Source organism: Haemaphysalis longicornis, unplaced genomic scaffold (assembly GCF_048455015.1).
Source record: "Haemaphysalis longicornis isolate Haplotype H1 unplaced genomic scaffold, Haemaphysalis longicornis Haplotype H1 scaffold_5, whole genome shotgun sequence".
NCBI lineage: Eukaryota > Metazoa > Arthropoda > Arachnida > Ixodida > Ixodidae > Haemaphysalis > Haemaphysalis longicornis.
Window position 1 is genome coordinate 90,740,856 of NW_027526385.1, and position 144,179 is coordinate 90,885,034.

Consider the following 144,179-nt stretch of genomic DNA (forward strand, 5'->3'; position numbering starts at 1 on the left):
TAATCCCTAGGGGCATCCTGCCACAATCATCATCAGAGGCGGTGCGGACGGGGCGAGACCAACGTACACGTCCTCCTCTTCACAGCTTTGTCTTCTTCTTCTTCTTCAGCGGTTCCCCTACGGGAAGATGACGACGGTGGTTGAACGCGAAGCTATCTCGTGATGGATTCTTTGAATCTTTGGTTGGCAAATCCCTAGGCGCTTCCTGCCACAATCATCATCAGAGGCGCTGGGGACGGGGGACGGACGCGGAACATCCCCCCGAGCAAGAGATGCTTCGCATCTAAAAGAAAACTACTGTGATGAGCCCCGTGCGCCTACCTCTACAGCACCTGTCAAATAATTGTGATCGTACGGCGCTGCCCCAACAGATGGCGCGCAAGCAGAAAAATCTACAATGCAAATGAAACACGCCACAACATTATCCCCAAGATTACATTCTGGCGCCACCCACAATAATGGCATATTCGTTCAGCAATTGAACACTACTGCTTCTGTATTTGCTACCATATTGGGAGCTTAAATGTCGTTAACATTCTGTTTAAAATCTGTATATTATTTTTAAATATCTAATGTTGGTCAGCTGAATTTCGGGGTTACGGCCGGAGATAGCCGCGTACTTACCTTTCTCTTCTAAAATGCCTCACTCTTTTAGAAATATAAACTGATGAGCGATGCTTTTCTGTGTGACCAGTACCATTTATTGGCAATGGAACACTCCCTCTCAGTTTCCGAGACAGAAACCTAATCATCGTAGCCGCGAGACAATGCCAATGGCAAAGCCGGTCATGCCAATCCTGAACTAGACACTTCCAACTATTCCTTCAGAATCGCTCTGCCCCTTCCAGAATGACGGCGGCAGATTTCCCTCTAGGTAAGGTGGATAAACACTATTGTACGTTTCCGGTCAGTCGGCACAGCAAGGCCGTGACAAGTTAGTGAAATAACCAACAGTCGATGAGAGTTTTATAAATTTAAGTAGGGCTGAGATATTGCGAAAATCTATCTTAACCCGAAAGTGTTTTATTCCGGGGTTTTGTTCTCGGGTAAAGTCACTCAAACATTTGAGTGACGTCATATCTGTCACGGAAGTGACGCTAGTAAAACGAAGCAAGCGGCCTGTAAACGGACGCCCCTGCCATAGGGTCTTCTGTCGGCGAAGCAAACTTTTTTTCGGATTTTATATTTTAACACGAAAGTGTATTATGCCAGGATACACCAATATTTTACTGACGTCATATCCGTCACGAAAATGACGCCAATACACCTTTGCCGAAGCGACCCGCCAACAGGACGTTGCTCGCCAAACACACCTGCAAGACTGCCGCCGACCCGCGAATCATGCTCATCTGCACATTGCTATGACAGAGGAATCTACCACAATTTTTTCTTTAAAGCTGCCCGAACATTCCTACACCCGTATTTCAAAAAAAAAACATATGAAGGGAAACGACATCGCACACAGTCGACATGTTTTTATACATGTCTTGAGGGTCGGTGCGACTAATCTGGAGCAGCGGAAAACCGCCTCTTATTGCCTTGCATTTTCCCTTTAGTCTTAATTTTACCTCGCCAATGTTTCTTCGAGGGTGGTAATTTCATATTTAGGTGCCCCGGTGATTTTTTTAACCTTTTATTGTAATTGTAAGCGTAAGCTTACACGGAAAGATTTCGGAAGTCATGAGAGAGGCAGTTTCACTACTTCCATGCTCTCAAAGTAGCAGCTGTCGGTGAAGGGTGTTTTAATACGGCCCCTGACGCTCGGTATGCGTGGCACATTTGCATCCTGGTTGCATTTCCTGGGGATGATAAAGCCACACCAAATAAAACACAAAAAAACACAGTTTGCTCCACCATATGCCAGCCTTGTACGGGGCACATGCTTTTGCTGTTCCCTCACGCTCATCCGGAGGTATTGCAGAATGGCTCGGAGTCGGCCTCAGAAATGGTTCAATGAGCACAACTCCAAAAGCGTCCCATAGCTTTAGGTTATGTTTTGTGTTACAACTTATAAGTGTGTTTAGCCACACGTGAGGCGCTCATCAAGTCTTTGGTCTTCGTTCGTATACTTTGAATCAGTTGTGCAAACGAACACTTCGTCACATACAAGGCATGGATTTCACTTCGCAGGTGAGTAGTATTTGTGGCCCAATTCAATGCGACCCGATATTATTTCTTCTGGATGCAATGTTTCACCCATAGCAGGGGCATGAACATGTGGCCAAGTAATTTGTCGTTCTTGTAAGAGTTGCGCCAAGGTGTTTCACGTATTCATGGCTAGCAAACGCTGGAACGGTACATTGGCCGTGTACGTTTTTTTCAATCACGCCGTATTCTAAAACACACATGCTTGTTTTAATGGCAATGCCATTCCGGAGACAATATATTTCTCGCGACGGTGCGCGATGCTCCACTAACAAAAGTGGTGATTTCTTTGTAGAAACACGGCATTTTTGTCGCATACAATACACAACGTGGACGTTGAAGTCTTAGGTGCAATCGATCGAACTCCAGAGTGTCTTCTGTCTCCTGCTGCAGTATCATACGGTACAGCGTAGTAAAGCATTCTTTGACATACGAGTATGCAGCCGCCCAGAAAAAAGTAAAACCAGAAATGAGCAGCTGTTCATGAAGATATTTTTGGAATCGTTCTACACCATTCGCTATCTGTAAAACATGTAATATCGTAGTCAACTACTCTGATTTTTTGCATACAGTGTAACATACATTGCTACATCAGTTAGGCAGTTAGCAATTAGGTCTTGCGCACACTCCCTTTGCCAGACGAGATCCGTGTTTTAGAGACAGCGAATCCTGCAGATAGATTTGCAAACCATCTCTTCACGAACGGGTGGTCGTTTTTGGTTTTACGCTTTGTGGCCGGCTGCATTACTTGCATGTCAAAGCATGCTTAAGCTACGCTGTACCGTATGATGCTGCAGCAGGAGCCAGAAGGCACTCTTACGTTCGATGGATCGCACCTACGACTTCAACGTCCACATTTCGGTTAGTCTTTCTGCCTCGATCTTCAGGTAACCATGTACAGCTCTGGAGAACATTTCTAAAACGTTGAGCGTTCTTTCGCACAGAGTTCAGAAAACAGAGAAAGAATGAACGGGTGCAACTTCTTTGAGAAAAATATTCATAAACGTCAAGCTTACGAAAGAGGGTCAATTTCATCCGTCCAAAAGACCCCTCTGGAGTTATGCAGACCACCGTCGATTATATAGCGGTGTCGCCGCTGTAGTTTTAAGCTTTAAGCAATTACGACAGCTTCAAGATTGACGTTTAAGACACTTCTGGAATCAAACACTGAAACGTCGGTTTTCTCAGTGTTAACTTCGCGGTCAACTCCCTGACAACGAAGTTGAAAAGCGTGTCTATTTATATCTGTACTATTAGGTTCGTGATGCACAGGCCGATCTAGCTCCCCATGCTTAGCGTTGCTTCTTGATGTCACTTTTGTGACCAATTTAAGCTCGGGGGCTGTAGCATTGCCAAAATGGCGGACCGTACGCACAGTTGAGAATCGACGCAAAGCGTAGCTTTGAAACCATCTGTTCGCCTTTAATAGCAACCCCCGTGTTGTTCGCTAGCAGCTTCTATTAATAGTGCTCACGGCGCTCGTCGTCATTCATGGCCGCCACGTGTCGTTGCCTTGCCTCACAATAATCCAACATACACTCGCGGTCTGCACCGCGTTTCGCTGTGTAGACAAGCCGATCCCGTTCCGTGAGACCGTTCTGCCGGGCCTGCGTCCCCTCGACGCTGAGTGAACGCTTTCAATTGGGTTGGATTGGAAAAACGTTTATTGAGCCTGCAGAGAAATGTTTGGTGCGTGTTTGTGTGCTTTTGCTGCATACGTGGCTAGCATACTCTTGAGCCGCCAGAGCAGTACTCGCTCCTTTTTTGTTCAGTTCACCATGGTTCATCTACCCCCACTCCCCCACTGCTGAAGGATATTCCAGGTGTACGGCACGCTTTGTACGCCGACGATATCATGCTGTGGGCAACCAAGGGTTACCTTGGCAGCATTGAGGCCAGCCTGCAGCATGCAGCATCGGTCGTAGATGAGTACTCCCGCCGCTACCGCCTCGAATGCTCCCCTACAAAAAAGAAGTACGTGCGTGTTATCCCCAAACCAAAAGACACGACTCAAATACCACTTTATTTGCTCAGCAAGCCAATCCCGGAACGCGAAGAAATCCTCGTCTTGGGGCTCTTCATACACAACAGCAGGAAAGTTCATACAACCCTGCGCAAGTTACGAATGGTCGCGAATCAAGTGGGCCGCATCGTCCGTCGTGTCTCGAACAAGCGGGGGGTTCTGAGCAGCCGCGATGCTTTGCGCCTCGCCACGCTTTCCTGACCAGTCGGATCCTCTATTCGACACCCTACCTTCGTTTGCGCACATGTGATGTGCGCATGCTCGAAGGAATTCTCCGCAAAATATACAAGCGCGCCCGCGACCTCCCCATCTCGACGTCTAACCAGCGTCTTGCAGATGTGGGCATGACTAACACGTACGGGGATCTCAAAAAGGCCCATCTTTATAACCAGTACCTGCGGCTTACCACTTCGCACGCTGGAAGATGCCTCTTACAACACCTCCATATCTCTATACCTATCAGGCAGAAGAGCGGACCATGATCCCAGAGGACTGGCGTGGTGCGTTGGATATCCAGCCTCCATCGCCTGACGATCCAGATCCTAATCCGGGAACCTCATTTCGCGACATCACAGCGATGTACAAATCAAACAGGTTCCGTTTTCCGCCTCCGGGACCGGGCCTAAGGCTGACGAGCGCTGGCTCTTACGCCTATACACTAACACGGTATTGTGCCCGGCGATACTTAAAGGGGTACTGACACAAAATTTTGAAGGCGGAGTAACTTCGGAAATAGATTAGATTGGTGTGAACACACATACATCATCTGCACAATATCAGCGGTGAATACAGCCTATAACATAGCTAAAATCAAATTTAAAGTGTGCGAAACAAACCCGAGCAGCCAGCAGAGGACCTCGCGCAATCGACATCCCCTGGGTATTTTATAAATAAACAACATCCAAACACGTCACGAGTTTGTGCTCGCCGGCTCGCCGCTCCAATCGGAGGGCGGAGCTTCTGCTCCCGAGAACGAACGCTCCGATCGTTGGCGGCGGAGGCGCCGTGATTTTGTCGGCCCATCGGGCATCTGGCCACGACCGAAGCTCTACGGCGCTTTCAGGCACTCTCTTTTGTTACTTTTTGTTTACATTGGACGCAAAAACGCGCCGCAGACACGAAAATCCCACTGAGCGACCCGCACGGTCGCGGTACAGGCGGCGGCTACGGCGGCGAACTGCCGCAGGTCGGCGCAGGTAGCTCGAGTGATAGCTGGTTACCGCTCCACAAAATTGGACCCAAGTCCCAACCATCAAGCTTATATGAGAATAGAGTTAATGATGCGATGGCGGGTTGCACAAATTGTCATCTGCACCATGTATGAGAGGGGCAATCGAATATCCGTCGCAGTGCTTAGCCGTACACATCTGTAGGCGGACTTGTAGGCAAACCGGCCGGCTGCTTCCAGCGCGCGTCGTGCCACCCACTGCCCCGAGCGTCGCGCGGCGTTCTCTAACCACGGCAGGATTTGCACTCGCAGCGCCTGCGTCACGTCCATGATCGCTTTTTAATTAAGCAGCTCAAGAGATCAGTATGTGGGGGCATTCGCAGAAACTGCCGGCGACGCGGATTTGACAGTGATATGGCAGCTCTGCTCTGTGATATCCTTCCAACAGTCACGGGGTGAGCTTTGTTCTCACAAAATCCATCGTTCCGCGCCACCCGCTGAAACCGAAACTCCGACTGGCCGCATTGAAAATGCCTCTAATTAAGGAACCGTTGCACTCTGAAGCTAATGAGATTTCTACAGGTGATAAGTAGGTCAGTAGGTACTTATCGCAAAAAAAAACAAGATGAAAATTTTTGTGTCAGTGCCCCTTTAAGCATTTCAATCCGGCCTTCTCCGGGGAATGCCCACACTGTGATCATCCGTTTGCGGATACTTTCCACTGGGTGTGGGCTTGCCCACATAACCCGGCGGTCCCCCCAATCACGTCCCCTCCCCCCCCTACCCGTGAGAGCTGGGAGGCTGCCCTGCTCGGCTGCTCGACGTTGGAGGGCCAAAGAGCCCTTGTTGCCAGGGCGCGCGCCGCCGCGGAAGCCACAGGGGCCCCGGACTAGGGACTCCTCTTAGAGTTTGTACAGGGTCGGTAACCCAACGGGACGAAGCCCCCACTGCATTCATTGATTTATTGATTGCCAATGTATCCTCTTTGTAACGGGGTAATGGCACGTCATCTTACCGAAGAAACTAAGATATCTCTGTTTTATACTCGTCGTTTGCTTATACATCCACACTCCCAAATATTTATAATCCTTGACTCCGGGTAATTTGTCATGCTGGATTGACACTGCGTCAGCGCTAGCATCATTGAAAACAATTATTACCAATTTTTCAGTGATAAAATGTAACCCGAGAGCTGTGGCTTCTTGTCCACTAATATTTATTAGCCGTTGCATATCGCTCTCTTTATCAGCTAAAAGAACAATGCCGTCTGCGTATAACATTCCCCGAATACGCTGTTGTACCACTTCGCCTTGCCCTATAGGTATTAGGTGGAACGGTAATTGACTTTCTTACAGTTTCTTTTCTAACCGTGGCATCCAAAGCATCAACAGTATTGGGCTTTTCTGAAAAAGCACCCAGTTTCTGTCATCGATGGGTGTTGATGTGGTGTGCACACTTGTGCACTTCCCATGTCACGTGAACTATATTATCTTTATAGACTGCTGTAATGAACTCTATTAACTCGTCACCTAAGCCTTGGCGTTTCAGCACCCTCCCCAGCAGTTGTCTATGTTGCCATATGCTCCTTTAATGTCAAGGAACGTAATTCCCAATAGTCTGTTCGGAGCTTTTGCAATTTCAATGCACTGTGTTATCTCGAACAAATTATCATGCAAGCACCTGTACTGTCTAAATTTTTCTGCAGTTCCCCAAGGATTTCATTTTCTTCTACACATATTTGAATTTCTGATTTCAACGCCTTCAATACTAATATATACACCAGTGACGTCGCTGTTAGGGGTCTGTATGAATCTATGCTGGCCATGTTGCCTCTGCCTTTATATATTAAGCTCATACAACTTTCTAACCAATCCTCCGGTATTTCCATGGTTTGAAACGGACTATCTATTGCCCTCATTAATGATGCCTTATTTTTGTTGCCATCAGGTTTATCAGCTGCATTGCTATTCTGTCCCGGCCCACTGATGTGTCGGGGTAAGCCTATTGCTCTGATGTATTCCAACCAAGATTGCCCAAATTTAATTCCCTTCCTGCAGTCTTTTGTGGCGCTGGTATTATTGGTGTAGGCTTCACTTGGTCTATTTCCCTAAGCGTATCTCTAATAACTTGATGAATTTGCGCCAACGCCAGCTCTTCTTCTAAAGCTATCCTAATCATCAATCACACTTTTTGATGGCTATCGTTTTTTGGTATTAGTTATTTTACATCCCGAAGCTTCACCCGAAGCTTCAAATTTAAATTAGGGTGGAAAGATTCATCATTGCACCCCACGTGCGCTGTGCGTGAGACTACCAAGCACTTGTGTATCTGCCTGCGATTTGCCACTGCGTTAGGAACAGCGGCTAGCTGCCTGCCTAGTGTACGACGTGGAGCAAGGCTTCAGTTGTGTCCATTTCTTGGACCTTAGGCTAACAACAATGACTCTTCCTTAGAGAAAAATTTTGCTGCGTTTTTTGCGGGATGCTGGACTAGTGAAAATTTTGTCATTCTTAAAAAAAGAGTTCTCTCTCCCTCTCTCGTATTTTACATGGTTCCAAAACGTCTTGAGTGCGCTTTTGTCCTTATTCTGTGTTTGTGCCATCTCATCATCATTCTTATTATCTTCATCAGCTTGGCTACGCCCACCACAGGGAAAAGGCCTCTCACCTAAATCTCCAATTACCCCGATCCTGTGGTAACTATGACCAATTTATCCCCGCCAAATTATGGATCTCATCTGCCCACCTAACTTTCTGTCGCCTCCTGCCACGCTTGCCTTCCTAGGGATCCACTGTGCTACCCTTAATGACCGATGGTTATCTTGCCTTCGCTTTACATGTCCTGCTAAGTCCATTTCTTCTTAATTTCTACGAATTTCCACTAATAAGTCGTTAAAACACGTTTGTTCCCTGACCCACTCCGCCTTCTTCCTGTCCCTCAACGTTACACCGGTAATCTTCCAATCTGTTGCTCGCTGCGTCGCCCTAAATTTAATTTGAACCCTTTTAGTGAGCTTCCAAGTTTGTGTCCCGTAATTGAGTACCGGTAAGATGCAGCTGTTTTACGCTTTCCTCTTCAGGGACAACGACAGGCTGCTGACATTTATTATCTGAGAATGCCTGCAGAATGCACTCTACTCCATTCTAATCTTCCTCGTTATCTCTGTCTCATGGTTTGGATCTGGGGTCACCACTTACCCTAAGTAGATATAATCGCTTGCCACTTCTAAGGCTTCGCCACCTATCTCAAACTGCTCCGCTCTCCCGAGGCTGTTGAACATGACTAGAGTTTATGCACATTAATTTTCATGCCCACGATTCTAATCTGCTTGTATCTGCGGTAATCACGCTTTGCAATTCTTCCCCTGAGGAAGGTCAGGGAGCACCATCAGCAAATCTGAGGTTACTGATGTATTCTCTATTTACCCTTACGCCCACCTGTCCCCAATTCAATGTTCTGAATACCTCTTGTAAGCAAGCTGTGAATAACATTGGAGAGATTGTGTCTCCTTGTCTGACGCGCTTCCTTATTTGTACTTTACTGCTCCCCTTATGGACAACTATGGTAGCTGTGGACCCATTGAAGGTATACTCTAGTATTTTCACGTCATCCTCACCTACGCCCTGATTCCGCAATGGCTGTATGACTGCTGAGCTTTCTAACGAGTCTAATGCTTTCTCATATTCTATGAAGGCTATGTATTGGGGTTGCGTATACCCCGTGCATTTCTCTATTACCTGATTGATCAGGTGTATATGGTCTATTGTTAAATAACCTTTACAAAACCCTGCTTGTTCGTTAGGCTGACTGAAATCTAAGGCGGCAGAAATTCTTTTAGCTGTTACCTGGTAAGTGACAGTAAGCTGATCGGCCTGTAATTTTTCAAATCCTTCATGTCGCCTTTCGTATGAAAAATGTTCACCTTCTTCAAGATTCTGGTACACTCGCGGTCATTCGGCATTGCGTATGCAGCTTTGACTGTTTTTCTAGTTCAATTTGTCCGCAATCCTTCAAGGGGTCTGTGGTTATCTGATCCTCAACAGGTGCTTTGCCCCCTTGCGTTTCTTTTAAAGCCTCTTTACTTCTTCTGTGGTTACTGCTGGGATGTTTATTTCCGTTGAACTACTTCCTCGTTCGGTATTATCCCCGATGTCGCAACTACTGTAGAGATGTCTATAGAGCTCCTAGGCTACTACAACTATTCTATCCCTATTCGTCATTGCCTGGCTTGTCTTTAGGTGCGTACATCTGATCTTTCCCTATGCCTAGAACCCTCTTCACTGCTTTCAGGCTGCCTCCGTTCTGTAGAGCTTGCTCAATCCTCTTCATATTATACTTTCGTATGGCAGCTGCCTTACCATCATTGATGTACTTCAAAAGCTCCACTAGTTCTATTCTGTAAGCTGGAGTGGAGACTGTATTGCTTTGCAATTTCCTAATTAAATCTTTCGTCTCCTGGAAACGTTTGACATTATCCTGCCTAGCGACCTTATCTCAAACTTATATTGCACACTCCACGATACGACAATTCTGCCACCTATTAGTCGCTTTTTCGCATAATCTTCGCTTTCACCACTTTTTGCACTTCTAGTTTTTTCTCCTGGTAGCTGTCCCATTTTGCCTTCACTCCCTCCGGCTCCCTACCTTCATTTTGCCTTTTTATGTTCTCTCGATGGCGTTGGTGCTGGCACATAACCTCCTTTATTTCCTGATTCATCCAGCTTCTGTTCTTTCTCTTCTCTTTCCATCGGTTTGGCTTTCTTGGCTTCCTCCATCTTAGGCTTTGTGAACCTGATCATGTCGTCCTAATACCAATGTTTTTCTGGGTACCTATGGATGTCATCTTCCATCATATCAGCAATAATTTTTTTACTTTTCAGTGTTCAAATTAGTTCCTCCGGATGTACCGATTTCTAAATTTGTCCGGGTTGCACCTCCAAAGCGCGAGGTAAGCCGCTTATGGTCACTTCCTAATATGTCGGATCCATTTTCATCTATCCTCATTTCCCGCAACCTTTTGTATACTGTCTTGGAGACTACACTATAGTCTACGCTGGACTGTCTGTTACAGGTTTCCCACGTTATTTGTACGTCACACTTAGTTTTCGTGTTTACAATTGGTAACCGGTTTTCCGGATATAGATCTATCACTAAAGAACCATTCTGATCTGTGTGTCCATCCAAAAGTTCTATGTGGGCATTTCTATCTCCATTTAATATTATTTCACCTCAACCTTTGAACTCGTTTATATCTTTTCTCAGACAGTTTACCATTTCCTAATTTTTCTACCTAGCTCCGCTGCCGGTCCACAGATACACAACTCCTAACCATGTAAGAAAGGCGGTAGTCTTTCTTGGGCTTCTTAAACACAGAAATTTTGGACTGTCTGCATGACTGTCTGTCTGTGTGTGACTCGATTAGGCCATCCGGTAAAACTGAAATAGAAACTCGCAATAGTCTTATATACCCACATCAAAGGCAAACGTCTAACTCCAGTGTTCGTGTCTATACTTGTCATCATTGTTGAATAAGAGCAAGACGTTACGCAAATATAAGGCCGAAAAACAATACATGAGTGATATTTGCGTGGTCCTTTATTAAAAAATCACGGATGCGTGTTTTTTGCGATATCAAATGAAATCCGACATCAACTGCCGAAAACCGGCATTTAAAACCAAACGGTAGCAGCAACGAAAGGTTCCACTGGGTAGGTTTCACGTTTCGGTCGGAACGCTGGTGGATAGGGCAACGTGGTCTATAAACGTTGCTGTAGCGTGCCTCGATTCACGGGCGCTTCCGCCGTGAGGCAGCGCTGGCATCGCGGCACCCTACTTGGAGCAGTGGAACGCGGGAAATTTAAATTGACTTGAACAAACCTCTGGCGTGTTATCTCTGGAGGAACGAGAAGGGAGAGGAACAGCTTGACAGGTGAGCGGGAAACGAAGGGAGGCATTTACTTGCCAGGGGGCACCAGTGGACTATCGTCTTTCGTCGACATTTTCAACGAAAGGAGTAGATACGCTGGTATTTTTTCTACCCACTATCGTGCCTTTAACCCATTGATGCTCATTAGAGCTTTCATTCACTTTCTGCCAGTCGGTCCCTTGTTTAATAACATGCCAACGGCTCCCCCTATCTTCATACCAGCGGTCCGGTTGCATCCGTCCCAGAGATAATTGTCTATGACAGGTGGGGCTTGTAGGCCTCGGAGAAGTGTCTCGGCTGAGGTGGATACGTTTATTTCTTCCCGTTCAAGTAGGTTTTGAATTTCCACCCACCTATCAAGCTTTTTGCTGCCCTGCATATTTATGTAGCCAATAATATAGTTATTACATGTGTTCTTGCTTTCCGCTTTCCCCTTACGGGGCTTCTTTTTGATCGCTTACTTATTTCTTTGCTCTATTGTTTCCACTTGAACCTCCTTTGTCTACGTTCTCAGCTATGTCTAGAGGTTCTTCGGTTAGCTCTAGGCCTGGCTGCCTCCCAGTCTTCAGTGCGCATACGTTCCTCGCTTTCCATTTGTCGCCTAGTTTGCCTTCCTTAGCCTTACTGGGCCCCCTAAAAAAGCTACCGCCCTGCTACCTAACCGCCACCATACCTTGCTTCCTAGTTTGGGGCTGGAGTGAATTTAGTCCCTCTGAAAAGCTTGCCTGTGTCCAATGCTGCCCATTATCCTCTTTACGCACATCCCTTCAAGCCCAAGTTCCCTGCCGGATCTCTCGATCTCCCTGTTAGCAGGCAGTACGGCCCGTTCGGTGTGCACACCCAAAGCGGGACTACAGGGATGCGACGACGCGACCGGCACCTGGTGGTGTTGTTGGAAACCCCTCGTGTATGAGTTCGAGTACAGCAGCACCCCGAAAGTCGCAAGAAGAGCAAAGAAAGCTTCTATTTAAAAACGCTTCTGCTGAGAGTGTCGATTAAAGGGAGGTATACACACGCATACAAGTTTCTTAATGGCTAGTGCCGTTGAAACAATTTATGCGTGTCCGCACTGTTCACAGTGAAAAAAACCTTGGCTAATTTTACAGCAGATAAACACATCATGTATTGAAGCAAGATTCTTTAAAATAAAAATGCACCCGTAGTTCTCTTTTATGAACCAGATTTAACCCATCATATGTCAGATAAAAACTTTGCAAAGATGGTGCCCTCAAAATGATGCGACCTACAGCTGGAGTTGTTCATGAGAATCTTTACGATTACAATATTCTTACAGAGCAACATTTTACTAATACGCCTTGTATTTGTAGTTTTAAACCGAAAAAATATGCAGACTCAGACGTAAGCTATCTCGCACGACTATCTACTTACGGAAGTTCGCCTTCTAAGCTATCTCCCTCAACTATCAGCTAGATGCTGGTCAAATTCTCATCTATATCCCACGACTACCGACGTGATGCTATTCGCATGTTAAGGCATCTCCAACGACTATCGACGTGATGTTGCTCGCATAGTAAGCTATCTCTAATGGCAATCGACCTCAGGCTCTTCGAATTCTATGCTATCTCCCACGTTTATTGACGTGGTGCTATTCGCATTCTTCTGATTCAGCGACAGATTCCTGTTGGTGCCTGCAGCTCTGTTCGAGCACCTTCCACTTTCGTCTTTTTTCTGAAAATCCCGGTGTAAACGCAGCCCACATATAACCTATCCGCAGCTCCCACGGTTCCAAATGTGCACAAAACTATAGAGAAAAAAGCACCTTTGACGCGATCCACGAGGCCGCAACATCCACGGCTATATGAGAGAACACATTCCGGCAGTTTTTGTCACCAAGGACCAATAAAACCCGCCTTGTTGATTGTTATCAACACACACACACACACACAAACGCAACGCAACCAGTCCCGGTCTGCCCGCACGAGCCACGAAGATAGCGTCCAAATCAGTTCACCCACTTCAACATCTCTACTCACTGCTCCACAATGCAATTCTGCTGAGCCTCAATCCCGCCGCCTTCTGTTTTGTGCGGGTCCGCGTGTCTACATACTATTTCTGCTGGAAGGATGCATATTAGGGATCATGAAACTAAGCACGTGCATCTAATATGGTATACGCTCGGTTTATCAACAAGAAAAACAGTTTTTTAGAAGTTTAGCTAACCAAGGCAAAACCGAATGTTTTAGTTTTCTGAACCCAAGCGGGTTTCTTGTTCATAATGAAGCGGGCAAAAGGCCGTCTTCAATTTATAAGCACAAGATACGGCGCAATAACCTCTAGTACATTGCACGAAAGTTGCCATTAGTTCAGGTGGTAGTATGTGGTGTGGCTTGACTTATCAGTGACTTGAGCAAAAGTCAAACAGCCAAATGTCTTTCTATTGCTATGATAGCAGCGTCGTCCCACCTGATGCGCTTAATATGCTGGCAGGCGAGCTGTGCTAGCGCATTTGTTGTTCTATTTTCATTGGGTAAATAACATTGATGCACATTTCGTTCTTCGTGAAAATTTTTCCCTGAGTGACTTCACCTAAACGGGTAAACATAACAACCGCATCTCCTCAGGACCTCTTCTATTCGGTTGTCTTGTAGAAGGGTGGTACAATTGCACAAATTATGGAAGCTTTTCAACAGATGTCAAATATTACGAGAAAGCCAAGAAAGTGTGAACTCAGTAAAATCTGACTATAACCACATTTTATTTTACCCGCAGGACACTTCCCGACTCGAAAGCCAGGCTTCTTGTCTGCTCAAATGGACATTCATCGGAGCGTCACTACTGTCAGCAATCGAGCTCACTCAAACAGTTCAAAGGCAGACCTCTTCTCGAAGACGGATTGTTTGTGTCACCTTGTGCGACATCGTCTATATTGTAAGTAGCGCGCCGAAACAGTCCACGGCTTCTCAGTTCACGCTGAGGAAACTTGGGTAACCCAAATGCTGAAAAACACGCCCTCGTTCTCCTCGTGGGGCTGCAATGAAACTACGAATGCATACAGCAGGTGTTTGCTTGGGGCCAAACTTTCATAAAGTTACCTAGAAAACATACGAATGCTTGCAGGCTTGTCGTGTTTTCTCATGTGAATTTGAGTTAACATGTGCGCAGATGAACAATCTCAATGTGTGTTCGAAAAGTTTCGTTGTAGCTTTGTGCTTCAATATATTTTTGCTGTAACTAACAGAAAAAAATTCTGCGAAGGTCGCACTAACTGCTTTGAACTGAGAAAATTTTCCGTCTTTTCATTGAAGCCGCAAATATACCCAATAAGCTCAACAAAGGTGTAGGTGCATTTACAACACACCGCTTCCTTCATGAGAAAAGGTTGAAGATCTCTCTCTGCTCGGTAAACAATAGCTTCCATTACCTGGTTTCATTACGCTATATCGAAAACGGGGTCATGATGATCATAACGACGAGAACGATCAATCGTTAGCAGTGCTTCTTGTAACAATCTTTTGCTTCGGGCCAGTCATAAATATTCTGCGATATCAAAAATGATAAAATTATTGGACAAATAAATGGTGGATCGTTTTATTAAGTGAGCATCTCACCCCTCTCTCACGCCAACTTGACGTCGGCCTGATGAGCACGAGTTGCTCCTGTGTTACAATTTTGCAACATGTCGTTTCTCACGCGCCCCTCATCTACTGGGACAGCGGAGCTTCGAGTTTTCAGTATCTCTGTGGTCTTTTTTTGTTGGCTTTATCAGCTGCTGCCATTTCGTCCAGTCATTCAGAGTTAACCTTTTTCCGCATACTCGACCCTGCACTCGTTGCACACTCCTCTTTACAACACGCATGGCAGGTCACAAGACACATCGAAATGTCGTGTGGTGGGGCGTCTACCGTCGCGAGGGGCTAGCCGCTCTTCGACTTGATCCCTCCCTACTAACAAGTCGCAATCGGTGCGAACTATGTCACCGAATCCAATGCCGCCACTGGCTCCAAATGTTCATCCGCATATACCCAGAGACGTATACCGACGAATCTCCGAGATGTACGACCGACGAAGCCACACTAGCACGCGTTATTTGGGCTTGCCCGATGGCACCACTAACTTTCATCAAGAGTCATCAGACTGGGAGGCAGCTCTGCACAGCAGCGACACGGCTACCCAACTGTGGCTGGTCCGCCTGGCCTTCGATGTTTTGGCATCAGTGGCCTGCCACACCGAGTGCGCCGGGGGAGCGGGGAATGTGGGTCCGGGTGTTGGTGGCGTTTGGTCTCCCACACGCCGCTGAGATAAGGGATCTTGGCAACATAGGCACCGGCTGAGGCCCACCGCTGAATTTTTAACGCATTGGCTGCTGGACCTCGGAAACGGGCTGAACAGAATAAAAGTGTTTGTTTGCCTCTCTCTCCCTCTCTCAGAAGATGTCACCCCTCATGTGCTCTGTCGGCAACCTTTCCTTTTAGCTCTGTGCGGCAAGTCAAGGCCCAATTTTGTAATATTACCCCGTCTATTGCTCACCACATAAAAGCCGCAATTTCCCCTCCCCCATGTGCAAATGCAACCATTGTGTTTCAACCAATAAATGTTATATTGTACATGCCAGACACGAGGCAAGAGCCACGATCAAATTAATGTAAACTAAGCAAAGGACTACCAAAAGTTTGATTCCTCGAATATTGGGCAAGCTGTAGCGTTTAGCCGTGTCAATTGCTGTGATTTTATCCTCGAGCTTTGAACGAGATCTACGCTTGACTAAAAGCAATAACTTCTTCCCGCGTCAGTATATGCATGGGTACGCCACAGCATCAACATTGTAATAGCTATCATCATCGTGACCAACTCCAAACTCCGGGTCAAGTCATCCTCTCCTTAGTAACTCCTACAGCGGTATTGACCTCCTTAGGTGTGCTGCACAATTAGAAGACACATGGTGGGGAGGTAGTTGGCAATCGTGAAGAAAGATACGGCATTTCCCCTAATCTTTCAAGGGATCCTCTGGAGACATACGTACGGAGACATTCTAACCCACAACCGCCAAAGTGGAACATTCCCGGCTCCACTTCCAGAGTTACCTAGACGAGAAGCCACTAGCCTCCGAAGGCTACACAATAACTTCTGCCTTATCACTTCATGCCCTCTGCCCCACCCTACACGCGACCTCCTGTAGTTTCTGCCTCTTACCCGGAACCTTGTACCATCAAGTATGGGAGTGCGGAAAAACCCCAAGACTACCCCCAACCCTTCCCCCTATTACCAGCCGTAGGCGGCGTGCCTGAAAAGTCCTGACCCAGGGACTCAGCAAATACTGGTGTACATGACCTTGTCTGTCAGCCAACGACAGAATATCCCCGACTAGGGACACCCAACACCTGGCGAGTTCCCTCACAGCAGCACCATCGCTCGTCAAATCAAAATTTATTCCTCCTCCTTCTTCGTCTTTTCCCTAATGTACCATGATCCTTTTTCTCACGAGGGGCAGGTCACGGCGACGGTTTTACAATAGCGGGTGATCGTTCCTCGTAATCGCGAAGAGTTGTTGGGGTGAGAAGGATGGGAAGAGGAGAAAGAGGAGCCTGCGTGCGTGAGTGAGTGAGTGAGTGAGTGAGTGAGTGAGCGAGCGAGCGAGCAAGCGAGCAAGCGAGCGACGTCCTACCTATCTCACCTGTAATCTTTACCTATGTTCCTACCATTTCCGTCAAAACTTATCCCTCCATTTTCACCATTCTTTCCTATTTGGTCTGGCTCCGGCCTCGTGGCATTTTGAAGTACTGAATATCTCGTCCTACATGTCACCGTTTGTTTCTTTTAAGCGGCAGGCCTACCCACCCGTAATTCGATACATCATTTCAAGCTAAACTTATACCTCTCATCACTTGGATGAGCATGTTGAGTAGACCAATCATTAATAGCGATTATTTGCAAGATCAAAACATGACGTAGACCTCAAGCTCACACTTACCATTACTTGGATATGCATGTTGAGTAGATAAGTGACCAATTGGCTCCGTTATCGAGATCAGTGTGATAAAAATGAAAGCGTGTGTGTCTGGTATGGGTCTGGTATGGTATGTGAAAGTATGTGTTTCTAGCAAAGAAACAAGGCTAAAGAAAAATACATTTTGCCCGTACCTTTCACCTAAAGTCTGCGGCGCCTCTGTATTGTGGCTGAAAAGCTTCGCTGGTCATCCACCATCACAGAAAAAGTGGCTCATCAGTTCTTGTTTTTTTTTTCTCTCTCGTTGTTTCAGATTTGCAACCTGCTTACGGCGGCGACATATTTCGCCCCGAAAACAGCGACACTTACAGCAGGTGGCTTTTCGACCACAGATGTTGCCGCTGTAGTTGCAGTCGTGAGTATGCATGTGCCTGAGCCAGTTATGGCTTCGCGAAGCAGGAGTTGCTTTAGTGTTTACCCTGCCCGAAGTTTTAGTTGTTTTATGCACACGTGCGATGCGGCTTTGAATTTTACGGCGTATAAATGTGATGTGAGTGGGGATGCGCGGTTTTCATTCAGGCTAAGAACGAACAGGACGCGCCAGCCGCACGCTCCGGTTAGCAGAAAGCAAATGTAGGGCATGACAGTCTCTAACATCAACATTTTTTTTCTCGCGTGCCCATGTTCCATGGCTCACAAAAGGTACGGGGTTCTGAGATAGCTACAGCAGGCAATATCTGAATAACTTGCCGACCAAGCATACACCTATTATTCGTTTCAAAACGGACAGTACTTCACAGACAGTGATTTGGAGCCGGCCTTTCACCTTCTTAATCAGATAATTTTAAAATCCGCCGCGGTGGCTCAGTGGCTAAGGCATTGTGCAGCGGATCCCCAGGACGCAAGTTCCATTATAGCCGAGGTGGCTACTTTTTAGATGGAAGGGAAAAGCGAAAATGCCCGAGTGTCGACAATTTGGCGCACGTTGAAGATCTCCGCGTTGTCGAACCTAGTGACTCACATCCCACCCTTCTAAACTACAGCACGAAGCATAGTCCATGTGTAGCTTTGTCATTCGGCGCATTAAATCCTCGAACTTTGACATTCGCATGACTTTAGGTCTCTGATAAAGTCATTCAAGCGCTACTAAGGCCGCCTTGTCACCAAAATTGCAAAAATGGCTTTCAGAAAATACTACACGTACTAACCTTAATAACAGCAAAGAACAACGCGGTTTTGGGTAGCGCCGTAAATGGGTTTCGATAACAGACGCGTTTATTTTTAAGACCTGCATGGTATAATCAGAGCATAGGTTAACTCTGGGAATGTTCAAAATATTATTTAGCGCAAGACGGAAAACAGGGACAGAGCAGATGAAGGGCTGCGTCCTACTCTCAACTGAGTAAAGAGTAGAGCACAGTTTCGCCTCCCTCTGAATCTTTATTTTCAGTACTGTGCGTTTCAAGGTATTAAGCACGCCAAAGCAACAAGCCAAACATACTGTTTTGGTGCGAGAAAGTTTTACGAGTCTTAATTTCGGTTTTTGGAAGCAGTCCAGCTTTTCAGGGGTTCCTGAAAGCATTCTCTATGCCCCGTTAGAAGCGCTAGAACCAATGTATATAAACGAATCATGCACCACTCCCTCAAACGACGACAATGGTTGAACGCGAAGCTTGCTCGCTACGTAGTATTTGGTTTGCGTCTAAGTTTTCCCAACCGCTTCGACCCTGTCGAAATGGAACAATCGGATCGCTCCATGTCCAAATGGACCCTGAACGAGAGGGGCCCAGTTTCGATTCTGGCCACCGGGAGCGCTTTTACCCTTCATTTCGGCGTGTTTGCTTTGCAGAAGCTATGAGTGAGAACATTAAAGCTTCGCTTTGAAAGCGCTAATGCACAGCGTCATTTGGCCAGCAACCTGCAGTGTTTTTGCGCAGAGATCGAAGCAGATTCGCAGCCGACCTTTTCTCTTACGTGTTCTTTTTTACACTTAGAAATACCGCTAGCCCGGTCTATGTGGGTAGGAATAAAGCAGGATAAGACAATCCTAGTTCCATGCAGTAAAACATACGCCCATCGTTCCTCGTTCTTTCCAAGGAAAATATCAGCTAGGAACGCCCTTTTTTATGACGCAACCAATGCGGCATCCTTGGATTCTTTTTTTTTCCGGCGATTGGCTTTAATCTACAAACTTAAAGAGCTTTTTTGTCTGGTACCTGATAACTATCCTGCGTACTCGTCTTTTTGTTTGGTGCAGTCGAGTGCTTCCGAACGGTTCGCTAAGATAACTTCAATATATGTTGGTAGTTGCCCTTGCTCGCCTGTTTTTTTGTATTTTCCTTTTTTTTCATTCTGTTTGTATGTTTTAATTTGAGACCAGTGAGAGCAAGCAGTGCAATACCTGGTTTTACTGATTTTGTATTCTGTATTAGCTGAACCCATTGTTACACCTGTCATTTTGGGGGTGTTCTTTTTCTTTTGAAATACACAATCATCTTTTTGAGAACGTGTTGCTTCCACATTAATAAATTATGTAATACTTGGTTTTTGGCATCTTGAAATATCTGTATATGCGTCGTGTGTCTGGTATATCTCCTGTGTTTGCCGATTGCAATATCACTTGTACTGTGTTCCGTGCATTCCTGCCTTGGTGGTCAAACCTCCGCTGGCGGTTTCGAACAATTAAGAAAATAATGTAAAAAACTTGTTCAAACAACTGCGACTCCTGGCTGGTTATCATGCCCTGCAGAATTCCTTCCGGCACATGTAGCTTTGGGCAGATTTAAGCTAAATACGAGTGCGTAAACATATATCACTGCTTACGTGCAATAACAATGGTTTTTTGACACTAGATGAGAAGTACAGGTTAAAAAACACCGTACAAGGCAGTCGAGGTGCAAGGGCAGAAGAACAGAACAGGGTGAATTGAGACATTCAGCCTCGAGCTGCCGCTAGCAGCGCAATACACGACAAGAAGAGCAAGAACATGAGGGGTGATCTCTAGGTTAAAACCAGCGTCAAACAAAGGCGACATAAAGCAGGAACAAAATTGCATCCAAATCCAGGCTAGGTACTGACCGCGCTGAGGTCAAGGATGGTATCCACAATTTGGGCATTTCTGTGAGGCCCTGGGACATTAACGATTTCGCATTCTTTTCATTACAAAACTGTGCAGGTGCTCTTGAATATGTACGATATGACTAAAGCAAGGAGGTTATTTCTGAATCGAGATGTGTCGTTTTGTTATAAGCACAGCCACTTTCAGTATCACGACGTTTTACGAAGCGCGAAGTCTAAAAAAGCCGTCATACACTTCCTCCTATACTATAACATTTACTTAACAAATTTCTTGATTAATGCTAAGCTGCATCACTTATAATTTAACTAGAAAGCTACAAAAAAAAACGCTTCGATGTTCGAGTAGCCCAACACACGCGAGAAGGTCGGCGACAGCGCTTAATGTTGTTAGAGGAAAATTTGTTAAAGAAGAAAAGGTGTCGTCTGTCCCCTGAAGGCTATGCACACCACGGCGTATCGGGGTGATTATGATTATGGGTACATTGGGACGAGGTGGATTAGGACATGGCGGACAGTGGGGCCGATCCCCTCACTGGCTATGTCCTTCTACCAAGCATCGTCATCATCATCATCATTATCACTATCATCATCATCAATTTGGAACTTAGCTAGTGCCCGTCTGGGTGGGCCTGTGATGAAACCTAGGGACACGACTTTTAGTAAAGGTGTGGTTTTTTCGGAGCTCGGTGTTGTTCTTCGGAACCGCGGCTGGTACCAGAAATTGTACCATATTTCTGTAGGTTGAAAAACGTACCTCGGAAGGCCAGGTAGCGTTTTAAACACTGGCTCACATTGTTCCGAGGGTGTGTCCAGAATGCCGTCCGACGTTACTATAAGCACTGCACTAAAACAACGTCCACAGGCGTGTCAACGATAAAATGGTGCGTCTGTCACTAATTCGCCCTCTATTACCGTAGCGTAACGTAAACTATCCCAACTTAATATAACGAACAGAAAAAAACATCATTAAACACCAAAGCTACCCAAGCCATGAAAATTGTAATTAAATACAGTGTAGCCTGGTTATAACGAAGTAAGCGGGAATCTGAAATTTCTTCGCTATAACCGTTTTTTCGCTATATCTGGACTATTATAAGACCGCTATAATTGGGACGGGAAATCAAGATCACTTCGTTATAACCGCTATATCGCTGTAAGTGGGTTCGTTATAAATGGGCTACACTGTATATAGATCTAAAAAAATAACGGCTGCAAGAGTAGAAACCTAAACACCGCGCCTACTAACAGGGAGCGAAGACGGAAATACTACGCCACTATTGCAGGCCCTATAGCGCGTGTCAGCCCATTCGAATGTCGTCGGACGGAACTCAAGCCATGGCGGTAGCGGTGAGCTGCAGTGCCGTAACACGGCATTCTAAACATTGTGTTGTTCCAGACAGGCAGCGAGTAAGGGTTCCCACAATACTTGGTGGTGAATTATGCAAAAGGTTGCCGAAGATAAAGGACCTTTGCATCACAGTGATCACTCTGTTCGGGTGCTAGATGCTGCAAATGTCCGCTTTTATCAAATGTAAATTCAAGTTTCTGCTGTTTTACCAGGGCTGGATCACAGTAAGTGTGGTATGTCAGCGTTGGAGAGGGTTCTGCGTGTCAAATTTGCCCCTTTTGCTCCATGCTTGTTTCTTCGTTGCTACTCTCACCGATCTCCTGCTGTGGACGGAAGGACTAGCACCTCACCGGGTGAGAACATGTTTTCTTTGCATGTAACCCTGTAACCATGAGGGCTGCTGAGTTGCCTTTTATCACTGGTAGATTTTTAAAGCAAAGCTTTCTACATCTACCAGGCAACGGTTCTTTCGTGGCGTGCGGGACAAGAAACTCCGAACGCGCATGGGGAGGGGAAGGGCAGTGTTCACTCTCGGAGCACAGTGTAGATGGCGCGGTGATAGGCGCTATTTCCCAGCGCGCAGCTGCCTGCTCACACCGGCAAGCGCGTCGGAGGGAAGGCTTTGTCGTCTGCTTGTCGACGGCTTTGTTGTTTGTGCACGGCTTTGTCGTCCTCGCGTCCATTGCGCGCTTCTTCGCACGGCTTGACTAATTTGTTCGACAGCACCTCCTGGGTAACGCAGACCCGACAGAATTAATTGGTCGTACGGCAAACATACGTTAAGTACTGGTTAGCAGGGCGGAAAAACAAAATTTAGAGATCACATACAGGCATCTGGCTGCTGGAAAAACGCTACATTTTGCGCACTGCTTGAAACGACTTGGACTCCGTTTTTTAAATTGGTGATTACCAATTCGGTTGTGTTTTAACAAGTATAACAAAAGGCGACAGGAGCACCTGGTTCTGATCAATAGCGATTATAAAAGTTCCCCCAGCTTTCTCGCATGTCTCAAACTTACGAAACTAACTAGTTTAAATCGGTAGAAAAAGGAATGACTAAGTTCAGATGCCAAAACGTTTCGGTGTCTGCGCTTGTGTCGCGCGGTGGTGTTGCCCAAGCTAGCACATCAGGATAGGTAGATTCCGCTGTGTCACCCTAAGAAAGACGCTCCTCTCCGTTTTCTCTCAACTCCGACTCACGGCCGGGCTGCAGCGGCGGCATCGTCCGCCACTCTAGCTAGGCTGTGGCCGATGCTCCTGTGTTCGGGACGCCGCACCCGCGAATCCTAGGTAACGGCTGGCAGAATCCCTGGTTTCGCTCTTTGCAGAGCCGCGCGTGTGAATTCAAATGTCGTCACATGGGCAATTGTTGTTGTGGGTGTCGGTTACAGCTTTGCTTTCCAACCACCTTCACGGCCGGGATTATTGCCATTTATTTATTGATACTCCTCGATTTTTAACTTCGTCTCCCGTAATTTTTTTCAAGTCTTCATCATACTACTGCAGATTTGTCGCATTTATTCTTTATGGTTTTAACATTCGTGAGTATTCGGACAAAATTCACATAACGGCTCATCACGAAGGAAAAGAATAACTTGCTGTGTCCGCCCTGCGAAAGTGACTGAACAGCGAAGCTTTTTAGCCCGAGCCATTAGAGTGACACAGAATTTAAGTTAAAGTGACGAGTAATTTTTGTTTCCCTTGAGCGTTGACAGCGATTCCTCTAGAAACTTCACGTACACCAGGCGGCAAAATAAACCAGGGCACGCGAGATCGTCGCAAAATGCATCGCCGCGCATTTTGTCGGTGCACTTCTGGAGTCGAGACACCGATGTGCGCATGCGCGTCCATCCCCCGTATGCTGCCCGGTCTTTTCCTTCGCTTTAAGCGGCAAAGCAAGTTGCATTGAGTGCTTTGCGCTAGAGGTCACCTTTTATGCACAAGACATCTTCCTAGCAGGCGCTTCGGCAGCGGGCGGCGCCGGTGAAGCGTACTTTGCTCTATCTGCCTCGCTCTGACATAGGCCGCATTGCAACGAGACTTTGATATCTTAGTTTTAGGAGTGACATAGGCCGCGTTGCAACGAGACTTTGATATCTTAGTTTTAGGAGCGCATGTGCTCCCCCTACCATGCACACACAATGTGGGTCATTTTTAAAAGCATACAATTTTCGTGCGAATAACCAAATATCTGAAAAATATGCCTTTTCGTCGTTCACGGCATACATTCATAATCAATGGCAGTGGTTCTCAGCCATGACTGCCTTGGGGAACCCTTGTCGGCTTGCGAAAGTGATGATGAACCCCGCGATGGAGCATATGTGGATCGGTGTCATAATGTTAAACAATATGTACTTGCAGCTTACGTCGCTCAGACGGTTATTCAATGCACGCCTTTTATGCTTGACGTAATGACGATGCCTGTCATATGTTAAATAATTTGGTGTTGAATATAAAACTCTTCTAAACACCTATATGCTGCCTTTTCTCTGTCTGTTTTTCTTTCTTCTCATAGCTGGCGTGTTGTGCAAAAAGCAGCTGTTAAAATATGTGCTATGCGGTGAAATTAAACGTACAAGCATTGCAGCGAAGCCACCTTTTTGCTTGCAAGAAAGTGTCGGCAAAATCGAGAAAAGAATGGCAGGAGTAAAAGTTTTCAGGGAGGCTTCGCGGACCCCTCAAATGCTCCTGCGGACCCCCTGGGGTCGGCGGTCGCCAATTTGAGAACCAGTGATGTATGGCGTCCTAGTGAGTTTTGCCTTTTGAAGTACGCGTAGAGGAGAGATTCGACGCTTTCAATTTAAGATGTGTTTGAGTACAAGCAAATGCGATGGCCTACAAACAACCGAACTTTCATAATCTCGGTGTTCTGATGGCGATTTCTGGAGCATGACAAGTCTCCTATTTTTCTGCGTACATTTTTTTTGTTTCGTTCACTTATCAGAGATTGAACGGCTGGCCAGTGGAGTGAAATTCACTGAATTGCAAGCAGATCACCACTCAATTTATTTGTATTTCTTTTCAGCTGAATAATCATGGGCACCAAAATCAAGAGAAATTTGATGCGACTATGCGCTTAATGGCGGCATTTGCAGCATACGGAAGTTTTCTATTCGCCTGCTTTCGAAGTGGCCCAGTACTCGGCAAAGCCGCGTATCAGGTTAGAATGTTTTGTGTACAGTTAGTTTAAGTGACCGCCCTGGAAAAGCAGAGCCCTGCGAAGGTTATAAGAATCATCGTTACGATGAGTTCAGTCACCCTTGGTGGCAGCAGTTGGTGAAAACTTCGATAGGGGCTATTTTGAACGCAAGTGAGAGATAAGGACGGCCAAATGAAATGATGTGCATTGGTGCTCATTTTAAATAAAATGAAATATTTTAATCGTCCAGTATCGAAAAGACACTGAGGCGAACAGAGAAAAAAAGCCATTATTGATTGGCATGGACTGCGCCCCTGTTTCATGGCATGCCGCAAATATGTTGCGAGATGTATGAGCATGTGCAAAAAATATTCATTGTACAGCACACGAAGCTGTTTACAGTCTGCAAGTAGTAATCGAAGCACCACAAAACTGAAACTTGAAGTAAAAGAAGAATTAGCTCAGAAAACAGTGCAATTTAGGTAGGGCGAACACGATAATGCTATTAATCTAAGCGCGTGAAAAACGCAGGAAAGCACAACCCTAAAATTCATTCTCTCCAAAAAAAGGGGCAGTGATATACAGCTATATGAAAACATATCACAGCGTCTTTTCTGCAGTGCCATCGAGTTGGACTCGTCTCAGGTCGTTTCCCTGGGAGACGATATATAACACATTGACCACCTTATACCATCAAAGCCGTTGCTACTCTGCAAAGCTGTGGGCAACTCCTCCAAACCTTTCTCGAAAGGCCATTATGTTTTCCTGCCAGCGTACTTGAGCCCTATTTTTGCCGGCGTATGTCTTAAAAATCTACCTTGCCGTTCTTACACACCGAGAATTCCTTCTTTGTGAGTTACAGAAACTACATGCATGTCTGGAGACAGGTGCTTTTACATACTGGATAACTCCGGCTGTGGGAGATTCGGATTCAAGTCTAGTTGGTGTCGGCGGACATGCTTTGTAATGCGACAGCATTGTGCCTGGATTTGCCCCCAATCCTCTATTAATACTTTTTAATGCAATTCTTTTATTACTGCCGTTCATAGCTACAGTACTTTTAGTTTGTTCCTCGGCGGTTATAGACTCGAGGAAACAAAATCATATTTCCTCCCATGTTCCTAATTTGCCCTTTCCACGTGAAGCAATTGCTATGTGACACAGATAAACTCCTCATTTCAAACAGTTTTTCTTGTGTGTAGACAACGCATTTTTTTACGCTCCTCATCAACATTTCCTACTCCAACAATGCAACCCTATCACCACCCTTAGCAACGTAATCCTCATCATCCCCCTATGCACGTCCACTGCCGAATAAAGAATCCCTCGTAGACTTGAAAACGTTCCTCTCGTGCGTCACGATAATCAATTCTTTGTTTCACAATGTTGCCGTCTCATCCCTCCATGGAGATAAATGTTTGTCTGCCCCCGGTAACCGGTTGTCACCCTGACAATTCAGCGGTTGTTCTTCCAGTGCATGACACGCCAAAAACAGCTGTATAACATTAAGCTTTAAGATAGTCTGCAGAACTTATTTTCAACTTCTAAAAAAATCTGGAATGCTTTTAGAACGTAGCCAACAGACACATCCACTACTTAGAGTAGGGGGTCAAAAAATATCTCAGCCGAAAATAACCACTCTGTGCCCATCAGATAACTTGCAACTCTGCTCAAGAGATTTTTCTCTCTTTCCCTAGTCTCGGAGTTCTTTGAGCGCTTGAATTGCGTCATTAGGGCAATCTAGCGGGTATAGGCAGCTTCCTTCCTGTTGCAGCAATAACCACATTCAATAGCCACTTTAAAAAAGCCACAAAGAAAAGCAGACACGGAAGGCGGATAGTTTTTTTATCCCCTGCAGCGCCGCAGTGCCGCTCCGTGCTGTTGATAACTATAGCATTGACAACGCTTCCAGACTCGGAAGAAAGAGTGACAGCCCTTATAAGATGTGTTGCAGAGTCCCTCTAACCGGAGTATGTTCCCTAATTCAAGTCGCTGCTTTCCTACCTCTAAGCGTGACTCATATCGTCTTCCTTTCAACAACTCGTGGGCCTGACTTCCTGTTTTTATATGTAGTTTATTCTTGAATGAAACAATAAAATACAAAATATTTGATGTACCTCATTAAGACCCCAAATTTCTCTCCCATAAAACTCACCATCAACGCTGGTACTGATTGGTTGTGTACCGTTGTTTGGATCAGAGAGGTGTCCTGACCTTCATTTACGGTGCTTGCCAGATCCGCCACAGCTGATTCCACTTTGCGCTTGATTCCTTTCACGGAGCGCATGAGCACTGACTACTTGCCCGCAATAGCCCATCATCCACCTTTTCTACGTGTTCGAGTATGAACTCCTCTAGTATTCACTTCTTCAAGGCAGCCTTTCTGCATGACGCTCTAACATTACACATTGAACGTGTTTGTGCTTATCTTTGCCCATACAACTACTTTTTCTGTAGTACAGCTCCCGAAGCATTATTTGCCGGCTTTTTTTGGTTAACCAAAAAGATCGTTGTTATTCACAAATCTCAAGTGGCATACATATTTTCTCGAATCGTTCTCTTCTTTGAATGAAGTTTTATATACACTCCATAAACAAAAGACGTAGATAATTTCGCAGATATTGGATAGCCTTCACTAACGATCTACCGGATAGAAAACTTCTCACTCACCTCACAAGTATTTTCTGCCTGCACATTCCCAGTACGTGTTCTCAAGAGCCCTCTGCACGTCTTTTATTTCCTGGTCTCTCAATGTTTCTGTTGCTGATGCTGTGACAACTTTAACAAGTGGTTTTTAAAGAAATCTATAAGTAGGATGTGCTAGACTCATTATACGAATTTCTCAACTATCTGTTCTAATAGAAGAGATGCGTGTGATCCAGTTTGTGAGTTGCGTTTCCAAACCTCACCAAATTCTCTTGGTTATTCGAAACCTTCGGTGGCGGTTACGGGGCTTAACTCGTTCGTGACCACGCCATAGGCCATCGTTCACATGTGAACCTTGATTTTCAGCCCTCCCGCAAAAAGAAACAACGATGCTATTTGGACAACTGACGCCATCTGGCGTGTTCAATGGAAACATTTTTTTTTGGGGGGGGGGGGGGGAGGGGAGATTAGTTGCCGTTTGTTTACATTTCTCATGGGTAGATGGCGTCGCGAGTAGAATATTTTGCATTTTGTTGTTTCGTTGAAGAATAAATTACCAATAAAAACACTTTTCGCAAAACTGCTGTTATGTTAGAACGCTGGTTTGGGCTAGTTGGTGGTACATACTGAAATTCGAAACAGCGCAAAAAGACGGGACAAGCAAACGATCAGCGCCTTGTGTCGTCGTTTGCTTGTTCCGTCTTTTTGGGATGTTTCAAATTTCAGTATGCTGTTATGTGTTTCAAAGAGAAATCTATAAGCTACAATTTTATGCATAGCAATGCTAAATGTGTCCTGTAGCTCAAGCGAAAAAACGTTTCCTGGAAGCCCTGAAAATCGGCAAAATTTCCGTAGTGATGAAAGAGTTAAAAATAACTGGTTTGACAGGTTTTACACTACAGAGTGTAGGCTGGTCGGTCTGCCGTTCTTAAAAAACATTGACGTACCTCTTGTTGGGGATTTCAAATAGCTTGATATATTTTCAGGCTCGTGGCACAATATAACTGCAAAGTTTCTTCTAACAATATCTCCCCTATCCTTCATTAAATAGCCGGTTATTCCGTGCCTTGCAGTCCACGCACAAAAAAGTGAAGTTGGCCACTTGTCGTTAGCTGGGTGCAGGTCGCGCAAACCTTGATCGAATAAGGCTGTAACTGTTAGGAACGAGCCTATCAGATATTCAAACAGGAATAAATATTTCTGTCAAAGGTCGGGAATTTTGAATTTTCTTTTTGACGTGTGCTCTGCATTTTCCCTGCCTTTCGTGTAGGTAAATACAGCCGCAGACGAAGAATCGTTTAGCCCATTTGGCAGAATGGTGGGATTGTCTGCGATTAGGTAAGTACAACCCTACTAAACTTATAAGGATTTTTCTTGCTACAGGGATGCATTTACAGCGCATAAAACCTCAGGAAGGATACTAAATATCTCGAACGATTACCTTTCCGATCAGAGACGGCGATTTCTCCATCAGTTATCCAACCCTATGTTCACTGTGGCTAGTGACAATACGTATCTGTGATGATGATTAAGTTGTACCTATTAGAGAGTTGTACCCATTAGAGAGCTGTTGTCTATGCTGTTTTTTTCCAAGCCTGTATTTCCCCTGCTGATGTATTTTTTGTGTTAACGCCATTGAAAGCAGTTATGGCTTTTATATGACCTTATTGCCTCTTTCTGTTCTGCATAAGCTACAACTAGTGCTACGCCTGTCGTACACTTTTTTCCAGTGTGTACTTTGTTATTTACATGCCGAATCGTACTGTTACGAACTTGATCCTCACACATTACAGAATTCAGTAATATCTGTTTTTGTTTCTTTTTTATCGTTCTTTGAATATTCAGCATATGTGTGTTATATGTCTATGTTATCTCTTGTTCCTCTTCTGTGCTCGAAGTTTGCAAAATCCATTTCACTGTTTTGTACACTCCTGCCTTGGCGGCTAAAAGGCTGCTGGCAGTATTGACCAAATAAATAAATAAATAAATAAACTACACAACACACAGCCTATGCACCATACTAAATCATTATAAGCAATACGGCTCTAAAGACAAGTGCTTGCAACTCCTGGTCGCTTTTGTACAAGTCACGGCCGCAACGTCATCGTTTGTATTTACTGCTACTGCAGTTATAGTGATGCTTAGTGTCACAAAGTTCGAAAACAAGAATTTTTTCTGATCTTCGCATATTTTTGCTTTGTTTCATGGAGGCACATCGTAAACGTAGCGCGCCTATCAAAACTTGTTGAAGACGACATTCGCCCCACGATACGGCGGCTCAGGTGCCGGCTCATGATCAGCCGCCTGTACACGCCACTGAAGAAAAACTGGTAAGACATGCACGGTGCTTTTAATTTAGAGAAAAAGCCTTATCTCACTGTTTCAATCACATGAGTTGGGAGGAGGAGAGAGGAGGGCCTCCAAAAAATATTCTGCTCAAATTCAGAGAATTATCTACTAATGCAGCGCATTCTTACGCCGACTGTCGTGAGTGGGAGTTTTTCCTGCAAACTTTTTCTTTTTTTCTAAATCCTATTCAGCCTAGTATCTCCAATTGAAAGTTTCTCGAAATCTGCATTATTGAAATCTACAGTTGAAATCTACATCTCGAAATCTACAGTTGAGAAACTTTCTCGAAATCTACATTATTGTGGAAATGCCATGTGGTATACGTTTTGACATTTTCCGTAACTTCTTATATTTTTGTTATTTTTTTAGTTTTTCAAAACTTCGTTTGACTAATTATCTACGTTGTTCCAACGATTAAATTCAAAACTTTCGCAAAATCTTGATTTTGGTGAAAATACATGCTCATGGCTGTGGGGGTACTCGGCAAAGAATGCTAGCCTTTAAGATTTTCAAGTTGCGTGAGAGGGGGATTCTGAGCAGGGGGAAGCTGACCAGGAAAGAGAAACAGCAGCGTGGGAATAAGGTCGAAGGACGGCTCTCAGAAAAGGTGACGCAGCGCACGCGGGGTACTTGCGGTGGCTTGTGGGCGGAACGAGCTTCGGAGCGTGCTGTCCAGGGGGTTTGTCCAGGGGTCGCGAGCCAGGCCGAAAGCTTCAACACAAGGTTCATCGGCAGGTGGACGAAAGGTCTAGTCATGATTTCGCCTTCCCATCCTTATAAACTTCTAAGCGACCTAGAAAATGCTAGCAGCGGAGCTGTTTATGCGCTTGCAACGTCCGTTGATGTTGTCCGGCGCGCTAGAGGTGAGTACCCCGCTGAACCGAACGATGGCTCCCCCGCCTCAATGGCCGTCCAGTGCTCGATCTCGTCTCGTGCGGCGGCGCTCGCAGCGCAGGTCCACCCCCTATATATGAACCGATAAACTACCGGACCTCCGTGGGACAGCTTCGAGGACGTACAGCCACGATCAAAAGTATACAGACCACGGAAATGGCAATTTTAGGTTATCTCTCTTTCTATAGCAGCCCGACAAACTGCCGAGTGCATGCGAGATGTCGTGTAAGTATTGAAATAATGAAAACCACCGCACATAGCACTCCGGGCTAACGTGCGTCAGAGAATAGAATTGGTGCTTTTGTGGTCCGTAAACTTCTGCGCTCTGATGTACATACCAAATTACGTACATACGAGCAGAGTACGTATATACGTCGCAAATTTAGTGTCCTGGCCAAGAGATGCCCCAGAAAAATGGCCGCATTATGCCAAACAAAATGAGCGACTGATCAAAGAATAAAATACTGGGAAAGAATGCGCCAACAAGAAGTATATCACCAGCCTATCTACGCCCACTGCAGGGCAAAGGCATCTCCCATTATTCTCCAATTGCCTCGGTCCTGTGCCAACTGTGACCAATTTATCCCCGCAAACTTCTTTATCTCATCTGCCCATCTAGCTTTCTGCCGCCCCCTACAACGCTTGCCTTCTCTAGGGATCCACTCTGTTACCCTTAATGACCAGCGGTTATCTTGCCTTCGCATTACATGTCCTGCCCACGTCCATTTCTTCTTCTTAATTTCTACTAATATGTCTTTAACACCAGTTTGCTCCCTGACCCACTCCGCTCTCTTCCTGTCCCTTAATGTTACACCTATCATTTTCCGCTCCATTGCCCGCTGAGTTGTTCTCAATTTAAGTTGAACCCTCTTAGTGAGCCTCCAAGTTTCTGCCCCGTAGGTGAGTACCGGTAAGATGCAGCTGTCATACACTTTCTTCTTCAGCGACAATGGTAGGCTGCTATTCATTATCTGAGAATGTCTGCCATATGCACCCCACCCCATTCTGATCCTTCTAATTATCTCTGCCTCATGGTTTGGATCTGGGGTCACAACTTGGCCTAAGTAGATATATTCGCTTACCACTTCCACTGCCTCGCCACCTATGTCAAACCGCTGTGCTGTCCCGAGGTTATTGATCATTACTTTAGTTTTCTGCATATTAATTTTCAGTCCCACGGTTCTACTCTGTTCGCCCAGTGCGGAAAGCATGCTTTGCAATTCGTCCCCCGAGTTACTTAGCAAGGCAACGTCATCAGCAAATCTGAGGTTACTGAGGTATTCTCCATTAACCCTTACAAGAAGTATATATACCCTTCCAAAGTACTGAAACTGCCAGCGTGGCTGACGCATGTCCACATTATTTAACACAGAAGAAACCTCCTGAACGGGAGTACCACTGTTTCTCTAATGAGAAATACATGATTGATTTGATGTTGCAGTAGCAAATGGAAATGACAAGTTGATGACGGCGTGGAAGAGACGCGTGATGAGCGTAAACGCAAAAGAAACGATAAAGCTCGAGCTACTTTAAGGTACCAAAAACAGAAGACAAAAAAACTAAAGGCGTTCCTCTCAATTTGGAAGCTGTCGGAAGTGCAGAGCAGTAATTCACCATATTGGGCTGTACCACCGTTATCCGCTTACTGCTACCACCCCATGCAATTCAAATTTCCCACCTTCGCAGTGCTCGCGCACCCCCTGTCTGAAACTGCGCCAGCGAGAGTTCTGTTCTCTTTGAGCTTTTCTCCCGCACGTGCCGTCGTTGCACTGCCACATTTTGCGTTTACTATCGTAAAAACCAACCCAACGGGCGTCCTCAACTGAGGCACTGCCGGTTAATTACGTATATTTTTCCCTAAATGTCCCTATAGTTTTCTTTTCGCTAAACAACGGGAAGATGCGTGACAAGCGCCAGAGTTTTACGAGTTTCGAACGATTATGACTATATAAACCGCTTGGCTTTCGAAGCCCCTGGGGTACGCCGCAAACAACAGCGTTACTTGGATTAGATTTGATTGGATTGGTTACACTGGCCGAGGTTGGCGAGTGTCGCGTAGCTCCTGGAGATCCGTGCTCTGCTATCGCAAAGGTTGGATTGGATTGCATTGCATTGGATTGGATTGGATAGGTATTACATTGAATTGGATTTGGATTGTATGATGAGCAGCAGTAAGCATGATAATCAGCTAATCCTACACAATCAGGAAAGCTAAGAATACCCAGCTGAACCTTAGCTCACGCTACGTATATCCTGGCATAGCCGCTTGGCTTTCGAAGCCTCTCGGTTACGCCGCGGCGAAGGGACTGTGACAGGCTACAGCGTAACGCCGTGGCAATATGCTTGGTTCCAGCGAGCGAACTAGGACGACAAGGCGTTTGCCTTAATTGCTCTGCACTTAAAAAGGCACGCTGCCTCGACCTAGCACGAGCCGTTGGGGCACGAGAAATTCTGATGCTGCCAAATTAAATCAAATTTAAAATGCCTTATTTCAAAACGTATGGCTTATAGCTATGCGAAAAACAAAATGGCGAAGCTTGTACTAAGTCCCGCAAGGCTCGAATCTTGGTTGACCTGGAGGATTTCTTTCCATGAAGCACTGGACACACCATTACGCTTTGCGTTACGTTTGAAATTGCATTACGTCTTTCACGTGCATGAATGGCTGGCGAGCCCGGATCGTTTTGTCCGGAGGACATCACATTTCTCCTTAAGTGGAACGCGTCAGCACGTTCTAGAACCGGCGGTAACCCGCTTCGCGAACTGGGTGTCTGTAGCGCGAGCTGCCTTGAGCTGCTCCTTTGAGGCGCGGACGCACGTAGACCGTTTTTTCGTATTTCTTGCGAGCGCTACGCCCATGCCTGGACGGCGCCGGGCGCTGCTCGTGAGACGCGCGCTCAGGCGAGCGGTAAACGGCAGAAGTAACTATGCCCCGGGGTTTCTGGTAATGCCGCACGCATTACGGCCAGCAAATGTTTAGGGCACATATGGAGGAAGGAAAACGCGGAAAGGAAATGTATTGCTTATATTAAAACGAAACCTTCTGCAGTAGGGCACTCGCGTTCTTCCATAACCTAGATAATAAAAAGACTTAGGTGACCTGGTATCGTTTTTATAATCTATAACTACAAAAAGAAGTGCCCGACTGACTGACTGACTGATTGACTGACTGACTGACTGACTGACTGACTGAATGACGGACGGAATGACTGACTGACTCATCAACGCCCAGCCAAAACTGTTGGATCTAGAGACTTGAAATTTCGCGAGCTTATTTGCGTCATTGAGTAGGTGCTCACGAAGGCGGGTTTTTTTTTTTTGGAAATTGCACTCCTAACTGCGTAAAAGGGCAAAGTTGTGGTTTCGCGAATTCGTGATTTTCTTCGTCACCCCTTCACATATCGAAGCGCTTTTTGCTGATAAATGTAGCCCTTAAGAATACCTAAAAAGTAGTGTTTGGATTTCGCCCTAACCTACACTAGCGAGGTGATTATGCATTGCGGATATAAAATGGTGTTCCTAAAGATTCTCAAATAAATCTTTTACCAATTCAGTTATCCAACTGATTTTTGCTTGCATAGTTACTCATACAAATGCACAGAACCATTTTCAAGCATTTCGCCCTGCGACGCCGCTAAAAGGGCCTAATTGTTTTTTACAAATGACACTGCTGACGAGCCAAAAAGGCCTAACAGGTTTTGTACACGTCTAGCAAAACTGCTTTTTCCAACGGCTACATATTTCAAGGGCACATTCTGATTACGGTGTTTGAGGTCAGTATTTCTGAAAATATAAAAAATCCCACCAAGGGGAGAGTGAAAAGCAGTAAAATATTTTTTCTGGTATTAATTTTTTTTTACCGCCCGCCATTTGAGATATCGAACAGGTTTTTGTTCAGATAGGCAACTTACTCAGGTATCTAAACACTGCTCTACAACATTTTTCAATCACACTCTCCCAATAGAGGCAAGCAGGATTTTGGGAAAACATTGTGTTTTTACACATTCGTAAATAACCACAGAGCCAGTTGATATCTCCCGTTCGTTTTTTCTTGAAAATGCTGCCCATTTAATTGCCCCAAAACAATTTGTGGATTTTGTCCTAGCATGCCGATAAGAAGGCCAGCGAGATTTTTTATTCCGCATCCATGTGACGTAAAATTCAGTTGAGTTTTCCCGCGTTCGCCTAGCGGTCACCATCTGTCGACACCTTCGGCATCTACGCGTCACCCGTAAGAGCAGGTGTCATCTGTACCTATAAAAAGAGGTGCCCGACTGACTGACTGACTGACTGACTGACTGACTGACTGACTGACTCATCAACGTCCAGCCAAATCTGTTGGATCTAGAGACTTGAAATTTCGCGAGTTTATTTGCGCCATTAAGTAGGTGCTCACTAAGGCGGGTTTTTCGGAAATTGCACTCCTATTTGCGTAAAAGCGCGAAATTGTGGTTTCGCGAATTCCTAATTTTTTTGGTCACCCATTCACATATCGAAGCGCCTTTTGCTGATAAATGTAGTCCTTAAGAATATCTAAATATTCGCGAGAGTTGGAGTAAAACACGAGTGCCAATCGTTTAAGATTACCACGACGCGCCTGCAGTTGGAACCCATGTACCGACAGCAGGAAGGCGCTCCCTTTTGTGTACCACTTCCAAATGAAGTAGCCTGCTATGACGACTAACAAATAGACGAACTTGTGTTATACCCATTGCTGTCCTTAAAATAACGGCCCACCCGTTCACCGCCGGGTACTACCGCTAGTAATCATATATATCACTTTCTCTGGCGTGCAGTTCTTTCCCTCTGCTTTTTTTCCTGCAACTGCAATGAGCAACATCGTAAACAGAGTTACAGGGGACGCCTGCCTATGACAATGCATTCTTTTCAGGATTGGCTCAGGAGCTGGAACACGTGTTCTGTGTGCCTTCTTGCGCGTGTTGTGGTGCGAGGTCTTCTGGGTGCTACTGACGGGATTCGCTTACTTTACCACTCTACTACTCCGCGCGCCACTGCTCGAGTGAGTTTGTCACGAACGATTGTTTTCATGCATGCTAACACCAATCAACGCTATTTTAAAGCGAAGCTTTCAGCCTCTCACTGACGTCTGTAGTCCGGTAAAAGCTCCAATCAACGCTAATTTGAAGCGAAGCTTTCAGCCTTTCACTGACGTTATCTCTAGTCCAGCCAAAACTCGAACCAACGAATTTTAAAGCCAAACTTTCACTTTCTTAACTGATGTCGTCTGCAGTCCAGCCAAAACTCCAGTCAACTCTATTTAGAAGCGAGGCGTTTAGCCTCCCACTGACAATGTCTGCGGTCCAGCCAGAACACCAATCAGCACCATTTTAAAGCGGAGCTTTCAGCCTCTTACTGATGTCGCTTGTAGTCCAGCCAAAACTCCACTCAACACAACTGTAGAGTGAAACTTTTAGCCTATCACTGGCGTTATCTGTAGTCCAGCAAAAACTAAAACCAAAGCCACGTAGACAAACCTCCACCGAACGCCCTTATAAAGCAACGCTTTCAGCATCTCACTGATGACTTCCGTAGTCCAGCTAAAGGTCCAATCAACGCTATGTTCAGGCGAATCTTTCAGCCTGTCACTGACGTCGTCTGAAGTCCAGCCAAAACTCCAATCAACACCGACTTAAACCGAATCCGTTAGCATCTCTCTGACTTCGTGTGAAGTCTAGCGAATACTACAATAAATGTCAATTTCATGCGAAGCTTTTAGCCTCTCACTGATGTTGTCTGTAATCCAGCCAAAACTCCAATCAACGCCAGTTCAAAGCAAAGCTTTCATACCCTCAGGACGTCGTCTGTTGTCTAGTCAAAACTAATCAACGCCACTCAGACATAAGTACAGTCAATGCCATTTTAAGGTGAAGCTCTAAGCCTCTCACCGACGTCGTCTGTAGTCCAGCCAAAACTTCAATCAACACAATTTTAAATTGAAGCTCTTAGCCTCTCACTGACGTCGCTTGTAGTCCAGCAAACACCACAATCAATGCCACTTAGCTAAAACTCCAATAAATGCCATTTTAAAACCAAGCGTTTAGCCTCTTACTGATGCCTTCTGTAGTACAGCTTGAGCTGCAATCCGCTTGTTAAAGCAAAGCTTTCAGCCTCTCACTTACATCGACTTTATTTCCACCAAAACTCCAATCAGCATTTTTAAACGAAGTTTTTAGCCTCTCGCTGACGTCTTCTGTAGCCTAGCTCAAGCTCCCATTGCCTTGTTAAAGCCAAGCGTTCAGCCTTTGACTGACGTCGCCTTCAGTGCATCGAAAACTCCAATCAACCCCATTTTAAAGTGAATCTTTAAGTCTTTCATTCACGTCGTCTGTAGTCAAGCGAAAACTCCAAACAACACTATTTTTAACGACGTTTTCAGCCTCTCACTGACGTCATCTCTAGCCCAGCCGAAACTTCAATCAACGTGACTTCGGCAAAACTTCAGTAAACGCCATTTTAAAGCGAAGCTTTTAGCCTCTTGCTCACGTCTTCTGTAGTACAGCTAAAGCTCCAATCAATGCCAGTTTAAAGCGAAGCTTTTAGCCTCTTAATGACGTCTGCAGTACAGCCGGAACTTAAATCAATGACACTGTATTGCGAAGCTTTCAGCCTCTCACATACGTCGTTGTAGTCCAGCCAAACCTTCAATCAATTCCATTTTAAAGCGAAGCTTTCAGCCTCGCATTGACGTCCCCTGTTGTCCATACAAAACTCCAATATACGCCATTCGACGCCGAAGCATTTAGCCTCTCACTCACCCGGTGTATAGACCAGCCAAAACTCCAATCCACGCCATTTTGAAGCGAGGCTTGCAGGCTCTCACTGATGTCATGTGTAGTCAAGCCGAAACTCTAATTAAGGCACCTTTAAAGCGAAGCTTTTAGCCTCCTATTGATGTCGTTTGTAGCCTATTCAAAACTCCAATCAATTCCATTTTAAACCGAAGCTATTAGCCTCTCACTGATGTTGCCTGTATTCCAGCCAAACTCGAATCAACGCTTTTTTAAAGCGAAACTGCCAGCTTCTCACTTATGTCGTCCGTAGTCCAGATAAACTCCAATCAATGCTCTTTCAGCCTTTCACTGACTTTGTCTGCAGTTAAGCCAAAAGTCCAATCAACGCCATTTTAAAGCGAAGCTTGTAGTGTTTTGCTGATGTCGTTTGGGGTCAAGCCAAAATGCCGTGGTTGAAAGCGAACTTTCTTTGACAATGCTCATGATTGTGGGTGAAGAAAAATTAAAACGCTTCGCGTGGTCCCATTGGAACCTACATCCCTTCAGTATGAATGCGACGTCTATGTGGTTGCGTCATTCCAGCATCTTCCAAGGAGTTTCTATTTGGGGAAAGGTGCATGGAGGTGCAAAATTAGACATAGAATGCACTCCTTCGTTTAAAGACGACGATCGTTGACTGCTAAAGAAACTAAAGAAAGCCATGTAATTCTGTATCAGTAAATCACTCGTGGGCACAATCGCAGTGTAGTAAACAGCCTTTATAAGAAATACCGCATGCGTATGATAAAGAGGTTCAATGTAGGTCCACTGGTTTCTTGGTTATTTCATTTGGTGTTGGACTTGATTTTTGAAACGTTCACGTACCCCCTTCGTTGTTGTTTCGAGTGAGGGGTACTTGATTTTTTTACATTATTCGAGTATGAACTACAACGTTCCATAGTGTCCTTTTAAGACTGCTCCAAAAACCTTTAAAGAAAACTCAAACGCATCCGCCTGCCAAAATAGCAATGTTAAAGCTCTGTCCAAGCTGTCAAGGTGTCAAAGCTGTGAAGGCGAATTAGGTTGTTATTAGTTTCTTATGATTCGAAAACATTCACAAGCGAAGGACAAACTTAGAAAGCCCTTTACCTACGTGGCATTTTACTAAAGTTTTTATATAGCTTTACGACTCCTGAATTACTGCGATTTTTTTACCAGCACTTTTAACACAATTACATAGCCCTACTAGTAACAATTAATGGATCCTATTTTAATTAAAAGAACTTAGCTTTGATAACTCGCTCTGCCCAATACAGTCCCTGAAAGATGTTGGTATCGCAAAACCAGCACACAACTTCAAAGTTTCTGCCTATTCAACATTACAAGTTGCACCATTGCAGATGCTTCTTTTCTGTGCGCCAACCCTGTTGCTGTATTTGCCTAACCTCCTCTTCCTGTTATAATTCCGCTGAAGCCCTTTTACTCCACGCCACTTCTCCGCTCCTCCTTGCCACCGTTGACACTCTTACAATTTTATACTCCTAGTCATCACCATGCTTCTTTCACCAGTTACGAAATGAATTGATAACGGCGTTGGCGGTGTTATCAGGAGTTTCACTTATAACTCATTACGGACTGACGCGTCTCGTTCGCTCGGAGGAAGAACAGTGGGAATTAAAGGAGTGTCGGGGAATAAAGAAGCGCGAATGGGCGCGCAGACAAGGGGAAGTCGCTGCCGCATAGCGTGCCGTGGCAGCTGCCGCCCCTAATTCGAACCCACCGAGAAGCGGCGATGCCCTCCTGGGGGAAGCAACATGTCCACTTAAACGCCGATGTGAGCCAATTATTCTTCTTCACTTTGAAGGGCTTTCGGAGCGCCATTTGCACCACTGTCTTTCATGTTTCAGCACGGGCACATCACCGGTTGCGGGTGTATCCATGCATAGGGTGATGCAGTGGAGTGGAGGTAGGGTTAACGCACGCGCAGCTAATCTCCATCCCCTCACACCGATTGGAGTGACAGTTGGGCTGGTGTGAGATTTAAACATGTTCGTCTAACGGCCGCATGCGGCCTGTCTGCTGTCCTCCGTGGTCGAGCGGTTTAGGTTCGTGTGCTACACAGACAGCAAGGAAGGAAGGAAGTAGAAAGAAGAGAGGAAAGATAACTTGGCTAGTGCCTAGTTCAGTGTCCTGTACGCGGGAAGAGGGAAATGGGCAAAAGAGAGAAATCAGAGGAATGAGATAGGTTTGAGCAGACAGGTATGTCCAGCGCTGAAGCACGAAACGTTCAAGTTCAGTAACTGTCACTGGAATCTTTCAGACTATAGTCTTGTGTTCAAGTTCGTCGACCGCAGGAAGCATTCATGAGAAGCCTACGTCGCGGGATTGAAACGGACGGGATCCCCATGCTTCTCCGCTTGAAGAAAGCTCGAGTTCTTCCAAGTTGCTGAGCTAATCGGTGGAGAACAATGTCCAATGAGAATTTACAAGCAAACATGTTTTGTTTCGTCCCCTCCTTCGACCGTGTCTTGATTTCCTGGTAATCCTTCTACACAGAATGAAAGGCACTGAATTTTTTTGTGTGGTTGCTATACGCCTCGAGCGCGGCCTGTAGGGGCGCCACTGAAATCCACCTAGCGGCCCGTTTCGAAAGCAGGCGCGGGAATCGGCGTCCGGCTGCCAAGGGCCACCGCTGCTTTTGCGGCACGTCCACGACTGAGATTTACCGTGTGCGGGTGTTTGAAATCCGTGTTTATGTGAAGCAGTCACTCTGTTCGCAAATGAGGCGTGTTTACGAGAGTGTAAATGTTTCTGACGCGATCTTAGTGTGGTATATTCGGTGTGTATAAGCGCCAGGTATGTGTCACAGGCCAGCGGCGCGGAATCAGCGTGTGATGGAGCCGACTTTATAAAAAAAATTATATATTTATACCTGAATTTACTAGCAGTGTCTCCGTAACCACTGGTTCCTCAGATGTTCATGCTGCGGTTATACACAACGATTTAAATTGTTTTTGTGCGCTTACAGAATCAGCGGGGCACTCATAACTGACAGCACGCTAGTTACGTTTGCCAATATTATACCTCAGATATTGATCACCACCATTTACAAGCCAGTCTGTGTTTATTTCGGGAATATTCAACAAAAGTACAATAGACAATGCATATTTATACTCGGGGATCAGCACACGACAAAGTCGTCTTGTCGTGAGGTGAGCGCCCGCAAACATTCATCTTCTCCTCTGCGAGCAGCGCGGAGACGGGCTTAGAATATAATCCGCGTCCGCGACTAATGCTTCTTCGAAATATTGCCATATGGCACAGGGAGCCAGCAGAATAAAGCGTAAACTGAAATCAGAGGGGCTTATCACATACCACTCTCTTCCTACGACACCTTTCATCGCTTGTTGAACAGCCTACCCTTTATACTTCCAAAAATGCGGCCGCCGTATGATCAGCTGTTCGTTGAAGTAGAAAAACAAAAGGAAAGTGAACGCAAGATTTGTGTGTGTGTAATTACTAAAACGTTCATTGCTTTATTCCGCTCCGCATTTGTACACAGCGTCCCCCTCCCTGCCCCCCTACCGATGTCGCGCAAAATAGCAGTGCATTTCGCCTATAGTTGGTCTAGTGAACCCTACCTGGCTGAAGTTTCGACGAACGTCTTTAGCATGTCAGAAGCTGCACTGTTTTTTTTATTTCCGTTAGAGAATTATGTTTCTTAATTCCGCACTTGCACAGCATTTATTTTTCCGTGGTTTCATTAACTTGCCTTGGTGTGTGGGCACATATTTAACGACGCACAATTAGGCTTAGAATATGCTTAACATTTTCGCATCGTTTATATGCTTATAAAAGGCATAAGTTATAGTCCGGGATTGGGTAATCACATCCCCGAAACATATTTTTCTGCGACGTATATATTCGAAACGAAGCCGCATTCGTTGTCCACGCTGCAAAATAAAGCCAACCTCTCATTGTGCCAGTATCAGGTCTAAACGAGGCGAAAGTAGAATTCATTTGTGCCTGATGTTTTGGAGGTGACAGGGGTGATACGTTGCTACCGTCGCCGACGCCCGGAAGAGCGGCGACGAAGCACGCAGCACCGCGTCTCAGGGTACCTCTTGCAGGCGATCGCGTACTCTACGAAGACACAGCTGCTTTTTAGGTGACCTAAACGTACTCTTTGCCTATAGACGTCACCATAACAAGTTTTTTTCAGGGCGCTGAAAGGCGAAAAGAAGCGAAACAGAACCTAAACACCGCACGCGGCCCTATCAGCCACGCAGCGCAAATCCCGTCAACGCCGCGAAGGAGCGGCGGCAGGCGGCTCAGCGATCGCGAAGCTCGAGGCGTATATATGGGACCGCCAAATTGCACGTAATCTTGATCACAGTTAGGGTGAACACGGGTGCGCGTGTGATTCCGTGCGCGCGAGCCGCCCGTCGGCGTTCCGGGTAACTTAGCACGCGCATCACATAGCCTCGTTGCAAAGGAACTGAGCATGCGTGTGAAGTTACCCGGAACGCCGACAGGCGGCTCCCGCGCACGGAATGACACGCGCTCACGTGTTCACCCTAACTGTGATCAAGATAGTACTTGTCCCTGTGACTTCATGAAAGGAGTGCAGTAAAGTGGCTGATAAATCGCCATCGTTTCTCCTGCCCTTTTCTCTGTGTGTCGCGACTGGTGGAATTGTTCAAATTGGCGGGATTTTTACTCTGAGATTGCGGTGTCTTTCGAATGAACCAAACTTGTGTTCTGTCCTCACGTTGTATAAGGGATCACTTGTGCATTTTACAATTATTTAATGTACTTTCTGCGATGTGCAGCCATACATGGGGGGGTTTAATCTTTTCAAACTTAAATCGCACCTCCTCCACTACCGAGCCATGATTGAAAACAGCGGAAACCGAGAAGCAGCTACCGTGACGATGCTCTTCGTCGCGGCCTGCACGGCCGAAGTCTTTCTTTCGGGATTTGTGGATTACGTGGCACGTCGACTAAGTCTTCAACTCAAGTTTCTTACGCAAGCGGCGGTGTTTTCAAAGGCGAGTAACGCTAGTGACTCTTCATAAAGCACAACAGTTGGTTGAACTATTTAAGGGGATCATAATGGTTTGTCGAGGCGTAATAACTGGTTTGCTTAGGAGCGTTACCTATCTTCTACTGTTCGTCGGAAGGCAGAAACCCAGTTTATTTCTAGTCCGCCACCGAACGAAAAATAAACCCATCCCGTTGATGATAGGCGTGCAAACTATCCTAATGGCGCCACAGCAGACAACACCAGGGATTTTTAAGCTTGGTCTATGGCCGTGCCGAACATTAACAGAAAACTCAACTCAAGGAAAACTCAAGGAGTGGCCGGGGCGAATGGGGGAACAACAGGGACAGCTGCGTATGGGCGCACGGCGCAAGGCAGATGCTCTGGAGAGGATGCACGCCGTATGGGGAGTTGATGAGCTTGCTGATGATGTAAGCTCTGATGTGCAGGTGTTCTCCTGGGAGAGAGGAGATGTGTGTGCGTCTTAAGCGGGATTCACACGACGGAGAAACCCTCTCTTTTTGGCCCGCAGTACCCGCTCACGTGACCGGTTTTAGGTTCCGCCCCTCGGTGGGATAGCCCGCGGAGGCTCCACGAAAGAAAATGCCTCCGCATGTTTTCGCTCGACGGCGGAGGCCCTCGGCGGGGAATGGAACCTGTTCCTCGGCGCTGTCGTCTACTAGTCCATCCCCGTAGCTCCGCACGTGTGGATGCGCCGCCAGGCCGGATAATCCGGTCACGTGCTGTTGACGTTACATATCCGTCCGCCTCCGCGCGCCTGTTCCTCCGTCGTGTGAATCCCGCTTTAAGGGTATTCACACGACGGAGAAATCCGCCGTTTGGCTCCTAGGAGTGCGCGACACGTGACCCCTACGTCACGGTTTCTCTCCGGCGCACCGCTCCGATCGGAGGTCGGAGCTTCTGCTCGCGAGCTACAAACGATCCGATGCTTGGCGGCGGAGGCGGTGGGATTTCGTCTGTTCGACGGGCAGGGGGGGAAATCTTACTGCCGGCCTGCACGTGGCCCCCCCTGCCGACGGACTCGGCTGTGTCGGTCGGTTTCGGCTGTCCTGCTTTGGTCCGTCGCAATGGCAGGAGTCAGTGGTGTACCAGGCCCACTGTATTGGGTATTCAACGCCCATGGGAGCTTGAGCAACTCCCAGGCACTCTGAGGGCAAGCGCCTTCCTAGAACACCGATGCGTGATGCGGACGCAGGCCCGGACAGCTTGGGTGACTACCGAGGTTGGTGCTCGGAATGGTAATTCGATCAAAATTTGCGATCGCAAATTTCTGTGGATCAACTATGATTCTCTTTGACCGGGGGCGGTAACGCGCTCCTGTAATCCAGTGTGGTGGAGGCCGGGGGGTCAATGTTGCGAAGTGCAACTGCACCAAGCGGTACAGTTTGTGTTATCGTGGCCCACGGTTGCTGAAGCAATGTGAGCGCTACTATGAGGCCGGGGGAGTGGCGAGCCCCTGTAACCGCAACCAGGAAGGGGCCTATAAACAAGAACCGATCTGCTCGCCGAGGGAGGTGACGAGCCCTTGTAACCCAAGTCATGGGGGTACATGCGGTACAGTTCGTTTTATCGTGCCATGCTGAAGCATGGGTACACACAATGAGGCCGGGGGTGTAGCGAACCTCTGTAACCGGAGCATGGAAGGGGCCTTTAATGCGAACTGGTCTGCTGACCGAGGGAACTTGATGAGCCCTTGTAACCTTCAGTCTTGGGGGCGAGAGTGCAGAGCCACTGAACGTTCCTCAGAGGGTCCCTCGTATTTCGAAAGATGGTATTTGTGGAGCAACTGTGACTCTTTTGGCTAGGGGAAGTAGCGAGCCCCTGTAATCCAGTGTGCGAGGAGGCCAAAGGCTGGGGGTGGTAACGCGCCCCTGTAATCCAGCGTGAGAGGAAGCCAGCGGGTCAATGTTGCGACATAATCACTACGCTCAAGCGGTACAGTTCGCACGTAGTGTTGGCGTACCATTGCTGAAGCAATGGGTAGACCACTACCGAGCAGGGGGCGTGCACACTCCTGTAACCATAGCTTGGGGCTCGTTCAGTTGAACTTGCGAACTGGTCTGCCGGCCGGGGGTTGTGACAAACCCTTGTAACCTAATGTCATATAGGCCAGAGCGTGAAAGTACGGTAATTCCACGAGACCTCCTCGAGGAATCGGGGAGGCCGCACAATCCCTGCCCAGGGAGCGTGCAAAACGGCCGCCACTGCGGAGGTTCCTGGTCAACTGGAATAAGGTCCTACGCGGAGGTCGGGCGGTCGGGTGTCAACCCGGCACTTGGCAATGCGGTTGAAGCAGGAAGGCGTGTCGAGATCGATCAAATATGACTTTCTTTGGCCGGGGGAACTAACGCACCCCTGTAATCCAGCGTGAGAGAAGGCCGGCGAGTCAAGTTGCGAAGTAGCAAGTGCTGTCAGCGTACAGTCGTTTGTATTGGGAATACCGATTTTAATCGGGAAAACATTACGGGCCGGGGGACTGGCGACCCTTGTAACCGCAAGCTTTGGCGGGGCCAGCGACCTGATCGCAATAAGTCGGGGGGAGTGACATACCCCTGTAACCAAACGTCATGGGGGCTAGATGTTGTACAGTCCGTATGAGGCCGGGGGGGGGGGGGGGAGGGCGGGTCGCGCCCCCTGTAACCTTGATGCGAGGGGCCTATAGCCTGATCTTCTCTTGCTGCCGCGGGTCGTGCTACCACGAGCTACTTGGTGTTCCGCACGGGGAAAACGAGGAAAGGTGAGGTTAGTACACCGACCGGGGAAACTCTCCTGGCTTAGTAACGGCTAGTAGGCCCGGACCGATCTCCTCTGCCAGATGCAAGGCAATGCCCGGAGACTCTTGTTCCTATGAGCGACAGTGTAGGCAAAGAGGAGGACATAAGAATAGGCCCTTATATGCCGAAGGGACCTTGCGAACGGGCCGTTGAGGCACCGTGCGCATACAAACTTCCGGTGTCCGGAGACCGTGAAAAGCAGGTGTTGCAAGTACCCGTGTATAGTGGAAAGCTTCACTGGTGATTCGTGAATACCTGGTGCGGGACCGTCGATCGAGGACGTTAGTACGCATCGGCCGCTGAGCTGGGGGTCCGGGGGGGGGGGGGCCCGGACCCCCTGCGGCCCGGCCGTCGCCACCAAATAGGGTACTTCCGGTCTCCGACGGTTGGGGCCCAGTTGTCGGACCCTATGGGTGAGCGGTACCCGTGGCAGGGACCGCACATTTGGCAATTGGCACTGTCTGATGCCCTCGCTGAGCAATCAGTCTTGGAAGAGAGTCAGGGAAATGGATTGGAGACACTGTTCAAAAACAAGCGGGTCTTGATCCCTACAGCGCCGATCAGGTCCGTATTCAAGCTACATCGAATTTCATCGTCGTGAGCACACCCTCGGAAGCTCGCGCTCGACAATATGAAAAAATCACTTCTCTTGTGCTGAAAGGCCATCAATACGAAATCTCCACGCACGTGTCGGCCCCAGCAAACACTGTGACGGGAGTGATTTTTAACATTCCCGAGGATTACACACCAGAACAAATCCTCAACAGTGTTTGTCAATACAACCCTGGCCTCCGAATACTGGACGCCAAGCGGCTCAATTCCTCTAATATTGCACAAATCCTTTTTGATGGAACCAAAGTTCCCTATTGGATCCGATACCGGGCTGCAACTTACCGTTGTAAGCCTTTCCGCAGGAAATCTGAAGCATGTACGGCATGCTGGCAACCTGGACATCGCCGGGACGTTTGCCCCAACGCACAAGCACCTCCAAGATGCCCCACCTGCGGACTGGTGACTGCTCCCGAGGACCACCCGTGTGTACCAAAGTGCATTGTCTGTGGAGGTCCCCATCTTACCGGAACTGTGGAATGCCCTAAACGGTACCAACCACGCCGCCACCCGAAGTCATACGCGCAGGCGGCGACCCAGAACACGACACCGACAAAAGAAGACTTCCCTCCCTTGCCGGGCAACGAGCAGCAAGAGCCCTCAAACTCACCCCCCAACAAGAATATTCCTTCCAAGAGCATGCCACAACGCGGCAAGCCTAGAAAAGAAGACCCAGTCGGAAACCAGGTGAGCTGCCCAAGCGCGCCATCCAGTAGCTCGCCTCAATCCCCGAACCACCCTTCTTTGACATCTACCCCTCACCTTGATGTTTTTAAAGAACTACAAGCTATCCGTGCTGAAATCACTATGTTACGTCAGGAGAACGCGGCGTTGAAACGCGAAAATAATGCCTTAAGACAGCAGATGAACTCTCGACCTGTGGAACCTTCACAAAATAGCCCTGATACTGAAAATGATAACGGAACTCCCCTCGAACCACCGCCAAAACGAAAAGCAGTCTCGGCCGACGCCACTCCTACAACTATTTCCCCCATTTCGGAAGAACGACTTGCATCCATCGAAAATGCATGCAGAAATGCACTGGCTGAACAAAAAGAGGAATATTGCCGCGAACCATACATTGGGTTTGTTTATTTGTGTTTTGCTTTTACCGCCCGGCTGCGCCGGTCTTGTTATCTCTGCGCCAAGGGAAGCGCGTGTTCCATTCTTTCTTTCTGTGCCGCATGTGTTATCTGTCGTGATAGGGAGAGCATTCCGATCTAACGTGAACAGCCCAGAATAATCTTCTTGGATCTACTATGTTCTCGATGTGAATCGACGTTTCGAGAACCACGCGCGCCCAAAGATAAAAAGCCTGCAGTGCGGACGCCGGGGCATTCGATTCTGCGACGCTCGCTGACGCAAGTCACTTTGTTGACCGCTGCTTCGCCGCCTCTGTATTCTTTTGAGTTGTTAGGGGAGCACAAGTTCGCTCCAATAAACCTGTTTCTCCTGCAAGACAACTGCGTCGTCCTTGTCTTCGTGACATCTGGTGGAGGTGCGGGGTACGATCCCCGTACCTCTCGCCCCTCCACCAGATGTCACGAAGACAAGGACGACGCAGTTGTCTTGCAGGAGAAACAGGTTTATTGGAGCGAACTTGTGCTCCCCTAACAACTCAAAAGAATACAGAGGCGGCGAAGCAGCGGTCAACAAAGTGACTTGCGTCAGCGAGCGTCGCAGAATCGAATCACTCCATGACGCCGGAACCGAACCCCGAACGACGTGCTGCTGTAAGGATTGCCGATGAACATGTCACCCTGCCACCCCGCGCAAGCTTGATGGTCGCAGTCTACTGTGAAGATGCTGCTCCTGACGTCGACGCTATCGTAGACACCGATCAAAGGGTGCTTCTCAACCGTGGTGTGTCGGTCGCAAGAGGCATTGCGCGCTTCAAGGAACACCAATCCCACATTTTGGTTACGAATTTCACCGAGGAGTACCAGCATTTAAACAAGGGCGCGGCAATTGCATTCCTCGAAGAAGCGCAAGAAGCAAGTGACGTGATCGCGGTCGCCGACTTTGAACGCACACCCGTAGAAACCTTCAAGCTCCCGCAGCCTTTCGACGTGAATCCGGCGCTACCGCAAGAACAACGGAACAAGTTATTGGCTTTGCTGCGTCGCTATAGCGAATGTTTTTCGTCGAGCGCAAAACTACGTCAGACCCCTCTAGCGAAGCACCGAATAATAACCGAAGATGGAGCCCGACCCACCCGACAGTCACCGTACCGCGTCTCTTCACACGAGCGGGAAGCCATCCGGACTCAAGTCGACGACATGCTAAGCGACGACATTATACAGCCCTCGAAAAGCCCCTGGGCTGCGCCCGTCGTACTCGTAAAGAAAAAAGACGGCACATTAAGGTTTTGTGTTGACTACCGGCGACTGAACAAAATCACGAAAAAGGACGTGTACCCCCTCCCCCGAATCGACGACGCCCTCGACCACCTCTGCCACGCGAAGTACTTCTCATCGATGGACCTGAAGACCGGCTACTGGCAAATTGAAGTGGACGAGAGAGACCGAGAGAAGACTGCATTTATAACCCCAGACGGCCTATACGAGTTCAAGGTGATGCCGTTTGGGCTGTGCACAGCACCAGCGACGTTTCAAAGAGTCATGGACACTGTGCTAGCTGGCCTTAAGTGGCACACCTGCCTCGTATACCTCGACGACGTAGTGGTATTCGCCCGGACTTTCGACGAACACCTTGCAAGATTGGAGTCTGTACTCGAGGCCATTCGTACGTCGGGGTTGACGCTGAAGCCTGAAAAGTGCCGTTTCGCATACGAGGAACTCAAGTTCTTGGGCCACGTCGTCAACGCCGCGGGAGTCCTACCTGACTCGGCAAAAACTTCAGCTATCGCGAACTTCCCTAGGCCGAAAGACAAGAAGGGCGTGCGAAGATTTCTCGGGCTGTGCGCATACTACCGGCGCTTCGTCGCAAACTTCGCACGCATTGCAGAGCCACTCACGCGCTTGACGAAAGACAGCACCCCTTTCAGCTGGGAAAACGACCAAGAAAAAGCATTCTCCGAGCTGCAAAAACGCCTGCAAAGCCCGCCCTTGCTCGCTCATTTCGACGAAAATGCCGAAACGGAAATGCACACGGACGCCAGTGATATAGGCTTGGGTGCCGTCCTTGTCCAAAAGCAAAGCGGCTGCGAAAGGGTAATCGCCTATGCCAGCCGTGGTCTGTCGAAGGAAGAGAAAAACTATTCTGCCTCTGAGAAAGAGTGCCTGGCTATTATATGGGCGATTTCAAAATTTCGCCCATACGTGTATGGAAGGCCATTCAAGGTTATAACAGACCACCATGCGCTGTGTTGGCTCGCCAATTTGAAGGACCCCTCTGGCCGTCTTGGGCGCTGGAGCTTGCGCCTGCAGGAGTTCGACGTTACAGTCGTTTATAAATCCGGCAGGAAACACTCCGACGCCGACTGCCTGTCCCGCGCCCCCGTCGACCCACCACCAGAAGACTCTGATGAAGACAGCGCGTTCTTCGGGATCGTGACGGAGAGCGACCTAGCCGCCCAGCAGCGTGCCGACCCCGACTTACGCGTCATAATCAAGTACCTCGAAAGATGCAACGTTGCCGTTCCTAGGACCTTCAAACGCAGCTTACCAGCATTCAGCCTGAGAAACTCCGTCCTCGTGAAGAAGAATTTCAGCCCCGGAACAAGAGCGAATTACCTTCTCGTCATCCCCGCGGACCTTCGTGACGAAATTTTGGAAGCGTGCCACGACGACCCGTCTTCCGGACATCTCGGCACAGCCCGCACTATTGGAAAAATCAAGGCGAGGTACTACTGGCCCGGCCTTACCTCTGACGTCACCCACTACGTCCGGAGCTGCCGTGACTGCCAGCGACGAAAAACACCGCCGACAAGACCCACCGGACTTCTGCAACCGATCGCCGTCCCATCGAGACCATTTCAACAGATTGGAATGGACCTTTTAGGCCCGTTCCCTACGTCACGATCACAGAACAAGTGGATTGTCGTAGCGACAGACTACATGACGCGCTACGCAGAGACCGCCGCTCTTCCGAGGGGGACTGCACAAGAAGTGGCAAAGTTCTTTATAAGCCAAGTTGTGCTGCGACATGGAGCCCCGGAAGTCCTAATCACCGACCGCGGAACGGCATTTACTGCGGAGCTGATGCAAGGAGTATTACGCTACAGCAACACGGATCACCGAAGAACGACGGCGTACCACCCCCAAACGAACGGACTAACAGAACGTCTGAACAAGACAATCGCAGATATGCTGTCAATGTACGTTGACGTTGAACATAAGACTTGGGACGAAGTGCTCCCGTATGTCACGTTTGCGTACAACACGGCTATCCAGGAGACGACGCAGCTGACGCCGTTCGAGCTTGTCTACGGTAGAAGGCCAACTACGATGCTCGACGCCATGCTTCCGCACGTAGAAGACGACGACCTCAACGCCGACGTCCACGGATATCTTCAACGTGCGGAGGAGGCCCGCCAGCTCGCTCGAGTTCGTATAACGGACCAGCAGCTGGTGGATGCGGGCCGCTACAACCTCCGACGCCGAGACGCCGAGTACCAACCAGGGGATCGTGTGTGGGTTTGGACTCCCATCCGACGACGCGGACTCAGTGAGAAGCTCCTGCGACGCTATTTCGGACCCTACCAGATTCTACGACGTGTTGGCCAACTTACCTACGAAGTGATCCCTGATGGTGACTCCGGCACATCACGACGACGCAGGCGGCCTGAGGTCGTCCACGTGGTTCGCCTAAAACCTTTCTACGGACGATGATGAACTTTTATTTTCATTTTTTCGGACTGCCGCTTATGTTAGCATCGGGTCGATGCACTCTTAGAGGGGGGGTAATGCCGCGAACCATACATTGGGTTTGTTTATTTGTGTTTTGCTTTTACCGCCCGGCTGCGCCGGTCTTGTTATCTCTGCGCCAAGGGAAGCGCGTGTTCCATTCTTTCTTTCTGTGCCGCATGTGTTATCTGTCGTGATAGGGAGAGCATTCCGAACTAACGTGAACAGCCCAGAATAATCTTCTTGGATCTACTATGTTCTCGATGTGAATCGACGTTTCGAGAACCACGCGCGCCGAAAGATAAAAAGCCTGCAGTGCGGACGCCGGGGCATTCGATTCTGCGACGCTCGCTGACGCAAGTCACTTTGTTGACCGCTGCTTCGCCGCCTCTGTATTCTTTTGAGTTGTTAGGGGAGCACAAGTTCGCTCCAATAAACCTGTTTCTCCTGCAAGACAACTGCGTCGTCCTTGTCTTCGTGACAATATATTAATCTTCATCAAATCCTCTTAACTAACCAATCCACTATGCAAGCTAACATTGAAGCGCTACGTGCTGAAATGCATAACTTCATACAAGGACTGGTAGCCAGCAATACTGCCCCAATCCTTGCGCAAAATATTCCTATCCCACCTTTCAATCCCGCCAATGGACAAGCGTCATAAGCCAATTAAAGTCTGGCAGTGGAATTGCAGGGGCTTTATCCGAAAACGCCCCAACCTGGAGATGCTTCTTTCAATGGAATCAGAAACACCTTCAATTATAGCCTTACAGGAACCTGGCCTCAAGGTAAAACTCACAGGGTACCAAACATTTCAGTCTAGCAATAATCCGTATACAGCTACGCTAGTGCAACGAAACATCCCCGCGGAACGTCAGCAATTCGATAGCATCGACATACCTCATGATTTTGTCGTATTATATCCTCCAAAACGCGCTGCCTCCCGACTTTATATACTGAATGTGTATAGCAGCCCTCGAGAACACGCCCACAGCTTTACTCAACTATTCGCTCTTGCCTCACGAGCCGCGCAACAGCACCCAATAGTTGTGCTAGGTGATTTCAATGCCCCTCACACGGCGTGGGGCTACAGCCAATCCACACGAAAAGGCCGCCTCTTATGGGAATTGGTACAATCTCAACGGCTCACTGTTGAGTCAGATCCTTCAATCCCCACGCGGATAGGTAATAGTGCACAAAAGGACACTTCGCCAGACCTCTCTTTTACACGCCGGATAGATGTGGCAAAATGGAGCTGCACGACCCACACTTTGGGCAGCGACCACTTTATCATTCAACTTGACATTCAGTTTGCTTCCACGTTAACACCACGCCTTCGACAACAATATCTCACCGATTGGGACGCCTTCAGACGTGCTTGCGAGCAGAACTCTCCCCCCGAGGTCAATGCCGCTACACTTCAGGAGTGGGTTAACGAACTAATAGACACAAAACGGCAGTACGATCAGCTAATAGACCCAGATATTCCCGCTGAAACGGTGGACACTCGCCTACAGCACCTGTGGGACGCGTACAAAAGCTTACAGCGCAGATGGAGGCACCAGAAACATAATAGACGCCTTCGCCTTCAGCTAGCAAACGTTGGTAAAGCAATAGAGGCATACACAGCCGAGTTGACCCGCGCGCAATGGGGGCAGTTTTGTGACCAGATGAAAGGCAACCTTGGCATGCGCCGCACTTGGGCCATATTGCGCCATATGCTCGATCCCGGTCACTCCCGAACAGCCAACAACCATCGCCTCACAAAAATAATCCAGACATTCCCTGGAACTAACCAAGAACTTCTAGAACGCCTCCAAGCACTATACATAGCCCAGGGGAGCACGATATCGCTTCCGCCTTATCAAGGAACGGACAACGAGGAGCTCGATCAAGATATAACCGAAGCCGAGGTCAGAGCGGCACTTCTTACCATCCGGCCTGGGTCAGCACCAGGTCTGGATGGCGTAACAAACAAACTGCTCCGCAACCTTGATGACAACTCCATCACAGTATTGACCCAATACTATAATTACTACTGGACCAATGGAATCCTACCTCCTACGTGGAAACACGCCAAAATTTCCCTAATACCTAAGCCTGGAAAACCGCTCAGCCTTGAACACCTTCGTGCAATTTCTATTACGTCCTGTATGGGAAAAGTCATGGAGCACGTTGTCCACGCGAGTCTGGTAAAATATCTTGATCGAACCGGGGCATTTCCGCATACTATGATAGGATTCCGGCATGGGTTATCTACCCAAGACATACTTCTACAACTACAACACGAGGTCATCACACCTCCCTCCAAAGTGGACGCGGCAGCCATTCTTGCACTTGATCTCAAAAAAGCTTTCGACCGAGTATCCCATACGACCATACTCCAAAATTTAGAATCAATAGCTCCAGGCCAACGCACGTACAACTATGTAAAGAACTTCTTAACCGCCCGTACTGCAGTGCTACAAATTGGGGATATTGTAACCGACACCATACCCCTTCCTTCAATAGGCACTCCTCAAGGGGCTGTACTCTCCCCCCTGCTTTTTAACTTGGCCCTGCTCAATCTTCCTCAGCAGCTTGCTCGGATTCCTCATCTTCAGCATAGTATTTATGCTGATGACATAACCCTTTGGACGTCGGGAGGCAGCGACGCACAAATAGAAGATGTTCTTCAAACCGGGGCTGACATAGTAATTGCAGAAGCCACTAAGGCAGGCCTTGAATGCTCCCCTGAAAAGTCCGAACTTCTTGTACTTCCAGCGAAACGAACTTCTCCGTCAAACACCTCAATAAAAATCCATATGAGCCACACAAACGTACCGTCAGTACCGAGCATAAAAATCCTAGGGCTCACTATACAGAGTAACCGAGCCAACACTCGGGATATTGCACAACTAACTTCTCAGGTCAACCAAACGATAGGCCTCATACGCCGCATTACTGTCCGCAACAAGGGGCTAAAAGAGGCCGAGCGAATACAGCTAATTCAAGCTTTTGTAATTAGCCGCATTACTTACTCCTTGCCATATCTTAATCCCTCTCCATGTGAATTATCTAAAATCAATTGTCTGATTCGGAAAATTTATAAAACTGCTCTCCAGATACCTCAAAGTACTTCCACTGCCCGACTGGAACAGCTCGGCGTCTATAATACCGCGGAAGAGCTAATCGAAGCTCACCTGCTTAGCCAGTACTCTCGCCTGTCGGAAACACCTACCGGCCGACACATTATGAACAGGATAGGCATCAAAGCCCCAATAATAAGTGACGTGCGTGTCCCCATTCCCCAAGAAATTCATGGATTTCTACGTGTGCGCCCACTCCCGCGCAATATGCACCCAGTGCACAATCAGAAGCGGAGAGAACAGCGTGCATGGGCATTGGCTAAAAAGTACCCCATCAGGCCAAATACGGTATATGTAGACGCCGCTAGTTACAGACATCACGAAGCATATGCAGTGACGGCTATATATGACCCCATGGCACCCCCCCTCAATTCTCTCACCATACGTACGCGCCAAGCGTCATCGGCGGAAGAGGCGGCTATTGCGCTAGCTATATCACATCGGCCGACCCCGGCAATTATAATTTCTGATTCGAAAACGGCCATCAAAATTTTGCCAAGGGGAATATTTCTCCCCTGGCGCTCAAAATTCTCCTTCAAAATCCTCCAACCTCCCAGGTGGAGCTGATCTGGACTCCTGCCCACACAGGGCTGGGGGGCAATGAAGCGGTCCACACAGTAGCTCGAGAGCTTACCATCCGAGCAGGACCTACTCTTGTCCCCCTCCATGGAGCCCAGTCGGCTCGCGACAGCCTATTGAGCTTCCACGATGTCACTGCGCATTACCGCCTCACCCGCCGTCGATACCCGCCTGCTCACCCGGAACTGACTAACGCCGAGGAGCGACTCTGGCGCCTCATGCAAACTAACACTTTGTCATGTCGAGCCAGGCTGAATTTAATTTACCCTACTGTGTACCCCTCACCCAATTGCCCTGCATGTGGTGCACACGAGACCATCACACATCTTATGTGGAATTGCCCCAAAGACCCTTTTCCCTTAATACCCACTGGCGAGCACTGGGAGGAGGCGCTGGGCAGCTCAGACCTGCAGGTTCAGAAGAATCTAACGCAACGAGCGGCCGAGGTCACCGGCAAGATGCAGCTGTCGGTCACCACACCTCAGTAACCCAGAATGTACAAAATAAAGTTTTCTCTCTCTCTCTCCCACCCTTTTTCCCATAACCCATCCCAATGTCCAAGTTCCCGTTCCCAGCAACCCACCATATCCGGCTTTTTCCTAGGGGGGACAAGGGGGGTCCCCCCGGGCTCGTCCCCTTGGCGGTGGGTAGCAAGAAAGCTTTTCCCGTTAATTTCTCTCCACCTTCGGGTGGACAAAATTCTCTTTGCCGGTTGGCCTGTTTTTGTACTGTTGCAATTGGGTATAACCGGTTATACTACTGTGGAACCGGGGAGCTATTGAAAGCTCCATTTACACGATGGTAGACGGGCAGCTGCCCGCGACTCAAGTTCTAGAGTGGTTGCAGGTGCTCTATTTTTATTGCTTTTATTACATTGGACGCGAAAATGCGCCGCGCACACGACAGGCGCTCTGAGGGAGCCGCGTATACCACCAGCACGGTCGCTGGGCGAGCGGCGGCCGCGGCCGCGAAGTGGTGTAGGCCGGCGAAGTTAGCTCGAGCGATAGCTTGTTGTAGCTCCTCAAGGCGCAAACAAAGCTGCGCATACGAGAAAGAGGATAATGATGTGATATAAAGTTGCATTCAAAATCGTCATCGGCACCGCTTGCGAGAGCGGCAATCGCATATTCGCCGTAGTGTTAAGCTTAACATTTGTATGTGGGCCTATAGGCGGACCGGGCGGTTGCTCCCAGCGCGCGTATCCCCATCCACTGCCTCGCGCGTCGCGCGCCGTTCTCTATCAGCGGCAGCGCCTGCATCGCGTCCACGGCCAATTTTTGGGAGGCTGACAAAATCAGTACGTAGGGGCTTTAGCAGAAATTGCCGCCGTCGTGAAATCGGCGGTGCTCCGGCAGCTCTGCTTTAGAGATAGGCGACTGCAAACAGGGATGTCAGTCCGACAGTCGCATCCTCCGTGTGAGCGAAGGAGCTGGACGAGCGGAAGTCCGCCGGCGGTGACGTCACGACCTCCCTCGTATTTCTGTGCTGAAACGCTCCGTCGTGTGGATACCGCTTTAAATGTGCAAAAGAAGCGCCAACAGCTCTGCGTTTCACCAGTCTTCACGACGTTAAGTCTATAACCTTTAAAAGGACCGTGCAACACTTTTGGTAAACGCTTTCACTCTTTCCTTCACGTATGAGAACACTGCGAAAGCGAGAGTTATCGGCAGCATGGAGCGGCACTGCGTTATTTCCTCGTCACACCAGATACGCCTTCCGTTTTTGCTTGGTTTTTGTTGCTTTATATTTAAAGTTGCCATTAAAAAGCGTTCATTGCTGCAACTAAACGAAAACCGGCCACCAGCTGCTACATGGTCTAAGTGACGTAATTCGGGCCGTCGAAAAACTTCAAGACCGCGAAAGAGAGAAAAATCTTTTTAGTGAGTTTCCAAGTTTAGAGCCGTAATATTTTGGCTGGGGTACTTTGCGACCCCCTAAACTAAGTAATGGGTGTGTTGGATGACTATGTTCCACAAGCATTTAAGATTTTAAAAAATGTTGAAGAAAGTGTTGCAGGGTCCCTTTAAAAAGTAAGGTTCAACTTTATTGACTATTTTGCTGTGGTGATGTTTCTTTTGCGTTATCAACATTTTATGCGCAAACCCTGCAGTAACCACCCACCATTATCATCGCTTAGAGACTGTTGGCCGAAAAGGAATGTCTTGCTTGTTTTTGCGGAGAACCAACTCTGCTTGTCCCCTTGCGCGGTATTTGTAACTGCCTCACCCATACTCTTCTAGGTTACTTTGTTTAAGCAGCTCCACTACCTGTTTCTTTCCACACTTACTAAGCTGCCTAATATGCCCTAAACCACTTCGCAACACCATAGAGAGAGAGAGAGAGAGAGAGAGAGAGAGAGAGAGAGAGAGAGAGAGAGAGAGAGAGAGAGAGAGAGAGAGAGAGAGAGAGAGAGATGACTTTATTTGATGACCGAGATGGGTTCTGAAGGGTAGACAACTTGGAAGGTCTCCCTCCCTCATCCGCCTGTCAGTATTCCTTGGATCTTCGCGGCGGCTTCGGCCATCCGGACTGCTGTCAGTTGTGCCTCCGGTGTGGAGCTGAGCAGAACAGTCTCCCATTGTTCTGCAGTCTTAATTTTGTAGCTTCTAAGTGTATCTACATCGGATTTGCTATTATATAGCCATGCGTATTTTTTTGGAGCCTATGGCAGGTCCATATCATGTGGTGTAGGTCGGCTCTGCTGTTGCATAAAGTGCAGAGGTTTGAGTAAAGGTCTGGGTAGCAGCGGTTGAGGGAAACAGGGCTCGGAAAAGTGTTCGTTTGCAACCGTCGCCACGTGACTGCCTCTTTCCTGGAAAGAGTGTGGTGGGCCGGTGGATATTTGCATCTGGATAACCTGTAGTTATTTATTATATCCCTGTATGTGACTAGCCTGTCTTTGTGAGATCTAATAACATGTGCTTGTTCTTGGCTTTCCTGCGACGTCTTGTGTGGGGATGATAGTGGTTGTGGTGGCGTCGTAGGCAACACAGCTCGGTTGACCAGAGCTCGAGCGGTTGCGTGGGCCAGTTCATTCCCCTGTAGGCCGCAGTGGGCCGGAGTTCATATCAAAGAATTTTCCTTTGGTTAGGGGACTTCTCTCCCAACGAGGCTGCTGCAGGGGAGATCCTGGCTTCCGAGAAGTTAAGAATGGCGGACTTCGAGTCGCTTATGATTGTGGTTGCGCGGGTAGAATTTATAGCAATGCTATGGCCATTTCCTCTCTCTGAGTGGGATTTTTGGCCGGCGTGGAGACGCCGTCATTGCTGACGACTGCAATTGCAATGGCGTTGAGACAAGAGCCGCCGTTGTAGTAGTCGGCTGCGTCAACGTTGACAATCTCCCGTGGCTCACAATGGGTTCGGAAACGTTTGTCAAGAATCGTTCTCTAGCTTGTCTTCTTTCCACATTTAGTTCTGGATGCATATTCCTTGGTAGTGGTGGGATGCGGATGTATTTTCGCCATTCGTGTGGGAGGTAAACTTCATTTGGGAAGGAACTTCCACTTCGGATTCCTAGTGACTGCAGAATGTGTCTTCCCGTTTTTCTTTTAGATAGCCGTTCTAATTGGACTGTTTGTTGCGCTTCAATTAGTTCTTCAATCGAGTTACTGATACCTAATGCTTCGAAGCGTTCGTTGGGTGTGGTAACAGGTAATCCCATTGCTTGTTTATACACTTTCTTAATTAAGCCATTATATTTTTACTTTCTCGTCATTTTTGAGCTGTAGGAAAGGAATGCTGTAGGAGATTTTACTAATTACGAAGGTTTGTACGAGCCGTATGAGCGTGTGTTCCTTCATACCTCTATTCTTGTTTGCCACTCTGGAGATGAGTCGCATGGTGAGATGAGTGCTCTTCTCGAGATGAAGGGTTGTCTCTTTGTTGTGACCATTCGATTGCAGTCGTAGGCCGAGGATTCTAATGGTGTTGACAACTGGGATCTTCTGGTTGTTGGCGTAGACGCAGATGTCGGGATTCTATGGGTCTCTTTTCCGTCCCCTACTGGTAGGCCGGTAGATGAGCAACTCGGATTTTTGAGGAGAACAGTCCAGTCCTCGTCCTCGAACATAATTTTGCACCATGTCTACTGCCTTTTGTAGGGTGTCTTGAATGTGGCCATCGCTGCCGCCGCCGATCCACAGAGTAATGTCGTCGGCGTGCAGACTGTGGTGAAGGCCTTTGATGTTGATTAATCTCTCAGGCAGGCCTAAGAGTGAGACGTTGAAAAGAAATGGGGAGAGCACAGACCCTTGAGGTGTACCCCTACCACCCAGGGCAAAATCACCCGACTCAAGGTTGCCGACGGAAAGGGAAGCAGTCCTGTTTGTAAGGAACTCTCGGATGTAATTGTATACTCGCTTCCCTGGGGCTATCTTGCCTAGCCCGTCTAGTATCGCTTCGTGTCTGACGCTATCGAAAGCCTTCGTGAGGTCAAGACCTAAGATTGCCCTTGTGTCCAAAGGAGAAAGCTTGTCGCCGTCGATTATTTGATATTTGATTTGTAGCATAATATCCTGGGTCGAAAGCTTCGCTCTGAACCCTATCAGAGTGTGCGGATATAGGTCATTGTGGTCCATGTAGTTGCTGATACGGTTAAGAACGACGTGTTCGAGGAGCTTGTCAACACAAGATGTAAAGAGATTGGTCTTAAGTTGTCAATGTGAAACTTTTTTCCCAGGTTTAGGTATCATGACTATTTTTGCAGTCTTCTAGATTTTGGGAAGGCTGCCTCTCAACCAGCACTCGTTTATGAATTTAGCTAGCGCAGTTAGGGAAGGCTCGTCGAGGTTTCTAAGCGTCTTGTTGGATATGCCATCGGGTCCAGGTGTCGACTTCGTCCGCAGCTTTTGAACAATCGCACTGAGTTCCTCGACAGTGATTGGGTGGTCAAGTAAGGTGTTCTCTGGTCCGGAGTAGTCCGGGAGCTTTACGGGGGGATTGGAGTCGACGTACTTGTCTTTGATTATTTGTATGAGCTCGGCATTTGTCCCGTTGTGCACGTGGAGAATTCTGTATAAATTTAATTGCTGCACGGTTTTACCAGACTCAAGATTCGTAAGGCATCGCAGAATGTTCCATGTTTCGGGGTGCCGGATCTGGATGTCCATGCATTCACACGTTTCGTGCCATTGCTGCGCGAGAGTAGATCAGCGTGTTCTTGAATTTCGCAGTTTAATCTAGCTATTCGCCTTTTCAGGGTGCGGTTGTGTTTTTGCTTCTTAAGCCGTTTCTCTAATCCCTGTTTGGCTTCCCACATGTGAAGTAGGCGGGAATCAGCTGTTGCAAAACCCGCCTCCTCTGGTATGGTTTTCGTATATTTCTCGACGTGCGCCTTCAGCTGTGCTGACCATGTGTCGATGTCGGTTATGTCCAGCATACCACCGTCGTGGTCACACTCAGCAAGTCTCAGGGTTCTGAAGTCGTCCCATTCGACAACCTTGATTTTGTGCCCTTTGGGTTCAGCTGGGCCAGCACTTAATTGGATAGATATAATGAGGTGGTCGCTCCCCAGATTTTTCTGGGTGCAAACCCATAAAAATAACTTTTTAACACATGGCATCTGCTAGAGCCGTTACCAAAATTTCTTTAACTGGCTGAACAAGAAACACACCGTGGACTGTTAACAAATATGGCTGAAAGCACTATAACCACTAGTCTTGTTCCTAGCGTAAAAAAAGCTCTGGCCACGACATTGAAATATTCGATTACCAACGTTTGTTTTCGAGTACATACTGGGCATCGCCCCTTGGGAGCACTAGCTTGTCTACTCTGGTAAGTTGTGTTTTACGCAGTATTGGGCCCTAACAATTCGGACCTGAGGCTGGCTTCTTTTACGGCTCCGACCCATGTTCGCACAGTCGGTAGAACACTTGTTTATAAAAGCGATTTCAACTTCAACCAGCTACATCTGAAAACTGCCGAAACATACTCGTTGCAAACATGCCGGAGGCAAAAGCGAAGGGCTAAGACTTCAGAATTTCGCAGTAGTTTTATTCAAATCCCGCATCGGCGGGGCAGGATAGGGCTGAGAGTACGAAACCTGTGTTATAGACAAGCCTTTTACCGGCTGTACATTCATGTAGGTTATATGAGTGGTATTGTTTCTTCATAAATACCCCACTTGTCTGGAGCGCTCGGGCTTCCGTCTCTTTAGTAGTTCGCACTCCTTCAGCCCTAAGATTCACTATAAAAAGCGCGGCTTGCAAGGAGCCAAAATATTGCCACAGTTGTAAAGATAATCTAATTTGAAACACATTTGAACATTTTGAGAATATTGGAAAAACAGTAGGCAAAAAGATGGTTACAACTGATGTGTTTCTTTTGCTATGATACTTAGAGTGAATCTTAATGCGCAACACCTTTAAATTCACTCATTGTGTCACACGAGACCTTCAGCCGCCAGCGCGTGAGCTTCGCCTTACCTCCTTATCGCTTCGGTCACTCGGAGCCTCGCCGCTGCGGCCCCAACGGCTGCTTCGCCTGCGCTTGGCTGCCGAGCGCCAGCTCCGCTATCTCCGCGTGCTCTTTAGGGAAAGGAGACCATGCGACTAGGTAAAGGAATCACGGCTGCCTCGCCACCGATGGCACGACGGCTTGGCTGTCCGTACGTGCGGTTCAGTGCAGAGGAATGCTGAATCCAAATATTCAGTTGATATTGCTGGGCGGCAAACTACCAAATCTCAATCAAATTACAAAACACTGTTAGCACAGTATTTGCTGTCGCATACAGGAGCAACTTCCTCTGTAAGATGAAACGAGCTACGTCGCCACTCCGCCCACACTGTGATGTGCGAGAAACCCTCTGGGACCTGCTCTGTGAATGTGCTCGATTCAGTGCTCAACGAGTGTACCTGGAAGTGTCTTTCGGACTGCCGCTTTCCATGGACATTCATCTAAAGGACATTTTAGGACCATGGGCATGTCCCAAACGTGCATTACGGGCTACAAAAGCTCTGATAGAGTACCTGCAATACACAGGTTTAAACCAGTCTCTGTGAAAAACTAAAACAAATAACGCAACGTTTCTTTGCGCATCACGTTCTTGAACATCATGGCCATCATATTCATCACATCATTAACTGGCGTAGCAACATAGCCATTTTAGCCCGGCTAACATCGCCAGACTTCATTAAAGATCGTTCTGTCTCGCTTTCTCGCTCGTTGCAATTAGGTTTAGGTGTGTTAAACCCGGGCCGTTTTTTAAAGATGGCACGCATGAGCGCCACTGCACTGTCCGAGGCTCCAGCTGGATACCTCTTGTCCGTGGTAGCTGTTGACGTCGAGAAGCTGAACATTGCCGTCATCATCTTCGCTCGAGACAGCTGTGGCATCCTCTGTCTTCCGCTGCTGCTGTGGATGCTGGCCAAGCGAGTGGGCGCGTTGCCAGTTGCCGGATGTGTTTGTTGGCAGCTAGCCTGCTTGATCCTCTATGTGGCCGCATCTAAGCTGCAAGTGGCTCTTTGGGTGAGTAGTGATCGCCGTCTACCGCATTTGTCGCTTTAGCTTGTAAACGGAGGCTGGCCCCGCTGTTCCCAAAGTGAGATTTTTTAAGACTATAGTGTTTCTTGGCCTGCATAAACCCGAAAATTTTGTTCTGTTTGTTGGTCTCTATTTTTCGCCTTTCTTTTTATCTTTCTGTCCGTCAAACTGTCTGTGGGTCTCTCTCTCAATTTAGCCTTCCGGCCAAAAGGGACTTGGAAAGAATGGCCGAAGGAGAGGTTTATGTAGGCAAAACGAGCCCAAAGCACTAAATTCAGAAAAACATATTATGCTTGTCAACCTTGGTCAGAAAAAAGAAAATATTAGGCCTATCTTAGGCAAACCATGCACACATAAGTACTTTTAGCGCTGCCCTTTTAATTAAATATAAATTACTGCTTCATTTTCGAGATTGCAAATAAAAAATGCGCCGTAAAAACAATATTTGGACCCTAAAGTACAAAAAGCGCTCGCACGCGTGGCTTCTGCCCTATGGTGGCAGTCTAATGAGTCCATCAGTAATAAAAAGTTCGATTAGATGGAACGGGAGCACTGATATGCGCTAGAATTGAATTTCCCAGAGCAAACCTCTGCCGTATTCACCGCGGGAGGCCCTGGACGGGAGTGGAAAAGCATGACAGGTGGGCCGGAGAGAGAGGAGAGGCGTTTCCATGGCAACGGCGTCACTGAACTATCGCCTGTAGATGCGGTGCCAATTTTTTTTTACAGCAATGGTATTTAAGCTTGGATTCCATTCGTTCATGGATTCGCGCAAAACTACGCACAGCAAAATGGAGAGGAGAAAATTGGGAGGCCAAGAAGTGTAAACGGAAGTGGCGAGGAATGAAGGAGCCGACGAGCAGCTATGGGGAGTGCGCGCCTGAAAAAAAAGAAAGCCCTTCCCGTGGTCGCAATCGAACCTGGGTCCCTAGTGTTATAAAACCGGCGTCCAACAGACTGCGCTTTCGTCGCATTCGGCGTGGTCGGCATCGCTTTCGGTTTTGAAGCGCGGGTGTTGCCTTTGAAATTTGGCAAAAATTGAAGTGGACAGAAGTTTGAGGTGCCCAGGGGCGCAAAACAGGGGTGCAAAAGAGAAAAACTAGAAAAAGGGAAGCTGGCACGAAAATGACCTGACCAAGTCCAAAATATGCGTCTTGTAGAGTGCGGTTCACAGTTAAAGGGAAACGGCGAGGGCGTGGCCACGGCGCTCCGCGAAGCGCTGGCGCGGTGAAGTGGCGAGAATCGGAGAGAGCCGTCACATGCGCACTGGCCGTTCCAGCCTGGAGAGGCCGTTCCGTCCTTTCTCAGCTATTCTTCAGCTAACGCAAGCTGAGCAGCAAAGCGGAGCGCCGTAGCAGACGACTGAGCGGCTTCTCACGGCTGGAGCGGTTAGTGCGCTTGTGCCGTCTGTCTCCGATTTTCGCGACTGCTCGGCGCCAGCGCTTTGCGGAGCGCAGCGGCCACGCCACGCCGCCGCCGTTTCCCTTTACAGTGGACCGCACTGTACATCTCCGAAATACGAACACTAAATGAAAACGGCTGGCAAAGAACGGCAGAAATACGAATAAAAATATAGTGAGAGTGAGCAAACCATGTAAGGCCCTGCATTTCTACTAAAAATAATTGGCTAACACATTTAACCGTTATAATAGCGTGAAAGGACACATTTGGTCGAAAAAAAACTTTGATAAACAAGAAAGTTACAAAAAATAGACAATACTAAAAATTGCACAAGAATAGGCGGACGAAATCAAAATATGCATCTTGTACTTTTATGAAAAACGAAGTGTCAACTAAACATGCCCGAAAAACAACGCCGAAAATACGAATGGGCAAAATCGCGAAAACGCGCCAACCCCGCGCTACGCCTTGAATGCGCGGAGAAATACAGACTCAGCGAAGCAAAAACACGCAATCTCTATAATGGCACAAATTTACATCATGGGAGAGATGGAACAAACGAAAACTTAAAATCAATAAAGTAATACCACGTATTTCTGTACTCATAGCCCAATCTGGGTCCAAAGAGCTCAATCTGTATACAAGCGAATTCTCTGAATTCATGATTTTTTCTTTGCCATGAATTCTCTAACTGTTACAATTATAGCACGCTCTTACCTTCATCCCTGCCCCAAACCCAGGTCGCATAATATATGGAAAACTTATTGGTGTTCCCAATAATACGCAATTTCCCTCATCACGCAGCAAAGCCAAACTCTCAATGTCCTTTTCGGTCTCCAGCCGGGCTCAGTCCTAAGATAAAAGAGTGGCGGGCCGCGCCCGGCCGCGTATTCCCAAACCAAATCCCGTAGGGGCCCAGGCCGACCACACCCCCTAAGCAGGGGCGCAGCCAAGGAGGTTAAAAAAATTGCAATTTTTTAACCTCCTTGGACGCAGCACCGTGACGTCTCTACCTATATGTGCGCGACTTCATGCGATGTGGATTTTTTTCTTTTTTTCCCTCTCCCCTCGTTTCGGCTGCTTTGCGAGCGGCCGATGGTTTCGCTCCGTGGGAGGGGCTGGCCTGCGGCGCTTAGGAAGCTGACGCACATGTGATAGAAGTTAACCTTTGTACCTGAGCCCCTGATCTCTGCGAGCTCTTCTTGCGCGCCTGCAAGTTGACGCTGACGTCCGATCGTGTTCCTAGATAAGCGCTTGGCTCGGTGCTCGATGTGCGCGCGCGCGGATGGACACTTTCATGTACATGTGGCAATTATACAAGTCCCGGAAAGTAAACACTCTCATAAAAATGAAGACCAAAATTTGTTTTGATCTTTTGTGATCGCGCTGCTTCGCAGCGGCCGATGGTTTCGCTCCTAGCACAAGCCTGGCGTACGCGCTGGGCAAATGAAGCTCGCTCTCCGCGCTCTCTTGTGCGCCGTCAGTCGTTCGTCTCCCATGCTGTTCCTAGTTAAGCTAGCGCTCGGCGCGTTGCTCAAAGTGCGTGCGCGGATTGCACGTACATATGTAGTTATTGTTTACGTTCCGGAAGGCAAGCACTCCCAATAAAGTGAAGGCAAAAATGTTTTAAATGCAGAGCATTTCTTTAACTCACGATGTCACCCGGCGTTGGCGTGCCTCGGCATCCGCAACAGCCGTTCCAGGTGCGCCGTCTCCCCCACTTCTCCTCTCCCGCATCACGCTACCCTCCTCGCTCTCAACAACAGGACAGCACCCCTCCCCCTACACTATATAAAAAAATAATACTTACCGGCGCCTGGTTTCGATCCCACGACCCTGCGGGCGGAACGCAAGGTACATGGTGTTCTACCCACTGCACCACAAAGCCGACACAGAATGGAAGGCTACGAACGAGCCTTATATCCTTGACTCATTCAAACTACGTCAAGAAGCTGCTGATACAACGCATTCACTACCTGTGGGCGGAACGCGAGGTACATGGTACTCTTCCCACTGCGCCACAAAACCGACACAGAATGAAAGGCTACGAACGCGCTTTATATCCTTGACTCATTCAAACTACGTCAAGAAGCTGCTGATACAACGCATTCACTACCACCTACTCCACAAACACTAAACGTTAACTCAATACACCCACCCCCTATGCGACGCATTTACTTGAGTCCCCCTCGCGGGGAGATGGGCCCTTTTTTTTTTTTGGTCTTGGGTGGTCCTTTGGACTCCCTACCGAAGCGCAGAACGTTTGCTCTCATTCGGTCGAAAGCACACGCGTACGTCGGTCGCTCGTCTGCTGCGAACATCAGCCAGCGTGTTATTCGCCATACTCGTCTGTGCCTCGCACTCACGCAGAACTCCCCATCACAGGGTCCGTTCTCATAATTGTGTGCGCCACGCGCGTCCCCCGCGCATTCACGCGATGGTCGCGAAGCTTATAATTTCTGGTTCATGAATAAGCACGAGCAGCCGCTCGAGGTCGTCAGAGATGATCTCGCGTCAACAAATCATGGGTCTGTGTTCCGCGCGAACCTGTCTGACGAAGTAGCAGTCAACGCCTTCATGGACACGTAGAGCGGGTGCACCAACACAACCTGGATTGTCGAAAAGGTCCAGAAACGGGGCGAAAGGTATGTTTTTCGATAAGAAGCGTTGTAGTACGCGAGGCGGCGTTTTGCAACTTGTGTTGTACTGTTTATATTTTTATTCCTGCTATTTCTTGTTCATACATTTGTATACTTTTTTGCGTGTGTGGCTTACAGTTGAGGCGCGATCTGTGATACAATGCTGGCGAATTAAAAGGCCAGACACTACGGAAATCTATATATGTGGTAGCTAAAAATGCGTCGCAGGAAACAGACACAAACTGCTCATCTATACCCATCAGTGGATCTCTAAAAGTGACAATTTGTTGCCGCTATTTCGACTCCGAGATCTCTATCGAAAAAATAGTGCGCCAAGGAGATAAAATTCGACTCCGAGATCACTATCAAAAAAATAGTGCGCCAAGGAGATAACTTTTTTACTTAGTTTTATCTCTGCTGCGACTACCGTGACTTCAAGCTCACGGGCAACTACTCATTAGTCCCAGCGAAAAGAATATACGTATCTGATTGAGTGTAACACTGTATTAAATGGGAGGCCAGGGGCCCTGGGGGAGCAAGGATGAGGAGAAAAGGGGAAGGTCACAACTCGCACAATGAACACAGTTGCAGTCTTGGGGTCCTAATCGCAAAATGAACACATTAAAGTCAGTCAGTGGCAGAAAACGCACAGGTCACACTTAAATGTATAGTTCACACTGTAGACAATGCAGTTCATTAATTCATTTTTATTTCCTTAAGGACCCCACTGGGGGGTATTACATAAGGGGTGGATTTACAGAAAAATACACATTTGAACGCATTAGTTCTATGAACACAGGTGACTGCTGACATTTGCTATGAAATTTAATGGGCAGGTGGTTGAAACAATGGAGCAGGGAAGGTCGTTCCAATCTTTGGCTGCACGGGGAAAAAAAGAAGCGGAAAAGGTGACAGTTCTGGTACGATAACGGGACACTTGAAGTGGATGGCCGGTGCGGTGTGAAATGTATGTCGGTCTGAAATGTATGTTTTCAGTTCACACTGAAAACAGTGCACGGTGCAGGCAGTTCACATTGTAGACCGAACGGGAAAGTCGGCCAGGCTGCTACTCGGCCTGATGGCTTCTGGGAAGAGACTGTGGTCAATAGCCCTGTACAGAAGACATATATCAAACTCCTCGAGTACTTCAGTAGCTGTACACTCCAACCATTACTTTGCCCTTGGTTGGTATATATTTTCGATATTGTTTCCCTAAATTGTTATGACCAGCACTGCAAATTATGCAGAATTTATGACCGAGTGTAAAACGAGTACGTTTGAGCTGGTGTCTTTCTTATCAACGTATCACCCTTGCAAGAACGATTCACACCTTCCATTGCTGTTAACAAAATGTCAATGTTTTCCTTAGTGGCACTGTTCCTGATAAAGAATAATGCAATGAAGTTAATGTTAACGAAATTCAGTGTAATAGTGCTTATGAAAGTGCCAAAATGTAGCAGCTCATGCAGCTGTAATATTTCGCAAGAGTAGGACAGTTTGTAAATGTAGTCATGGGTAATTGGCTGCCTTTCTTGTAATCCTTACCTGCAGCACCGAATCGTGTTTTGAGGTGTGTATATAGTGAAAGAGCACCCAACTCAATTGTATACCCTTCTGTGTGCTGTAGGATGAGCTTTCCATGAGGGTGTTTGCTTTGCGGGACTTATATAATTGCCACATGTACGTGAAAGCGTCCATCCGCGCGCGCGCACTTCGATCACCGAGCCGAGCGCTTATCTAGGAACACGATCGGACGTCAGCGTCAACTTGCAGGCGCGCAAAAAGAGCGCGGACAGATCAGGGGCTCAGGTACAAAAGGTTAACTTCTATCACATGTGCGCCAGCTTCCCCAGCGCCGCAGGCCAGCGCCGCCCACGGAGCGAAACCATCGGCCGCTCGCAAAGCAGCCGAAACGAGGGGAGAGGGAAAAAAGAAAAAAATCCACATCGCATGAAGTCGCGCACATATAGGTAGAGACGTCACGGTGCGGCGTCCAAGGAGGTTAAAAAATTGCCATTTTTTTAACCTCATTGGCTGCGCCCCTGCTTAAGGGGTGTGGTCGGCCTGGGCCCCTACGGGATATGGTTTGGGAATACGCGGCCCGGCCGAGCGGGCAACGTAGAATGACTTTTAGGTCCGGATCCCTCCATAAAGTGCTTGCTAAAGCTCGGACGGACGGCCCAACGTACAAAAATGGAAGCGGCGTAACTCAGCTCCCCTCTGATATGAAAAGCAAAAGCTTGGCTTAGTCCGTTAGAGTCTTGGCTTCGCTTTGTTAACATTTGATGTAGCTGTATTGCCGACCACGGCTCGAAGCCATTCGGTCACGTTAAACGCTCAGAGAAGGAGGCCCGGCCTCGGTTTCATTCTCGGCGAACGCGGCGTTTCTCTTTCACGGCGAACGCGGCGGAAGGTGAGTAACATCGCCCGAGACGCCCCAGTGACGTATGGTCGGCTGTCGATCAGCTGGGCGGCCGCTCCGTCGCCGCCGTGACGACAGCGGCCGCGATGTGAGCAGAACGACCTAATATGGGGCCTTGTGCGCCGCGCCGACAGCAGGCCCGGCGGATCACGCGATTCGCTTCGAGGGGTGTGTCACCGCGGGTGTGTGTCCGGTCAAAAGGTTAACTTGCGCATCCTTCGCGAAACCGCTGGACGAAAGTAGTAAAGCTTTGCTTTAAAATTGTCCCGGACCGTGCTCGGGCTTGAAATATCGGCCCATACAGTGCTCTATCTCCCGTCTCCCTCCACCGCATTGGAGGCAAGTGAAATTTCATCCGGCACTCTTACGCAATGTTAGTAAATCCTTTAAGTGATTCTAACAGATGCTGTCATCTTTCTTCTCGTTCTCCTCCTCTCCCCTGGATATGGGAGCATTTCAAAGTTACCTGTAGTATCGTAAAACGGCGGAAAATGTTCCTGGGGCTATTTATATCTGTTTTTCTCTGTGGTATCCCTAATCGACAGAAAAGGATCAACCACTACCGTGACAGCCGCTTGCGGAAAATGGCCGACACCCTGTCATGTGTGCGTCTCGTAAAACTCTACGCATGGGAAGACGCTGTAACCGAGGCCGTGCACACATATCGCAGGAAGGAAAATTTTTTCTTGTTCCTCACCAACCTGCTTGACGGCTTTATTGACTCCCTGCAGAACTCGTCCACCACCGCGGTAAGCATACAATTCCTTTCAAATTTAACTTTTTGGTTATTTACGCGCCCAAGCTACACCTAGGCAATGGCGCGCCCTAATTGAGGAATCGCGAATAATTTCGGCTTCTATAGGGATCCTCATTATGTGTCAAAAGTGTATCCATACTTTCGCTACACACTTAAATTTGCAGTTTCTTGCGACCACATTCTTTTGAAACACAGACCAGCTCTCCTCTCCAGCTCTCCAGCGTGTCTCCGTAACAAATCAGCAATGAACCAACCGTATTCAAGGCGTGCCTATTGGAATGGTGAAATGTCGTCCTGAAAAAAAAAATGCTTTACGTCTGTACCGTGACAATCACTATTTTCAACAGGGAGCCGATTTGATGACACGGATTGATTCTATATAGCCACTCAACGGGAAAACTGTTGCACGAAAATGGAAACACGTAGGCTTAACCTGCTCTCACTAGATAAAGTGTCAGAATTCCTCCACTGACGCACCCAAGTAAGCAACGGCGGCCGTTTTGGCGTACATCAGTGTTGCAAGATTTCCCCACCTACGGCCTCGCCGCTAAATTCTACCCGGTAGTTTTTAGCAACACTGCGAAGAGGCAGCAAATCGGCGTCTTCGGACACACTTCCGCAGCTGAAATGCTGTTACACGCGTTATCTTTGATTCGAGTCCGGAACGACGTCAATCGCGTGCAGCCGCAGAGCCGGGAGGACAAGCTAAGCCTACCAGTGTTGAGTGACTCAAACTCATAAACAACAAAATGGCGGTGCCCATGAACCGTCGCCGTGTAAACAAATATCACGTGATGCGAGCCAAAAGAGTGGTGATGGCGGCGGCATGGAACAATAGGAGAAAAGAGTGCCGATACTCTGCAAACTTATCTAGTGACACTAGCCTAACCTATCACTGGATTAACTGATACGGGTAAACATGGTTATTCGAAAAAAAAAACCACACGTCCATCCTCTTCTTTTTTCTTTCGTCGAGCCAACCATTTTTCTATCGTGACCGTGGTAACTTTCCGGTATTTTAAGGACGGTAGTCTTTCTCGGGTGGTTTAGACTTGAAAATTTTTGGACTGTCTGTCTGCCTGTCTGTCTGTTTGTCTGTCTGTCTGTCAGTCTGTCCGTGTGTCCGTCTGTCTGTCTGTCCCTCGATTGAGCCAGCCTGCCAAAAAATATAATAATTTTGAAACTACCAGTTTATACAGGCAAAACCTTTCCAGATCACTAAATCTGGAAATACTTACCAACATTTGTGAGCTAAACGAGAATATTAGGCCTATTCGAGGAATATCATCAATACATAACTGGTAGTAGGCAATTTTATAGAAATTGAAAAGATATGGGCGCTTAATATGTTTGTGAGCCAATAAAAGTACGCGTTGAATACAATATTCGGATATAGGAACACAAAAAAAGCTCGCGGCTGCGCGTAGGCCGCGTGGTTGCATTCCATGAAGTCAAACAACAACGAAAGGTACCAATAGATGGCGCATGCGCAGTGGAACGGCGGGAAATGGAATTTACTTGAGCAAAGCTTTTCCGTGTTTATCGTAGGAGGAGGGAGACGGGAGGGGAAGTGGAAGAGAGATGGGAGGAAAAGACAAGAGAGGCATTTACGTGGCAGAGCCCTCTGAATGCGGCGAGTTTTTCAATGAGGTGACCAGATACTCTTCCATTTTAAGTTCGAATGCACTTCTTAAGCGAGCCTGAATCGTCCGCCGCCGTCGTCCGCATAGCAACAGCTGCGGGTGCGCGCGCTCCTCGTCTTCCTCCTCGTCTTCCCTAGCAACGGGGGGAGATGGGCGCGCGCTACTCTCCTCCTCCTCTCTCCGCTCTGTGACTGCGGGTGTTGGGCGCCTCCTCTCCACTTCGGGCGGGAGAGCTCTCGCTCGCGTAGCGGGCGCTCCGCATTCCGACGCGTGAGGGCGCTCGTGTAGCCCTCGCCGTAACGGTGGGCGCTACTCTCCTCCTCCTCTCTCCGCTCAGTGACTGCGGGTGTTGGGTGCCTCCTCTCCACTCCAAGATCACGATATCCACCGTAATCGCGCAATCAACAACCGTGCATTCGCACTTACACACTCTCCCCCTCGGGAAAGTGCGAGGAAATTTTTTCGTATTTGTTCGGTTACGTGTACCAAGTATTTTAAACCAAAGTGCCCCTGTAATCTCATTTGTTTGCAGATGACAGTCATTCTCTTCGGAACTCTTGTCTCCGTGAATGGTACGGTGGAGTTGACCCCAGGGCGCTCGTTTCCTTCACTCTACATGCTCTCCATTATGGAAGTCATGTTCGTGAACCTGGCTGTCACTCTTCGTTACTGGAGCATGGTACGTCATCAAAGGGTAGTGACATCAAGCTATTAATATTTGAGGTATCGGCTCGTTCGAAGTTGAAAGTTTAAGAATCATCCTCTGTTCAACTACAAACTCACCGTGTGTAATATCGGAAAGGTTATCGCGCTGCGTTTGTTGCCCGACAAAATGCGTGGGCGCATACGTTGAAAACGCGCTCATTCGCAATTCAAGTACACAATCAAGAAACCTCAAGAATCACGTGTCTGATAACTGCTGTGTTGTTGCGCATTTTTAATAAAGTTCGAACGTTTAGCAAACTGGTTAATCCCGCACTTCTAGGCGTCTTAGTTATATCTTTGCAGTTCCTCGTTTCTTTTATTAGGCGGTTATGGAACAGGCCTCTATATTGTATGCCATATAGGACACGTCAGTCCCACTGGAACAAGATTTATCAACATGCACGTCCGGTGTACCAGTTTCGCCTTACCATTTTCTACTAGTACAATCAAAGTAAATTACACAAAATTGTGATAAAATGTTGCACACTTTTTATCGAAATTGGTTGTTACCAAAATGCCTTCTGGGCACATTATTCCATAGAAGCAAGCGATATGCTTTCCATTGAAAAACGCGGTTCCTCCTTCCAATAGGCCTGGCAGGGAGTGAAGAGGCTGGCAAAAGCTCTCACCGCCGAAGAACGAAACACCGACATGAAAACTGCCCGTTGCACAAAATATAAAGCAGGTAAGTAGAGAGCAGCCGTCTCAAAGTTTCCATAAACAACACGTTCACCTTCGAAGCACATGCGAGATCATTGAAATACAACACTTAGTGGTGGGTAAATGATATGTCTGGACTGGCATGTACACAGAAAGCTTTGCGATGGATATACGTCCGTCTGACATAAAGGGAACACAGCCATGGACTTCGTTTTCTCGATAAAGGCTGCAAGATTTTAAAGCGTGAACTTCACTACGCTCCATCTCTCATGGTCATTCATCGCACCACATTGACCTTCAGCTTCCGCAGTGGAAGCAGCGCCTTTCTTATCGCTTTACTTACTATAAGCTTCGCTACTGCGATTCCACGTGACCAGGCGAGGGTGAATCGGCTGCTTCACCTGATACTCATTGCCCCGCAGCTCCAAAGCCAATTCCTCGTGTGAAGCAGCGCGAGCGAACCACGTAACCAGGCGAGCGCTTAACCACTGAAGTGTGAAAACACCGCGCTCACTGAGTCAACATGAATGAAGTATAGAAAAACAATTGTTACCAGATTGGGCCAGAAAGCGCCAGATGCGACGACGTTTCTTTTAGTTTGGATAGAGAACTGTTTCCTGGCGGTTTAGACAGTTTCGGTGGTGTTTTAAGTGAACGGCCAAGATTTGACCGTGTGGGTCAGAGCTAGTAGCATCTTGCTCCACTACGAGACATTCAGGATTTTACGACTTTGTTCGATCGCCCGATTGCAGTCCCAGAGCATATATGTGACAGGTCCGCCCGGTCCTGGCATGGCGCTCGCATGCCAAAATACTGGCCAGGACAATAGTGACTCTAAGCAGCTTGGTTTGAATAGTGAGCGATTTTTTTACTCCGGGAGTGCGAAAAACGTTTTGCCGGATAATAGGCGCTCTTACAAGCTAGGTAGCTAAGAATAATGATTTGCCGTTTAAAGTCCCTATAAATAACAACAAAACAGTGGCTCAGCCTGTACAGCCCTGTCTAATTATTCAGAAATCTTTAGAGAAGAGAAATCCTGTAAGGAACATTTCTTTTCTGTTCAAAGGTACTGTATTACTGGAAAAATGTGAGTTTGCCTGGACCGGACAGCAGAGAACAAAGGGAAAGATTGCTGAAGGAGAGATGGCGCTGTCGAACATCAGCCTCTGCATCGAGCCGGGCGCATTAGTTGGAGTGGTCGGATTGGTTGGAAGTGGAAAGTCTGCTTTGCTCGAAGCCATTCTCGGTGATCTACGATGCACAGGAGGAACTGTGCACATTTCCGTAAGCACAAAAAATCTTTCTCAGAAGTTAGCTATTGTTGTGCTATGCAGCAGGCTGACCCGGAAACTAATGAAGTGTACTAGATCGCAAAACGTCACTGTAGGTGGCTTACACACCTGCGACAACACCACAAGTACCATAAACGGTGTTCATTTCAATTCTCCTTTGTTTAAGTTTCCAGGGCTTGTATAATAATATTCGCCCAAGAATTGGCGGTCATTCGTATTTAGTTTTTTGGTATTAGGAGCACCCAAGGAGGAGAGTCGCATTTGTAGAGAACATGCCTTTAGAGATAATGTAATACGCATTCACTAGTAAAGCTATCCCCGATCGAAAGCACCGTAGGTAGACCACCGTGCCTAGCTACCCCGTTTCTCGATTGCAAGTTGTCAACCCACAAAGGAGCGAACACGCAAAATAACAAACACAGCTAAGTGGTATCAGACTCTTTCAATTTCACTAGTTGCTGGCTAAAGATAATGACGATTTTCCACTTTCTTTTTCTTTTAAATAGAATCAAACTAGTATAGAAAAGACATAATAACTCAAAAGTGCGACGTTTCTGTCCAAAACGATTCGTATCAATGTAAAGTTTAAACCAGTCGAACAGTTATGCTGATGTTATCGCTTATGTTGTTTGTTACGTGTTGCCTGAAATATGCCTAAAGATTTATTTGCGCTGAAGAAGTTTAAAATATCCAAGTCATGCAGCCACGGTTAATAGTTTCGAACGCTATGTAAAATATATACTCCTTTTCACTGGTCTGAGCTACAGCAATGATGCTCTTTGCAATGTATGCAGTTGCCTTGTAAGCTGGAGACAGCTCCAAAGATGTGGCACCAGAAAAAAATATGTTAATACACGACGCAAAAAAAAAAGCCAGAACTCCTGTCGATTTCTCTCTATTACTTCGCATTCATAATGACATTGCTTCCCCGAAGTGTTGTTTGTGGTCATTTGTTGTGTTTCTGATGTCCGAGTGCTTGGCTACATAAAAAAGGTTAGTAATAAAATAAGGACCCTCGACATTTCCGTGCAACGTGCTCCTTATATGGCCCAGGGTCGAATGGCATACGTTCCCCAGGATTCCTGCATATTTAGCATGTCCCTACGAGACAACGTGCTCTTCGGAAAAGCATTGCAAACTCTTCGTTACAACAAAGTCCTGGAGGCGTGCGAGCTGACGAGCGACTTGGCTATGTTTCCGGCTGGTGACCTGACGGAAGTGGGAGAAAAGGTAACCATGCTCCTCCGATTATGTTGACTCCTGAAGACTCATTGCGTGCTGCTTTCCGAAACAGAAGTTTTGTAAAGGTTCAGAAAGACAAAATGAACGTGTGCTTCAAAACAACTGATTTGTCCTATACTGATAACAATGATATCAATTTCATTGCAAACATCTTGATATTAAAGAAAACACATGAAGCAGGGGCGACTCCTTCGTCACTTTCCGGCAAATTCCTTGTGACGTCACATAATCTCGATTATGCGATTGGTGGCCGCCGCCCTAAGTCACCACAACGAAACATGACTGGGCGATTGCAGTGCGTTGGATCGGATCACTCGAAAGCAAACGTGCAGTTTACACACTGATTAGTATGTTGTCAGTGCTCACCCATATCACGTCACCCCTGATGATACCACTTTACTCTGTCGCGAAAATAAACGTTTTTCAATGTATCGCGCGTTTTGTTTTCAGTAAAAACATCTTTCGGGGCTCAAACGGGCTGAGTGAGTGACCAAACGCTATTTCTCAGAAATTTAAGAAAGGTGCATTCCATCTTTACGGTCTCTTTTGTTGTTTAGGCTACGTTCCCGAAAACTGTGGTGTGTACGAGCATTCTTCGACTTGTTCTAAATTTGTTAAACTTTCGGCCATTTTTTGCGGCAATTATAAGCCGTAGTGGGCTCTATCTTTCGTCCACAACGCCTGACTTCCTTTCTACCGAGTCAACTAAGGCTTTTGCATAAATATTTCAAGCCATGCGGCTTCAGTGCACATGTGAACAAAATATGCTTTTGGCAGTTTTTGTAAGCGAAGCGCATTCATCGAACACCGAACACTTTTTGTGGGCATCACCTTTCTGAACCACTTTGCTGTCCCCAGGAGGCAGTATACCATGCAAAAAGTCCCATACAGCACAAACACGAAGTATACCAAGCAAGACTTGCAAACTACTAGCACTGGTAGCACAACTTAGGCGTATCAAGATAGTTAGCGCATAACTCAAACTCCGTTTTCCTTTAAATCTGGAAATGGGTCAGATGTGGCCCTTGCAAACCTAGTTGTTAGGGCTGCAGCACGTATGATCTTGGCATCCTTCTGCGTCTACTAACTTTCTGAATGGCGTTCTTATCAGGCCTCCATTTAGTCCGGTGTTGCAGAAGCCAACTCTGTTCTTGCTTGAGATTTCACAGCCTGCAATCTAGCTAATCTACTGCATGATTGGATTCGACGTGGGGCCTGAACTCAGGGGCTCAGACAGACAGCCCAGCCGGCGCGCCCTCGATGGTAAGACTGAAGGACCAAGTGCCGGCGAAGCAGCCGTTAAACCCTATCCCAGTCACGTGGTACCGCAGCGGCGATTTTCGGAGCGAGCTCAGCTGCGACACCCTTCCGGAGTGGATCACAAGGCGTGACGTCACATCACCCGCACCTGAGCATCAACGGTTGAAGGTCATTTCGACGCAATGAATGGCCTTGCAAGACATTACGTAGAAGACCTTTCGCTGTAATTTACATGATGGATTGATTTTCGCCGAAAACAAACGCATAAGAGTTGTCAGAGTGCTTTTGGCTGGGGGAAGCTCTACGTTCATTCTACCTGGTTGCAGGGGGAGACACTGAGCGGAGGCCAGAAGCAGAGGGTGGCACTGGCTCGGGCCGCGTATAGCAACAGCGACATCTACCTCCTGGACGACACACTGAGTGCTCTCGACGTGCACGTGGCCGCAAAGGTGTTCGCGCAGGTCATCGGTCCCAAAGGATTACTCAGGAACAAGGCAAGGGGAGCTCCGACCTATAGCTAAAATTTAAAATGTGCAGGTTTGGCACCCAATATAAGGAAGAAGGCATAACCTCACCGAAATAGTTACAACATGTTTAGGCGAGGCCATTGACAATGCCTTATCGGAGGGAGTCTAGAGAAAATCGTCTCAACCACAAGAAAGATTACAAAGCCCTTCAAAAAACCCGAGGTGGAAGCAACGAGTCTCGAGTGTTCAACTGGACATTCCTGCTTTCGCTTTTACAACCTCTACGAAATGCTTAGCCGTCATGAATTTTTTTTAGTCTTGCGAACGTTTCAGTAAGGTCTCGTAAGCATTGCTTCTTCATGTCTTTCCTCCGCCTTCAGAACATGTTATTTAGGCATGAAATAATAACCTTATAACCAAAAGAAGTGCTAGCTGTAAAATGTGTTAATCAGAATCTTTCACAGCCATCACGTCGGTGACATTGTAGAGACGGTCTTATGGGTAGTACTGTTTTTCATTAACATCAGTTACATCCCAGAATGTTGCAAATCAGCGTCCACTACTGCGTTAATTATTGCGCTGTGGTTAGCTTTACTCATTCCACTTGCCAGCAGAAGAAATTAGGCTATTTTGAAAACAGTTGTTGCACGTGGAACATGGTGTTGCAGTCTAACAAATGTCAATACGTCCCGTTACCCTAACGTATAACCCAGGCCGGGGTGATTGCACAAGCGGCGCCACTTCTCTCGCAAGCGTCTGCCATAAAAATCTTGGTGTTTGCGCCATTGCTGAATGTGATTTCGCCTGGACACGTTCAGTTTGGTCTGTTTAGAAACACGTAGAACACTAAAACGTTTATAACATCATTAAAATGAGCAACATTCTTGACATGGGCAGCATTCGTAACATGACGTGAGAACAACTTTTCATCCGAACTTTCTTTGCCATTTGATGTGTACTTTTACACCGTCATCTCACTGTGTTCTTTTCTTGGTCGCTTACGTTTCTTTTCATTATCAGTGTTATGTAGATCTGGGCAAAGACGTAATACCTCTTGCGAATAAACATTTTGTCGTGTTTGCCTTATTGCAGACTCGCATCTTCGTCTCCAACCAAGGAATATTTTTGGCACGCATGGACAAGTTGTTGCTTTTGTGGGAAAAAAGTGCGATACCGTTCGATTCCTTCTACGAATTGACCGCCGACTCCAGGGCCCCGAAAACCCTGCTGCTCGGTAGCAAGACACAATCATCAGCGGCGAAAAATCGTGAAATCGGGTGAATATAGAGATAACGCTGTTTTTAGAAATCACTGATAAAGCATTTCATTCCGCAGAAAACAATCTTAGCAAAGCTGGAGCTGACAAAACCAGTACACACCCCCTCTTGTTTATCTCCTCTTTGAAAGTGGACTCCTCTTTGAAAGTGGACCTGACGTGTGCTTAGGCCCCTATGAAGAGGAGGAAAAATAAATTTACTTGCTTCAAAAGTTAGTTCATTTCAGGATTCATGGCAACGGGAGGGCTCCCAAAAATTTGGGGGGAGGGGGCACGGGCTGGCATCTTGAAGATGCTGTAATAGGATGTTCATTGCAGGTAAAATTTTCTCCTCAACGTCCTGTACTTTATAGCAATTTATATAGCCATATTGTTCATTCAAACCCCTAATTATGAGGGAATGGAATTAATGGCATGAAAGTACAAAGGTAGGGAACTCCTTCTAAATTCTAAATTCGTCTTTGTCATAATTACTATAATTAGCAACCAGTACAAAAATCAATTTGTACCGCTTTACCGCTAATAATGAAGACGATTATGTTCACATGAATTTTATTTTCACTTGAAGAAGACCCCGCTTTCGTACCAGCAACAACACTAGCGTATAATGAAGTTTATACAAACACATATACAGTTTGCTCTAATCGCCATATGTTGCCAAATCAGCGTTTGTTCTCCACAATAGTGGTGTCGCCAATTATTAGATTTTGTCACATTTCTTAGCCACTGTCTGATTGAGAAACAATGGCGCATTCACTACCAAGTGCCATGGTGAGGGGTGAGTGCGTAGTCCATATTCCCAACCGACTCCAATACGAACAGAATAGGTACCGTACCGAACGCAATCCGAATATAAAACTACCACATCGAATTTAAATCATACAAAAATTTGTATTAGATGTTGAATATTTCGCAGGTAATGTTCTAATTGTGTGTATAGATCATACAGAAAGCAACTTATATAAAAGCACGTTGTCACCATTCTTGTACGAATACATTTCCAAAGCCTAACACTAAGCCCAGATGGACAATTCAAGAAAAATAATATAAACGTGAGAGTTGGTTAGCCCATTGGTTTTCCTTGAGCATACTAAAAAAAAATCATTCCCCTAATGACATCCGCCGGAAGTCAATCAGACAACAAAATTGAAAGTGTGAGACCGTATCAATGTACTGGTGTGACTTGAAGCAGGAAGAAAGTTAGCGACAGCTTGGCTAGTAATTAGAGTGACGATGGGGCCTCAATCCCGTAAAGGAGATGAGCGCGCAGTCATGCACCGCAGATAGAATCCACGAAATGTAAATGCGCGGGTCTGCCGTGCCCTTTTTCCAAGCTATGCGCCACTTGGTGCCGCCAGAGCGCATGATGTATTTGAGACAATTGATCAAGAGTCTGTGGGTGCTGAACTTTTCTAAAGTTCGAAAAATTAAGAAAAATTACACGAAAATTGTTCCAAAATATACACCTACGAATAGTTTGGATGAGCACTATTCGAATAGCAATGGCCGGCAATCACGCATGCGTAGGAATGCCGTAACTCACAGAAACTTTAGCCGAAAGCGAATCTTCTTATAATTCACTTATGGAGGCCGTACCGCCACAAAAAAACACTGCTTAAAAGCGACCTTTACACGCTGGGTTTCACAAAACGATGATGATGATAAGCGAAGGCACATCGAGCGCCTCAAGAGACTATGGCAGGCATAAAACCTGGGGTTTTCGCGTCAGGAAGCCCATGTCTACCCCACTTCACCATTCAGGCACGGTCGAAGCAGTTTAAACTTCGAACTTTGAATCAGTTTGGACTTTGACTCAGCTTCGCTTTTTAACCATCTTGCTCCTTCGATTGATTGGTATTTTACCATTTACAGTCTGTGGAATTATTACGTGCTACTCTCGTTATGCCGCAAACACTTCTTCTACCGCACTGTACACAGGAGCAGGTCAGAAAACGATATTCACGACCGGCCGGCGACCACTGGTGCTGCCGCAGGGTCCCAACTTAGTATTCTTCTGTAAAATGATCATTACCTAGCCGCATAAGATACTTTTTAAAGCAATGGCTTCCATCACGAATCCGGGAATCAGCAAGAAGCAATTTGTTGAGTCTGAAACTTCAGAAATATTTCGGAACTTAGACTTCACGTTGGTGACCACCTTTCTTATCTGAAAATACAACGAAGTGAAAGGTCAGCACCTCCCTAGAATCGCTACCAGTAAAAGTTACCAGTGTCCAAGATGTCGTGGGGTTAGCATTGTGACCCTTTATTTCTGTACCTAACACCCGAAAATGGCGCTGTCAGTATAATTGCCTCATAAGTTTTTTTCCATGGACGCTTTTCTAGCCTAACCAGCAACATGCACGTTTTCACCGAGAGTAACAGTGTTCCTTATAGGAGAGTTTTTCTCCAGATACGTCTCTTATGAGATGGATGAAGACATGACAACCGGAAGGCTTACGAGCGACGAAGTTCGAGACGTAAACTTGGTAAGTGACAGCGCTTGCTGCAACACTCCTTTCTTGTTTCTTTAATCAGCATCCTCGTCTTCGTGTTATACAGGCCGCATATTTCTTATCGAATCTCCAGACCTGACACGCACTATATTCTCCATAAGCACAGCACGCATGTCTATTTTGGTTCATAGTGACAGACGTGCTGCAGATGTTATGCTTCTCGGCCGTCTTCCCGGCTATTTAAGATTCTAAAAGAAAGCCTTCGGACATGGTAAGGCTTTCAAGACTTAAACATGATGGCATTGGACTATACTATGCCCAGACCCTTATTTCAGCCTTTACAGGTTCAAACCACTCAAGGGAATGTAGTTGCAACCACTTTGCAGTCTGCTCGGCAGCCCCCCCCCCCCCCCCCTCGCTCTCTCCTCTAACTGGCAAATAACATTGCTTCGTCGTTCTGTGAGGCACCTGTCGCAATTCGAGAGACTGTCTTTTCTGGTCGTCATTGCCCTACCGCCCTTGCCACGCATTGTGATTGGTACAGAAGCCCCACAAGCAGTTCACCTACTTCGCTTGTTAACTCGTAGGGCTATGTTGTGCAGAAAACATTCACCGCCTTCCAACAAATTTATCACTCTATCCAAGCGGAACGGCTTGCGCACGATCTTCTTCCACCTGTTTTCAAAGCATGTTTACCAGCGTGGTTATAGCACCATTGGTTCAGTCGCCGTCCTAAATGAAACCACCGTGCTAGTCACAAAAGAACACTGGCGGCCCCACTCACGTGTCCTCATTCCCCCGTGTGGTGCAATCCTGCCCTTATGCTTTACCCGTGCTGAGAAGATTGGACTCGGAAGGCTCGGGTGGAGGAGGGCTTTACTGAATCCATAACCCGCAATTGGCCTTAGTTTCTATGTCATTTTATTTGTGCTCGTCGCCCTGCTTGTCAATGTAGCAATGTTGAAGTCAACTTACACTCCCTACCTTATTGTCGCCCTATCTAACCCTGCGTCTGACAAAAATGCGGCTGTTTACGGTGGCGCACTCCCACATTGTAGTCTCATGCTCCCACGTTTCGTGAAAACAAGGGTCCCATCATCGTTGGCGTGTTTTTTTTCATTCGAGAAGCCAACTTTCTGATATTCACCCCATCACATTTCCTCATCATTACCTGACCCCAACCTTCTCGCTGAGTGTGAAAAACAAGGTTTTAAAATGTGGTCTCAATTCCGTATATCTGTAATAAGATCATAAGGTTTCCTATCTTTCATTTATTTTGTGCACGTGGATCTATAAATCTGTAAATCGTGGAAAAAAATTTGCGGGCTTCCATTCTGACCTCTTGGTAATACAATACTATGGCAGAATTGAAAGCTTTGATCAGTGTATTGGGGGCGTGCCATTAAACAAAACTTTCTAAACCGCATTTCCCAATTTTCTAATTCGTGATAGAGGGTTATTACCAGCTTCATGTCTCATACCTTCTTCTGGCTAAACGATTGGTTCTGTAGTTGCTAAACATGCTTTCCAAGCATATTGAAGAAACAAAAGCTTCATCTGTTCACTCATCACCGCTGGAAAACAGGCTTTATGAACATACGCTGATGATATCAAGAACTGTTATGTATGCAATCATTTCAATTCAGTATCAGATTATTTTTCAGATTTCTCTAGATGAATTACTCGGTAAAAAACTGCTAATGATAACTTGACTGAGTCCCAGGAACCAATGCTTGGTGTGGCATACAGAACAAAACATAAAGCACATATCTTGGTTTTGGAATAATGCAAAAAGAAAAAAGGTACTAGGATACCAAACATGTTTGCAAGGTCAAAAAATTGAATCGACTATTTTACAATATGTACACAAGAATAGTGATAAAAGACAAGCAGAATGAACTTCAACGTAATGGTAATCAGCAACACCTGTTACACTGATACGAACGACGAAAAACACAAAAAAAGTTTAACGTAAATTTGACACAGACAATAGAGTATAACGCAATATTTTACACGGCAGGGGAAAACATTAGCAATAACTGATAAATTGATCGGTAAATATAAGCGTGACATTTATGCAACAAAAGCCAATAAAATAGTCAACTAATCAAAATTTTCACTTGCGCTAAAATCTAGTTCACGCATATATTTCTCTATTTTTGTCCGAGTCAAACTATTCTGCGATGGCGGAATTGAAACTCCTTTACTGGTGCTGTACTACGTATATAAAGTGGACCACTGCATCATGCTTCAACACCATGACCTTCTAAGTGCATAAAGTGCGGAAAAAGAAAGCTATCATTTGGACAATGATTTACTAGCCAAACTATTTGGCGTAAATATAGCTAAACGGTTCCCGTCGTTATCACATGCCACTCGGTTTCTTATGGCTGAAAACATCTGTGTAAGAATAAAGGGCAGGAATAAATATCAGGTCCTTCTTGCTGCCAAGAATCTCGGTCCATACGTCTTCTGAATTGTGAGACATTTTCGATAATTACTATTTTCGATCATTACTTTCGATCCGATCACTCCGGAAATCATTAACACCACCATGTCAGGAGAGTAGCAGTTTCACTGATGATGCACGGCCGTGCCATCGGAGGCACGGCTGTGCTTTGAGGGTTTGCTAGAGGGAGTCTGCATGTGCGGGCATGTGTGTCTGTTAGTTCGGGCCAGTGTCTTCTGGAACGTAATAAAACTCAACTGATTTCCTGCACGTGCGACGCGCTCTAGGGAACCATGGAACTGCTTCGGTCTCTGGCAACCATGTCAGGACCATGTCTTCCTCTGGCCATACTCTGCCTGACCGCCCGGGCGGCTATCATTGGTTTCTTTCTCTACGGCATTAAGCTGTGGACTGACACTACTGCCTTCTCAGACAACGGCGGACAAACCGCGGCAGACTGGATCGTGGTTCTGGGGATTTTGTGCCTTTGTGACCGTAGGTATTCTCTTACTAACATTTGCTGCATTGGCAGTTCTACGAGCAAAAAAAGATTCGAGCGAAAATATGTTCCTCACAGTTAAACCTTTGGAACCTGCGTCCGTTTTTATCCTTCATCAAAGCAGAAGTATTCCACATACATAAACATATGTCACTAGCTCTGCAATCTGCATTGAAGAATAAACACTAGCAGGGCTTAGACCACGCATAAATTTTCATTTGACTAGCTCATTACTCAGACAACTTTTAGTATTTAATTTAGGTGAGACAAAACTAGGAATGAGGAACTCCGTCCGTACAAACTAACGAGGAAAATAATAAGCGCAGAGAACGTTGAAAAGAGAAGTGATAGCTGCTACACCCCAGCAAAAAATAAAGCATCATAAGGGTGGAAGAAGTCTTCTCTAAGCGTTACTCAAATTAAAATGGATGAGAGTATCAAATACCACTTTATACGCAACAATATAGTGTGGGCTGAGCTCGTATTGTTATTGTAATGGTACATTTGCCATGCAAAATAACCAATAAAGAAGAGTAAAGATGACTTTCGAGGGCAAAGGCTGGATTAAAGATATGCAGGCAATTAATGATTGGAAAATAAAGGGGAGACATTCAGAGTAGGAACGCCTCCCAGTTCACTCGTAGAGACAATTGTTTTCACATGTACGATAGCCGTCCTGTTTAAACTGAGGAGGTATTTCGCTTGAAGCAACACGGTATGAACTACAAAGCTTAAAATGTATTAAGTCAAATATATCAAATAAAAATCGACGCTTTCCCACACTGCGGAAGTGTGTGTCCAGCGAAGCTGTTGTAAACCCCAACATATGCTGATGAGGAAGGGTATGAAATGTTCCTCGTCGTCTCGGTAGGCTTGTGGCTTGCGCTCGGCTTCTCTGAAGGCAAATGCTGGGTCCTGCCTAGCCTTTCGCACGCTTCCGCCCTCGAATGACGTCAACCCCCTTTTGAAGAGCAGCTGTAATTCTAGTATTTACCAGGAACACAAGAGGGAGTGGGCTCCTATTGCTATCATGCGCCTTATCATCGATAATTCGGTTTCGACGCTTGTTTTGTGCTTTTTTTACAGGAATACGGTGCTCAAGGCTGCACGCCAGATATAGCCTGGCGCATGCCCTGGGCGTGTTGAGTGAGAACTGCTGGGCTTTGCCTGAGTTTCCCATTTACGAAATGAAGTTTTCTGACCAACACTTCTCTTCTTCGCTGTAAAACAAGTCCCGTTCACTGTCGTCACGAATTAAACGTATAACCAAATCTATATTTTCTCCCAAATGCGATCTCATCTTATATTTGGCTGTTATCTTAACATGCGCTACTTTCCGCAGTGGTATTGTGCTCGGCAGGCGGCTTCCTGCTAGCAGTCGCAAGCCGACGTCTCTCGATGCGCCTGCATACCGCCATGCTTCGACGTCTGCTGTCTTGCTCAATGGCCTTCTTCGAGGCGACACCTCGCGGGAGAATCCTGAATCGCTTCTCGACAGACGTGGAGATGGTCGACATCCTGCTTTGCATGAACGTTAAAGAAGGTATCCAGACGGTGACCGTTACGTTCGCCCGGCTCGCTGTTGTTGGAACGCAGGCACCCATGGCGTGCGTTTCCGGTGTCATCGCCATGATTGCGTACCTTGTGGTGGTGGTAAGTTGACTTCAATACTAATTCGTTAGAAGAAAAGCTCGCTACGACCTTTCTCGCAGGGTCATTCATAGCGTCGCAAACCTCTCTAGCGGCCAGAGGGCAAATGTGGTAGGTGTGACGCTACGTGACTCGATCCACTGGCCACAGGCCTCGGCTGTGGTACCACGTGACTAGGAAAAAGGTTTCATGGCCCTTTTGCTCGCTTTTGGTCACTGAGTATCGCCATAGATAACGTGCCAGCTGGGTCGCCTGAGCGTGCGCTTCAGCTTTCGCTTGTCATAACTAGGTTTACAGGTGTTTATGATTGTATGCGTTATGACGCAAAGCCAGCGAGGAACGAAGAGCGCCAAAACAAAAAAAAAGATTAGATAAGATTTGTATCAAGCATCTCTACAGAAATCAAGGAATGATAATTGCGTGGTCTGACGGATGAGATGACTCGTGTATCTGGCCGGGGTAATAATTATGGGTGATATGAAAGTAGCTGCAAAAACTTGACCGCAGTCAAAACCTAAAAAAACAGACTAATAGAAACCATTGGTTCATTGCCTAAAACGTTTTTCACGTTAAAACACGTTTTCAAAGTGTTAAAAGTTGTGCAGGTGTAAAATCCGAGTCATTTTTAGGTTATCACAATGTCGGAGAAACGACCGGTTAGTAAAAGGCCTGACCTACAACGTTTGGTGATCGAGAAAATTTTAAAGAAGCAGTCAACTATCACACAATATTTTGAAATATTCTAAGCGATTATTATCATCATTAGCCTACTTACGCCCACCGCAGAGCAAAGGCCTCTCCCACAGATCTCCAAATATTCCGGTCCTGTGCCAACTGCGGGAAATTTATCGCCGCAAACATCTTGATCTCATCTGCCCATATAACCTTCTGCCGCCCTCTGCCACGCTTGCCTTGTCTAAGGGTCCACTCTGTTACCCTTAATGACCACCGGTTATCCTTCCTTCGCATTACATGCCCTGCCCAAGCCAATTTCTTCGTTTTAATTTGCACTAATATGTCCTTAACACGCGTTTGTTCCCTAACCCACTCCGCTCTCCTATTGTCCCTTGATGTTACACTTATCACCTTTCGTTCCATTGCTCGCTGAGTCGTCCTCAATATATGTTGAACCCCTTTAAAGCTTATTATAAGTATTGCCGCTTTATTGTACGTATTGGGCTTAATAGCTCACTCCAATTCTGTTCAGCTCGAAAAGATGTTTTTAGGTGGTATTTGCCTTAGCAAGGAAATAGAGGTTGTGGCTAACTTCGGTTGCAGGATTTTTTGCCATTGCATAGAACAGTGGTCGCACACAATAAGAAGTAACTTTCTTACTAGTCTCTATGCCTGTTTAGAAAAAATAAACTTACAGAACCCTATGTAATAACATCGTGCGTTTTGTTTTATCTGGTGCCCTCTTGTCTTGCCACATTTTTTGTATTATCAAATTATATCTCGCGGTTTCTACATCGTCAATGGCCATGCCTCAAAACGCTTGTGAACCCTCTGTGAATACGCGTCACAGGAAAAAGAGAACTGTTCCCATGTGTACATGCAGACGTTATCGGTCCGGACAGCCAACGCGCTCCGCTCCTTGGAGAGCGCTCGGTTCTCACGGGTGCTGCAGCACCTTACCGAGACGAGGGACTCCATCAGTACAGTACGCTGCTTTGGAGCCGTGGCGCTTTTCAACAAACGCTTTTATCGGCTCCTGGATGATGTCGCGCGGACATACTGGGTAATGGTTGCGTGTGTGCGCGTCACACGTGTCTCTGGAGCACTCGCTGGCCTCTGTGCTATCCTGGCCCCTCTAGCTACCCTGGCACTCTCCAACCACACAACTTCCAAGAGTGGAGTCGGTCTGGCTCTGTCTTCCGCCATGTCGGTGAGTACAAGTAATTTCCAAAAAACATAGCTGAGGCACTCAGAAAGTGCTGTGTAGGTTGCATACCTGGAAGCATTGCAGAAGAGGTATCACCATGTAAAACGCATGCCTATTTTTAAGCAAAACGTTTTATGTGCATCTTCACGTAACAACGAATCATCGTCGTTATCATCTTCTTCTGATCTGCTGCTCTTGATGCTGGATGATGTGTACTGCACAGGTTAGAAGAGTACTCCCCCTCTGAAGCGGCGGGTGGCTTCCCTAGTACACCCCACTATGACGTGAGTGGCTCGCCGGGGTACCCCAGACCAACGACCAACCCTCGCAATCAAAAGACTTATTACAATGCGGCAGGCAGCGTCCTTCTAGAAAAACGCAGGCATATTTTTGGACACTCCAGAGCAGATCCAGTCAGACAGTGCAGCCGCTGTTTGGTGATGATGCAGTCGAACCGAAAAATTCATTAAAAGAATAATGATTGGTGCAATGCCTAAAGATAGGACGCAAACTCGGGTGGACAATATCCTAGCTCAAATTAGGATGTAGAAGGGCAGCTCAAGTGGTCATATAATGCGAGCAAATGATAACTGGTGGACCACTGTGGTAATGGAGCAGCTGCTGAGAGACGCGACTGGTAGTAGTGGAAGACAACTAATACGGTGGATGAATGCGATATATAAATCTGTCGGCAAATGATAAACCCGAACAGCACAGGAAGGCAGCAGTTGGAGGCAATTTCAACAAGGCTTCTTACTGCAGTGGACATCACATACGCTCATGATATTGACATTTACTATTTGCTTTGTTTCTAGCTTCCACAGATTTTCAGACTCTGATCGCAGGATTTGTCTACCAAAATTGGGAAGTGTCAAATGAGACAAGTTATGCATTGATGCAAATTGGGCAAGTTAGGTAGAAAATGTTTCTTTTCAATGCCATAGACTAAACTAAGGTTTTTATTTGTGTGGTGAATATAATTAGTAGCATGTATAGTTAGAGTAGCAGATAACAACAAAGCTAATAATATATGAAGAACAAACGGACAAAGTTATTACGAGTGCACACAAATAATATTCTGGCGTTCGTATGAATAGGAGATGTAACTTTTCTGAGGCTTTATTGCATTTTAACCTTGTGCCTCAAAGTCCTCTCAGCCGTTGGCAACAAATACTTTTTTCGGTTGGAGTTAGTATCCTGGAGTTGTTTTTCATTGTATTGAACCTTTTGCTAATTCACCCCACTCAATTTGTTCATTCTAATGGTTACGACTCCTTTTTAAGCGAGACTTGGACTGGGGTACTACGAGAATGCATTTTTTTTCTCACTTGTATTCCTGACCTTCACCTTATTACGAAATCCTAAATTTAGTTACCTAGGCGCGATTACTTAGTTTTCTGTGATACACTTTATTAATATTAACATCCTTCAGTTAACTTTATCACTTTTGGTCTCTGACTGGCGAGAACAAGGCTAATAGAACAAAACACTAGCAAATGTCAAACTATGAAGATGTCGCAAAATACTAGTAATCAGTGCAGGTGCTATCAACATACTATAGGTTATGCCCCAATTAACTCGTACAAATACTGTGGCCTCCACATCCGAACCGACCTCAGCAACTAAACAGATATTGAGCTTAGTATTAGCAGAGCTAAGCGCTTGATTACATGGTAGCTTTCAGAGCACAATCGCATGAAAATTAAGACTTCACGAATAGTCGATACGTACTACGTAAGAACACGCAGCGTCGATATGCGATTGAAGCCATAAAAATGTGGCTGCGTCTCTGCATCTTCTCGAACATAATTATACTTGCTCTAATCTGTTTATTTTAATAGTACTGCCGGCATATATTCAATTATTACTAGTGTTTTCTGGCCGTCGTCGTCGCCCTATAAAAAAAATTTTCCAGTTGACCATGTTTGCAAATTATACCATCATTGCACATTTCACATCGCATCGGTCCTTGTCACAAATTGGGCATTAACTATTATCGTACTAAATCAACCGATCAGTCATTCTTGCCTCTCCTCAGATCGGGCATTGGAACCACTACCCCGGTGAACGTCAAACTACAATAAGCATTCTAGACACAGGAAGGGTGTGATTTAACTTTGTTTACCAATATTCACTTTGCGTTATGACAATGGCAATGTTTTCTTTTCTTTTCTTTTCTGCGTGTTTTCACACCGCCCCCATCTGTTTCGTCTTTGATTTTGAAGACCTCATCAAAAATAAGCAATTTATGCGCACATGGGGGCATAAAAACTTGTTGTAATGCATTCCTGAATCCCGCGGTCCCTCCATCATCCGCAGATTTGCAGTCCAGAAATGGTCGGCCAGGAACAAAACAAAAATGCCCGTTCATTTTGTTATGACAGCGACGAATTTCAAACTTGGATGTTTCTTGTTTTTCTTATGTAGATCTCCGTTATCTTAGCGAGCGTCAACGGGTCCATATTTTTCTGTATCCTGGCGGCGATTGCTTTCGAGCGGGCATTGGAGTACACCCGGCTTACTCCTGAGGCAAGTCATATTATATTCTCTGACGGTGTGTTAGTTCCTAAAAATGATCCTTATCTGCTTGCTTCTCTGCAAATATCGCCTCAAGACAATAGCCTTCTTTCGCCCCTGTCTCGTGACTGCCTCTTGTCTCTCGTCCTGAAACCCCTCAAGCTCTTCCCGTGCACTCTCACTCTTCATGTGATAAATGAGAAGGAGGTTTCTTCAATCCAATTCAGTGCTACCGCGTCCTCCCGGATCGCGTGCCTTTTGTTTGGACAGCACACGCTTTTGTTTATCTTTTCTTTCCTGTTCTGCTTGGAACAGCCTTACCTGTCATCTTTTGTTTGTTTGATTTTATTTCGCGTATCTTGAAACCGTTTTGAGCGCGTTGTTATTTTCAATTGCTGTCGCGAAACCTACCCAATGTGCGTTCCTAATTCAAATAACGCTGCCAAACTTGATTATCTCTTTGCTTTTGCCTAAAGCATGCCTCAGATGTTCCTTTAAATAAATAACCTGAGCAGCAGTTTTAGTAGTTTTCGAGTTTTGTCTATATATTCTTCGTGTAAAGATGTTCCTCCCATTTGGCAGAGTGGCTTAGCCATGTGGAAGACGAACTGGCAGAGAGGCACCGAAATGTTTGCGCTTCATTAGCCGGAAGCGCTTTAACAAAAGAAGTCAACACAGTATTGCCAGTAGCATGTACAATAACCGATGTCGTCATGTGCAGGGAGGATACACCAACATGTGTAAACATACACATCAATCGGGCACTGCTAATCACTCTAAAGTTTAAAGCACAAAGCAGTTGACATACCAATCTCTGCAGAATTAGGGTGTTATTGTTAAAATGTGGCACATAGAACTTCATATTGCCGCGTGGGATGTCTAGGCTTATTGTATCCCTTGACGACACCTACTTCTTTATTAAACGGGCTCATGAACTGAAACCCTTCCCGTTCCACCGAGGTATGACGGGTATGACGGGTATGACGACACCTACTGTGAGATGATTGTGTACAGCGGCCATTTTCATCAAATGCCTTGCCCAATTAGCAAGAAGGTTTTTATTCACGTCGTTTGCAAGTACCTGCTTTAGCCTGAAAACACTGCTTAGTCGACGTCTCCCTCAATGTGCTTTATAGTAACGTGTGCTTATTTTCATTGTGCACAAAGTTTAGTTTATTTGTTACAGTAATTCAAACTTTCTATCGGCTATTGCGTCGGGAAAACATAACCATCACTTTTTGCAAGAACGATTATTATTTCTCTCGTGCATTGTCTTCTGCGTTCACATATACCGCAATGTTTTTTTTTACAATGCCTTATCCTTCTTGTTACAGGATGACTGCTGCAAAGATGAGCCAGAGAAGTCAGACCCACCGTCGACTCCTGTTCCAGCCCAAATGCATACAATCCAAAATATGTGGCCTGCTGAAGGGGAAATAGTGTTTGATAATTTTACGGCGTCCTATAAGCCAGGAGTCCTACCACCAGTTCTCGAGGACCTCTCTTTCGTGATTAAACCTAACGAAAAGGTAAGCAGAATTCTATAATTGTTTTGGATTCGTGAAGGCAGGTTGGAGATTTTGTTGCCAGATCTGCCTTTGTTAGTTGATGTACGGCATGCCATGAAGTCTTCTAAGCGAGACTTTGCTCCAAGGGAACACATTAGGATGAGACAAACGCTCTGCCCATAAAAGACACGTTAGGGTGAGAACACCTTTGCCGACGTTATTGCGTTCATTTCAAGACTTCAGAGAGATCACTTGCAGCGCACTTCGCAGCAACGTCTATGCATGATCGATCGGCTGAAAAAGCAGCCGAATAATTCAGCCTGGGCAGGTTCATTCGAAACACCCTGAATCTTCATGTCTGTTGACTCTCGGAGTACTGTGTTGTTGCGGTGATGGCGCAGTTTACACCAAATCAGTGGGTGCGATGTTATTACGTTTTCAGAGGCAAATATATCTTCGACCCCAACAGCGCTCTGCCGCAAAACCAATTTTATAGCAAAGCCAGCAGTGTGCTAAACGCGCACCCGATGCCACAAGAACACCCGTAACTTTCCTACGAAGTTCGGGATCTGGCCAATGTCTGTAAAGGGCACTAAGGAGCATGTTTCCTGTCATCATTATTATAGCCATTGCTAATTTTTTTTTGTATTTTACTGCCAATTTTTGTGCACATCTCGCGCAGCAAGCTGGCATATTTTCCAGGCTAACCTTTTCAGTTTTATGTAAAGGGACCATGAAGACAAAATATAGGTTTGTTTTATTCGAAAGATGTCGTGTTTTATGGTGACCCCAGCAGTTCTCCGGATGCAAACGATGTTTTATTAACTGAAAAATTAACCAATTTAGGTTCAAGTTTTGATTTTCCCGCTGAATGGTGTGTTTTCGTGGTGTGCAGTGACATCACAGGAACCGACCGCTCTGCCGCCGATTCCGAAGCCTTCTTAACTGTTACTGAACCTAGATGGCACCACCATACCGCAGGAAGCCATTTTCTGCCTTTGGTTTTTTTTGACCGTAATTATACCTGGCTTTTTTTCCAGGAGAAAATAATACTTTCATGACACATAGTGCTCGCTCGACAAATATGGTCACGTAAGACACCGTTGCTTGCGTCAATCGACCAGTGTCATCTGAGACAACCCCAAAGCCCCGCAGATCTGTGCAGCTAAACAAGCATAGTGCGTGAGGTACTATACACATCGGTACTTCTATGTTTACGTGTGCTTTCGTAACGTCCACTGTTTGTCCCACCATTCTGATTGCTTTAAAAAGAATGTGCCCTAAATTTAAGTGAAATAGCTCCTTCGGCGAGCTTATCAGCTTTGCCTAATTTGCGTTTGATTTTGCCGGCGTCTGCCAATCACAGAGCTGGCTGGTTTGGTTGCGGGAAGTGAGCTAGTGGGCCGCATGGCCATTTCCTTTACTCCTAATCATAAATCTTATTTGAGCGGAGTTTACGTTAAAAGTGGCGTCAGTATGATTTTAACGAGGCAATCTTTTGAATGTACCAAACTTGTGTTTTGTCTACATGGCCCCGTTAAGATGGCTCTGTTAAATGAGACTTCTTTGTCGGCAGCAACCGCAGATGCTGCGGATGAGGCACGATAATCATATATGTTAGCGACGAATATCAGCCATGGAGAGAATGAGTCGAGAAGTTTGTTGGATCAAACACCCGATCGGCGAACCGGATTACACCGGGTAGTAGCCATTCAAAACTCAAAGGTTTTTATCACTTTTACCCGATGTTACCTTCTCCATTACATATTGAGGCAAGTCTTGATAATGAAGCCACAACAGAATTTCAAGCATTGATATAGGTTCCTGGCGCGTTGCCCTACTACTGCGAAAGACGTAGACGAGCACTTAGTAACGCCTGCGCACGAGAAGCTATTCCTAATTTTGCAAAGTTTTTTTAAGGCAACAAGCATCTGCGACCGCTATAGTGACTTTTCAAATCCTTTGTAGGCATGTGCAGGAATTTGTGGGATTATTGTACAGAGATGTTTAAATGTGTTGCATCATTTAAACCCAAGTAATTTCTTTTTCAGTTAACAGAGAATGTGCATTTGGATATATTGTTATGCTGTTTAGAAATATTTTTGCCTTAAACCCTACAATGCATCAATCGAGACCAGATCCGAGAAATTGTTGCTTTAAGCATGGTGAAATTTCTATTGACAATTACCTTCAACATAAAGGGCATCTATTAGACGCAATATTTCATTATTATGGCCCCATTTATTGACACAAGTCTTGACGTTTGTGTAAAAAATGATGACAGTGTTGCACAGCGAACCTCATTTTCTGACAATTATGTATATATGAACAGTAAAGCCCCTAAAACCAAACCACGGAACCAAAATTTTTTTATTGAAAGTATTTTAACACAACTTCAAAAATTTTGTGTTCGAAAAGCCAGGATTTTACGTTTAAATTGGAAGTAGACGTTGGCAACACTTGGTACGTTTGGCATTATGGTCCATGCCCCAACGTTCACTTTCGGTTGCCACCGTCCCTTACGTTCCTTTCTCAGGTTGGAGTGGTTGGCAGGACGGGCGCGGGCAAGTCGTCCCTCATACTCGCTTTGCTGAGGGTCCTGAGGCCATCGAGTGGGCGCATTGTCATTGACAGCGTGGATATCTCTTCGCTTCCACTGCGCATGCTCCGGTCCGCAATCACCGTAATTCCCCAGGTGACGAATTCATTTCTGTTACTCTGTTCCAAGTAATGTCCCCAGTACACACTAACTGACGCTGGTGCATATGGTGTGGACCTGCCCCGGAGAGCCAGTGGGAGAAAAATAGCGTGCGCTGGTGATTTGACCTGAGGCTGCATATTTATAGGTTGCAGTAAGCGTATTCAAAGCTTTATTTTCTGCCCTTAGTGTCTGTTATTCTACGCGCGGCTTTGAGAGTAAATTATAGCAGTTTTGTCCGTAATTTTGAAAGGCTTTAGTCTTCCCTGAGCTGAGTAAACGCAAATAGTTTGGTCGCCCTGGTGGGCCCCTGACAACAACTAGCACCAAACGATCAGTGGCCCGTCAACTGCACATGGGTGTGTCAGCGTCCAGTACCCACCACTTAGTGGTTACCCATAGGAGTTGAAAAGAAGACACGGGATTGGAATTTAAAGAAAATGGATTGACATTTACGGGTGACAAAATGAAATAGGAGGATTGGAAGGGTAATGGGTGAGAGATAAGGGAAGGTAAGAGAGAGCAGAAAATAAAAGGAACGAGGGTGTACGGGGAACGGAAAGGGAGTGGGGCACGCAGGGCAGGAGGGGGAGTGATGGAGAAGGAAATATGGGGGAAGGCTATAGTGGGGATCACAAAAGAGAGGCTGGGAAGTACTTTGGGCTACAAGGTGGGCAAGAGAGTGAAGGGGAATCGGACATAGGAGAAAACAAAGTAGTAAAGAGGGTTCAGATTCGTGGGTGAAATAGGAGGGAAGGGAAGGATATAAGGTAGACGGAAGGAGGGAGGCAAGGAGAGAAAAGGATAGGCGTCACGTGGCAGTGCTGCAGAAACGCAGTCGTGTTTTGACTTAATTTGCAAAGAAGCGAACAGGTACGTGGCCATTTTGTTAATACAATGCTTTTGTCATTAATTTGTTCTCACAGGAACCGTACCTAATGAAGGGCAGCTTGCGGGATAACCTGGACGGACTGCGTTGTCATTCGGACGAGCAGGTTTGGGAAGCTCTGAGAAAGGCGCACATGGCAGATTTCGTATCCAAGAAACCAGATGGGCTGCTAATGGAGAATGACGACGGAGCAGATAATCTCAGGTATATTGTGCCCACCCTCTCAATTATTCACCTAAAGTTTTTTATGGCCATCTTCGTTACGAACCAGAATTACAATCACATGAGCTCACTGAGGTTGCATCAATTTTCCCGACGTAGTGGTTCATCTATCTTCAGTAAACGACACTTCGGTTCGACAAGAGGAAAAACATCACAACCTGTCCGGGGCTTAGCCTTCAGTCACCGGCACTATGACTTCACTGTTATTGGTTTTCCGGCTTCTTACCTGCAACTTTTTACAGTTAAGCGCTTTAGAACAGCTTGCTGAGGTATTATATATATTTATAGGGGGCTTGATTAGCCAACGTCGCTGCCATTCTCTATACTTGGAGCTTACACTGAACTGGGCTGCCATGAGCTAAACCATAGAAGGCGGCTTGCGAAAATATGGAACAAACCGTGCGACTGTGTTGTATTTGAGCATTCGCTAGCATGGCGAACAATTATTTTTAAAATATCTCTACTGACTATTCTAGAATTTATTTTAAAGGAGTAGCTAGTCACTTGCGCCTCTATTTCTTCCGTTCTTCGCTGTGCGTCAAGTGGCAATCTACTTTCTCTAATCGTCAAAAATGGTCATTCAGGGCACGCGATAAAACCACAGACCAAGAACACAGTTTTGTGACCGTGTTCAAAGATCAGGTCATAACTACACATGCCTGAACAGCTCAATCTTTGAACAATCAACCTGTGAACAATACCATGCCTTGACTGTTGTAAACAATTACGCTTTTGCTCAACAATATGTCCTACTTGCGGCAAGAAAAGACAGAATGCCAGCAATGTCTTTTAAACAACATTCGAAATGATAGATGACTTTTGGTGTACAAGGTTTGAAATTGCAAAGCAGAAGACACCTAATGCTGCGGTGCGAGTGCTTCCCAATTGGTCTTCGTTGGCGCGGTGACTAATCATAAAATTTGTGTTCATGCTTTCTTCGAACGCAGCGCTGGCCAGCGTCAGCTTCTGTGCTTAGCCCGGGCTCTCCTGAGGACTCCCCGTGTGCTCTTGCTTGACGAAGCGACTTCTCGCCTGGACGGGGACACAGACCGACTGATCCAGCAGACATTGAAGGAGGGCTTCACTGCGTCCACCGTACTTACGGTCGCCCATCGCCTTCACACAGTGCTACATTGCGATAGGTGGGTCAAATGCACGTTATGCACATTATTAAAGTTCTACGTACTCCACTCGGCACAGCGTCGGCCCCCTTGTAGGCCCACTACCGGTCTGTGGTCGTGTGCGTATTCGAAAGTATTCTGGTGGCGTGCCGTGACATTGGACCAGTCTGGCATACGGATACCAGTATACACTGAAATCGGTATGGGTGCTCTACCAGTGCAGCACCGGGCACAGTGCTCTTTTTATTTGCTAGTGCGCACACCGGGTTTGCGGAAGAGTGCGTATAATGTAAAGTTCCTATGACAATGGTGTACTCTTCTCCATAAAATACACTGTTTTTTACCAGTGCACCTTCCCCTGCGTAGGAATTCTGGAGTCACAATGCGCTTACGCATGTGCGCCTGCCCTGCTGTAGCTGTCTATTGTAGCTTCCTGCCTGTCTATTTTCCGTGCCTCCTATGCGGAGTACTTGTTGTTCGCCTTCTTTTCAGGATCCTCGTCATGACAGAGGGCCGCATTGCGGAACTTGGCTCAGTAGGCGAGCTAGCGGCGAACCCTACCTCGATATTCGCAGCGATGGCACGTGCTGCAGGGATCGACCTCTCCACCTTGACGAATAACGACTTTCTCGTGCGCCTGTAATAAATGACCTAACCTTGTGCAACGACCTGGCTTAAAATACCGCCAGTATTTTTTTATTTTGTAAAGTGTGGCTTGTAACACTTGAAGTAGCCGCAAACGTTATATATTTTACAGCGTAGTTTGTCATGTAGCCGCGGCCACTTTTAGCGTTGACCTCCACGCGACATTGCAGGCCGTAATAGGTACAAGGCCCACACTTCCCGACGCGTCAAGCGCCCCCTACTGATTCCCCTGAAACACCCCTGTCATCATGTTCAATCTCAGTAGTCATAAGCTGGGGTTGCGGGTTCTAACTCGGATGACATGAGCTGGAGTACCAGCAATCCTTAATTTTTAGGGGCGAAACCCCTTAGGGGCATCGGCTGTCAGCGTCTCCTGTCGTCGTTGTCTGTTGCAGTCATGGTGCTCAAACACCAGCACACTCGTTTTCCAACGCCTCGCGCTAGAACGTTACGCGTACCGAAAGAAAAGTGTGGAATGAATGAAACCGGTTGAAAACAAACATGATTTAAAGATTTTTAGAACGTTCCCTCTCCGCTTCATCAATCGTCAAGCACAAGCAGAAGCCGTTTGTAGACGGGTTATAATTTGCGTTACCTTCAGGTGCCCACCACCTCTCGACGCTAGCTAGGCCTGATCGTGTCGAGTGGTCGGTCGAAGTAAGAAAAGGCATACTTACCTTGTGCCGGCTCCTCGTTCATAACCAAAGACGAGGCCCCCAGAGTGAGGCCCGGGCATTGCACTGCGTTCGTGCTGATGCCTACCCCAAACTGAGGAAGACGGAGCGTGGAAATCGCTTAAATCCCGTTCAACGCGAGACAGGGCGTCACCGCCTGAGCAAGCGTACGATTTCTCCTTCCACCGGCGCTTCTCCGGCGCCAAATCAGTGCGCGCCATGTGGCAAAAGAGACATCTACACTCTTTGAATACACTTACACACTGCATGCTTCGCCCCTCCCGAGGTTTCACCTTAGTGAAACTGGCTGAGTATTTTTTTGTCAACACAATGTTTTACTGTAAATTGGTCTCTTAAGTATATTCAACGCATTTGTTTTAAATAAGGTGGTTTGGTATCCTTTTTGTCGGTTCAGATTCTGATTGCAGCATACCAAAACATTTAAGTAACGTTGAGCCTCACACCGGCATTGAAGGGCGTGTAGTTATCTCGGTTCATAGATCGTCACAACCGCAGAACATCATGACACATGTGCACTCAGAGGTGCTTGTCGAGGCGAGTTGCAGAACTTGGTCTGCTGAGCACTAAGACGCGGTTTCAATTCCCGGTCGCGGCGGCCGCTGTTCTGATGGAGGAGAAAAGCGAAAACGCCAGTGTGTACGAGATTTCGGCGCACGCTAAAGATCCCCAGGTGGTCAAAATTATTTCGGAGCCTTCCACTACGGCGCGCCTCATCGCCTGCGCAGCGTCGGCGCGTTAAACCCTAGAATCAATCAATCAGAACTTGGTCGAAGCTGGGTTTAGAATGGTCAAGCTCAGATTAAAAAGATTATTGACTTCAATCCATAGTCACTCGCCGCAACAACCTCTATTACGCCTTTTTCAAAAATAAGTGCACATGAATAAAAATACAAGACTACCCATTATACAACCCCTTTATTTATGAAACTGTAAACCCAATTAGTGCCTCTCCTAGGTATGGCAAAACAAATTATTTATTGCATCCGCATTTCCACGTGCCATCAGGCTACGGAATGATTTTCCTGATAACATAGGATCTCGCTCTAACCTAGATTCATTCCGCGAAAAGTTACTCTTAAATTTTTGCTGATAGTTTCATATTTCAGTGGTTTTGTTTTCGTACATACGTGGCACATGCATTACGCCATGAACAGCGTCAAACCATTTTGAAGTGGGTTTTGTATTTGTATTAAATGTGTTGTCTTGTATTCTCTACATGTTTTTTTTTTCATATTTTATAGTACCTCCGTTCATGATATCTTCAATATGTTGTTCAAAATTTTGCAAACCTATGTTACACATTGTGTTCCATTTGTTAACTGCTTTGTGATGTGAATCGCATTTTCTCGGTCTTGATGCGATATGTGGATTTATGTATCTCGTATCGTTCTGCTGTTCCTTGTTAGTAATTCTTATGCGCAACCTCATGCTTTACTTATGTAACTCTCGGTAAAACTAGCCCTTTTCTTTGTCGGTCCCCCTTACTATATGTCCTACAATGGGCCTGTAAACTGGCGAAGCTTGCAACTAGTCGAGAAAAGCTTGAACCATTGCGAAGATGCTGGATTTCATTCTACGTGAGCACTGAAGGAGACACTACCACGTCTTTGTACAAGTTCGAAACTGTTTACTTGCATGTTCCGTCACCACGTTTCACTCTGCAAGTAGCAGTCATCGTCATATGCATGGATTCGTCGTGTCCTTCATGCGAAGTATTCCATGCACGGTAGCGCTTGACGACAGCTGGGGCGGAGCGGCGGGGCACAGTAGTAGTATAGTCGGTGACAACTTAAGAACGGCACCGGAAGTTGCCGCTGTGCCTTATAAGCGTAGCCGGATGTTTCTCCGCGCGGCGCAAGTAGGGCGTTACTGGGAATATTTTGAACATGGCGTGAGTCGTTTCCGTGATTTTTTGGACTTAATATGCTTATAAACGACTCCAGTGACGACAAACAAACTGCGTGAGACAAGGAAGACGATATCACGCATTTATAGCAAACCCCTTTCAAAACGCGCGCGCACTGACGTCACGGGTCCGGCGCTTTGGCGGAGTGTTACACTACATGAGGTGGTGCCGTTCTTGAGTTGTAACCGAGTATAGTATTGCCACTTTCGTGCTCGACGCATGCGCGGTGTTCCTGTAGGTGCGTCAAGGTTCCGTGGAGCAGGTGTTGCTCCAGCTGTGCCGTTTTTGGTTGCTAGGCAATGTGAGGTGCTCCTCGGATTTTTCGTCAGTTTCTTTTTTTGCTAACGCCGTTGCGCGGACCGGGGACGCTCGGCAGTCGCCACGAGGCACGCGTTCACGAGTGCTCGACAGTTTCATGGTATTTTTAACGCGTTACACGCCACATATTACGGCCAGCTACAGTAACGCCGCTGTAAAAATACTAATGAAAATAACTCATTCGAACCCACAACTCAAAATAACTCAATAGTAATAAAAATACCTCACAAATAACCCATCACGATATGGAAGCACAGGGATCGCGGAATGAAAACAATGAAAGGAAGCTCCTACGGAAGATTGTGAGCAATGCTTGAACAGCTGGTTCCATCCTTTGCCCAGCAGCTTCGGCTTAATATAGCCGGCAAACACTTTCAGTATTCTTTTGAAGTCTCCTCCCCGCTGCAGTACCCACAAACTCCCTTTCACAGTATGGAATCAATGACGACAGGTCCCAGCAGCACGGACACCTAGTTTGGCCGCTCATCTGCGGTAAGGGCGCATCAAGGGAAAGGGGCCCATCCAGAAGCACGCGCTAGGGCGAGCAAAAGGAGGGCAGGAAAGAAACACAGGAAGCGTATCTGGCGACGTCGCCCTCTCCACTCTCGAAATCCATCTCCGCGAACTCTCTTCACTCTATGTAGGACGTATGACCCGCACACAGTGACGCGGCTCTGTTGAGAAAGCGATGCGCAAATTTTGTCGACATGCCCCATGTATAGCTAATGGCGTAAAAAAGATTCCTTCAGCAAGCCATTTGCCTGCATTGCTGGCCTTCACAATTTCTATTGCTGAAAATAACAGGACTTAAACCTCAAAGTGGCCGAATGCAAAAAATGACTTCGGCCTAGCTGGATATGCAACCCTGGATATGCAAAGCGAAACGTATATAGCCTGGTTAGGTTTCGGTTGGGAGCTCGCAGGCGATATCCGCGGCTTGGTCAGAGGCCGCTTCCCTACGACGGTTCAAAGCCTCTTGCGGTGGCAGCGGAGAGACACGTGATACGTTGCCAAAGCTACAGCGCAGTTGCGATCAAATGAAGGCCAGATTGCTGGTGACGCCGAAACTCGGCTCGACCACGTTAGTAAAGCCCTGCTTTTAAACTCACCGGCATACTGACTCCCTAACCCAACTAATTCCAGCACTGGGGATATACTTCAACAGACAGAGACACATCTCACTCTGCAGATAGATCACCCATCATCATTGTCATCATCATCAACAACAATGAGAGTCTCTTTAGGTTCATTGCAGGACCAAGGCCTCTCCCATCGACCTCCACTCGCTCCTGTCCGGCGCTGCGCGAGTCCATCATTGGCCGCCGAATGTTCTTATTTCATCTTTCTACCGAGTTAAGGGCCTTCCCCTTCATCTAGTCCTGTCTCTCGGTATCCATTCTGTTACCCTCGTGATTCACCTCTTATCAGTTCGTCTCACTACATGGGCAGCCAAAGTCCTTTTTTTTCTAATTTGAACTATATCTTATACTCGAGTTTGCTCTCTGAACCAGGATGCTCGGTTCGTGTGCCTGAGGGTTTCTCATATCATTATTAGCTCCATAGCTGGTTACGCCTATTTAACTTTGCTTTGCAGTTTTTTAGTAAGATGCCATGTTTCTGTTCCATATGTCAAGACCGGTAGAACACATTGGCTAAACATTTTCATTTTAGTGATAGAGGTAGCTTACTATTATTATTTGTGAGTGCATGCCGAGTGAGCCGCAACTCATTCCTATTCTGCGCCGTAATTCTTTCTGGTGGTTGGGATCAGCTGTGATAACCTGTCCAATGTTGTCATATTCTTGTACTTGTTCCAGTATTTCGCTACCTACGCTGAAGAGGGCGCTTTAAGAATACTTATTTATCATTACTTTAGATTTAATCATATGTATTTCAACCCCACTGCGGAGCTTGCTGATTGTGGATCTTCAATCATTTTATGCAGTTGGTCTGCCGATCCAGTGAGTAAGACTATGCCTTATGCAAACCTTAGATGACTCAAATCTTTGCCGTTTATTTGTAAACCTGCGTTTTTCCAGCTAAGCTTCTGGGATAACCCGTCCAGAGATGCTGTGTACTATTCTGCTGAGATAGTATCTCTCTACCACACTCCGTTTTGGATCGGAAACTTTTTCCTTTCCTTGGGAAGGGTTATCCTGCATGTACATTCCTCGTATATGTCTTTTAGGAGTCGTATATTCCTCTTCTATTCTTTGGTCTTTTAAAGCTGCCAGCACTACTCCAGTGTCTCTTGAATAAAACACTTTTCCATGTTCTATAAACGTCATGTAAAGAGGTTTATTATACTCTGCAGATTTTTCTATTACTTGAATAATGACATAGAGGTTATCCATAGTAGAGTAGGCGCATAAACAACTTTCATTTACATGAAAAAGGGCCACTCAACAAGGCCGAGTATGTTGTAGGTCTAAAATATAGGCCCCGTATGTGCGTGCCTCACTGCAAGGGCCGTCTGCTCTCGCACATGACACCATCTGCTCCCTCCCTTTCATGCCCCTTATTCCCTTGCCCTCGTATCTCGCTCCTTCCACGATGAATGCAATACAGGTTGGTTCATTTCACTTTTTCCGTGCTCGAATGCCATTGGTCGGTACCATTCGCTCCATCGGTCGGGACCATTTTTTTTGAAGGGGGGAGGGGGGGGGGCTTGCTGCTCCAGCACCATTGTATTAGTGTTTCAGTTATCTTAGTTTTCTTCCACACTGTTTTTAGCTCTTTATATACTTAAAATTTCAGTGTAAAAAATCTATTCAACGTGTGTTGTAATTAAAAGAACGCTGCTATTATCAGTTATGCCCATACGTTGGGCATTAAAATTGCGTAAAGCTTTTTTTTTGCACTGAGAAATGTTGACACGTAAGAAGCATGCCACCACTTTTAGTAGTTTGGAAAGTCTTGCTTGGATACACATCATGTTCAAGTATTCTTTCAACACTTTTCTGCCGGAGAAATGAATCTAGTGCGAGCAGAGAGACAGACAGACCGACAGACAAAAATTTGCGCGTTAAGATAGTCCAACAGAGACTAGTCCTCCAAGTTCAGAAAGTATGCTTCTTTGCAAATTTTTAATATTTCCAATGTGGTGACCTCACTGTTCTCACCAAACCTGGAGCCGTACAGCATGCACCAACCCGGTTGAATACTTTCGTTTCACCCCCTTAACGTACTACTATTCATGCGCATCAAAGAATCACAGTGCCACGTAACTGGCAAAATCGCGTGATAACAGGAAAGCAACCACCTGACATTACACACACAAAACACAAGCAATTAAACGCCTATTTTTGTGGCAGCTGAAACATGGTTACTCGCGCAAAAAAACGACGTGAACACAGAGACGAATACGGACGAAACCGATGTCTCTGATTCTCTTCTCTGTGTTATTTGTGTTATCAGTGTCCGCGATAATTTTTTGCTATAACAAACATTCCTTTGTTATCCCAGGACCAACTGCACGGCCATCAGTGCACCACATTGCAAATATTTGAAACAAATGTGCAAAGAAGCATAGTTTCTGGACTTTGAGGACTAGTCCACATTGACCCTCTGCGATTATGACGAGCTTTGATTAGCCGTGCTTTATCCCGTCATTTCGCCTAGCACAGCAGTGGCGTGTGTTGTGATGAACGACCAAATATGGCAGCAAAACCAGTAAAGCCAACGAGCATCACCAAAAACGCGATGGAGAAGTCCAGAAAGAAAACCTGGAAAGTAAAAAACAAGTCGAGAAGAGAGTAAACATGGCACAGCCACGCCACGTGCAGTGAAGGCCAAAGAGACCACATGAAGCAAGAAAGCTTCACAACCGCACCACGAACATATGCAGAGCCTACCCTGCAGAACGGGAATTCCACCGAATCTAGGACAGGCATCCAACACAGAGGAACGCGGGGCGGAATCCACACTAAACGGCCTGAAAAGATCAGTCGTGGTGCTCAGTGCAATACACTCCAGGACTATTATTACTCATGGGAAGGCAAATACGACACCCTCTCAGGAATCGATTTTTCGTCATCGTCCTAATGATCCATGAAGTGTGTAAAGCCAGCAAAACAACAAAATGGAATCAGTAAATGACCATCTTCATTCGCACGCAGGGGAAGGAGGTTACGTCAAAAAACGGCCGATCCACTCGAGTTGTAGCGTGCCTTCCGTAATGGCAATGTGTTTACACAGACGTGTGCGTCGTGGGAGTAATGGTAGACCACTAGTGCTATAGCCTATATCAACGAATGGTGCCATGAACGGCCACTGTTCGCGATGCTAGACTTCTGGGATGGCACGGTAACTGTCTGTATTGTTGAACCAGTCATTTGTGGGGATGGAGCTGTAAACGCTTCAAGACGGGTGTATCCGAGAAATGCCGTGCACACGACGTGGCGCCTGCTTTAACTCGCGATTGGCAGGGTAGACAGTCGGTCCGTATGCGATGTGAGGTATCAGGAATGCTTGGACGACCTGTCGGATGTCGCTTTCATCCATACTTCGTGCACAGTATTAAATAGGTCTTGGAACCTAAAGAGTTTTGTTGCTCGCCTGAATGTGTGCAGCCACGTCAGAAAACACCGTCATAGTTACTCCCGCTGTACACCGCACACTTGGGCACGCGTTTTAGGAGGAGCGCCAGGCGTCGCCCATGCTTGCGTGTGGCGTTCGCTAAAAGATACCAAAAAACAGTTCATGTGCATCCGCGCCTTAAGGGAGGAGCACGACACAGCTCGCGCTACGAACGCCAAGTTCGCGAGCCCGCTACCGGCGGTTCTAGCGCTTGCTGACACGTTGCACTTTGGGAGAAATGTGAAGGCCTAAGGAAAAACCGAACTGGGCCCGCCACGCATTGTCCGAAACGGCCTGCCCTGCCTTCATTTTTTTTTTCATTCCGGCGGCCGACATGAAGGCCTCCCCGAGAGGGGACGGCGATTTTTGGTGGTGCTTCGGCACCTGAGTCACCCCGTCCACTTTTCCCGCGTCTGTTTTGTTTTCTCCTGCCTTTCGTTGTCACTGCTCCGATGACGGCACGTGGCGCGGTCATGGCGGTTCGGCTCGCTCGCGGCTATCCCGATTTCTTGGGAGGCGAGGTCAATGCGCCGCGATGAACCGCCATAGCGACCAGCGCGGAGCGCCCGCGCGATTCTGGTAGGGTGGCTAGCCATTCTAGCCACCCTAATTCTGGGGAGGCGACGTCACAATCACGCGAGCAGCCCCGCACTCGCAGATGCGGCGTGGTGGCTGGGGCCCAGGTAAAGGGGGAACAAAGGTGAGGGACAGTCGGGCGATCTGGGGAGGTTTATTTAAGGGGGCGCGACCGGGGGCTTGGGGCAGTTGACTAGAAATTTTTCAACGTGCGAAATGCTTGGAAGGGCACGAGGGTGACGCGGCTACAGCGAAGTCCGTCGGCAGGCCCGCGGCGGGACGACCAGCGTTTCATCTACGGGATCGAGTTCGCCTCGTCGTCGCGTGTCTCAAGGCCGACCACACTCCGCACCCCGGATCACCGAAAAACGAAAGCGGCTGCCCGGCAAAGCCGGCTCGACTTCGCCGTGAACTTCCGTCATTTCCGTCGGCCGTGACTTTCCGCCCGCGGTTACCCATAGCCACGCCTAGGGGTAAAACGTATGCCTCCTCCTAGTTTTTGCTGTGCCGCGTACAGCTTTCGTACCTGATATGTTTTTTGATGCTGTAGCCTATGGTTAAGATGTATGCCTCCCCAGAAAGTGTGATTTGTATTCCCCCAATGTGTATTTGGCTTTTTTTTAGTTGTTGCTTGTCTAGTTAACGCCATGCGTTAGCCACCCCGCACGCACGTGCGCACATTGTACAGAATCCCCCACTTGGTGCCTGCGCGCACAAATTCGATGTGTGCGTAAAGGTTTTTTTTTCTTTTTTTTTGTCCAGCGCTGCCTGTCCCTATACAATCTCTCCGTCTTGTGCATACATTAAAAGTATTTTGTTTAAAAGGTACTCGTGCACCACTGTACCCTCTCATTCACTCCAGCAACATCGGCACACGCACGGGCCGGCCGCCCTGCAAATATAAATGACTGTTGTCGCACCTTCTTTGTTTGCGGGAGCGGGCAAGGGGGGTTTGTGACAGTCATGCATCCAGTTATATCCAGTTATATCGTCATACGACGATATAACTGGATATAACGATGACTACTACTACCACACTGAGAAGCGACGACGGAAATTGGAAATAAATATTTTTAAACCTAATGCAATGCGTGGTGGTGTGTCCTTCACTGCTTACATAGAAAGAAATCCTCCAGCATCGCTGCGGTTCAAGCTTCGCGGGACGTAGGGCAAGCTTCGCCATTTTTTTTTCGCATATCTTTAAGCCCAATGGCAAACTGGTAGAGGCCGCAGATTTCGCGTCCAGATGCGAGCCTAAGCTTATGATTGACGGTTTCCTGGATATGTCTCGCCATGCATGTGTACCATTCTCTAACAGTTTTGCCGTTGTAAGCCTGCCTCCGTCAATTACCATGAATTTGGTTTCATCTGGTATTGTGGTGCGGCTGCCAGCACGCATGCAGTCGTGTTTTATGTCCAGCGCATGACTGCGCATGCCCGCTTGTGCACGTGGTATTGCCGTCCCCTCGGCACGTTTCAGAACTGACGAAAAATTGGGCGCCATTACTCAGAAATTACACCGTCGAAAGAAAGAAGAAAAATTTGAACAACTGAGGTTGAGGTCGGATAATTCATGAAGAATGTATGGTTCGCGAGTAAAGGTGATGACGAGTCGATTAACGAGGTCTTTTTTGTTGATAGTATTTACTAGTTGGGCGGCGTTACGCGGGAGTTAGGACGGGTTTATATGAATAGGGAGAATTAGCCAGAAACATTTGTGGGATTAAGGTTAATCAATGCAGAAGACGTAATACGATGAATAATAAAAGAAGATCAATAACACGTCGGCCCCCATATGAATGAGGGGGAAATATTTATTCGAATGTCAGATAATTGTTCTTTAAGATAACGTCAAGCACACGATAGCTGTACGAACAGACAAGTGAAAAAGTGCGAGTCCCACATCTACTATAGCAGGATGTGCTCACCACATCACATAAGCATTCGGGCATGTCTAATGGCATTATATGCAAACATTGCTCCCACGTTGTCGACCCAACACTAAGAAATTAGCTCGAGCACTAAACAAAACGGCGCTGACTTCTAACCCCATTAGAGCAAAGAGAAAATGAGCTTCGGGGACCGGTTTCTGGCACATCCACTTTTAAAACAGATAGTCTTTCTTGGTCTACTCAAACGCAAAAATTCCGTTCGGTCTGTATGCATGTATGCACTATGGGTATAGTTCCGACTCAGACGATCCTCCGCGCGAGGCTGCCGTGTAGACAGCGCCGGTGTGGGAGGAAGGCAAGACACAACGGCAGCCGACGCCAACCTCTAAGGGGTTTTATTCCTGAAACTGTCCTAGCTCTCCCGTATTCGTCGTCGACGGGTCCCGCTGTGCTTCAGAGGCTGTGTCGTTCTACTTTGGCGCTACTGGTGGACGATGGCCGGTCCAGGCTGGAGGGGAAGTCGCCGGGCAGCTCCGCCGCCGGACGCCGTGATGTCCACGTTCGGAGCGGCCGGCCGCCGCCGCCGATAGCCGCAGCAGAAGTCCCCCTGCTCGCTAAAAGCGCCTCGCTGCCGAAGCGACTCCGAGCTCCCCGTTTAAAAGCGCACCGGTTGCGGCATCTTACGAGGCGCAAGAGAACTCCTCTATTGTTGCCAACCTATTGCGCAAGAGTCGTCGTCGTCAAAGAGCCACGCGGATTTCGGAGCGCTGCCGCGTACCAGGTTTCCGGGATCGCAGGTTTCCACAAGTCCCACACTATGTATGTATGCATGTTTGTATGTATGTGTCGATTTAGCCGCCCAGCAAAAGTTGAAATGAATTATTGAGAGAGATATTTGAATAGGTAGTCCGCTCGTTTGGGGTTGTACGCCGCCGTTCATCGGTGATTAGTGTTGCTGTAGCGCGAGAGTGCTTGCATAAGCGCCGCAGTAAAAGCCGTTCTGCGGTCCACGAATGGGACTGCAGGGGCTCCATGTCGCTCCGCAGCTTGGTTTTTGTAGCGTAAGCTACACTGGTCGAGGTTGAGGAGTTTCGCGTGGACCATGAAGGGTCATGCTGCGCAAGCGCGAGGAGCATTGGATTGAATTGGATTGGATTGGATGGGACTTTGATTGGATTGGATTAAATTGGATTGTATTGGGAAATTCAATGCATTTAGAGTACGGGTGTGTAGAGAATTGGGTCTGCAGATACGCCATTAGCGCATTCCAGAGGAGTGACGTCATAACCGCTACATCCTGGCATAGCCGAGCTGAGCCACTGCTACTTTTTAAAGAACTTCGCGACCTCTTGTGCTTTCGCCCTCTGAAGAGCGACGGTCTCCGCGTAGCGTGTCATGTGGTGTGTCGCTACGACAATCTATTTGTTCTCGGATCGTCACGCAGGGAACAGGCCCCGAAAATGCATTCCAATCTGTTGCGAGGGTCTTAATGGAATGACTACCAGCTGTAGACGTCCGGGGGGTCTCTCCGGAGTGTTTTTAGTCGCTGGCAGTAAAAGTAGATCCGGGTGTAGTGGGACACATCGGCTGAAAGGTGGGGCCAGCGGTAGTTCGCCTCGATTTTGTAGCGTAAACTGAACTGGCCGAGGTTGAGCAGTTTCGCGTGGACCTTGAAGGGCCGTGCTGCGCAAGCGCGAGGAGCATTGACTTGGATTGGAATGGACTGTATTGGATTTTGATTGTATTGGATTGGATTAGAAATTTAATCCAATTGCAGTATGGGTGTGTAGAGAATTTGGTCTGCAGATTTGCCTGTCTGCGCATTCCAGAGGAGGGACGTCATAGCCGCGGCAGAAGCACTGGCGCCGGCGCATGCTTAGCTGTGCGCCTCCGTTGCGCAGTAGCCAAGTCTGACGCTGCGCCGGAGCCGCTTGATAGCTGTTTCGCGTGGCTCCTGGAGAGCCGTGCTGCCTATGCACGAGGAACAGTGACTTGACTGCACTGGACCGGACCGGACCGGACCGGACCGAACCGGACCACAACCGGACCGGACCGGACCGGACCGGACCGGACCGGACCGGACCGGACCAGACTGGACTGGACTGGACTGGACTGGATTGGATTGGGTTGGACTGAGTTGGACTGGACTGGATTAGATTGTATTGGATAGGATTGTAAATCATTTTAGCTGCAGTGAGCATGATAATCAGCTATTCCTAGACAACCAGGAAACCTAAGAATAACCAGCTGAACCTTGACGATGATGGTTGGTGTTTTATGGCGGAAGGCCAACGAGGGCAAAGAGCGCAAAACGGTGGTTAGGTATGAAGGATGTAACCGTAAACGCTAAAACCGTTCAACAAAAACCAAAGTGAATTCAGTAAAAGACAATGAGGATGGCTGGTGTAAAAGGCCAGGTTGTGATGGTGCGTAGCATGAGATCGGGTTTAAAAGCAACTACGCGTGATAGGAAATAGGTGTAAAAACTTGATGTCACTAAGAAACTTAAACGTGCGTTGTACAGGAACCATGGGGTCATCCGCTAAAAACAATGCTGGGTGTAGTGGAATGTGTTGTCTGTAGAGGTCGGCGAAGTGTTTTTGTCGTGTTGTGTGCAGTGCTTTGCATTGAAGTAGCACATGGATCACGGATAGGCCGTCTCCACACCTGCTACACAAGGGTCTTGGAGATCCCGTGAGCAGGTATGAGTGTGTTGCATGCGTGTGGCCTATTCGTAATCGAGCCAGGGTACCTTCATTGTGCCTGTTGTGTGTGTCAGTGGTGTATGCTCCCAAGAGTGTCTTTATAACGTGTAGCTTGTTGTCTGCCTGTTCATTCCAGTGTGCTTGCCATGTATTGCGAAGGTGTTGTCTGATGTGTGACTTAAGGTCAGTGTACGGTATTGTTGTTATGTCCACCGTGTTTGCAAGTGCAGCAGCAGCGGCCATTTGATCTGCTGTCTCGTTTCCGGCGATCCCCGAGTGACCTGGAACCCAGCATACGGTTACTTCAAGACTTAATGCATAAGCTGACATAATGGTTTTGTAAACTAGATGAATAACATGGTTTTTACAGAACTGCTTAGATGACAATGCACGTACTACACCCAAGGAATCTGTGAAGATGATGGACTTGGGAATTTTATGATGAACTATGTGCTTTAAAACCAGAAATATCCCATAGGCTTCAGCCGTAAAAATGCTACTTTTCGAGTTTAAAGTGTTAGATACCCTAAAATCAGATCTGTGCGCAGCACACGACACGATACGGGCTGTTTGTGACGCGTCGTTAAAGAATTCTGCACACTTGTATTTATCTTGAAGGAACAAGAAGTGCTGATGAATTGCAGCTGTGGGTACTCGTTTTTTATCAATCGCTACAAAGGACAAATCGCACGACACGGGGCGCAGCTGCCATGGTGGTAAAAAGTCGGAGAGGGTTGATTTGTAGGTGTCTGAAAAGGTGACAGATAATTCTGACACTTCCTGTCTCTCCCTATGTGAGAACGGAGCAGAGATAGATGGACGATTAAGAAGAAGTTCGGACATGGGTGTATCACAAATAAATGGTTTGAAAGGATGGTGGGTTATTGACGAAATTTTCAAAGCGTACAGAAGATCTATGTATGTTCGCTGATGATCTAGGGACCATTTGTCGCAACTCGACGTATAGGCTTTGTACGGGGCTTGTACGGAAAGCGCCCGACGCGAGGCGAAGCCCCAAGTGAAGCCCTGGGTCTACCATTTTCAGCGCTGTTTTTGTTGCCGCCCCATAAACCACGCTCCCATAGTCCAAGCGGGACCCCACCAAGCTTGTGAAGACACGTAAGAGGAGTTGCTTGTCCGCGCCATAGGAGTGGTGTGAAAGGACCTTAAGTACGTTTATTGCTTTGAGGCATTTATGTTTTAGTTGTCTGATGTGAGGGATGAATGTGAGTTTCTCGTCAAACACCACACCCAAAAACTTGTGTTCTCTTTTTACTGGAATCGAGTCACCAAAGAGTTTTATGTCGGGATCGGGCAGGATGCCCCGCCTTTTTGAGAATACAACGCAGGTACTTTTAGAAGAATTAAGTTTAAATCCATTTTCATCTGCCCAGCGGGAAAGTTTGTTTACCCAAAGCTGGACCTGACGTTCACAAATGGATATGTTACATGATTTGAAAGATATTTGAAAGTCATCTACATACATAAAGCAGGATATGGTTGGCGGCAGTGCCTTTCGGAGAGAGTTCATCTTAACTATAAACAAGGTGCAGCTCAATACGCCACCTTGAGGCACGCCATTCTCCTGCACGTGAACGTTTGAGAGTGCCGTACCGACTCTGACACAAAATGTTCGTTCAGACAGGTAACTGGAAAGAGTGTTCAGCATGTTACCTGTTACACCATAGGATTTTAGGTCTGCAAGAATGCCATAACGCCATGCTGTATCGTAAGCTTTCTCGATATCAAAAAATACGGTCATGCAGAACTGTTTGTGTATAAAGGCATCCTTAATGTAAGATTCCAGTGCAACTAATTGATCGTTTGTGGATCGCCCTGCCCGGAAGCCTGCCTGGCAGCTCTCGAGAAGACCATTGTACTCAAGAAAGTACATGAGCCTCCGGTTAATCATCTTCTCGAAGAGCTTGCACAGACAGCTTGTCAGGGCAATAGGTCTATAGCTTGCGGGAGAAGAAGGGTCCTTCCCTTCTTTCAGAAAAGCCACAACTATGGCCTCCCTCCAAAGCCTTGGAAGGTGCCCCGATAGCCATATTTCGTTGTATAGGTGCAGGAGTGTCTCAAGGGTGTCTGCGTGTAGGTGTTGAATCATAGTGTATGTAATGTTGTCTGCACCTGGAGCAGAAGGTTTACAAGTGGCAAGAGCAATCTTCAGCTCATGGAGTGTAAATTCACAGTTGTATCCAGACTTTGACTTGTTCTTGTCGCGTATAGGCTTCTTTTCGGCAGATGATTTGTGTTGCATAAAAGTGTTTGTATAGTGCGCAGAACTAGACACGTGTTGGAAGTGTTGTGCAAGTGTGTTCCTGATCTTCCAGAGTGTTCCCTGTCGTGCTAACCAGGGGCAGGCTATGTGTGTGTTGTCCTTTTAGTTTACGTATTCGGGTCCATACCTTGTGGGTGTCCGTGTATGAATTTATGGATGTGAGAAAGGCGCGCCAGCTCTCCCTTTTTGCCTCACGGCGCACACGCTTACCTAATGCATTCGCTCTTTTGAAAGAAATAAGGTTAAAACTTGTGGGGTGTCTACGGAGGATGCCCCACGCCTTGTTCTGGGCCTCCCGCGCACGCTTGCAGTCGTCATTCCACCAGGGCCTTCTCGGGTTGCGCGGGGCCCCAGAGGCCTGGGGTATTGACTTTTTGGCGGCGGCGAGAATGTGCTCCGTGACGAGCTGGGTTGCCTTCTCTACAGGTAAGTGTGTTATGTCTGTGTAGTGTAGTTGAGATGTCTCTGTGAATGTGTTCCAGTTTGCTCTTGCTTCTATAAACTTGCAATGGGAAGGGGAATTGCTGGGGCCTTTATCTATGTATGTTAGTAAGGTAGGGAAGTGGTCACTACCATATGGGTTAGTGCCAACATCCCACTCAAGTGATTGAAAGAGTACTGCAGAGCCAATGGCCAAGTCGAGGTGTGAATAAGTGTTGTGTGCTATATTATGGTATGTAGGCTTGTTTTTGTTAAATAGGCATGCTCCTGAAGATATTAGAAATTTTTCGATTAGGCGATCTCGGGCATCTGTGCGGTGAGAGCCCCAAAGAGTGTTGTGTGCATTGAGGTCACCTATAAGAATGAAAGGTTCTGGTAGCTGATCTACAAGGCCCTCGAAATCGGAGCTTGAAAGCTGGAAATCAGGAGGGATGTAGATGGAGCACACTGTTATTAGCCTATTGAAAATTATGGTTCTAATGGCAATAGCCTCAAGGACAGTCTGTAATTGGATAATGTGGCGTGCCAATGATTTTCGGGCAATGATGGCCACACCACCTGAAGATGTACCACCACCAGCCCTGTGCTTCCTAAATACCATGTAACTATTCAAGACATTTGTGTGTTTGGAGTTTAAATGTGTTTCTTGTAGACACATCATACTTGGCTGATTGGAACGCAATATTTCGTAGACATCATCAAGATTGTTAAGGAGGCCTCTTCAGTTCCACTGGATGATATTTTCTGTTCCCATTATGTACCTTTAAGAGCTACTGGAATATGTGTGTGGGTTCATGTTTTGTCTATCGGGGCTTGTATTCTTGGAGCGAGTTTCTTTGGCTTTTCTGTTGGTTTAGACGCCGCAGCACGTTCCTTGCGGAGCGATGCAGACAGGAACGGTCCGACGTCCATTTCCTCATCAGATGTTCGGGGGGTGTCCGGCGGACCGGGCCCCCTGGACTTGGCACCCTTACGGGTGCCTTTGGTTCCAGCCGCAAGCGCCGCGGGCGGGGCAGGCGGAGGGGCTAGGATGGGCGCTTCTGTGGGCCCTACCGTGTCCACCTCCTCCGTGCCCTCAGGTGTCCCTAGGGCCTGTGGAGAGGACACAGTGAGAGCGGCAGCGCTCCCAGCGGCGATCGCACTCGCCACATTCGCTGGAGTCGCCACACTGGGCGATTCCTGACTACTCTGGACTACCGAAGGCAGTCCGGCAAGAGACGGGGCCGCCGCAGCCTCTACAGGTGTTGTAGAGGCAGCAGGTGGCTGCTCAGCTGGGGGTTGGGACAGCAACACGTCAGCAAGAAGGCTGCACTCTGTTGCCGTGCTGACCAAACGCCGCCCCAACCCCCGGCGGGCGGCGTCTGCGTACGATGTGGCCGAAAGCAGCATGTGCTTTTGGCGCGCTTCTGGATAGGTGATGCTTTCATTTACTTTTATGTGAATTATTTCCTTTTCGGCCTTGAATTGTGTGCACGCACGCGAATAAGCAGCGTGTGGTCCGCTGCAATTCGGGCACTTGTGAGTGGTGCTTTCACAAGCTTCTGAGGAGTGACCTGTCTCAGCACAGTTGGCACATGTCAACTTCCCTCTGCATGATTGGGTTCCATGGCCGTATCGTTGGCACTTAAAGCAGCGCCTCGGATTTGGGACATACGGTCGTACGTTGCAGCTAAGAAAACCCACTTTGACCTTTTCTGGAGGCGTTGTGTGATCAAACGTTAGGATTAGATGCTTTGTCGGAATTTCTTGGTTTGCTTTCCCAATTACGATTCGTTTTACTGCAGTTACATGTTGAGGTTGGAGCGCCTCAAGAAGATCTCCTTCCGTCTCAGACTCTAGTTCTTTCTCTGATATGACTCCTTGCGAGGAGTTGAGAGTCCGGTGTGGTGTCACAGTGACAGTCAAGTTGGCCAACGTCGTCTGTTTCAGTAGGTTCTCACTCTGATTTTTCCTTTTTACTTCGACCAGTACATCACCTGAGGCGAGTTTCTTAGCATCATAGTCTGAACCAACAACAGACTCAATGCACTTTGCCAACAGAATGACAGACTTCTTTGCAACAGGAGTGGTTTCTGCAGAGTGAATGACAAGAAATTTGAGGAAATCTTCTGGTTTACCATTAGCTAGTACTTCGGTGCGGCCCCTTTTAGGGGGCCGATAATTGGATTGGGGGGATAAAGAAAAAGCCATGCGATATTGAAAAACGCAGGGGACGGGGGTACTTCCTTCGCTTGGTTTACCCTGATGCCGAGAGAGGTCCCGGCGCTCCCTGCCTGGTAAACAGACAGGGAGCCCATCCGCCGGAGCTTGACCTGGGCTCCGACGGCCACCGTTTGTGGTTTCTGCCCTTCACCTTACAACTCGTAGCCACGGTAGATTAGAGCAAGAGTATGGGGGCTCGGGGTCCGCGGTGTCGCCAACACCGTCACCAAGATTACTCAAGGTGCCCCGTGCGGGGAACCAGCTGAACCTTAGCTCACGCTATGTACATCCTGGCATAGCCGAGCTAAGCCACTGCTAATTTTTGTATTAGTGCGTGCTGTGCAGAGGTGTCCGGAAGGCGGGTCGTCGTGCCACGCTTGGAAACGTTCGTCACGAAGGTTTGCGAGGATGACTAGGAGATAATTCATTCTCGTTCCAGGACTTAAATTTTTCTTGTCGAGTGCGGATTTTTTAGGCTGAATGCTGGTAAGTTGCGTTTGAAGGACCTAGGCACGGCGACGTTGCGTCCTTGGAGGTATTCGGTCATCACGCGTAAAGCTACGTTCACACTATAGCGTAGAACTTGCCGTGCCACTGTGGCGACGGCTGGCAGCGGCGTCTCGCTGCAGCCTTCCCCCGCAGTGCGGGGCGACGCCGCTGGCGGCCGTCGGCAGGGCGCCGCGGCAAGTTTGACGCTAGCGTTCTCGTAGCTTTACTCAGGTCGGCACGCTGCTGGGCGGCTATGTGCTCTCCTTCGCGACTCCGAAGAACGCACTCCCTGCATCGGAGTTTTGTGGTGGTGGGTCGATGGGGCGCGAGACAGCCAGTCAGCGTCGGAGTGTTGGCTGCCGGATTTATACACGATTGCAACGTCGAACTCTTGCAGGCACAAGCTCCACCGCCCAAGATAACCGTAGGGGTCCTTGAAATTGGTGAGCCAACAAAGCGCACGGTGGTCTATAACAATATTAAGCGTCTACCGCACACGTAAAGGCGAAATTTTAAAATAGCCCTTCAATAGCGAGGCATTATTTCTCAGAGGCTGTGTAGTTTTTATCTTCATTTGACAGACTACGGCTGGCCGATTAATTTATAGCATCCGCTTTGCTTTTGGAGGACGCGTCACCCAAGCCTGTATCACTGGCGTCCGTGTGCATTCCCGTTTCGGCATTTTCATCGAAGTGAGCGAGCACAGGCGGGCTTTGCGGGGTGTTGTTGCAGCTCAAAGAAGGCTTCCTGTTGGGCGTTTTTGCAGTTGAAAAGGGTGCTTTCTCTCGTCAAGCGCGTGAGTGGCTCTGCAATGCGTGTGAAGTTTGCGACGAACGCGCACATTCCGTGAAATTGACCCGCACCCATGTCTGTCGGTCTCGGGAAGTTTGCTATGGCTCACGTTTTCACCAGGTCAGGCTGGACTCCCGTGGCGTTGGCCCCAAAACTTCAGTTCCTCGTCCCCGAAGCGGCACTTTTCGGGCTCCAGCGTTAATCCCGACGTACAATTAGCCTCAAATACAGACCTCGAGTACAATTGGCTTCCAGTAACTTGCAAGGTGTTTGTTGACAGTCCGGGCGAATACCACAATGTCAAGGAGGTATGCGAGGCAAGTGTGCCACTTCAGGCCAGCTAGCACAGTGCCCATGACTCCTCTTAACGTCGCTTTTTCCGTGGAGAGTGCGAACGGCATCACCTTGAACTCGTATAGGCCGTCCGGGGTTATGAATGCAGTCTTCTATCGGTCTCACTCGTCCGCTTCTATTTGCCAGTAGCCTGTCTTCAGATCCATCGAAAAGAAGTACTTCGCGTGTCAGAGGGGGTCAAGGCCGTCATCGATTCGGGGCATGGGGTACAGATCCTTTTTGGCGATTTTGTTCTGTCACAGTCAGTCAACGCAGAACCCTAAAGTGCCGTCTCTTTTCCTTCTTTTTTCTTCTTCTTCCTTTCAATGTCATCGCTAAACTTATCTCCGACTTGTGTCCGGGTGGCGTCCCGCTCGTGTGAAGACGCGTGGTATGGTTACTATCGGGTAGGTCTGGCCCCATCTTCGGGTATTATGCGGTGTTTCGCTAGAGGTGTCTGGTGGAAGTTTGAGTTTTACAAAAAATGCTATCTGTAGTGACGCAGCGAAAAACCAAAAATTTGTTCCGTTTTTTATGCGGTAGGGCCAGGTTCGCGTCGAAGGAATGCGGAAGATGGAAGGCATCTTTGGGTGCACGCTCAAATTCGGCGTCTACAATCACTTCGCATGCTTTGTGCGTTTCTTCGAGGAACGCATTTGCAGCGTGCTTGTTTAAATGCTCGTACTACTCGGTGAAATTAGCAACCAAAACGTGAGATTTACACTGCTTAAAGCCCGCAATTCCTCTTGCGACTGAGACACCACGGTCGAGAAGCAAACTTCGGTCACCCTCTAGGATAGCATCGATGTCAAGGATAGCATCCTCACAGTAAACGGTGATCATGAAGCTTGCGCTGGTTGGCAGAGTGACGTGATCGCCGGAGATCCTTACGAGAGCACGGTGTTCGGGGTTCAGTTCCGGCGTCGGGGAGTGATCGGAGGAAAAAGTTGCCGACTCGTGCTGCAGATTCATTATTGCACCGTTGTCCGTGAAAATGTCCATTCGGCGAATTACGTCAATGGCGCAGTTAGGCAAAATGACTTACGCAGCATGGTACTTTGTTCCGTCTATGGTGTCGCGTGTTGAGCACGTTCCACTTGCGTTACGAGCCGACTTCCTGCTGTTCGTTTGTGTGGACCCTTTCATGTGGTCGTAACTTCCTTCAGCTTAGATGCGAATGAACTCTCCATTACTGATTAGTCGGCTCCCGTGCATGTCTATGAGGGCGACTGCACAAAACCTGTCGAAAGACAACTAAACATCGGACGCCTCCTTCTCGATTTCCGGGTATGTCGGGGTGACGTACTTTGGCCTGTGTGTGTTGACGGCCGGGCACTATGCGTCGTCGTTGTCATCGTCTTCTCAGCGGCAGGCTCGGGCATGTCGGGTACGCATCGCGCCGTGTGGCTATCGTCGTGTTCGGAAGTCAAGTGATGGTTAGATCGGGTCTGCGGGCTGAGGGCATTTCATGAATCACGGCCCTCGGTGGGTTCTTGCGTCGTTGGAGGGCTTCCGGGTGTTTGCCGTAGAGGACCTTGACCTTCAGAATTAAGTTGCGGCTTTTAATTTCCTCTACTTCGGCTGGAGGATCTTCCACGTGTGAAGACTGCGTTGCTTCGACGGCTTGGTGATCGGTATGGGTAGGGTGATGGCGAACGGTTGAAGCTCCCTGAACGTCAGTTGGTTTTGGACCGGCATTCTTTGATCTCTAGGGTGCTGGCCGGGTAGGGGGCGTGGTGCGTCAGCGGACATCCCTCGCAAACCGAACGTTTTGTAGCGGCAGCGATGGTAGATGTGGTCGGCCTCTCCGCTGTGGTAGCACAGCGGGAGATTATGGGGCGTTCCGCACGTGTCGGTCTTCCTCGCCGTCTGGTTTTGGAGTACGGGGCTCGGGCTGGTGACAGTGGATGGCGGTATGGCTGGGGCTCCTGACGACGAGCTGGATCTGGGCGAGGTCGAAGAACACCTTCAGCGTAGGCAATAGGTGTGGCTCACAGGGAGTTTCTGATGGCGTGGAAGTTCCCAGTGGGTGTTGAACCTCTTCTCGGATCACGTCAGTCAGGGAGGCGACCTCAGGTTGCGGCGTCATTGGGAAAAGTTTCCTAAGTTCTTTGTGAACGACAGCGTAGATTGTTTCCCGTAACTCTTTAATCGCGAACCTAGGGGTGTTGACGGTGTTCACCAAACACGCCTTGAGTGGTCGATCATACTTTCTGGAACGCATGTCGAGGATCTTCTCGGTCTTGGTCCCTCGCGCTATGCAGCGGACGTCTTTTTAATTGCATCATTCCGACACGGTGGTATAATCTTGGATTTCGAGGTTTGACTCTGGCTCAGGGTGCATAGAAAAAAACTTCGCGTTTTACCTCTCTTTCTTTTAACACAGGAAACTGGACTGTTATTCTGTGTAACAGCATATGTAGATATATGTCAGCTCACTTCTTTTGCTAAGCTAAACGAAAGACGATAGTCGTCTGCCGCCACTGACAAGTAATTACCTAGCTTCTTCTTCCCTCTCACCTCTCATGCTGTTCCTCTCCTGGTTCGCTCTCCCAAGATAAACATGCTAGAGGTTTGCTCAAGTAAATTTAAATTGTTGGCGTCCCAATCCTCCTCGCCCAGTGCCTCGATGTCAGCGCTGGGTACGACAGAAACACGCATAAATCGAGGCACGCTACTGCACGTGCGTTGCAAACGGAACGTCGAACGCATCTAGTGGAATGCTTCGCTACTGTTGCCATTTGATTTCCAAAAATACCTATATAGAAACCGCCGGCGACAGTTTTTGTATTTTTCTGGACGCATTTTCTATTACATCAACCATACGTGTTTTTTTAATAAGGTTACACTGCAAATATCACTGAAGTATTGAAGTCTTGCCTCAGATATGAGTAATATTTTGTTTTGGCTCAACCACGTTGAGAACTATCAACATTGACACCGGAATTAGAAGTTTACGTTTGGCTGTGGCTATATAAACCTATTGTTGAGCGTCTCCCTTAACCTTGACCGGGCAGCTGCATCGAGGGACATACAGATGGACAGACATTCCATACAGACCAAATTTTTGCGTTCATGTAGCCCAAGAAAGACTATCGTCTTTAATAAGGGATCTCTGCCCTTTGCCGAGCCAAATGCTCTCCCGGTTCATCCTTTCTGTATCTCCCTGGTTGACGAGTTCCCACCGAACGCGTTATGGCGGTGGTTTAAAGCAACACAATTTCTTTTTTTTTTTTGTTCCGGATGTTTTATTGCATTTTTCGTGCACACCATTTCTGCATGACAATCTTCATCACCAATAAATTGATGCTGTGTTTCTCAGAATTCCATTTGTTTAAAGTAGAGCGGAGTAAGCACTTCTTGTAATGGAGGTATATTGCCAACACAAATTCTAGGCCTGGCAACAAAGTGAAAGATCGGATGCTTCGGCTGAAATACCTGTACGAGTTTCTTCGCTCGTCTCGGAGAGTTCATCAACAAGGTTGAATGCAGCGAGGGTAAGGAGCAACTTTACGCAGATATGCCAAATCATTTAAGGTAATGGAATCTGGATGAAGGGGACACCTGAGAGTAATCTAGGTAACACAACAAATCAGAGCCCCTTGCTTAGAAGAGCAAGGTGGGGAAAGCGTCAAGCTTTCACCCTTGCAACCAGTACTAAACAACCCGGTTGACAAATGGCTACAAGTGGCAACCAATGAAAACGGTACAAGCCTGCCGCGAAACCAATACAAAAAAGATATCTGAAATATCAGGACGCGCAGCTTTCACGTCAAGGAAGAAGAAAAAACAACCTAGAAACGCAAAGATTCGTACGCAAACCGTAATACAAGATGGCAAGAAATAGGGTGGAAGAGGAAATGGAAGAGCGCTGGACGAGTTCATTGTTGAAAAACTGCTCGGCAACTTGTAGAATGTTTACAGACAGGGACAAAAATAATTGATGCAGAAGGTTGCCTGCGTCATTATGTAAATGTATTCTGTTATTTTCCCTGAGGGGCAGTGATTGCGCCGCCATTTGGCAACTTAGTCAAACATCAAGTATTTACTGCGGTGACCTTCTGTGAGCCCAGAGAGGCCCTAGAGGCCTAGAAGCATACTATCCGACCGCCAATCGGGCGCACTGGCTGACAGGCACTTATTTAGCAGGCACGCTTTTGGGCGTGCAGGTTTCTACAGGTAAAGTTAGGCTTCCGGGTGGTGAAAGGAAGAAACCTCCGTATTTATGGCAGTCGCCGAGCTTGGAAAACCCAAATGTAAGGCCCTATCTTAAGAGAAAGACTGTCAAAATGCAAGATATTCTCCCACGCAACCAGAGTCGAAGTCTAAAATCCAAGCTGCTTCGATTGCGTCAGAATGGGGCAAACGGATAGACGTCGGCTTCGTGACGCGAAGGACCCTGGTTCGATTCCGACCACGGGAAGCGATTTTTCTTGTGGCACAGGATCTGCCCTGGAGGAACCCCTTTTTTATGTTGGCTTTCGTGCAGTGCGTTTTGGCGAGGCATTGAACACTATCAGTAACCAAGAGAAAGCTTCGCTTTAAAGAGGGAATGGTTCGGAGGGAGTTGCTAGCTAGCCTTTAGGTTCATCTCGCACGTCAGGGCAAGAGAAGATTGCTGAGCATTGGGGACAAGTGAAAGCCCATGTATATGCCTTCCATGAGCTTTGATCTGTTTCACCACTGTATAATACTTATATAAGGGCAAAAATTCAAGGAACGTACCTAAGTTTTCCCCACAGTATATTTGTAGCGCAAGATGCGATGTTAGTTTGAACACTTCTTCAACGTATCCAAAACAACCTGCCTCCCGTGCACCGAGCTTCTTGCGTAAGAACATTTGGGTTCTGCTTTCTTGGCCTCTGCCCCGGTTTCTTGGGAACGAATTCTATAAACTTCGGCAGCAGTCTGTGACTTTTCGTACTGCCATATCGTTTTTCGCCCCCGCTGCTTGTACCCCGCTCCTCATCGGCAGTTGTGAGTTCGCTCGGCCTACCTACCATGGTGATCGCAACCGGCTTGCGTGAACAAAAAACGTCCCCGAAATAGTTGATCATCGGGGCCCTCTTTTCTTATAGTCGGGGAGGCATTCTCTGAGGTATGCTTCAAAAATTGCATAGTTTAACAAAATACGACAAAACCAACGTAACCATCTCGGTTTTTGCAGCGAAGCTCTTACTGACAAACTCCCCCGTTTTTTACGTGTTAAGATCAAGAAGAGCCGCTGACTTCGCCACACCCTCTCCCTTCGACCATCCCTTCGCTTCATACCAAAATATTGTCTTCTTTGTTTGCTTGCACATATGACGTTATGTTTTATGCTCTTAGCGCAGCATACATTGATGTGCGTTATTTGTGTCCTACGCCACTGTATATTGTTCTCGTGATATTGGTATTGTGTAATCTGTTTAGGAATTACTATTTTTGTTGTGTTTTTATTTTACTAGCAGCGTTTTTAAAGGATAGAATGCCGTTTAGGTCCTACTTGGTTGTATTTTGCATTCTTTATTTTTTCCTTGTTTTTGTTTATCTCCGTGCGCCTCATATCTGCCTGCCCACTCACAAGAACTGCGTGCCTAGGTGTGGCAGTAAATATATGATGTTATATAACGCTTTATATTATTATTTTTTTTATTGTCCTTCATATCTTAACGAACGATGGCGTACATTTCGGCCTTAAAAATAAATTCTAACAATTCATTTGGGTTGTAAAGTAAAGACTATTTTCAAGGAGATTAGGGAAAGTTAGAACTTTGTGAGCTGGCTTTCAAACATTGTGTTGCACAGGAAAGCCTATGCATTGAAAATAGGAATGTGAGCGACAACTGCCGAAGGAGACCACCGGGTACTCTTAGGCCCCGGACGCCCAGCGTAACGGTGATTCCCGTCGGCACTCCGAATACCCTGAGATGGAAAACGCATGATGACGGCGTGAGTATATTCTGCCTGAATGCTTCCCCAACGTCACGTCACAGTTTGAGCAGGAGTTAGTGGGTTGCCAATAACATGCAAAAAGCTCTGCTAGTTGTCCAAAACTACAGAGGGAATGTCACTGAGTTTTTAACGCGGACCTCGACACCAAAAATCCCTGCTACTTTAGCCCGCCGTAAAGAGAACAACTAGAGCTCCCCTGCAATCAACTCATCTACACGGTATGTTTCGAATTGGGGCAACTCATACGTCCCAGTGATAGGGGGCCTTGTGTTCCTCTTTAAATATTTGCAACCGCTTTTCGTCCCAAAATTGTAGCAATAAAAATTTGAAAATGTCGTGCCCGACTTGTTTTTCTGTTTACCAATGTTCGAAGTGACAGCTGTTTAACCAGCACATTTTAGAACGAATCACCAACCTCGCACATGGCGCGCATGCATATGCGGGCTTGCCTTCCCTGGGCAGATACACTATACATGATAAAAAAACCAGGAAGTGCCGAAAATTGCAGTTGCTGTGACTGTTTCCATGTGCTCCGCCGAATTTCCTAAAGTGGTTGGGAGTAGGTGAACGGCCTCGTTTGGAATACCCGGCTCCAGCGACCTTGTTTAGAACGATCAACTCCAGCAGCATTGTGTAGCGTTTTATTTCGGCCTTTGCTAGGGTTCTTTTATTTGGCAGTGCCCGCGCATTGTGTCGTTGCTTCGACGCGGCTGCGCTTTGTACTGGTGTTGTATTCGGACACTGATACAAACGCCGCATGGAGGACAGACCAGAGGTAAATGTACTCATGGAATAACACGTTTTGGCGGAACTTCATTTTTTGGTTGCAGAACGGTGGTTGCTAGGTGCAATATTTTTTGAAAAAATTGCATAAGGAGGTGGCACGCTATCGACTCATTCCTGTGGCAGCACCACAAGAAAGATTAATACGTTCAGTGCTGTGGAATGGCTGTAAGAATCTTTTTAGATGATAAGTCTTATTGTTCCCATGCGGTAATGCGTAATGCACGAATTGCGTATTACAAGACACCAGAAACGTCTAGGCCACCAGACACGTCTAGGGATCCTAGACGGCCTGTTTGAAATGTGAGAATCAATGTTCATTTTCAATCAATTCGCGTGCGCGGGGTGACTCCCATGGCACGCTTTTAGCTAACGCTGTTACATTTTCAGCTCGTTTTGGTTCACTGATGAGAACAACCGTTTTTGTATCCTTGTAATCTACATGGCTACCTGATTTGAATGATGACAAAAACACAGGCTGAACTAGAATCCATCAACTAGACGCACCTCTCGCATATTGTGAGACATGTATAAAGGTGCCAAGGTAAAATGTCCTGGAAGCGTCTAGTTGTTCAGGCTCTTAGTTTTCTACTAGGGAGGCGGCACTGGCTGTTTGTCAAAGGTAACCTAACATGCGACCAGCTCAACATATATAATATAGTGTGTGACGGCGGGGCACCTGTGGCTTCAACATTCACGTATTGCAGAGCCTTTCAGTTAAGCTCGGAGTTCTATAGGAAAATTACAAATTTTCCAATGAAGTAAAGCTGTACCTGTGCTAAGGTAAAAATTACAGGTAGATAAAAATTTTTCAACGTTCTCATCAAAACGTCGACACTGTAACCCTTGATTTCTTTTAGGCCCCCGGGGTAGAGGGGGGCATTGCATAACAACCGATTACTGTGTTTCCCGATTTTGAGCGCTTAGATTCCTTAGACTCCTTCCTGTTCACTGTCAATGGGAAAACAACTTAAAAACAAAGGAAGCTGTCACCTTGAACAGCCAGACTCACGTAGTTATTGGCACACTCATATGCACAACCACTTCACCGCAACGGCTTACAACGTCCAGCAATCAGTAGTTTCAGCCGCATTTTTACAGCCTAACGCTTTAAAGCCTGCCTTTGTAAAGCCTATCGCAAAGCACTGCCCTAAAACATGGCGCGCGACCTGGAGAGGAACGTTTTGACTGCTTGCGAGCGCCAGTAGGGGGGACAATTACATCAGCCCTAAGGGGTAGGCCGCACTAGCTCTTGACACCTGAAAAGGGACAGAGACTAACCTAACCCTGAAAAGGGACAGAGACTACCCTGTATCTGTGCGCTCCATAGTTCAGTGTTCCTCATTACCGAATACCTTGATGCTACCACGTTCCGCGCGTAAAGTTGAAGCTTAAATGTCCTCCAATTTTGTTTAAGTGCGCTGACTTCACAGTTCCTTTGAATAATGTCTAGCTCAGTTAAATAGTGTTTAAACGCCTATTGAAAGTGACTGATGTGAAGTGATGCTACCTAACAATACGTGCTCGCTTCATCACGCTAGGCGTACTCAAGTGCGTCACCGCAAAATTGAAATAGCGCATGTTTTACAACTGCTGAACGCTCCTTGGCGGCATCTTTAGCAAGACTTTTTGTAGTTCATGGTGTCACCATCTTCGTAGCTATGAAATCTGTGCAAGGTAAGTTATATATAACAGCAAAAAAACGCAACAAAAGATGATAGATCCCCACAAGTTTAACGATCATGTAAATTCAGTTCTCTTCAGGACTCGAAGATACGGCTTCTTGCCTGCTCAAATGGACATTCATCGGGACCTCAGTGCTGTCAGCAATCGAGCTCACTCAAACACTTCAAAAGCAAAGTTCTGCCCGAGGCCAGCCTGTCTGCATCACCATGTGCGACGTATTCTACGTTGTAAGTAGCTCGCAGCATTAGTACTTTACTCTGTTAAAATTCGGTAAAGAGAAGTTCCCGATCAAGGACGTACAAATGCTCCACCGCTCACATGCGTACAGCAGAACTACGTGTGGGTTCGAGCTAGTTGGTATTCCATTATAAGGTTTTCAAGCGACAATATTTAGACAGGGGATAAAAGGGACAGAGACAAGCGCGAACTTCCAACTGAAGTTTCATTTTCAAAACGGCACATATAAATGCAACAGTGCCAAGAAAAAACGAAACTTAAACAGGGCAAGTGCGCAGTGTAATAAAAAGGCCATTTGTGCAGTGAACAGGCGCACACACGGTCCTTATCCCCTATGCCATGCGCGCATCCAGGGAAGCCAGCTCTTTCGCTGTCCAAGATACGGAGGTCATGCTAACGCAATCTTCGCCCCCACGATGCATCACAGGCGCCCACACAATCTCCCGAGTGCGCTGGTCGGGGTCACGAAACACAGCCGTACAGTCATTAAACAGAGGCGAACACTTCTAATTGTGGCAATGACTAGCTAGGTTCCCATCCGTGCCTTCTTCGCTCGACTGGCAAGTTCACGGAGGCGTTGCGTAATCCACGGCCCTGTTTGATGAAAGTAGGTCCTATGGAACGACAATGAGAGCTAATGCATGACTCCAGCAGTGCAGTCAACGTACTGATTTTGGTGATTAACCCTGAACTTTTTTTTTCTTTTGGAACCGGGCACGTATCTGTGCAAAGCCGGGAGAGTTGGTGGTGACATCATGACATTGACACTGAACCCTCCACCAATTTTTTAGGATTGTGCAAGCAGAGAACAATCATGACCTTGTTTGGTTAGTGGGTCGCCTGATTTTCTTGGTCGCCTTGCCCGATGCCAGCCCGTCTTTGCTTTGAGCGAACTGCGCGCGCCACCGCTACGACCACGTTTTCGGGGCCGCCAGCCGACCCAAGGTGACACACTTGCAAATGGGAAGTGGTGCCCATAAGGTTCTCACATGTTTTGTTCAAAGCACTGTTGAGACAGCTGCTGCCAATGGCTCGTTTCTACAGTGTTGTGTGGGCACACCTGAGCGGCAGTAGCGGCTTCCGGCTGCGGGGTTCGTACATCCAACCGACGTGTTTTTTGAGAACTACCGACTCAGGTCCAAAATTTTGATACTGCACTGCTTAGGGACCTCGTGCGCAACCTCCAGGGGCTAAAGACAATCTTCGAAAAATCGACAACGTTCCTGCTAGATCCAGGGAAAAGGTGTCTTCGTCCCTGCCAAATAATAGCAAAAAATAATCAACATATAGAAAGATTTTTACAACCGATGTCTCTTTTAAGTGCGAATGCACTTCTTAAGCGAGCCTGAATCGTCCGCCGCCGTTGTCCGCATAGCAACAGCTGCGGGTGCGCGCGCTCCTCGTCTTCCTCCTCGTCTTCCCTAGCAACGGGGGGAGATGGGCGCGCGCTACTCTCCTCCTCCTCTCTCCGCTCAGTGACTGCGGGTGTTGGGCGCCTCCTCTCCACTCCAAGATCACGATATCCACCGCAATCGCGCAATCAACAACCGTGCATTCGCACTTACACACTCTCCCCCTCGGGGAAGTGCGAGGGAATTTTTTTGTCTGTCAACCTTGTTAGCTAGTAGTCCCGGTGGGTTTATTGTATTGTTCAGATAGCGGCTTCTTTGAAGACCAAAGACTTCTTCTGTGGATCTTCTGTAGTGGATGCCTGAGCAGGTGAACTCGGCGGCCGAAATTCTGAAGTTTCCTCCAACAAAACAGGTTTAGTGTAATTCTCCAAATCCTGTCGCAAAGAGAGGTGTCAATAAGAATACAGCAGCGAGAGCTGAAAAGTTACTGCTCACTAAGCAATAAGTGGCAGCGCGAGCATATTTTAAAGACGGAATCAGCAAGTGTACAATCGATACTTTTTTTCATATTAGGCAGCACTCTTCTGTAAAGACCCCACTTGCTCACTTCAGTGCAACGCAGTTTTATGCGCAAAGTGTACCTTTATTCTTAATAACTAAATGTAGAGTCGCGCAGTGCTGAACCTACTCTCTTTCTTATCGAACTCCTGATGTGTTAATCTTTTTAGTGTTTTAAGATTCCGTTTGACGAGACTGTACCGTATGTATCTGTATCTGTATAGACACAAGAGATGTGTTGGCAGTCTGATGAGAATATAATGCGTTCACCAAAAAAAAAAACACTGCATTGCATTTTTTGATGCGTTCAAGCAGGACGTTCATGTGCCTGCGCGCTGTCGTGTGTGTATGTGCGTGAGTGTGTTTGCGTGTGTGCGTGCGAGTGCGTGCATGCCTTATTTTCATTACTACAAACAGTCTCATTTCGAGTGCACCCTTGCACGGCAGCAAAGATACTACACCAAATCGGAATTCCAATAAACGCACTATTTTATACGACGCGTGGTGGAATGTGAAGCTTATTTTGAAAAACAAAATATCTGAACGATTGATTGCTCTACATTATGTGAGTCTAGAACGCGCTCGTAAATTAAACAAATAAACTTAACAAGCAATATTTGACAATTCTTGGCTCCATACTTATAATTTATTTCTATAAAAAATGAACAGAGTTCCCCAAACGTAGTTTTCTTGTCATATTTTTGTGGAGTACGCTTTCCAATCGCCTCATGTGCTTCAACAATAGAACTGAAGTGCGTCGACTGCCATTTTTTGATTCGTAAGAACTACCTTGTCTAAACTAGCAAATACGAATGTACGGATGTAACTCTCGCTGTGTAGCATTTTCCCCGCAGACTAAATTCCAAGAATCAAACGCCAGGCCAATGTAATGCGGGTGCGTCGTAACAGCGCATGAAAAAACAGCGAAGGGACAGGGAAATAAAGGGCACAGCGAAACATTAGCACAACGACAAAATAGCACAGCGACACAATATCATGGTTTCGGGAGCACCTGCAGGTTCAATTATTTACACTTTGTACATGTATAGGTGGCGAAAAGATTAGATGTCAATTTCTTCGCTCGGCAACACTGGAAATGGCCATGAACATGGCCGAAGTGCCATGGACATAGCACTGCTTGTGCCACTGCGCCCGCATGCCGCAGAAAAAAAAACACCGGCGTACGTTGTCTGTTCAGTTTCAACATGACTCTCAGTGGTGGTGTCAACAGAGATGTTATTATTCGCACTCACATTGGTGTCGAGGCATTACTTTGCGTTTTGTTGGGAAGAGTTTCAAACGTCCGACACACATCATGTGCTTAGCACGGACAAGTACCGCCATCCCGCGGAGCCCGACGTAACAAGTGACGGCACACTCTCAAGGTTACCTGCATGCGTGCCTTACCAGTCAGTACAATCTATAACAGTGAACCTTATAACAGTGAATCTGGCTAGTCAGTCAGAGGAACAGGTTTGCGCCGTTTGGAAAAAAATCAAGACCAACTGCTCCCATACTTGAATGCCGCAATGATGCAACTCTGAACCGATCCCTTTGTGGTGTGCTGTGGTGACTTTTTTATGTTTAGTCGCCGGGGTGGTTTGTCGCGGTGATCTTTTGCAGCATGTTGTTCTGTCAAGCACTAGTTTGACGCCTTGTTTTTTATCACGGCACCGGAGCTAACATGGTCATGCACGACCGCCAGTAATGTTCTTAGAAAGTATATTTCCAGCCACGCACCCACATAGACTTTGAATGGGTTGGGTGTGTGGTCAGTGTTACCTAAGGTTGCATCGGCATTAAGGAGAAGCAAAATAAGAGGAGCTAGGGCCTTGACCCGTTTACGTCCGACTTCTTTTACAGAGCCTGATAAATGTCTTCTTAGCGATGTAACCGCGTGGTTCAGTGGCTAAGGCGTCGTGCTGCTGAGCCCAACCACGGTGGTTCGATTCCCGGCCGCGGTGGATGCTTTTAGGATGGCGCGAAGAGTGAAAACATCTAGTTTTGAGATTCCGGCGCACGTTGAAGATCCCCAGGTGGTCCATATTAATCCGGACCTTCCTGTACGGCGAGCCTCATCCCCAGTGTAGCATTGGCGTGTGAAGCCTCATAATCAGTCTTTTTACCAATGCATTCCTCCATGTCACAGAAGCTGAACGCAAGCCGGAGAAAATTATTTTACTCAAGGCTCAAACCTAATATTTTGATCACCACATGCCCATACATACGTACTGCATCCGCTACTACATCGCTGTTGCAATCGCTGTCATCACCATTACTCGCCATTCCTACCCATCCAGAAATGGCCCTCTGGTCTTATTAATGTGAGCAGCGCCATTCTGATTTTTACGCGTCACACTTTTTGGCGCTTCCGTTCCCGACTTGCCGGTGCGGCCAATTGGGATCTCATGTTTTTGTGTAGGAGGTGAATGTCACTGAGTAGAGAGAAATGTTGAACCAGAGTTGCTCTCGTCGTACACATCGGCATGTCGTGCCATCTTCAATTGCATTAGGATCTCTTTTATGTCTGTCATCTATCACCGGTGCCTGTTATACTTGGGCCTTTCCCAATCCTTCAAAACATTTAGCCTAAATTTATTTCTTTTATATTCCTAACGAGGATGCTTAGCGGATCCTAGAATATTTATTGTTGCATCCAAGAGGGCGCAAGGGTAAACGGCAGATCGATTGTCCCCCGTATTTATTAGTCGCGCTTAGAATTTTAGGATACAGGAAACGTGAGAACTTTGACGTATTAGATCAGCTAATACGGCTGGGTGCCTTAGGCACACGAGTGCTGCCCTATGAACGTTGGCGAGTTCGTCATTTACCTATGGGCTGTTGACAATACACGATACGTTTTCTTTCCCTAGATATTGCACAATGTGAAAGGGACGGACTGACAATTAATAGACGCGTGTATCACAAGAGGGCATTGCTCGGCCCAGCCCATATCCATGCGACAACGTATTGCCCTACCAAGCACCACCCGTTTTTTTCTTATTTTTTTGTTTTTTCCAGGTTTGCAACCTACTTACGGTGGCGCTGTATATATACGCAAACGTTGCGCTGCTTATGACAGGCGGCACTCCCACCACAGATGTTGCCGTTGCTGTTGCAGTTGTGAGTATACATGCACAATCTAATGATGGCTTCGTCAACAGGTGTGTCCTATCTGTTTCTGTCCGGTGCAGCTTAGATATATTGTGCCCACAAGCAATGTGGTATCATTTTACGCAACCAATAGCGGTGGCAAGAATCTGGTCGCGCCAGTTTTATCGAAGCAAGAGCAAATATGGCGCCCCACCGGCGCCCGTGTCGGCGGAGTAGAAATGCGAAGTACGGTGGTTTCCCAACTAAACCCCCTTTTTCGTGTGTACATCAGGGCCAAAGCCTCAGCCCTATGACGAAACGGGATGAGTGACCACAGTAGTCTTCGTCGCTGTCGCCGTCAACATGAATGACACCAAAATGGCCGCCGCTGTGAACAGATATATACGTGCTTTGTGCGAGATTTGGACTGAAATTGCCAGAGCAGCAATGAAGCATGTTAGCCCCGGGATAAGTGGGCACGCTGAAGGAATGGATTAGCCTGATGCATGCGCCGTCACAGGGGCACGTGGAAGCACGGGCGTAAAGCGGGCGAACGAGTAGGAGAGCTCTCATTGTGGGGTAGTTTCCCTTCGAGTTGGACAAGTCTGCCTATCACAGTAAGTATCGTCAAAAACGAAGAAAAAGAAAAAAACGCGAACACGATGTAGCACTAAGGTGAGAGAGATAGAGAAATATTTTTTAGCCGAACAAATGCTGATGTTGGGGCACCGGCACGGTGAGGAGCTTCGTAGTCGAGGTCGCTCTTAGCTTCACTAGCTGCTTCTTTTTTCACCACCAGCCGACGATAGGGTGCGAGATAATTGAAGGTCAGTTAGCCCGCCCAGTCGTCATAGGTTGGGAGTTGGGGACACGAGGTAGAATTGGCAGGTGCAGGGATACATTGAGCGAAGGGGTATACTATGATGGTAGAAATTTCTTTGAAGCTGAAGAATGTGTCGCCTCAGCACGAATGACGTAGATGTGCTGAGGATTGGCCGTTATAAGTTAAATAATCGCTAGTTTTTTGGCTTGAAACTACGTAAGCAAAATTCAGGTCTCCAGGAATGTTCTAGCAGTCAGCGCTAAAATCTGCACGGTGGATGTTGTGCTGCCACGGATATTTTCTGAACCACATGGGGATTAAAACCCGGCTACAAGTTGCTAAGATATTCTCAACGAGGAAGGGAAGTGTAGAATCGGTAATAACAAAACGAGGTTTCTATCCAGCCACCTGAGAAATACCTGTCTGGCGCTGCCATTGCGCCCGTTCTGAAGTCTGTGGCTTGTTTGTTTTAATTGCAATATTATCACCTTCGGCATAATTTCAAAAGTTGCTGAGGTACAAGTTCGCACCCATTTCCCTGAAAAAGTCGAGAAGAGAGCGGGGGTTGCCCCCCCCCCCCTTCCCAGCCCGCATTGGAGAACGAAGGGTCTCCCATGATGCAGGCCTGTGCCGGAAAGGTGCCGTGATCTCACTGCATTCAGCTAAGGGCACCTTTATTAGAAAAAAAATATTGTCAGCATCTTCGGTGGGAGCTGTCCAGAAGGGGAAGCTGTTTGTAAACAGGGCATGGTATCTTGGTGGCTAAGCCCGGCCCGGGTTACCGTAGGAGAAAGGGCCACCCCAAGTCGAGGTCTACGCAGGAGACCTCCTCATGGTGAGTGAGCCCAATGAGGAGGTCCGTCTCATACGGTGGGATGGGAGCGTCAGTGGCGAGACGCAGGTCTTCCTTTTGCTGGACGAATTGATCAAGGAGGTCAGTTGTCTGCAAAGGCAGCGGTAGTGAAACAAACTATCCCCCGACATAATGAGCGGTGAGTTTATTACGCCGGATCTGTAACATTCGAAGAAGGCAGTGGTAGGTGTTGAGTATTTTGTAAATGTCTTTTAAGACAGATGGGTTGGAGGCTACGCTTTTCAGATCCTGCAAGGCCGCCGTAGAATGAGTTTAAAGGTCTTATGTAAAACTAACAGGGGCTTGAAGAACGGCCGGTATTGGGCCTGCAGTCCGTCCAGATGACCAAACGCTCCGCCAACATAGAAGGGAAGGTGCGAAGTATTTCATACGGGCAGGTTTGATTCTCTTTTGTATGAGATAGACATTTCATCGCTGAAGTTAAAATGCCGTCTTCGACCCCAGCATCTACAAAAGGCTGTACGAACTGAGGCTAGTTGACAGCTGCCACTACTCTTATGTCCGCAGAGTGCGCGTCTGCCTTTCGGGTCGACCGAATGTGAGTCTAGTCAGCCATTCGTTGTCGGTTACTTTTCGCACAGCTAGAGCGGCCTAGTTACAAGGGGGGCTGGTAAAATGGGTAGTTAATGAAACATGCAAAGCGCTAGTTCAACTGTCTAAGCAACATAATTAAGTTTGTGCTCATGGGTGGAGCGGCGTTGGTGTACATGGTCATCCACTGTGTTGAGATGAGCCTTCGGCCTGAATAGATGGTATTGGCGTTGTTTCAGGAGTTACTTGATCGTCCGCATTGCAGCTGTAATAATTGTTTCCGGTGGGGCCCACTAAGCCTGGGTCATGTGCTGGAATTGAGCCTGACCGTCTAATCGAGGCTGAAGTATTGACCGCACCAAGAGCTGGGCCGTTTGAAGCAGGAACCTCCAGACTTCTGCGACATGCGTTTCATAAGCTGTAGCATTTGACCTGTTTGTTGGCAGACGCATGGGAGCCACAGGACAGCTGACCAGACGATAAATTATTAATTTCTAGCATGCGAAGAGAGGTGGAAGTGCGCACAGGTTGTCCGAAGAGTTGTCGCGGTATCGGGGAGATCCCAAGTCCACGACGGCCCTAAGCACTGGCCACGGACCGAATGACTCTTTCGACTAAACCTACGAGCACAGCTAGGTCTATACTGTGGGACCAGATGTCCTAAAAGGGGGTGGGCAATCCCTACCTTCTGCGAAGTACTACCCTTCAGGTATTTTTAGTTGGCCAGAGCAACAGCACAAGCCCTCGGAAATAGACCAGCGAGGGTCTTGTGTGTAGCTTTCACTCCTTATACGGCGCGGAGCGTACCCTAAGTTTGAACTAAAATGAGTACAAAGAATACTTTTTCACATCGGTGCCGCTTTTCTTGATATTGCGCGAAGCCTCTTATATTAGGCTTAACGTTTGGAAATCACAAGAGCACCGTCATACTCATTGTACCGTCAATTGTGAATGCCGGGTGGCGATGTTGATTTCAAATTTAAACGGTAGGCGTACCATCACGCTGTAGCATTTCCAGGTCGTCCTCTCCCTTAGCTGCGCAATTCCCTCAGGTCAGTTTTAATCTAGAAATTTCAGAGGCGTCACGAAAGAACTGCCATGAAACAGGCTTCACAAAACAGTCCTCCCCTAGTTTCTGGGAAAGCGCCAAAGCTAACCGTGATTTCGATCTCTAAACCTGTGGAAGACAGCTGCAGGGCTCTAACACTTTCCTGTAAAGAATAATATTTGAGCGTAACATTGGCGCGAACTTACAAAACAAGGTTGTTCGAGAGCAACCTCAAACTGGCAATGGTAGCTCTAACCCAGCGTATTTACGTGTTGACAACATATATTCTATAATGTTAAGCACTCGCCGTACTAACCGACAATATTCCAACAGGTCTGGATTACCATAAGTGCGGTATATCAGCGTTGGCGAGGTTTCTGTGCATCAAACTTGCCGCTTCTCCTCCACGCTTGCTGCTTCCTTGCGGCTTTGACCGATCTCCTGCGGCGGAAGGAAACATTTGCATCGTACGGGGTGAGAAAGCATGTTTTCTTGTGTTGAGTCCGATATCCGGGATGACACCTGTGATGTTCTCTCGATTTGGAAGCTTATTTTAATTCTTTTTGCCTAAATGCATCGCTCAGTTAAGACACGACTAGCCCAGTTTCACTGAACCAATGTGGCCAACGCTGATGGTAACTGTGAAGTTGCCTGGCGTGTTCTAATCGCAAGAGTAAGCTAGCTTCTCAAAGGCAGCAGATCGATTCCCGTTCGTGTCGTGTTCCACTCTTCGCGCCATCTACTGGAACCGTTTGTTAGTTTTGCACTCCACGAAAGGGCGCTGCGAGTGCCTGTCATTTTTCACGGCGTAATATTTTATTTGCTATCGAAACTTTTCTAGAGCCATGTTTCTTCTAATAAAGAAGTATGCGAATCACCTATGCATTCATGACTTGCCTCAAATATAATAACTGTTTCCTATTTGTGCACAAATTTGTCACCAGATTTCGTGTATCATAGAAACTTTGCCTATATATGCATTGTGTCAAAGCAGTATTTTCACTTGCTCCGTGTATGCTTGGCCCATGCTGTCCTTTTCGCTACCCTCCGTCGGCTTCATATCGCTGCGACCGTGTTATCGCATTCCATCCCATAAAAGCCTCAACCAATACCAGCATGGCTGTTACAAAATGTTGCTGCCATTTTCATCGCGTGGGGGCGTTGTCGTATACACCTTTTATGCCTCTATCCTTAGAGAAAAAAATACTCAGAGAAGCTTGTAACGTGACTGCTAGGTTACGTGGATTCATAAATAACAGTATTTAGCTGCCACTTTCAAATTTGTGGTCATGGTACGTGTGGGTTTGGGTCCGCTAATTTGGCGGCAGGTTTAGGAATAATTTCTATAAACATCATGAAGTTCGCACATAGACACAGGTGTAGTAAAATATTGCATTTAAAACGTCTTTGCTAGCCTGACGGGTTTTTTCTTCTTTCTGATGAACATCCGGGCTCGCATCATGTATATTAATATATGGGCGTTGAATCGGAACCAAATCAGTATTTTGACCGGAACTAAACTCGAGCTTATAACCTTTCTTTTTTGGCCCCACTCAACCCAAACCTTAGGTTATGAAAAAATAAATAATGGTTTACGATTCGCGACAAAACGGTTCGACCACCAGTTGGTGAATCTGATTTCAAGCTCATTGGGGCTTTTCTTTTTCATGCAGAATCAAGTGCGCAACCTCTCACGCACTTTTTTATGTAACAGCTATCACAACACAATCAACGCTCTATACCTTGCCGCTACATGGGGAAGAGTATGCGCACCAATTTTTGTAATGGATGTTGGTGCTCGTCGCACGTGGAGACTGCGAGAATCTGCGAAAGAAATGACGCACTTCTGGAATCCACAGGCGATGTACACCGAATTTTCTATGTTTTTTTGCGCCTGTATTGCAGCACTCAGGCTGCACGTTTTCTGCACTGAGAAATAGCCACACACTAGAGCAATGCCCACACACTAGAGCAATGCCGGAGCAATTCCCACAGACTATAGTTCATACCACAAGCTAGCTGCAGCACTGTGGAGGCTACATTGTTATCAATAGTGCGCCCAGTAAGGGCGCCCAACTCACCGTGAAGGGGGTCCTGAGAGGACATTCCCTTCTCCCCTCTCCGGAAGTGGTACCGCAAGCCCCCGGCGCCTTTTGTCCCTTCCTTCGCGGTGAGTTAGGCGCCCTGAGGGGGACAACAATGTAGCCTCCACAGTGCTGCAGCTAGCTTATGGTATGAACTATAGACGTGACTTCTCCTGGCATATCATAACCTGATTAAAAGGTTACATATATGGAAGCTGTGGTTACTTGGCAAAGCTTATCCTGAGGAATCGGCAAATGCTCAGGCGCCCGAAATGATGCAAGTTCAGTCGCTGCACCTGCCCGCCCGCTTTTCGGATGTACATGACAGGAAAAGCACGTCTGTATCGACAGTTAGACGTTCGTAAACAATCCTCGGTTGTCGAACTTTTTTGCCGTCCTGAAGTACACGGGCAGCGTCGTAGCACACAGACATCACAGTACCAAACATACCTATAAGTTGTAGCAAGTGTGTTACAGCGGGAAAACAGGAAGAAAAGGTTCATCACTTGGTTATAATTTATTACCCGCTGAATTCATAACAACTAATTTGCTGGCATTTTCGTGGCCTTTATTAGCCGAACAAGAACATGAGGAAGGTCTATATTTTTCTCTAGACGGGCTTTCTCGTCCGACATTTTACCCCACAAAACTTTTCATCCCTCTCATAATGTCTAGTATAATTAGGGGTTTGCCCGGACAAGTAGAGCGAGGAAGTGTGTACTGGATATTTCTCGTTTTACGTAGACGTGAGAAGTTTGCTGCAAACGACTCTAGTTTGTCAATCCAAGAAAGATAACAAAATCATATTTGAAGTTTTATACTTACAAAACCACAGTGATCTGTGAAAGAAGGAGGAATGAACATTTAATTGAGCAGTCATTGTTGTTGGGTTGACCGCCAGATGGGGGACCTCCATAGTCCAGGAAGCTCTGGATCTGTGACAGTTCGCGAAAATTTATGATGGCCATTTATATATTGGTTTTGTAATTACAGTGAACTTCCGGACCTATCTTCAGCGCAGGGCATGTTTCTTGTTTAGCCATTTTTGATATATTAACAAAAATTCAACAGAACGATCTTTCTTAAAAGTGAGGACGTAAACCTTACATAGAGGCCTGACGCTACGCCAGATATACAGGGTGATCAAAGTTAAGTCGACAGGTTTATTTCTAAATTAGGCACCACCGATATAGTGAGGTTATGTGCCAAGGGGGACACACAATGAGGTCGTAAGCATTGATGTCGGTGGGTAAATAAATAAAATAGAATTTTTCAGTTATTAGCGGTTCAGTAAACAGGCCTGTTTGTATTGAAGAGTTAGATGCAATTTTGTTTCTCCGCAGTTTCATTTGGCAGAATTGTTCTAGCACATTCGTACACCGCGATATTGAACTGCGAAGTTTAATGGCCGTTTGCGCGCTAATGCATGCTACACAGTGAAGACCGGCGCAAGCAGTTCCCTTTTGTGACGTACCTGCTGTGTACGGTGTTCAGTTTGATAACGGGGCGCAGGCCTAGGCTTAAGTGATAACTGGCACCCTTTCAGTCTTGGCTGGTGTTATCGCAATCTGCAGTAGTCGGACCGCTATGGAGACTCAGAACAAAAGGGAAGAGCTTCGCGCAGATCGTCTCTGTCTAGTATGCGTAATCATGCGAACGGGAATTAAGCTTCGCAGTTCGATATCTCGGGGAATGGATGCGCTAGAGGAATTCTGCCAAATGAAACTACGTAAAAACACTATTGTCTCTGACTTTACAATACAAACATGCCTGCTTACTGCAGCCCCTGAAAAGTTAATTATTCACTTTGAGTTAATTCAGCCACGGACATGAATAATTACCACCTAACTCTATTTTACTGTGTGTGCATAACTTCCTGTAGCGGTGGTCTTCACATACATCTAAACGCTCAGCTCAATTTAAAAAAAACCTGTCGACTTAACCTTGATCAGCTTTTATGCATATATATATATATATATATATATATATATATATATATATATATATATATATATATACAGAAATAAAGGTTGGCAGTCAAGAAAACCTCGGAAAGCAAAGGGGAGGTTGTGGTAGGTCATTGAAACAGATAAAGAATTTGGAAAGAAAGAAAGAAAGCGAAGAAAAAATGCCCGCCAGGTGGGATCCGAACCCACGACCTCCAGAATACCGGTCTGGTGCGATAACCACTACGCTACCGGCGGGGCGATTTTCCTCCCCGCTTTCTGGGGTATTTATGTCAATGTAATTTTGTTCCTGTGCTTGGGGGTGGTAGCCAGTGCCACTCTGACTTCTCGGGGTGAAGGGGACCTGCTTTTTAATCCCCGCGCCGTGACACGAGTGTCTACGACATGTCGAGAGTGGTCAACCAGCGTTGAACCCTCTTAAGCTCCCTATGGCACCAAGACTGCCAGAACAGAGGCCCTCGCTATGCATGTAGCGAATCAGAATAGGAAATGAGGGGCTCGTAGAAATAACACAGAAATAACACAGAAATTCGCTTTCTTTCTTTCTTTCCAAATTCTTTATCTGTTTCAATGACCTACCACAACCTCCCCTTTGCTTTCCGAGGTTTTCTTGACTCCCAAAATTTATTTCTGTGTTATTTCTACGAGCCCCTGATTTCCTATTCTGATTCGCTATATATATATATATATATATAAATATATATATATATATATATATATATATATATATATATATATATATATATATATATATATATATATATATATATATATATATATATATATATATATATATAAATATATTTATATATATATATATATATATATATATATATATATATATATATATATATATATATATATATATATATATATATATATATATATATATATATATATATATATATATATATAAGGTTTTAAAACGAGGGGCTCGTTGAGGAAATGCCGAAAGAAAAGAAAGGCCGGCAGTCTACAACGTCAAAGAAGGCATAGGTAAGGGTTAAGCTTTTTTACTACGCTAAGTGAAGGTCCCACTTCTTTAAACATACATGAGCAAGAAAGCAAGGAAGAAAACCACTCGTCCGGTGTGAGGACCGAACCCACGCCTTCCGATTTGAGCGGCAAGGTGGTGGAACAACGAGGGTCAGCTTCTTTCTGTCTTGACTGTGGAACTCGTCCAAACTAGGGACGGTTCCTGCACGTGCCGCCCAGCCTCACCCAGTCATCCAAACGCCCCGTGTTCAGGCTCAGCCAGCACAGCCTTCAAGACCTGTGCGCCGTGAGAGTGGGCAATCAGCAGTGCCACCTGGCAGCACCCTCTGTGCAGTGCCTAGTTTTCTGTGCATTCCTCGTGTAGCATCGCCAGAGACACCACAGCAGGCTGTCTCTTCTGCACCCTCTCCGAAACCCCCTCTTCGTTGGAAGCTACCGCGAGGACAAGAAGACCCCCTCTAAGATGTATGGATCATGTGCAGACTGGATCCCGTTACACGTCTACTTGTGGCATTTCAGTGTATACTGTGAATGCATTCTTTGATCTGTAGATATTTCATGCTGATTGTATTAGATTAAATACCTCTCCAGTAACACATGCTTAGAATTACTAAGCAACTAAAAAAAGAGAGGGAATACGTTGTATTCCTATTGGTTCCATGACACCATCAGATACGGCAGTGTTATCTGCTCAGTGATCATGTCGTGTACGTAAGTGCACGGCCCAATAAACAGTGGTAGTCGTCGCTAGCCCACGGCGGCGTTCATGTGTGCCAGTCTGTGAGCGGCCCACCGCGCCGCAACACCAGAAGCCATTTGTATCATAAGTTACTTTTCGCATGTAAATATGATACCACAGCATATTTATGGTGAATTTAGATAGTCACAATTGAAAATATCTGCCGTACGAAACACCTATTTCTTGTTCATGCGTACCAATGTTGATACACTAACACCGCTCTTAGTAACCAAAGAAGGATTTCCGCCAACGGTGGTCATTATATCCCGTTATCATGGCCCCAATTACGCGCACACAGGGGCACGACTGCGTGATTTATTTCTCAAACTAGTACATTGGGTAAGACGACTCTTCTTGTTGCGCCCCTTTATTACCTTATTTCTTGTATCAGTGTGATTGTTCAGGTTGTTGGCTTTTGCAAAACTTTTTTTCAACTGTCCCGTAAACATGTAGTACGTTTCTTGCTGGCTGCCAATACCTCCACACATATTTCTCGGTTATTGAAAACAGATACAATGTGTGCCAACAAAATACTGCAAAAATGTGTTCACTGTAAATGTGGTTGCTGAAAGGGTGATGGTAGAAAGCGTTTTATCGAGCCTTCGCGTGGGAGTGCCAGTCTTTCTTGTGAATGCATACAAGTAGCAGGCAGCCTTCTGATTGGAGTGAAAGCAGTTAATGTACGTCTAAATCGCTGCTTGTCACAGCTCATGTATTGGACGTGGATATGAGAACGGCAATGTTGGGGTTCTGTCCAGTGCATTATAATATGAGTCTGTACCTTGCTGCGATAGGAACATTCATCCAGCATGGGAGTAACAGGGAAACATATGAATAATGTGAACGGGATAGGGAAAGTTTCTGCTTTATATTTTGTAGAATACCGACCGCTTTTTTGAAGGTTTATATCGGCTGACTTGTGTCGCTATTCGTGTCGATGTTGGTGGCGTTCACCAAAACCCTCGGCTCTCACCTCCCCCTCTTCTCCGAGAGCTGGCAGCCTCACATCCCCCTCCCACCAAATGGCGCGGAATTAGGCGGCGCTCCCAGGTAACCATAGGGGCTCCCTTACTACGGAGACGGGAAAAACAATTTTAACTCTGTCCGCTCGTCTCATATCTCATCAGTTCGAAGCCAGCGGCACTATGGGTAGGCCGTGCTTTGTCCGCTGCATCGGAAAGCTAGGAGCCCTGAAAGAACGTTAACGGGTGCCGGTCCCGTGAACGTGCGCGTCCCCGGAGAGCTAATCCCGGGTTTCGGCAACTGAAAAGCAGGCGTAACGACATCGGCTGGCCATTGAAATTGTTAGCAAACAAAAGTTAGGAATATGATTTGACAGAAATTCAACAAAGGACTGGTTTATAGGTTTACAGGGTTAGACAAGGTACGCGTGCACCCCCGTTTCCTGTAAAGGAAAAGATCTGAATGTTTTTCGGGAAATTTCAGTTGTTTTAAGGAGTAGTGTTTTATATCAAGCCGGTTATATTTACTAATATTTCAGAATACGATGACATGGCATGATTACATTTTTAATGGGCATCGTAAATATCTGGCTTTACCTTCGGGGCCTACCAGTTCAATGAGGCCTACTCGAACGGTTGGAATAATACTATTAAAAAGTGGCTGTGTAGAAAGAAACATGCAGGTATTGAAGTTAGAAAAGTTCCATACGTTTTCGCAATCGTCACCGTTTCTACGCCAACGGCATCCGAAATTTCTTTTCCATTTTTTTCAGTACACTGAGAAAAGACTGAAAGGGAAACAAGACGTTTTAGTTTTGCTTTTTTTTCCAATCCTCCACATCGTGTGTTGCCATTTTTTTTCAGACGTTCTCTCTGGACCACCAAATTAAAGATAACTTGGAGTTAATGTTGCGCTCACTGGTGACATATGCAGCTTTCGGAAGCTTTCTATCCGCCTGCTTTCGAAGTAGCCCCATACTAGACAAAGCGACGTCAGAGGTAAGACATTTTATTGTTTGCGTGCGGACTGTGGACGCTGTCTGTGGACTTTAAAACACCTTTTTTTATGACAGCAACTACATATACAAAATTTTGTTGCGGTCGTTTTTGCACCCCTGCGAGCGGGCCTACATTATCCTACCATCACGGGTGTGGCCGAACGACCACGCGAATTAAAGTGCCTGATACAAGGAAAGTGTGCCAGCTTTCCGATAGGCCGCGCGCCGATATAAATAGTGTTAGAGAGTTTTCAGACCCTCAAAAATGTTTAGCACAGTATTAAGAAGGTATAAAAGGCGTGCCAATGATGGTGCAAAAGCCTGTGCACTGCGTAAAACCTACATTACTGTTTTTTGTTTCAGTCAACGTGAATCGTTTTTACTCAGCTGGCTAACGTTTGGGCTGGAGTCGGCTCCATGTTCCTTGCAGAAGTAAAGCGTGTCTAAGTTACAGGAGCGACGGCAACAAAGCTAACGTAACGACTGTTCACATGATAGTTTCGTATTTTTTGGTACTGGTATTACTTTTCCAGCCCAAGGCGAACAATTTGAGATGGAATATAAGGAAACCGAGTTCATGCCGTAATTCACGACAGGCAATAATTTCTGCGAAGGAATATTCCCATCCACCTAAATTCTATGCTTTCAAAGCGAAGGTTTCAATGTCTTAGTGATGGCGTAAGTCGCGTGAACAACGCACTGCAGGAAAGCAAGCTTTCTGTGGCAGCGATGATGAACGTGGGTGAACTGAAAGATATGAATGCTTTGCGTGGTCGGATTCGAACCTGGGTCCCTCGCGTTATGAAGATGACGTTTATCCGATTGCCCCGTTACGACACAGTGGACTCAGTTAGAATTTAGATAGGGGTTCATGGACGTGGCAGATTAAGCAGAAAAGTCACTCATCGCTTCATCTGACGACGTTAGATGGAGCGGTGAAAGCAAATAAATGGCCGAGGGTAAAAGTCAAAGCCGCTGCAAACATAGGTTCAAACTGCCTGTGAGGCAAAGTCAAAGTTCAACGACTCAAAGTGCAAACCATCTGCGAGATAAAGCGCAAACTCTGACGGCAACCACTGAATCTTCCACGCGAAAGCTTCGGGTTCAACCTTCGTCGTCCTTATTCGTCGTCCTTGTATTTGACCGACCTACCATTTCTTTCTAGGTGTATGGTGGATCCCTTGTTTGTATCGTGTAAATTATGACAGGAAACACGTGTTGCTCGCATTCAAATGATGTACGTTGCGGAGGTTTTCAACTGTGCCGTATATTGCAGAGTGCATGCAATGAAAGTGTTGAAGGATCGCACACACGCATCTCAGGCCCGGGTGTGCGATTCGGCGCGTTAAACCCAACATTCTGAATCTCATTCCGATTCTGAGCGAAATAGGCTTGTCTTCATTTTGACTACTGAATTATATATATATATATATATATAGGGCTTGGAAATAATCGGCTCGTTTGGAAATACAGAAAGAAATGCCGGCAGTCTACAACGCCAAAGAAGGCATAGGGGAATGTTTAGACTATTTTTTACAGTTAGTGAAGTTACAATATTTTTTTTTATTATTTACGTGAGAAAGAAAGAAAGAAAAACACGCGCCCAGAGTGGGGACCGAACCCACGCCTTTCGATTAGATCTCGAATGCCTTACCAATTCGGCTATCTAGGCGACTGCGCTCTCCTTCACTTTCTGGGGTATCTATATTTACTACAACTGTATCTGACGCTTGAGGGTGGCAGCCAGCGCCACTCAGACGACAGGGGGAGAAGGGGACCTTCTTTTCAACCCCCGGGGCGTGACGCGAACGTCTACAGCCTGTCATAAGCGGGTAACTGGCGGGAAGCCCTCCTATGCTACCTTGGCATCAAGGCTGCCAGACCCGAGGCCCTCGCTAAGCTTTCGCACGATAATAGGGCTTGTAAATGAAGGGCTCGTTAGGAAATACAGAAAGAAATGCCGGCAGTCTACAACGCCAAAGAAGGCATAGGGGAATGGTTAGACTATTTTTTTAGCGTTAGTGAAGTTACTATATTTTTTTAGTATTTACGTCAGAAAGAAAGAAAGAAAAACACGCGCCCAGAGTGGGGACCCAACCCACGCCTTTCGATAAGATCTCGAATGCCTTACCAATTTGGCTATCTGGGCGACTGCGCTCTCCTTCACTTTCTGGGGTATCTATATTTACTACAACTGTATCTGACGCTTGAGGGTGGCAGCCAGCACCACTCAGACCACAGGGGGAGAAGGGGACCTTCTTTTCAACCCCCAGGGCGTGACGCGTACGTCTACAGCCTGTCATCAGCGGGTAACTGGCGGGAAGCCCTCCTATGGCATTCGAGATCTAATCGAAAGGCGTGGGCTCGGTCCTCACTCAGGGCACGTGTTTTTCTTTCTTTCTTTCTCACGTAAATAATAAAAAAATAATGTAACTTCACTAACGGTAAGAAATGGTCTAACCATTCCCCTATGTCTTCTTTGGCGTTGTAGACTGCCGGCATTTCTTTCTATATATATATATTTATATATATGAAGGTTGCAGTCGGCATTGCCAGTGCTATTCGGCTGTTTCCGAGATATTTAATAGTGCCGAATGACGTGTGTTTGTCATGTTTTTTTTTTAATACAGTGCTAAATAGGCGAAAATATAAGTCGAGAAAAAATCCGCCGTTTTTCCGGGAGCGGGAGTCGAACCCACATCTCCGCATAACGTGTGCGGTGCGTTAACCAATTACGCTACCCCGCAGCGGCTCCCCTGTCGACTTTTACCGGGGGGGTTTATATTTACAAGTGCTCTGAGGCCGGTCAACTAGCGCCACCCCTCGACTACCGCGGGAGACGTAGAACGTCTTTTTTCCTGCGGGGTAGCGTAATTGGTTAACGCACCGCACGCGTTATGCGGAGATGTGGGTTCGACTCCCGCTCCCGGAAAAACGGCGGATTTTTTCTCGACTTATATTTTCGCCTATTTAGCACTGTATTAAAAAAAAACATGACAAACACACGTCATTCGGCATTATTAAATATCTCGGAAACAGCCGAATAGCACTGGCAATGACGACTGCAACCTTGATATGTGTCCTTACTGAGTCCCTCGTCCCGTATCTTTCTGTTCTGCTACATGCATTACGAGGACTCTGGCTCCAGCAGTTCGGATATGCCAATTGCTAACCCCGACCTCCGACCACGTCTTACGTGGCGGCCGCTGGGAAAAAAAGACGTTCTACGTCTCCCGCGGTAGTCGAGGGGTGGCGCTAGTTGACCGGCCTCAGAGCACTTGCAAAATATAAACCCCCCCGGTAAATGTCGAGAGGGGAGCCGCTGCGGGGTAGCGTAATTGGTTAACGCACCGCACGCGTTATGTGGAGATGTGGGTTCGACTCCCGCTCCCGGAAAAACGGCGGATTTTTTCTCAACTTATATTTTCGCCTATTTAGCACTGTATTAAAAAAAAACATGACAAACACAGGTCATTCGGCACTATTAAATATCTCGGAAACAGCCGAATAGCACTGGCAATGACGACTGCAACCTTGATATGTGTCCTTACCGAGTCCCTCGTCCCGTATCTTTCTGTTCTGCTATATATATATATATATATATATATATATATATATATATATATATATATATATATATATATATATATATCGCACCAGACCGGTATTCTGGAGGTCGTGGGTTCGGATCCCACCCTGCGGGCATTTTTTCCCCACTTTCTTTTCGACTCAAAAAATTCTTCATCCCTTTCTATGACCCACCACAACCTCCCCTTTGCTTTCCGAGGTTTTTTTGACTGCCAACCCTTATTTTCTGTCTATATATGTATGTATATATATATATATATATATATATATATATATATATATATATATATATATATATATATATATATATATATATATATGGCTTTTACATGCAAGTGATCACGCATTCACCCCTAAGAAATGCAAACTATTAGTAGACGTTCTTGTTCCATGAGTCGTCGGGATTGCCTACTAACAGAGTAGCAATTCTGAGACCCAAAACACTCACGTGCATTTGAGAAGCTGCTGATAAAAGAACTCTGCCGAAGGGGTCGCTGGACACTGCAGCCTTTTTTCAAGGTCAAAAAAGCACGCCTAGCAATTTACAGCGATGTGAACATATAGCAAGATATTTATTCCCTGTGCATAAAAAGGCTATCCGTAACCTTTCGAAATTATG

The 144,179-nt window shown here is 46.9% G+C and overlaps 2 protein-coding genes across 2 annotated transcripts; both read left to right on the forward strand.

The window, feature by feature from the left end:
- The first annotated feature begins 1,902 nt into the window (after positions 1 to 1,902).
- LOC144139816 (uncharacterized) lies at positions 1,903 to 35,645 on the forward strand. Its single transcript, XM_077672069.1, has 8 exons — positions 1,903 to 2,130; positions 13,993 to 14,151; positions 17,481 to 17,582; positions 21,806 to 21,946; positions 24,619 to 24,753; positions 28,649 to 28,716; positions 29,589 to 29,708; positions 35,513 to 35,645. Exons 1-8 carry the CDS (start codon positions 2,113 to 2,115, stop codon positions 35,643 to 35,645), a joined length of 876 nt encoding a protein of 291 aa, XP_077528195.1. The 5' UTR covers positions 1,903 to 2,112.
- Positions 35,646 to 42,244: 6,599 nt separating this feature from the next.
- On the forward strand, positions 42,245 to 96,111 carry LOC144139817 (multidrug resistance protein mrp-7-like). The gene is made up of 20 exons (XM_077672070.1): positions 42,245 to 42,403; positions 61,524 to 61,781; positions 68,804 to 69,007; positions 71,191 to 71,337; positions 71,955 to 72,048; positions 73,090 to 73,307; positions 74,369 to 74,545; positions 76,144 to 76,333; positions 76,749 to 76,759; positions 77,377 to 77,561; positions 79,974 to 80,049; positions 82,753 to 82,960; positions 84,307 to 84,617; positions 86,173 to 86,499; positions 88,924 to 89,025; positions 90,348 to 90,542; positions 93,058 to 93,216; positions 94,146 to 94,312; positions 95,278 to 95,472; positions 95,944 to 96,111. The coding sequence occupies exons 1-20, from the start codon at positions 42,245 to 42,247 to the stop codon at positions 96,092 to 96,094; spliced, it is 3,534 nt and encodes a 1,177-aa protein (XP_077528196.1). The 3' UTR covers positions 96,095 to 96,111.
- The last annotated feature ends 48,068 nt before the right edge of the window (positions 96,112 to 144,179 follow it).

Coding starts and splice junctions, on each gene's coding strand:
- LOC144139817 (XM_077672070.1), top strand. CDS start 42,245: ATGATTGAAAACAGCGGAAACCGAGAAGCAGCTACCGTGACGATGCTC. Junction 82,961..84,306: donor GATTTTGTGCCTTTGTGACC/GTAGGTATTCTC, acceptor TACTTTCCGCAG/TGGTATTGTGCTCGGCAGGC. Junction 95,473..95,943: donor ACAGTGCTACATTGCGATAG/GTGGGTCAAATG, acceptor CCTTCTTTTCAG/GATCCTCGTCATGACAGAGG.
- LOC144139816 (XM_077672069.1), top strand. Junction 17,583..21,805: donor TTGCCGCTGTAGTTGCAGTC/GTGAGTATGCAT, acceptor CTGTTTTACCAG/GGCTGGATCACAGTAAGTGT. Junction 28,717..29,588: donor GTGGGATTGTCTGCGATTAG/GTAAGTACAACC, acceptor TGTTTCATGGAG/GCACATCGTAAACGTAGCGC.